This window comes from Notamacropus eugenii, chromosome 6, assembly GCF_028372415.1.
Source record: "Notamacropus eugenii isolate mMacEug1 chromosome 6, mMacEug1.pri_v2, whole genome shotgun sequence".
Classification (NCBI taxonomy): domain Eukaryota; kingdom Metazoa; phylum Chordata; class Mammalia; order Diprotodontia; family Macropodidae; genus Notamacropus; species Notamacropus eugenii.
In genome coordinates this window covers 41,743,958-41,865,176 of record NC_092877.1, presented here as the reverse complement: position 1 = coordinate 41,865,176, position 121,219 = coordinate 41,743,958, and the positions used below count along the sequence as shown (strand labels likewise).

Genomic DNA, 121,219 nt, shown 5'->3' with positions numbered 1-121,219 from the left:
TATCTTCTTAGACCTATTAGGGACTTATGAGGTCATTTAACCCTTACAAGTGTGATTACATGCTGTAAGACAATCCATTACATTTCCGGACCATTTTGGAGGTAATAGGATGGATTCATTGTCATTGGTGAAAAATTTTGTTATAAATATCTATACATCTTTTTCATTGCTTGTTGCTTTTCTTCTAGTTTCATACTTAAATGCCTTTCGGATGGTTTTGCCCCTTTAGGTCTCTCACCATGCTATCAGCAAACCAGCTTTTCCTTCCTCTACTTTTTTTTTTGTTTCCATGTGACAAAAACAAAACACTGTCCCTCTTGTTCCTCCCTTCCCCAATTAACAATATAAAAAAAATCTCATAAGCACACATATACTTCTGCAAAAACAACCTTCCACAATGACCATGCCCCAAAATGCCTATTTCATATTTTAATTCTATCTTTTTTTTTTTGGCAGCATAATCAGTTTTACAAACTTGATTAATTATTGAGTTAATTGGAGTCTTTTTTTGTTATCATATAAATTGTTCTCCCAGTTCTGTTTAAGTATGTATCAGATTCCAGAAGTATTCATCATTCTTTTAGCCATTTCTCTGGGGAATAGGACTCTCTTAGCTTCTTTTTGGCTACTTGAAGTGCTGTGAACTTTTGTGTATATGGGTCCATTTCCTCTTTCTTTGAGTTCTATGGGGCAGAGAGGGGAGGAAACTAGCTGTATTTGGTTTAGTAACTTTTGGGGCATAGTTCCAAATTGCTTTCCAGAATAGCTGGACCAATCCACTGCTCAATCAATAATGAATGCGTGTCATTTCCCATAGTCTCTCCAAGTCATTTTCCTCTTTTGTCAATCGATCTGATGAGATAGAATCTCAAAGTTGCTTTGATATCCATTTCTCTAATCATTAATGACATGGAGTATTTTTTAATAGTTACTAACAACTTAAGATTGCTTCCTTTACAAAGTATCTGTCCTTCAAGTAATCTTCTCATGACATGAAGCAGATAGGTGGTTTAGTGGACTGTCAGATTTGGGAATCCCCAAGACTTGAGTTTCTATCTGGCTGGCTTCCGTTAATTCTTAGCTTTGTGACCCTGGACAAATTACTCAATGCCTGTACCTCAGCTTCCTCAGCTGTAAAAATGAGAGGATACTACTTAATAGCCTCTAATACTGCTGCCAGTTTTAAATCTAGGATCTTGTGGTTTTGAGTCCAGTCTTTTCTGGTCATTGATTCTATGAATACTTGTCAGTAATTTTTCTTAAATGTGGTGCCTAGAAATGGATCAAATATTTCAGATGTGGTCTGAACAGTGCAAAGCATTTGCAGAAAGGAGCATTAAATACAGGTGTCTTAGGTGAGTCATTAACAGCCTCCATGAAGATGGAACCAGGAAGGAGGAGTGTGGCTAAAGCCTGCACTGACACCTTCCCATTCTTGAATAATTGGCCCCAGGACTACCTGCGCCCCCTAGTGTTTAGCTGCTGGAAGCAATCAGCATTATATTAATAAAGTGAGACGCTGGGCTGTTTTTATTTATTTACCACCCATTTAACATTGGACATTCTGCAGCTAGAAGTGATCTCTTCTTCATATGTTCTCAATGTGCTTTATACTCCATGTATGCTTTAGACATACTTGCCTTCTTCATGAACCACTCTGGTTGTGTGGTAATGAGGTTTTGTGCAGCTTGGATGGTCATCAGCTGAATTTTACCAGATCCACATCCAAATCTTCCCATTTTAATGCTTATCCCTTGACAGAGATGGCCTCACATCAGATCTCCCTGGTTCATGTCTCTCCCCGTTGACATCCATGCTCTACTCCAAAGCAGAAATCTGACTGTGTCATCCCTCCAGGGACTCCCTAACCCTTCTAGTATCAGATATAAAGCCCTATTTGGAATTCTAATCTTTTTTGCAGCCTGGATTCTTTTTACCTTGAACGTTTCCTTACCCATCGTTCCTCTATGCACTTTCAACTCTTAGGCTACATAGCACGGTTTGCTAGATCTTACACATAATATTCCATCTCCCATACCTGGAAGACATGTTGACTTCATCCCTTTCAGAGTCAGTTTGAGTACTACCTTTGGTGAGAGGTCTTTCTAGCTTCTTGCGCCCTCTATGAAGTTGCTTTGAATATACCTTTATACGTCTGCACTGGCTGCTGCTAGAATTAGGTTCATGGAAGTAAGAATGTTTTGCCTTTGTCTGCCCAGTTATCAGTAGAGTACTCAGTCCATAAGAAGCTCCTAAGAAATGCCTGACTCAATAATGAATGTGAAATAATATATCCTGACCATGCCTAATTGAGATCATCAAATTATGCCCCTTCTTGCTTTCTCAGTTCCAGTGTCATTACATTCTCTGCTTGTAGCCTCATGGGTAGGAAGGTCTTAGAAGTAGGTAATAATTCTAGAATAATGAGTACCTGCCTCGCCCCACATCCATAAGCATCTGGTAATTGCTTTAACAGCAGGGTCTATTTTTCATTTTTTCTTTTTATAAATGCCAAATATGGTAGAAACTAACTTACAGAAAGGTTAATAAATCTTAAAACAAAAGTGAGTGGCATGAAGGCAATCCCAGGTTGAAGAAAAACAGTTTTGGATCATACGATGTTCTTGTGCCTGGTAATAAACAAATGACTATTCTCTAATTTAACTGCCGTTTAAAATGGGTACCTAGCCTCTGCGGGTGGGTGCCAATGGTCACATTCCAAAGGACTACAATTAGCCTTCCTGGCTATGAAATTCAGTGATATAATTTGTTGAGACATATATACTTCAAAGGAAATTGCTATCCCACAGATGTCTGACAGTGATTGCCCCTTAGGAGTTTTGATGACCTTTCCTAATTCCCCTGTTTAAGTGCCGAATATAGTTTTCACTTCTGCCCTGAGTATGACGTTGCAATGTGAAATAAAATCACAAGCAGCCCAACCCACTACACGAACGGATATGAACAACCAGACATAATAAAAAACACAGAATGTGTCAGTTAAACAGTATATATAAAACAGGTTTACTTTTTTGTATAATTTTTAATACAAGACAACTAAGTCTTAGATAAACAGTGAGTTGATCCTATTAGGAACAAAATATGGCACAGATTCCAGATACAATATCATATCTAACTTTTTTTTTTTTGCATTCACACGCTTTCCACTCTATGCAATGATTATCGATTCGCCAAAAATAGTTTAACAGTCAGGTAGAGACTGGAGAAAAACAGAACTGAGAAATACTTTTGATTTCTCTGAAAAGAGGTGAAAATAAGTAAATGATTTTTATAGTTCTTTTCACTTGAAATATCTTTAAACTCTTAAAAAAGCAGTTTCCTTTCAAAGCACATGCCATCTTAAAAAACCTTAGCAGTGCATATGTGCACGCAAACAAAAACATGCAGCTCCATTGTCTCTTGAAAAAATTTTGCATAAAAAATTCAAGACTTTCTGCAAAACTGTTCCCCTTGTGTCATTCCAGGACCCCAAACCACAAATAAGCGCTCAGTGCAATTCTATTGCTTCTCATTTCCGTAGGAAACACAGAGCAGAAGATGCCTCTAACCACAACTGTCTCCTGATGGTTAGAGCGACAGCTTCTCTCTGTTTTATTTAAAAATATTCCTTTTTCAACCTGTTTCAGTAAAGTACAAACAGAATCCAGTAAAACGTGAGGATCCAGTGGAGGAAAAAAAACCCAACAACATTTAATTTCTACCCTGTGCCATGTACTTAAAAAAAAAAAAAAGGTTAGACAAAAAAAAAATTTCAGATTTTATCAATTCACCCTTTTTAAAGTTACTTTTTATTTCTGAAAGCAGCTCTTAATGCAAATCAAAAGCAGTTCCTGAGTAACTGCAGTAAACAGTGTCTTTTTAAAATATATATATTTTTTGCAATTCAGCTCGTTTTGGTTCTGCCTTAATTTACCTCCCAGTTTTCAAGTTTAACCACAGCTCCTTTCACTCCAGAATGTGCAAGTTCAATAGCGTCAGCTCCCAAGTCCAGTGGCTGCAGACGTTCCTGCAGCATCTTCTGGGGGATGTGCGAGCTGCTCAGGGTGTGTTCCCATAACTGCTGCAGAGAGCATCCCAGGGACCAAAGCCTCCAATGCCTGGGGCTCCTTCACGTCTTCTTCAGCAGGCGCCGGGACTGCCACGTATGAAGTTTGTTGTAGGCTGTCTGCAGCATCTCTTCTATGTGACTTACCAACTGAAAAATAGCCAAAGACTTTGACAGCAGGGAAGGCTGCAATGTTTCTGCTGACGTAGCATGACTTAAGCTCGTCATTAACCTTTATGGGTAATGTACAGCCAAGTGATCCGATTTGAAGAATAAAGCCACATACGAGCAGCACAAGGGGTCACCGTACATTAGGGTTAACATAGCCAAGGAAGAGGATGACCCTGGTGCAGCAGAGTGGGTGCCCTAATTCCTAGGTGGGGTGGTTCTAGAATTACAGGAGACAATTGTGAGCTAGGGTCTTAGAGTTCACAGCTGCTTTGGTAGAAGGGGTGCTGCGGCTGCTCTGCTTCTGGGCTGACCGCTGATGGGTATATCTCTGAATTACTTGCCCCCAGCCTATCGGAATTCTTGGAAATAAGTATCTTTAGAAACTCACTGACACTGAGGGTTCCTCAAGGCCTGGTATAGTTACACTGGGGAGGTCACAGGGCACTATGGTCCTGAGAGTTAGGCACATACTGTGTGTGTGCAATGTATTTGTGGGGAAGAGGTGACTTCCAGTATGTTGGGACTGGCTCCAGACCAAATGCATGCCAAGGGATAGACCCGACAAGAGAAACTACTTAGATGTTTGGCTTGTGATGCTTACCACTCAGTGACAGGATTTATTTCAGTCAAATCTGGAAGCCACTGGTTTCCCACTTTTAAAATTGCTGCTCTTAAGAAAAGTTAAGCAGTAGTTCTCCTATATCATATATGTTTAAAGTATCAGAAACGTTTCTAAAGAGCAGCATATTTATGGAGGTTCAAAGAGACAGATTAAAATGAACAAAAACAATTCTTTTTTTGAGTAAAAATTTTTGCTTATTTGCTGTGAGCATAAGAAATCTGTAGAAACACATGTTATCTTCTGAAGTCTCACATGTGAGGAACCCTATTTACACAGTCTTACCTTGCTTAGTGTATTAGATCTATTGGGGCAACACTTTAAAGAAAACTTTACCACCTATACTCCTTAACCCATTATATTTACACACAGAATGGTAAAAGATCTTGGCTAACAGAAAAAGAAACCAGAATGTCTACTCATTAATAAAAAATCAAATACAATCTAAGTTTTTTACAACACATAGAAAATGATGCTAAAATCAGCTGTTTTCTTACATTTGTGCTTAAATACTGTCTCCGAATTTTTTCTTGGAATGGGCAGAGCTTAGTAGCTTGGAATCGTTCCAAATTACTCTTCATCCTCACTACCTGAAAAATATGAGTAAATACACACTGAGAGGCAGTGCCGCACAGAGTTGGCCTTTTAATCAGAAAAGACCTGGTTCCAGCCTTGTCTCAGACACTTACTAGCTACTAGACTGTAACAACATATTCCTCCCCACAACTGAAATGACCTTCCATTGACTTTGTTTACTTTGCCTTTATGGGCACATGTTGTTTCCAACAGAATGTCATCTCCTTGCAGATGACACTGGTATTGGTTCCTTTCTGATTTGTTTTCCCACTGAGATGTCTGGCACAAAGTAGGCACCTAATGGCAAAATGCTCACTGAACAAACGAAGAACTTTGTTTTAACAACAACAAAAACCCCCACATAAATAATATGGTAGCTGACTGACCATGCGCAAATGATTTAGCTTTTCAGTGCCCAAGGTACACTAAGAGTACGTGCTGCAGATGATGCAGTTTCTACATTGGGATTTTCTATACTTATAAAATGTCTGGGTCAAAACTATCCCTTAACCAAATACAAAAAAAACTAAACCAAAACAAAAAACACAAACCATTACAAAATATTCTACAGTTTAGTCACATGCTGAATTTGTTTAATTGGAAAATTCTCTAGTTTGCCTTCAGAGATTTGACTCCACACACTGTTTTCTATCTAAGGTCAATTCAAATACTATTTCCACTCCAAGAAGCCTTCTCCAATCACCAAAGTGGCAACGACTCTCCCAACCCAGGTTCTCAAAAAGCGTTATTATTAATAGCTAACTTTTACATAGTGCTTACTTTGTACCAGGCGCTGTGCTGAGCACTTTATACTTATCTCGTTTAATCCTCAAAACAACCATGGGAAGTAGGTGTTGTTATCCTTATTTTACAGACGAAGAAACTGAGACAAACATAGGTCGAGAGACTTGTTCAAGGTAATATAGCTAGCAAGTGAGGCTATATTTGAACTCAGATCTTCCTGACTGCAGGTCCACATTTTATCTGTTGTGTTATCTATATTATAGTATTATTTGTACACTAATGCACTTTTGATATACTACTAAATATTAGGATTTTTTTTTTGGTTGTGTCAGAATCTATGTTGAAGAGACCTTAAATGCTATCTTGTTCACTTTACATTTGAAATGGAATTTTATCTACCACACTTGTTAATAAATGGTTATTCAACTTTTGTTCAAAAAACCATTTTCTTAGGCCAGTGGATCCCTAATTCCTACTTTGTGTGCCCATTCCCAAGCACCATCTTCTTTAATTTGCTACTCATTTTCCTGCTCTGCCTGTGGCTGAGGCCTCCTCGGAGACTTCACTGTTAGCTTTGGAATTCCTGTCCTAGTCTTATGCCCTCCATATCATTTATACCATGGCCCACTCTTTTGTCAGCACACTTGCCCCTAACAGGGCTTTCAGTTTCCTGAAGGACTTCATATGTCCCAGCAATATGCTCTTCAGGTTCCTTCTGATATTAGTGTTTATAACTGCAAGAGTTCCCAGGAATAGACAATGGCTGCCTGGCTTGCCAAATCTCAAGAAACTTTCAGGTGCAGCTTGGACACAAGTCCTAAGAAAGCTACTAATTCCTCCCAAAGAAGAGACTCCCACTATTGCTAAGTGTTTTGCACCTTTTTCTCCTTTCTTTTCTGTCACACTTTTCCATCTTCCAATCTCCTGATACAGATTAAACCTCTTTTCTTAAAACTCTTCCTTGAAATATTTTCCTCATTATTTCAAGGAACATTTCATTTTCTTGTTTGGTTGAATTCCACCACATTTTGTACAAATCTATGTTACTCATTACTGACACAAACATACCCAAAGTGCATTCTGTGCTGGGGATCTCAGAAGTGAGATCCCTAGTCTTTTCTTTCTTACTTGATACCTACTGGCTGACTACTGGTAAACCACGTACGCCACTCAGTTCACCTGTTTTTGGATAACTGATTTCTCCAGTTCCCTGTGCACATAGCTGCCAACAGCTGAGCAATACTCCTAAAGCACAGGGCTGTTGGAGCTCTTTCACTTTGGAAGGTACCACTGATTCCTTTTGCCCTCAGGTCACAACAAATCCACTTTGCATTAAAGTCCTTCACAGTCCGGTTCCAGGTTATGACTTTCTCAAGTTTTACTGAATATTATGCTCCTTTGAACACTAAGCTACCAACCAGACTGACACTCTACCTGCCAATGCCTGGAGCAGGTCCCCTCCACTCTGACCTTGTAGAATTACTAGCTTTGTCCAAGGTTCTATTCAGAAATTACCTCTTCCTTCCAGAAGGCCTCCTAACCAACCCTCCAAGGCACTAGCGTCTTCCCATTTCTTTCACGTTTACTTACAGAATAGGGCATCAATTTTGTCTCTAAATCTCCAGGCAATGAATAGATGTTTACAGAATGAAGGCGTAACCCCCCTTTTGGGTCAGCCCCTTCCCTCTGACTAGCAATGAGCATATTCCTGCCTAGTTTGAATGCCAATAGAAGCTGAAAGCACTTGTCTTTTGAGCAAAGGTCTCACAAAGAACTATGATGACCTGCAAGGCTTTACCTAACTAATGCTTTCTTCCTCACTGCTGGATCCTCTCTTCCTCTTGTTGAAAACTCATGTTTTCCCTCCTCTTCTACTCTAAGCAAGCTCCATAAAAGAGGGAGCCTGGAGTCCTCTACACTTTGTACCTACCCAGCAACTGGGACACACTAACAGATGCTTGGTAAATGCTTCTTAAATCAAACTGAAGCAACTGACCTTTAGGGGGAACTGCTTCCCAGAGCCCCTCTTCCTCTGGAGACTCATTTCTTTTCCCCAAAGAAGACTGAAGGTAAATTCAATCACTGTGTCTTTAATAGCAAGTTACTCTACTGTCATAACTGACTGATGTTTGTAGTTCCTGGTATCCCTCAGGATTTAAATAACTGCACTGATGGGATTTTTGGGCCCCTGATCAACACGCCTTCCACGGAAAAGGGGCTCAGAAGTAGCAAATCTGAATTAAGGTAGAAGTTCAAATTCATCCCATTAAGAATATAATTCTGATCCAGAATCATCATTTCCTGAGTCATGGCACATGAGCAATCAGAGCTGACTAGAATTCCTCTGTCCTTACCTTTTCTTCTAGGAATGGTGTATTAACTGGAAAACAGGACCAGAAATGCCTCAGCAGTTCCCCTACGGCCACATACAAGTGTTTGAGTTCTGACTGAATGTCATTTGGCACCATCTCTGCATGAAAAAGGAAAGGTCTTTTGAAATCCAAGTCCCCTGTCTGCTCCATATACAGAACACACAAGACTGACCACTTTGTACTCTAATGCAATGTGCAATCATTCCCCTGAGATTTTAACACATCTTCAGAACTTAAAATTCTCTCTGGGAAACCAGATAATGATTTTGTATATTTACTTATAAATAAGTGAATAAGTCTAAGATTTCATGTTAACCTGACTTGTTTCCTTCCATTTTAATAAGCTTATAATTGGGCCAGGTTAAAAAAAAAAATCAATGTTACTAGTTACAACATTATGACAGTTTACGAACACAAAGTTTACAACAAATGAACAAAGCCTTATTAGCTTTAATAAAGTATATTTTTCTCCCTCCACTCTTTTTATCCAAGGGATGCCAGTTGAACCTGTGACACACATACGGTTTATGGCTTGCTGTGGTCCTCCCTGCATAAGTGCTCCTCCAGGGGATAGGGCTGTAATGGTACTACTTGCAGCACCACTTGAAAGAACCTGGAGAACAAGAAACAGAACTTCTCCTTTAGAGTTTTTATTTACTTCAGATTTAATAAAACGTAAAAATAAAAGTAAAAAAATTTCAACTCAGAAGAACAGGAAAGGGCAGCCAAGATTTGCTCATCCATCTCAAGGTTCAATAGGAGTTTCACATCTGAAAGAAGCACCATGTTTTTCTTTCCACTGTTCAAGGATGAGCATCAATTCCTTATGATAACATCAGATGGAGAATGCCAGAAATACCAGGGCAGTCACTAAGGGCTTCAAGGGACCTGTGAGAACACTGCTATTTAAATGGGGCCTTTCTTATGCAGTATGTGAAATTATTTTGCCCAATTATTTCACACATTGCTTCTGATAAAGTAGAATAAGCAAGAGTGAATGAAGGAGACTAGGCTAGCAACCAGGCTGTGATAGTCTGTTCTGCTCATGGCAGCTAAAAAGGGCAACTGATTCAATAGAAATTCAATCATTTAATTAAAATTTCAAAGCATGGCAAATGAAGACTACTAGTTAAAATAAAAATCTTGAAAATATATTCTCTGTGTCAGCATCTATATTCAGAGCATAACTACCTCCCTGGAAAATTTCCAGTCTAATTTTCCCATGAAGATTGTATGTATGCATGCATATATGTAACACGAGTAACCACCATACTGCTTCTTTCTCACTTAATATCAACCGATTCCCATGTCTGTTAAAAAAAAAAAAAAGTTTGCAGTAGGTGACCTCTAATGTCCCTTCCAGTTTTTATATTCTAGGATCCTGTGATTCTCCTAAAACCAAAACCAACAAATAGCAAATGATGAATTTAGCAGAAATTTAGCAGACTATTTTACGCTCCTTTAAAATCTATCCAAGATGGATGTTTTTGTAAGTTAAGATAGGAAAAAATATGTAAAGAGTTACCATCTGAAGTGACTTACCTGAGTTAGTTTGGGTGTGTAGGTTTCCATCTCTTGCTTAATACTCTGAAAAGAATTGATAATATCCTGACTTGTTGCATATTGGAGGGACTGAATTGGAGTTGGGCCATGATAGTACCTGAAGAATGAAGATGGAGGAAAAAGTTATTCGAGGTCTATTTGAAATGTTTTCCCTTACAACCACCTCAGAAGTCACCATATGGTTTTCCTGATGTTGCAGAAATGAGGCATTTCAGTAAAACTATTTCGCTCTGCACAGTATATTTAAGAAGGCAACAAATTTATGGAGAACTCATTCATTGATCTTCATCACAAGATGTAAATTGTGGGTCCTGATCTGTAATCATTTCAGTTAAGATGTGAAATCTTGCAAGCAAATCTTTGCTAAAAACAGATCCTCCATTTGAATAACAGTAACTGGCCAAAGTATGGAAGCCATTCTAGAAAGAATTCGGAGAGAATCACTCCATGTGTCACTGGTTTATAAAACACTCACACTTGAAAATAAACTTACCTATCTGACTTCTTCAGACTTAGTGCAATTGTTTTTATGCTATTATTTTTCCCCAAGTCTTCATACTCTATGGATTCCTGTAACTTCACCTGGAATTATTTATAAACATATGAGATTATCTGCTACCAGATACCTAAGATAACTTAAATAAGAGAAACTAATTCTCATACAATCTTTCTCTACATTTAAGTATACCCAATAAAAAGCACCACCTCAAGTATTAAATTCATGACAATACATTATATAGCATTAAATATATTTCAGAAAAGACTTAAAGATATTTTGAAAGCTTTCTTTTGGTTTCCTATTTGTTCAGTTATTACTTTCTTCTCCTGATCAAGCAGCAGCACTTCAATGACTCACTGATAGGTTTAGGACTAAATGTGACTTCCCAGAAAAGTGGTACTAATAAAGTATGTATCTATTTCTAGGCCCTACTAATTTGCCCAAATTAATTTCTGTCTGGGCATTGTGAAAAGAAAAATTATAATTCTCCCTACAATGTTTTTTGTCTTCATGTTTCCTCCAGGATCTGTGACCCTGATCACCCTCACTGGGTTTTAGTTTCTTCTTCACTAAAATGAGGTTGTGGGACTAGTCCCTTTCAGCTCCAGATTCTATGAGGATCAAGGAAGAGGGGAAATTGTACTGGAAAAAAAAGTGAAGGAAGACTGAATCTGCTGTCCAGTAACAATGCTATCCCCTTACCTTTTTAACTGGTGGTTGAAAGAAGTCTGAATCCCGAGAGTTCCCATCTGTGCTCCTGTTTTCACTGTTGTGATAATTTTGTGCTTCACTTAAAGGGAAAAAAAAGGAATATTTTTTAAAAAGCACAAGGTGAAAGAAAACATGGAAGTAGCTTCAAGATTCCAATGGCTACTCTTCTGAAAGCATTAAAACTTAACTGTTTTCTGAGACCTGCTGCCAGGACCATAGCACTATGATGGTTAAATCTCTTGATGATTGCGGCATTGCTATTCTCCTTTATGGATTTTGAAGAGTTGGAAGTAGATGGCACAGGGGAAACCCCATAGCCCTGTAAAGAACAATATGAAGTTATAAAGTATATAAAAATAGGGTTTTCCTCCAAATTCCCAAATAACACTCCTTCTGATTAACTATCATAGCTAATCTTTGGGAGAATACACACTTGTTTGAAAGAATATTGTTGAATAACTGACCCTTAAACTCACCCCCCCCAAATAATTAATAAATTCTTAGGTATAAAACTGTTCAGCATTTTACCTATGAAGACTTGCACTTAAGGAATGGAATAAAAGACATTAAACAGTAGGACTGGAAAAAGAGGTGGGATGGAAACAGGGAGAGTGAGGAATAAGAAACCAAGTGCTTCACTGTTACCCAAGAAATATTTAGCAACAAAAGAATACTGCCTGCCCTGCCTCCAACCCAAAACCAAGACCTAGAGGAAAGATCCCTCACAAAATTTTTTGAGGATCAGGGTTCCTTTTAATGTCTGAAAATTTATAGATCACCCTTTCTCCAATGATAATAGCAGTATTATTAGTATGCATTAGCAGAAAAGATAATTGAATACTGTCTAATGCATAATGACTAAGTTGTTAATTCAGAGAAGTGATATGGCATAATGGATAGAAAGCTGGCCTGGGAGTCAGGAAAACATGAATTCATTCATACACAATGACCTCAGAGAAGTCACCATGTCTGAGTGGCCCAGGCCATTCTCTAGGACTAAGAGTGGAAGAGCAGCAGCACATGGATTCTTTCATTTCTTTAAATTCTCTGTAATAATGGAATCACAGTTCTGGTTCCTCTCACTGCCCCTCCCCTTCAGCCCTGAGAAGAGAAGTAAGTAGTTTTGCTTCTACACATAAGAAAAAGAATGACAATGGATGTCTGTTTGGAGCAATGAATTCCAACCTCAGATCTGTTACCCCACCAGGAGACTCACATATACTTGGTAATAACTTCCCAGTCCTCTCCCTGCCAGGCCTACCAAGTTAGGAACTATCACTATATTGCTGAGTAAACGTTACAGAAAAAAATCTTTGTGATCTCTACCAAGAGACCAAGTTCTTACATTACCACAGATCCACGGAGGTATTAAAACAACCAAGAAGTACATATTTTAAATATCAAGGAACTGTGATAGAATTCCTATTTTAAAGTTAGGCCATCAACAAAAATATAAATTGAATTTAATCAGAATTATTCACTGTAAGCAAAACAGACATTTTCCCATTTTATTTCCACCCTTTTATTAGGTAAAAAATATTTCCTCACATACACTAACACATCAGAGTTCACACTCTCCCTAGTCTCATGCCACAAGTGGTATAAGTTAATCCTAAGTATGGAGAGATTTGCTTTATGTCAACTGCTTCTATTGTAAGAACTGCAGGATTACAGTGATGACCTAAATGTACTACAGAACACCATTTTACACTTTCTAGGAAATAGGAATCTCAAATTATAAGAGAACAAACTGATGGAAATTAGGGCACTGCTGAGCACACCTCACAAAAACCATCACAAAGTATACAATGAGAGGGTCGCTGTAGACAATTCTCATGACAGGTAATTTTTATGAAACAACAAGGCCTATCTACTCTCATGACTCCTTACAGCTTGCTGATGGCTTCTGTTTGTCACCTGGGAATGAGTTGGAATACATCTGGAAGTGCCCACTACCAGAAAGTTGGTTACCAGGTGAGAAATTTTATTTGATCTTTTTGGCTACAGCCATTCAAGTAGATTGTCTGCTGAGTGGTGGAGGGAATATTCCCACATTGATGAAGTTATGTATCATTTGAATTAAAGTTTTCAGTGTCATATTTATTTTACTTCTCCCTCAATTCCACCCCCCACAAGTCAGAAGTGATCCTTCCCCTTCCATGTACCACTACAGGACTCAATACTATTCATTTACTTATAACACCCAATATTTATTTCTGAATATGTCACATTACTGACTAGTGGAAACTATGCCATTTACCATTCTCTGACTTCTTTAGAAAGAAACACAGCTCACTGTAAAACTGGGCATCTAGGAAATGTTTATTAAATTGGGAATGATGCAGAAGAAAGCAAATACCATTTTGTCACTGGATTTGGTGATACCCAAGGTTATGGGTTCTTAACCTTTTTTATTTTTTAACATTTTTTCAATCCCACTCCTCTCCAATTTTTGGCTCCAAATTTTCTCCTGTCACTCCATTGAGAAGGCAAGCAATATGTTAATTATATATGTGAAATCATGCAAAACAAAACAAAAAAGTGAAAAAAATTATACTTCAGTTTGCACTCAAGAGTTCTTCAGTTCTCTCTCTGGAGGTGGATGGTATTTTTTATCACAAGTCCTTTGGAACTGTCTTGGCTCACTGTATTGATCTGAAGTTGATAATCGTTACAGTATTGCTGTTACTGTGTACACCGTCCTGGTTCTGCTCACTTCATTTTGCATCAATTCATCTACATCTTCCCAGGTTTTTCTGACTCCTCCCCAACATTTCTTGTAGCACAATAGCATTCCATCACAACCATATACCACAACTTGTTCAACTGATATGTGTCCCTTCAAATTCCAATTCTTTGCCACAATAAAAAGATTTGATATAAATATAGGTTCTTTTCCTTTGATCTCATGGGGGAAAGAGAAACCTAGGGTCAAGGGTATGCACAATTTTATAGCTCTTTGGGCATAGTTTCAAATGGTTCTCCAGAATTCTTAATTTTTTTTTTTTGTGTTATGGACCCACAGTGTATAAGGAAGTTAGTGTGATGAAGCTTAATATTATTGTGGTTTATTGCCTATGTTTATAATTGAAAGAATGCTATATTTCAATTAGTAGAAATTAAAGATTAATTCCATTCAAATTCGGGTCCCCTGATATTGATCTATGGGCCCATGGTTAAGAATGCTTGCCTTAGACTGCTTCAATACTATATGTTTAGGATTCTGTTCTTTCCTAATAAAATCCTTCCACTTATTCCTTACCTCATCTAATGATTTATCTTCCAGTGCTGTCAAATCTAGCAGTGGGTTTTTCACTCCTAGTGATACCATTGTTTTTAAACCTAGAAAATCAAATAAAACTCAAAGTTGCATCACTTCACATCATTTTAGAAATAAACAACCCTTAATCTAAATCAGAATGCTGAAAGTGATAACAAAGATCACTCACCCTTTTCATCCATTTTGGCACATTCTGCAAAGAGATCTTTTGACCCTGTGTTAAGCCGATCCCTATGAAAATAATGGGACTGAAAAAATCGTGTCCAAAACTCTTTTTCTGTCATGTTATGTGGAACATTTTCTGCATATTTCATTTTTACTGTGGAGAAACACAGAATAGATAAAGCTATAGAGAATCTAGACACAACTTAAAAGCAAAACAAATTAAAACAAATTTCCATTATTAAGCTTTCAAAAGACTCAAAACAGGGCCATGAGTAATTAGCCTGAAAAATAATAGATTTAAATTGGATAAGAGCATTCTTAAAACACATGAAGGGCCACAACATGGAAGCAGGACTAGACTTATTTGGTATGGTTCCAAAAGGAAGAATGAGAACTAATGCATTACAGCCACAGGAAGGCAATACGTCTATATAAGAGAGAGCTTTCTAGTAACTGTCCAAAAATGGAATTTTACTTCAACAAGCATATATTAAGTACCAACATATGCTGTGCTATGCTGTACTAAGTGTTGATGAAACAAGAACAAGAACATGTTTTTTACTCTTAGGAGCTGAGAGAGAGAGAGAGAGAGAGAGAGAGTGTGTGTGTGTGTGTGTGTGTGTGTGTGTGTGTTTGTGTTTGTGTGTGTGTGTGTGTGTGTGTGTGTGTGTAAGAGCCTAGGCATAGATAAATAAATATGAGTGTAAGTAATTTTTTGAAAACAAGGGAGAATCACAAACAACTAGTAGAATCAGAGAGGAGTCTTGAAGGGAGCTGCAAGTGCCAGGAGGCTGGGAAACAAGGACAGCATGCCAGGTAGGGGAGATGGCCTTATATGGAAATGGGACAACAAGAACATCCTATGCAGCAAACAGTGAGAAGATTGTGTGAGAAAGGGCAATGTTAAATCAGTTTGAAAAAGCAGGTTGTCAAAGGCCTGGGCCACAACAATATTAGTCTGAGAGGTGAGGAGGGAGCGATATCCATTAAGATACCACTGTGACAGCCCTGCTGAGAGGTCAGGAGATGGGTGAATTTGGGTGACTGCAGAGCTTGTGCAAAGAGAGGACATGCATGAGAGATTTTGTGGAGGCAGAACTAAGCAGACTTGGCAACTGCTAACTGGCTACTTTGGTAGGGAAAGAGTGCATACAACGTTTCTTAGAGTCTAGGGCCCTAGTGACTTGGACAATGGTAGTGCCCTTGACAAATAACAGAAAGTGGAGGGGTGGGTTTGGGGAAAGATGATGAGTTTCAATGGGGTAAGTGTATCCGTATGGATAAGTGTAGTAGGCAGATGAGATGCAGGGCTGGCATGCAGGAGATAAAGGCTGGGGACATAGATTCAGGTGTTACTTGATTAGACAGGACAGTTGAACTCTTGGGACTTGAAGTCACCAAGACAGTAAATTAAAAGAGAAAGATGATTCTGGATAGATCCTGGTACAGCACGACAGAAGTGGCAAAATATGGATGCAATCCCATCAAGAAAACAGTTCAATTAGAAAGGTAGATAGGTGGTACCTCAAAGTCCCTAAAATCTTATCTATCTCTGAGACTCTGAATGAGATTAATTATTAGAATCTAAGCACAAATAACAGATGATGAAATCAGTATAAAATTAATGTGAATATATAATTCTAAATGAAACAAAATGTTTCGGATTTGGATTATGAATTAGGATCTATGAATCTAAAAATAAAAATGATGCTCTTAATCTTTTAGAGAAAGCTAATCTGATCAAAGTAAATTTAGCTATAAGAAAACAAACTCTGAAAAGGATGAAGAAATGCTCTTCAACCAATGAAGTAGCAGCAAGAATCGGGAGCTGTCTTTTAAGAACGCACTGCATCTCACACACACATGCACGCACACACGCACGCAGATGTGCACAGTATGATGGACCTACCTGCTGGGTAGGTCCTAAATATGGACTCAATGATATCAGAAGTTAAGTTATATCTTAGGCCATTACAGCCATCTGTTTGGGGGCGGACATCAGCCTAACAGAAAGAATACAAACAGAAATCAATTGGAATGACATAAGAAGGATAATATGTGGATTGCTGTGTACCTCCTCCCTGACCCTTTTCTTTGTTACTAAGTCAGGGTCCCAAAGCTCTGGTTTCAAATGCCCCGAAACCAATCTCTGAAAAATTTATTTTCTAGGAAATTTTACAATGTAACAAAATGGTATTCAAGGGTGACAAAGGGCTGACAACTGCTAAGTATTTATCCTGTCCTGGGAACCTCCTGTACTTTCAAAATGATATAAATAGTTACTGTTTAACTTTATGATAGAAGGAACTTTCAGGTGAATAATTTCCCTCTACCAATGAGGACCAGTTACCTACAGTCTAAAACAGCTGCCTGGGCATTGAGAGATCAAATTAGTCAGGATCATAAAACTCACAAGTGAGCCTTGACCCCAGACAGGTCTTGATGATTCTGAGGTCAGCTCTCTTATCTACTACTACACTATACTCCTCTCAATTTCATAATGCATTCTAACTTAGATAATTATAAAAATGCATCAGAAGGCAGAATTTTAAGAACAGGTGAGGCCATAAATTAAAATAAAGAGGACTAATTAAGTAGGTCAATATTGAATATAGGCTGCTTTGCTTAAAGCTCAGATAACCCTAGAACTAGAATAATCAACAAACTGAGCACTATTTAATTACTCAGACTTAGTCTAAAGGACAAGAAAGCAGAAATGGCAAAAACGGAAGCCAAAACAGACAGGTTTAATATGCAATGTTATTTTTAACAGACTGAGAACATAAAGAATTTTAAATCCATTATAATATTTTACTCTTGCCAGAAAATACCAAAGCTCTGGCATAAACATTATAAACTTCTATCTACTATCAGGCATATAATTTGCAATTTTTCTTTTGTTAGAGGTCTGAGAATAAAAGCAGGTCACATACCAGAAATGCTGCTGAAATGCCCACATCCTGCTTGTGATTGGATGCAGGGCTATCCACAGCATTCATGCTTAAACGATTGGCCCAGAACTCCTCAGCACTGATCACCTGACTCACAACTAGGTCTTTATAAAGCTGAAACAAAACAGGATCTTCTTGCAGCATTCTGGTGATAGAATGTATTAAATAAAAATTGAACTTTCTAGAATAATGTACCATTCAGCTTCAAGTTTCAAAAGCAAGTAGCCATCAAAACACATAATCTTGAACTGATATCAAAGGTCAATACTAGGAACCCTTTCTTCCTTAATAATCAAAGTAGAAAGCATTTTAGAGGGGAGTGTATTTGGGCTGGAGGTAATAATGGGGGTAATACTGCCTTGGATGGTGGAAGGGGGAGAAATTTTCAGCAATTTTTTTCCTGTGGTTGTCCTGCCCAGGAAAATTTTGACCACTGATGAAACACTGAGTAGACATGTATATTGACAGCCTGAAGAATTGTAGTAATTTTTAATTTAAGCTCAAATCCTGAGGCAATCTCTCCCAACTCCCACTGTCATTCTGTGGTTTATATGTTGGGCAAAAACATTCTCTGGAAGACTAGACATGCTGACATTTTTTCTTGATATCTAAACTGGGTACTCATTTTTTTTTCCTTCAAGATGATTCCTCTTCAGTTCCTTAAATAGACAGTCTGGTATGCCTCAGTGAAAAGACTGATCCTAGGAATCAGGAGACATGAATTCCAATTTCAGCCCTGCCAGTAACAGGCTGTGGAATTTTGGGCAAACTGCTTATTACAATTTGTAAAATGGGAATAATAATCCCTACCTTATGGCTATTATTAGGATTAAATGGGAGCACACAAGAATGCAATTTGAAATATCAGAAGTCTTTTTCCCTAGTAAAAGTTATCATCATTACTATGGGCCATCTCAAATGCAGCCCAAGTGCGAATACCAAGGCAGAGTTGGAGACTAAAGTCCATGCCCTTGCTTCTTCTTGCCCTTCACCTGTTTTTCTCTTCCAGTTCTTTATTGGCTTTCCTCTTGAATTTGGGTAGTAACTGCTGAAGAAGGTCTTTCACAGCATCTCGCTCCTTTACAGCTGTGCTTTCATTGGAAAAATGGAAGTTGGTTGTGTCTCCGGCATGCAGGACCAGCTGAAGCTGGATTTTAGCTTTTCCTTCTGGACTGATTTTCTGGCCTAAAAACAAACACGAGGCTAAATTAGCATATGTGCATTAAGCAGCTAAGCCGCAGGATCTCAGACAGTAGATTATGCCTGTTTCTCCCCAAGTCTGGGGTCATGCTGAGGGGTCCAGCCACCCTGCTCCCTATGGTGATAAAGAGCATGACAAGATGGTCTTTAGAGATGCCTTTACACCAGGTCCACAAGCCAACAGCATCTGAGCAGTCACTGCCTCAACATGTGCAGATATACAGGATGCCAGGCTTCTTCCTGTTCGTGAGGGACAACAGCTCCCTCTGAAAACTTCTCATCTATCTGTCTATTATCAAGGCTACAATGAACCCTAGATTAGAAAGACGGTGATGAACAGAATATTTTCTTTCAAAATAATTCATTAACAAAGCCAAACCCACCATGATTTACACAAGTTTAGATTTTATGATGTTAACAGAACAACAGTAGCCTTAGCAAATGGGTTTCACGGCAACTTCCCCATATAACCTTCTGCTTCTCTTCTTAAGAATGAAACCAAGACTGGAAGGGAACTTTCCTTATTTAAATGATTTTATTTTTCATTGTAATACACTGATGGCATTTTCACACATCCAAGCTCCACTTATCTTTAGCTAAAGATCTAAGTCAGCTTAAGGCTTTTAAACAGTTGGTATTTTTGGTAGGCTCCAAATGTGGCTCTGTGCACAATGACTACTCACTTCCTAAAAACTTTATATGTGAAATTTATTTTGCTAAAAGTATTTGAAAGACACCCCATACATGAGATGAGTAATCAACAATTATGATTTAAAACAGACCCCTTCCCCTTCTATATCAAGTGACAAAAATTGTTTTTCACTGTGGAAATTTACAACATAATCTAAAACACTAAGTAAGAGACAGGATGTCATACTGCATAGTAGATGGAAGGCCTATCTTAGAGTCAGGAAGACCTTGATTTAGATTCTACCTCCAACACATACTAGCTGCATGACTACGAGTACAACATTCCTTATTCTCAATATTCCAAGTAACCTTCCAAGACTATAAGCTAGGGAAAGACTGGATCTACACTGCTCTAGGTAATCTATGAACAGGAATTCCCATGTGGATGAAATCAAATCCATCTTGACTTCCTTTTCCCCACCCAACATGACCCGAAAAGCTATTGTTTTTCATTCTATGTCAAACCTTCCCTGGACTACCACAAGAGCCTGAAAAATGATTTTCCAAAAGCACAGGTCCATAGGTCTGACCATGTCATGGCCACTACTCAAACTTCAAAGGCTGACACTCCAACTCATGCACTGGCAGTCTCCTTTGCCTGGAACACACTCCCTCTCCCCCTAGGCTTCTCCGAATCTCATTTCCTTCAAAATCCAACTCAAGTAAAATGAGGGATGATGGTATTTGTAAAGTGCTGTGCAAAACTGTAAAGCAATATAATAATGTTAGATATTCTGATTAAATGCCACTTCATACATGGGGATTTTCCAGGTCTCACAAAATGCTAGTATCCTTATCCATACAAATTATCTTACATTTATTTTGTTTGTAAGTGTTCCTAAGTGCTGTTAAGCTCCTTGAGGTCAGGTCTGTTTCATTTTTGTCTTTGTGTTTCTGCACCTAACAGTACCTGCCTGCTACTTAGCAGGAATTTAATAAGTGTGTTCATTATGTGACTGATACTCTGTAGCTAATAGGGAGAAAAGCAGACTATAACACCAACAGTACAACTGACACTAGAAGTATAGACTTTTCAAAACTACAAGGCTAGATTTTCTCGCTGTGGAAATGCTAATAAAACAAGGCACTCCAAAACTTTTATTTGTAAATTGTAACCATTTCCCAAGGAAATAGTGGCTAGCTTCCCAGACCAGCCTATAAAATTCCCTTCAATCCACAGTGTGGCCTAGGCACAGTACTATTCTGAGTTCTACAGAAACTATTTATAAAACTGTTTCTCTGTGAAAATATGTTTCAGGCAGCCCCAGTGGAGATAAGGGGGCAGGGTTCCTGGGTAATCCTAATGACCAATGACCTTGACTCCATTAGGCTGGCCAGGGCCATGCTCTCTCCCCCTGGTCTAGCTCTCCAGACTCCATGGGAGTGGGGTGGGGGTAACGGACGAGAAGTCAGCTGAAACGGCAACATGGTTGTCCCCACCACTTGCATGCTCAATCCTGGAGATTGTGCTTTACAATTTACCATCACTTCCACTGTTTCTCTCTCTATCCCTGTATTCATCAGATATAAGTCATGCACAAGCAAATTTCCACCTCATATTCTCTTCCTTCTCAGTCCTACTCAGCCCGCAGCTCTCTCACTCAGTCACTGTGCTCGCTGTAATCTCCATTTCACAGTGAAAAAAATGCTTTTTGTCCTGACCTTTTTGCCCCTCATTGAGACTTGTGTCTCCCCAGACTCCATGGCATTCTCAGCCACTCTACTTAGCAGTGCCTGGAACTTCCCATTCCCCCACCCCATGCTAAGTGGGTATGTTACTCAACAGGGCTCTCCCTACCTCGAGGTCATCTTTCTATTTCTTCCTAATTGAATGCCACCCTTCTTCAGCACAGCCTCTCACTTAATAACCTGTTTCTTGCTGCACTGAGCCATGCTCCTTGAAAAGTTGTGATGAATGACGTGTGAACGGTGAAATGACTTCATCATTCAAATCAAACTGTTCCCTTCAACATTACCAATGACTCCTTAATTGCTAGATCTGCTCCTCAATCTAGCTGTGGCATTTGATGCTGTAACTCCTTTCAGTGGTTTGTCAGGATGCTTTTTGTCTTGATTCTTCTCTTACCTGACAACTCCCCAGTGTCCTCTGCTGACTTTTCGACCATCTTCCCCCCAGCCCTGCCCCAAATTGTGGGTCCCTTCCAAGGCTCTGTCCTAGGCCCTCCTCCCTTGACAACTTCATCAGCTGCTGCGGTTAGCAAGTCTATAGAGATGGCTCAAATATCCAGTCCAAACTTTTCTCCTAAACTTTAATGACATATCACCAACTGCCTACTGGATATTCCATTTCTCTCACCAGTGCTTGGCACACAATAAGTCAACAAACATTTATTGAGTACTATGTGTCTGGTACTGTGCTGAGCTTTAAATATCCAGAAATTGTGGGGCAGTTGACTCTATTTGGAATTGTGTTCCTTGAATTCTGAAGTATAATGGGATTTTTACCTGTAATAACGGTTTTTACACTTTCCCAAGTATACCCCATATCTTACTCTTTTGATGTATTAATTCATTAAAACAGTACTATGGTATACATGTCACAGCAAAATGAAGGTGAGTACAGTTGCTACTTGTGAACCAAAACAGCTCTAAATTACAATCCTATTGAGGGGTTACTTATCTATTCAATCTTGGGTCTCCCACAAACAGACAAGTGGAGGGTTATTTTCTGAATAAAGGTTCAAATATCAGTTAGAACCAAAGTGGAAGAATGATATGGTAAATGCTACTAAAAACAAAATGTAATGAATTTCTTGTCATACCACAAAGTTCTATGACCCTGATTTTTAAGTGTTTAAAACTAAGCTTGTAATCTCAGGGGTAAGATAAAAAACTCTAGCTTTGTAGATAAAATAAATAAAACATGAAAATATCTTATGTCTTAAAAAACAAACAACCTCCACTCCCCTCCAACTCAAAACTCGTGCAAAGTATCTAAAAATTCCCTATAGCTGGTGGTCAATTACCAGGACGGATCCACATGAACAGACCATAGAGGCAGGGGTAGTGTCTGCACCAGTGATTTGATTGCTATAGGGAAGACTTAGATGGGAAAAGGCTGCCTACCAATTTGCCTTGGCACTTTTTCTACAAGCAAGCAGTTAAATGACTTGCCTAGAGTCATAGTGCTAGTAATATTAAGAGCTGCGAGTTGAACTCATGTCTTCCTGGCTTCAAGGCTGGCTCTTTCCACTTCTGTGTGCTGCCTCTCAAATACATTATAGTTATTTGAAATGTTTTTGCAAATAACACATAACCTTTAGAACTTGTGTATTATGGGTCCCATTGGCAGTCTGGTTCTGGATCTTTTCTCAGAATAATGCTCTTAAACGCATAGAGTAAAATATGTAGGACTACAAAGGAGACAAATTTTATTGAAATACAGTTATCAAAATGTTAAAAAAAAATTTTCGCTTTAGATGGATGACTTACATTTAATGTCCGCGTACATATGGCTGATTGTAAACCTGTCTTTGCCTTCAGGTGCCCAAGCTATCCTTTCTGCCATCAGGTACAAGGCCCCATCCTGTTTCTTCTGCCGCACCTTCTTTACAATCAGTAAAACCTCTTCTGATGAAGTTGCCATGCTGGCTGGAAGGTGCTATTGGAGAAAAATAAAGACACAGTTAACCTTTTATGTGTGATGTTAACAAGGCTCATATAGGAGCAACATTTAAGGCAGAATAGTATTCCAGCATTTTAAGTAAAACTTATGTATTTTCGGTTTCTGTAACAGTTTTTAATTTTAAAAGCAATTATCTAGTCTATTCACCTTGTAGGTATCAAACAACACAGTATTACTCATACAGTGATTCTTAGGCTGTAATTTAAATAGCATACTTTCAATCATAAGATTGAGCACATGTATCAGTGACAGTCATCATTAATTCACTCCATATAAAACCCATTCTGATCTTTAAGATTATAAATTCAAACAATCTTTAAAATAGTGCAGCCCACTGAGCTATGTTTTTTTATCTATATTATTTTTATAGAGATATTTTCATATTTCTGCATATTCTCTGCAAGCCATTATTTATGGTACCTAAGATTTATACAGCCACTCCCTAAACAATGGGCATTTGGGTGGTTTTCCCTTTTAGTTACTATGTATAATATTGCTACAGACACTATTGCACAGCATTAAAAACACTTATTTTTAATTACTTCCTATAAAGCCTACAAAAAGCATTGGTTAGTTTAAAAGTGCTACAGAGCTAGAAGGGGAGCATTTAGTCCAACCCTCTATTTAATTGATAAGGAAAATGCACTCAAAAAAATTAAAGAACTTGCCCAGTGTCAGTTTGTTAGTGGCCAAGGTGAGACCACAATTCAGGCTTCCCAAATTCAGCCCCCAAGTCCATTTTCCCCTACTGTTTGAATCCCATATTGCTTATATAGAATTCTGTGGTATGTTTCCAAACAGAACTCCATCTGATACAAGGCCTCAAACCTTCAACTTCAGGGACTGAATATCTACTTCATGTTTCAGTTACGCTTTCCCTATCTTTTTTAATGATCAATCTCCATAACTGCACCGATTCATTTAGAATGTCTTAACAAGCTCTGTATATTTCAAGTCAAGTTCTTCCTCAGTAAGATACTGCCTAGTTAATCTGGGTGTCAGGATCCCAGAACTAGCAGTTGTAGTATTTACAAGGTACATTTGTATCTTGGGGGTGGTGGGATAGATGTCTTTTTATATCCTATCACCTGGAAGTTTTCGGAATACAGTAGGAACTTAATATTTGATAAACTGAATTCAACTACATCAATCCTCAAAAGCTAATGTATTTCGTTGTTTCCCTGAGTAGTATTACTTTCCCATCAACTCTTCAAGATTGGGGTGGCTTTTTTGGAAAGTGCAATTCTAGATGTTTCTGCAGAATGTTTCTGGAACTCTGGCCCATCAGTTATTTTTAATGTTTTTTTTCCCTCCCTTCTTTCCCCAAACTTGCCTCTATTACTGCAACATAGTAGCTTCTAAAGCTGCAAGATCAGGACTCTGTCAGTAGTCCTGCCAGAACACTCTCTGGAAATAGGCTTTCTTTAGGGAGTAACTGTAGCCTACTTTTTCCTATTACTGTGAACAAAGCCTACAAAGCTCCCAAGGACCAGACTTCCAGGAACATCCTAAGATTCACTGTATAAAGTATAACCTGTAACATGTGAAAAAGGAACCTAGGGGATTCAGCCATCTCATGTTCCTACCTGTTAACACAGAACCCTTTGATCACACAAGACTGTTAATAGGCCAATATGCAGGTTTAGTTCTGAGTGAGTTTTCTTTTTCCCCCAAAAGCAAAATATTGGCCTGGACCAGTTTGGGAGCAATGATCAGGGCTGGAGATATAGTTATCATCTAGATATTTAACAGCAGAGGCTATATAGGAGTAGATGAGACCAGTAGGTGAGACACTGAAACCACCATTCAACTCAGACTTGACCATTTGCTCTGTGCTGGGTGGTTGGGCTGGAATGTTGAAGTACAGTAAAAAGAAATATACAATGATGTTGTATTTCAGAAGAGAGATTACTTCTGCCTGAGCCCTGAAGAACTGAGAGGAGTGGTAGGAGGGCGGAGAAAGGTGCTGCAGGTGCAGGACAAGCCTCATTTACCAGGAACGGGAAAGGAAAGTTCAGGCTCTATTCAGAGTTTATTGAAGCAGTCCAGTCACAGCTCAGATGGCAGGACAAGAGGATGAGACCAGATATTTTTGGTCACAGAAAGTTAAAAAAAAAATAAAAGTCTTACTGAGGCAGGCACAGGGCTAAAATCTATGCTAGTGGAGAGTATCTCAATGGAATCAAGGCTTTGAATCTGGAAATACAGTGAGAAGCCACTGAAAACTTTTAGGTAAAGTGGCAATAGTTTAGTTCTAGTTCTACTATTGTCACCCATCACTTCATATCTAGGGCTTCTGAATCTGGGAAACAATGGGGTTGGAGCAGATGATTTCTAGGGTCCATAATTATAATGCTAAAAATCCAATAATTCTGAGATCAAAACTATCATTAGGGAGATTAATCTGAAAATATTGTGAAGGGCTGGAGATAAGGACCCATAACAGGAAGAGGCTGTTGGGATATTAGTCTAAGGGATGAGGGCCTGAACTAGAAGAGTAGTGATGGGAGGGGAGAGACCCAGCAGAAAGAAATGTAAAAGAAAGACCCAAAGAAGACTTGTGCTTTGAACCCGGGCAGTTGGGAAGGATACAGCACCCTTGAATCAAAACAAGGAAATTACAAAATTTACAAAGAGCAAATAGATTTTAGGGATAAGTGCAATTTGAGACAAGTGAAGTTTGAGGTCTGAGCTCACCCAGGTGATAGGAAATACTGGTCTGCAACAGTCTGGGAGCAATGATCAGGACTGGAAATATAGTTATTATCTAGATATATAACAGCTGAGGCTACAGGAGTAGATGAGACCAGCAGGTGAGACAATATATATAGAGAGGAGAACAGAACCTTGAGGTTGAACAATTATGGGTTAGGAAAGCTAGCGCAAAAGTGGTCAGATCAAAACCAAAAGGCATTTATGATATGCCTATATGCAAGTTCAGGATAACCTACTGGTGAACTGAAGTAGTCACAGCTAAATGCCTGAGGTGTGTCTGTTTTTTGTGGAGCTCAACAGTGCTGTTTCTGAAGATAGATTCATGTAAAACTGTGTTTCCCAATATAACAATCTCTTAGGAACAAACCTGTTTCCAAAGCAAGTGTTAGAGCAGACCTGACTATAAAGATGTATCAAGCATTTTAAGGTTTGCACAGCGTAATATATATGTTTACTCAGTTGATTCTCACAATAACTCCATGAGCTTATTAGGGTATATTAGCCCAATTTTATGGATGGGGAAAGTGAGGTTTTGCGGGTTTAAGTGACCTGACAAGGTCACATATCTAGTAAATGTCAGACATAGGATTTGAACCCGGCTCTCTCAAGTCTCAGGCAGACATACTTTCCAGTATGGACCACCTCTCTGTGTCTCCAGCGAAGCTTAGAAGGCAGATGAAGAGCTTGTGGAAGGCTGGGGATTAAGAGAGAAGAGACGTAAGGGAGTTTAAAGTGTTAGTGGAAACTACAATGAAATGGTTCATGCTGAGTAGGTAGGGAAGGAAAGACACAAGTAGGTTGATGGACTGGTAGAACAAGGATACTCTAAAGGTTGAGAAGAAGGGTTGGAAGGCTTAAGTAAATGGAGAAATCGCAAAGAAGTTGTGAGGTGAAATTTACAACTTCACACCTTAGAAGAGCAATCCCAATGACAATGAGGTCTAGTATACAGCTGTGGCTGTGGAGTGGATATGGAAGAAGCCTGTGTCATTGAGGATCTTATGAAACTTTTAATCCAGGGGTTTGGGAGGGTTATCACTCCAGTATCCAACTTACAGAGGATAGATAGATGGTTTGAAGTTATAAGAAGTGCACTCGTACTTAAATATTATGTAAATATCTATGTGTTTTCTGTGATATATCTGGGCCTTGTTCTCTACAGCATCTCACATCAAATAGGCTCAACTATCATCTTCAGTTTTCAAATTCTATGTCTAGCTTTAATTTGTTTTCTGGACTGCATTCCCAAACTAGTAGCTTCCTGCTGCACATCTTGACCTGGAGATCCTGCTTGTGGCTCAAACTTAGTATGTCTAAAAGAGGATTCTTTCTCCTAACGTGCCCCTCCTTCAAACTTCTCTATTTTTGCTGAGGGCACCTCAACTACTATTCTACTATCCTTCTAGTCACCCTACACTTTCTAGACTCTTCCCCCCAAATCCTCCCCCACAATTCAATCAGTGACCAACTCTTTCAGGTGCTACCAATGGCACCATTACTACTCCTGAGGCCTATAGCAACAGCCTCTTAATTCTACTCCTGCTGCCATTTTTCCCTCCCTCAACATTATTCAGTGGCTGCTAATGGCCTTTATGATAAAATACAAATTTCAGTTTTAATATTTAAAGTCTCTTAAATCTAGCTCTCATCCATCTTTTCTGATTTATTACACATTGCTTCTTTTGTCTTCTATGGTCTAGCCAAAATGATCAAGGTGTCACTTCTTGGTAAAGACACTGGAGTGATTTGCCATTTCCTTTTCCAACTCACTTTACAGATGAGAAAAATGGAAACAGACAGGGTTAAGTGAATTCCCCAGGGTCAGACAGCTAAGCCAGTAAATGTCTGAGGCCAGATTTGAACTCAGGAAGAGTCCTCCTGACTCCAGGTCCAGCATTCTATCTACTGTATCACACCTAGCTGTCCAAACAGCAATAAATTTATAATCTTTTAAATCTGGTCCCACTTGCCTTTTCTGACTAATAAATCAGAAAAACACATTACTTTGTTTCAAGTCTTTTATATTCTAGTCAAAATGGCCATGGTGCCATTCTTGAACCTCCACCCTCAGCCCCTTCTCCCTTCAGTCTCTCATAGCTAAAAAACATTTCCATTTCCTAGAAGGTCCCTGGTTCCCTTTAAGAATTAGCTTACATTCTACTTCCAAAGGAAAGCTTTTCTTGATGCCTCTGGTCCAGGGTTCTTAACCTGGGGTCTATGGTTATTTTTTTCTCTTAAATTTTGATAACTGTATTTCAATAGCATTGGTATCCTATTTTATTTTATACACTTAAAAATATTATTCTGAGAAGGGGTTCACTGACTTCACCAGACAACTAAAGAGGTCTACTACATAAACAAGAATTCTTAATCCAGTTATGAGTGCTTCCTTCTCAAATTATCTTTAATTTACTGATCTGTTTACTGAACTAGAAGCATAAAAATGATTAGGAAGCAAAATAATCCAAATGAGTAGTGATGAAGGCTTGAAGTAAGGTTATGAATCTGGGTGACTGGGAATATAGTAGTGTCATTAAGTACTGAGGGGGCGCAGTGGATAGAGTGCTGGTCCTGGAATCAGGGAGGCCTAAATTCAACTCCAATCTCAGACACTAGCTGGGTGATTCTGGGCAAGTCACTAAACTTTTGTCTGCTCTAGTTTCCTCAACAGCAATGGCTGTTCCCTTCCTATCCTCTAATACATTTTTGCCAAAAAGTGACACCATGGCCATTTTGGATGGACCATAGAAGACTTAAAAAGAAGTAATGAGTAATAAGTCAGAAAAGATAAGTGGGAGTCAGATTTAAAAAACTTTAAATACTAAACTGAAATTTGTTTTTTATAATAAAAGTACCTACCTCACAGTATTGTTGTGAAAATCAAGTGAGTTAAATTTGTACAGTGTCTGGCACGTAAGTAGGTTTTTAATACATGGTGTCCCCTTCCTAACCCCTAAGATAGTGAAGTGTGTGAGGCTATGGTACGTGCAGTTCCAGGAGGGAAAAATGGTGAATCTACTTTTGGACATACTCAATTACAGGTATAGGTAGGATATATCCAGACAGGAGTAGCAAAGGAATGAGATTAACACTGGATATATAGCCTTGGGGAGTCATTCATTTGTGTAGAGGAATGGATGTGGTACCTTCAGGTACATAGCATGATCTACGTGGAAGGAAAGAGAAGAGGAAGGCCAGATTAGTAAATACCTTGTGGTTCAGTTGGCTGAGGAATATAACACATATAGTGAAATAAAAGGTGAGAAGACTGAAACCAGAGTAGCAAAACCTTTAAGTAGCAGGTTAAGAGGTTTATACTCTTTTACAGGTAATGGTGAGACAATGAAGGATTTTGGCTCAAAGTTAACAGAACCAATGGGACTATCCCAAAGAACTGCATGCGTTCCCTGGATTGTTTCTTGGCAGGGTTGCTTAGGTAGCAGTTAGCTTTATGTTTAAGACCCAACCAGGATCTAAGGCAGACTTCCAAAATCTAAAAATTTAATTTATATACATTAACAGGTAACCATAACAATAAACAAGAAATTCTTGGCAGGTGTGTAAAGATCACACAAAGAAAATGGAGATGGTATATGAGGCTATAATAATCTAGGTAAAAGGTGATATGGGCCAGGACCAGGGGGGTGGCAGTGAGTGGAAGGGAAAGAGAGGGATGCAAGAGACTATGGAGGTAAAATTAAGTGGATTTTGCAACTAGATGGAAACAGGGGTGAGGAACAGAGAATATAAGATGATAAAGGCTTGGGCTTGAATGAGTGAAAGGATGGTAGTGCCATACATAAAGAGAAACAGGAAGTTTAAGTGAAAAGATTAATTTTGAACATGTTGAATTTGAGGTACTGATGTAATGATATCCAGCAGGCAAATGAAGGGGCTAAGGGAAGTGGTGAAGTAATGGAAACGAATAAGAGTTCACAGAAAGAGAAGAGAGCTGAGGTCAGTCTTATAAGACACCCACTAAGGGGGAGGGAGATGGAAGATAAACTATCTAGAGCAGAACAAGTACTGGGTAATAATTAAAGAGGTTGCTAGTAGTGCTGAATACAGTAATAGTAGTACAGAGGAAGAGGTTACAGATGAATGTGAAAGTAAAAATGACTGAAGAATTATAAAGACCTGCAGGATGGAAGGAGAAAGGACTGAACACACAAATGGAAGGGTTAAACATGAAAAGGAAGGCTGCTTTATCTTCTGAAATGAGAGAAAAGTAGAGAATTAGTGACGACATTGGGTCAATCCCCTAAAGGTCCAAATGCCTAGAGACTTGATCCTGGGGTGCAGAAACGAATGAATTACTAACTGGTGTGAAGAATGGTGCTTAGTCACTATTGGTCCTTGGCACACCAGCTTGGATGATCAGATAAGAGGGAATGTGTCCACCTGCAAGCAGAGGTTCAGGATGACAGAGCAAGTAAGTTTGGGATACTCATGGAGTAAGGACAGGAAGAAACAAGCTGTAGAAGGGATCTATCTGCTCTGTTCAAAGGTCTATAGTGTACAGATTTCAGATCAATCTTTTTTCCATAAATCACTACATCAGTGACAGCCAAAATATGATTCAGAGGACCAGTCAGACCAAGAAGTTGTACTTTGGTGTCAAAGTACAAAGACCTCCAAGACAGTTTGATAGAAGTAAAAAATCCTGAATTTCATGAGAGGTAAGTTTAGGGCAAAGACAGGGAAGAATCCTTTCCCAATGGGAGATGTGGGCGGAGACAAAGTGGATTCAACAAAACTTAGCCACTAGGCTAAAGATGAGGAAACTTATGAAGTCCCAGAAATGAGACAACAGAAATTCCTGCTTAGTCCAGGTACTTTTCCTCTGCATGACACAGGAAGAAGGCCTGGGGAAGCAGATTCCCAGAAAGATGCACAAAACTGCTTTGGCCAGATGGTTCCACAACTATGGAACTAAAACTGAATATAAAAGGCTCAAAAATGACCTAAGGAAAATGACAAAAGTGCTTTGAATGGTAGAGGACTAGGTTTAGACACTAAGAATCTTTGCAGATTGTGGACAATTAACCTTTTCATCCTATGATTATACTCGTCTTCCAAACCGTATACTGTGTTGAAAATATATACTGTGTATTTCCCTGCTGTGCATCCAAGTAAATAATCTTTTAAATGTCAAGAGCTGATGTGTTAAAATCAAGGAGCAGGAGAATCCCTGAAATGAAGAAAACTTTACAACCTTTTCTGTGAAAGGTACCTGGAGTTTGAGAACTCCTAGTAAGAGGCAGCAGCAGCAATATGAAACCTGAAAGAGCACCGGAGAGAAGATTTACTAATGGAAAGCACATCCTGGTTGGGAGGTGTGCTCCTCAGCACCAAAGCAGACAAAAAAAGGTAGAAGCAAATCTTGCTTTGGGATTATCTAGTTTGTGGATTACTTAGGGCTACGATTCTACTCTTCAGATCTTGCAGCCCATTCGTATTTTCATACCTTGACAGAGTAAGGAAAGAATTGTGAACTTTCAGATGTTACCCATTTCCAATTTAGAGAATGGTTAATAAACTTAGGACCAATATGTAGAAATTAAAAAAAAGTAAAATCATCCAAGTCAACAGTCTGTTACATGTAAAGACCACACATCTTAGAATCATGATTTCGGAGAGCCTTCTGAGTGGCAGACATTATGGCATAACTGCCAAAAGTCAACAGAAGCAAAAGACCATTCCAAATTGTTTCTTGGCAGGGTTACTTGGGAAGCACTTACTTCTATGTTCAAGACTCTCTACTCCTTCAGAGTTTAAGGCTGACTTCCAAAAACTCAAGTGAAAATTCCATATATATATTGATATGAGGAAAGCATATGTTCTGAAATATGATTTCATGTAATATAACAAGGAGTTATTATAGGACTCAGCCTCCTCCACTTAACTACCTGATTTACACTTAAGCATTAGGAATACCCGTTATATAAAATGAGGCCTGTCTCTATTCATTTTAGTTAAGCCTTCCTCATGCATTGGGAGGAAAGCATTAGCAGAGACATGGTTCTACTTACAAAAATTAAATATGGGAATAATACTAAATTGTCAACATGAAATCCTTGGATTTTGTATCTGTAAATTTCTTTTGTTCATCACTTTCAGTAACAGAAAAGGGAAAACTAGGTATATTTTTTTTCTAAAGGAAAGCTGATTATTGGCAGATTAGACTATTTCTTCCAATACAAAAGTTCAGTATCTAGAGTTCTATTTGCAGATAGAAAAAATAGTGGGATCATCATGAAAAATCAGTAAACTGAAAATGTTAGATACCAATATACTGACCCAAATATCTCCACCTGCAACTACACAAAAAAGCAAAATAGTTATGCTAAATGACAAGGCTGGTAACCGCAGGCTCAAGCAGTATTATTCAACCATTTTCACTCTGCAGCAGAGGGGTTGGGGGAGGAGTGAGTTTGGCAAAGGGAAAGAAAGGGAGGGACACCAACACAAAGTCTGAAGGGGTGACTGGTGCAGAGGCCTGACAATTTGCATTACCACCTTAAAAGAGAATAAATGCTGATAACAGTCACTTAGCATGCCTAGGCGGAAAGGGGTTAGAAAGTCAAAGCCCAAGTCATAGCTGGAAGTAAGGACAAGCGTATTTTACTGAAAAGGGGGACAGGACGAGGGGAAGGTTAGTACATTACGTACAGCATAACTGTTGGGAGAAAAAGTTTGCCAAGCAGCCGTAAATAAGACTGGGGTGGATGAAGATTGAATCGCAGGGGCTTATCTGGAGGCTCTGACCTGCGCAGCTCCTTATCAGCCAACAGACACCGAATGGCCGGAATGACCTTTTATCCACAGGGCCACGTCCCCCCAAAACACACCTCAACTCGTTCCAAACTGTGTTTCCCATTCAACACTGCTGAGCTCACGGGGGCTCTCCTTAAACCGATCATTCTGGTGGGATCTCTGCAGCTTCTTAAGCAGGGCTCGGCGAGGAAGGGTTGCTACCATCGCCTCCATTTTACGACGGAAAGACGGCTAGAAGCCAGCCTCTCTGCCTTCGCTCGGCCACGGACCCTGTCCCACCCGTCCACGCGGATCCGTTACGCCGAGGCCCGCGTGCAGTACTAACTGGTCCGTCCCTACGTGGGCAGGGCCTGGGACGCGGCGAGAGGATTCGGGGACCCCTGGGCAGGCCGGGGAAGCTCGGGGACTCCTCAGAATGGTCTTTTTAAATGTATGGAAAATAATAAAGTAATACGATAAATACCCAAGTAGAGTCACCTAAAACAGAATTTCCGGACTCCGGGCAAAGAAGCCCTGCCTTCGAGGGCGGCGGGGCCCAAAGGCCTCTCACCTGGGGCCCTCAGGGGCAGCCCCAGCTCTTCTCTCCTCCGAGCTCCCTACTCGAGCCCTCGGGGGCGGCCGTGCTAGGCCGCGGCCCGGCGGGCTCGGCTCGGGGCGCTCCCTGACCGGGGCCGCGTGTCTGGGCGCCCCCGGGCTGGGCACCCCGCTCCGGCGGCTAGGCTCGGCAGCTCGGGTGTCCTCCGTCCCTCCCCGGCTCCCTGTGGACGTACCGTGCGGGAGCCCCGGCCCCGGCCCGGAGGGAGGGTCGGTGGGGCGAGCTTCTTTCCGCTCGTCTCTTCACTGGCGCTGCCTGGCTGAGCCCAGGCTCCCGCTGCCGCCGCCTCCGCTACTAGGGGGTCTAGCCTCCTCCATTGCTGGCTGGGAGGATGCGAGGGGCACGTGACCGGAAGCAACGAGGCGGAGCCGGGAGGCCACGTGACCGGGAAACACGGCCGCCATGACACTTTCGGTTCCCCCGCCCACCCACCTTCACGCTCTCCTTCACTGGCACCTCTCTCCGACTGCAGACAGTAGTGAGACCCGCGGCTTCCGGTGTGGCCCCAGACGACCCCAATCCACGACGCCCCTCAGGCCCCAGCTCGCGCCAGGCCCATCCCCGGCCCTCGGAGGCTTCAGGCCGTGGGGGAACGTTAGCGTGGCCTCGGCCCGAGGGGGAGGGACCGCGCGGGAGGGGCCGCGTCCCGTCAGGTGACGGGGAAGCGCTGGGGACGTCTATGTCTGTGCGCCCGACGCTTCCGAATGACGTCAGCGCGGTGAAGTTGGAACCCCCGAGTTAACGGGCTGGCGGACAGTTAGGTCTGTAGTGCGAGGTAAGTGTTCCAGAGACCCCAAGGCCCAGCGCAGGCCGACCGCGGGGAGGGAGGGAGAGGCGCGCGGCCCCCGAGCCTCGAGGCTGAGAAGCTGGCTCTCTCCTCGCTTCCCTCCCCCCTCACTTCCCCTTCTCCCGTCCAAGGTCTTCCGTTCTAACCCGACCGAGCTTGGGGCCTGGGGAGGGCGGCCCCCCGCCCCTGCCCGGACGTGGGGTTTGAGAACTTCGCCCGTGGCCGTGTCCTAAGAGGTTGGCGTGATGCCGCCCTCCCCTGAGGACGGCCGGTGTTGGCGCTTCCCCGGCCACCGAGGAGAGGGTCTCGGGTGGCTTGGGACGAGCGTGTCAGGTGCTCGGCGGAGCTCCGGGAGCCGCGACGAGGCTGTGCGGCCCAGCTTTCTCCCTGTTCGCGGACCTGGGGCCGATCTGCCCCTCCCGGTATCCGCACGTGGATGTCGGAACCTTTCCTTTCCCTCTCCGCCCCGTGCCAGATCCCATCGCGCCCCTCCTGCCCAGGTCACCAAGACCGGGGCTGGGGGGATGCGTGGCTGTGCTGAGGTCTGGGGGTGCTGGAACCCGAAATTCCAGGGCAAGCCACGCAGTCCTGCCTCGAACTGGACTCGAGCCTGCCTTCTGCCAGAGAGAAGGTTCATTGGAACACCGGTTCTGTGTGCGAGATTTGAAGAACCTGAGCTTTCCTGACGCTGGTACCGACCGCGAGTCGCATCGAATCTGAGCCATCGACCAGCTTCTGAAGGAATCTGAGCCCTGGGGCGACTGGGAACGGAGAAGGGGCCTGCCTGGAACTAAGCGGGAATGGAGCTTCATGAGTTAATTAAGGAGTGGCGGGCCTGGGGAAGGCCAGGGAGGCCGCAGTGAAAGGGCACGGACCCGGGCCACGTGGGGAAGGCCAGGGCTTTCCTTTTGGGGGTCCAGATCCTGAAGACACATGGTCTTTCAGGCATTCAGACCCTGGGCCCATCATATGCTGAGAATACAGTATGCCAGTTATTAAAATGTCTTAGCTGTTGGTAAGTATGATTGCCAGCAGTACCTATCTACAAGTCCATGAACATTTTTATGTGACTGGGGAGCCCCAAAACCATCTGGTGCAGCCTCCCACAGATAAGAATCTCTTCTACCTCCTGGAGCCTGCATCTTCTTGCCTTTGTTTGAAGCCCAATAAGGAAGTGGAAGGAAGTGCCTTCTGGGGTAGCCCAACCCACGTTTGAATGGCCCTAATTGTTAGGATGTTTTGCCTTAAATCAAGGCTAAATTTGTCTTTTTTTCCACTTCCACCCCTTGCTCCCATTTCTGTCCTCTGTACAATAGTACGGTACTACTGTAGTACAAATGTAACTTACTTCTTACTATATTTGTCATAAATTCTTTCCTTCCTCCTCACTTTTCTCTTGACTTCAAGTCCCAGCTTAAATCCCACTGGGAAGAAGCCTTTCCCATTCCTCCTTAGTATTACTGTCTTCCCTCTGTGATTATCATATATCTATATACCTTGTTTGAATGTAGTTGCTCGTATGTCATCTGTCCCATTAGTCTGAATTCCTTGAGGTAAGGGACTGTTTTGCCTTTCTTTGTATTCCCAGCACTTAGCACAGAGCCTGGCACATAGTAGGCAGCTAAAAATGCTTGTTGTCTTGACCTTGGTCTGACCTTCAGATATATGAAGGCAGTTAATCATGACTATCCTAAAATTTTAGGTTACACATGCTCAGTTTCTTTGATTGATCTTCATATGACATGAATTTGAGACCCTTCATCATTCTGGTTACCCTCTAATTTTAATAGTAGTACAAGACAGCTAGCATTTGTATAGCACTTTAAGGTTTGCAGAGCTCTTTACAGATGTCTCATTTTATTCTTGCCACAACCCTGGGAGATAGGTGCTGTTATACCTGTTTTTTACATATGAGTACACTGAGGTGAACAGAAGTTAAATGGCTGGCCCATGGTCAATGAAGTAGTAAATGAGTCAGTATTTGGATTCAGGTCTTTCTAAATTCAGGTCCAGCATTTTATCCCATAAGGCACCTAGCTCAATGGTCAGTACTGGAACAACCTAAATTTCCTTAAGTACTGTTAAGGAGTACAAAGGGAGCTGAAGTCTCCCCACATTCTTCTGAGACGTTTGATTTTTTAAAAAATGCCCTTTTATTTTTTTTCTCCTAAAAAGAAAGAGACTTCTGTTTATTTTTATAAATTACTGAAGTTTGTAGCATCTTTGCTAGTGATGGAGGCCTTGTGGTGGTTCCTAGCAGTTTTGGTTTTTTTGTAACTTCCTTAAAACTCTGGCTAATCTTTTTTTTTTTTTTTTTAACACTTTAAACACATTTTGAAACCAACAAACATTTTAAAGTTACTTATGGACTTCCTTAGAAAATACTAATGTCTTAAATGGCATTTTGTGATCACTAAATATTATGCTTTAAAACTTTAAAGAATGGGAAACCAAATTAATGTAACCATTAAATTCCAAACTTAGTTTTTGGATTTAATACCACTTAAGTATGTCCAAGCTTGCAGGCCTTTTGTCCTCACCCACAGGCTGGGGTAGAGGTGACACTGGATTTTACTTGACATCAGATAATTATCAATATTCTATCTAACTTTGGTCCACTTACTTGTACAAATCCATTTGTTCTGCCTAAGTCTATAAGTTTTCTATATAGGAATTCAACAGATTCATGATTTCATGACTCCACAAACAAACATCTATTACATGCTTCCTATGTATCAGGCATTGTGCGGAAGTGGTGATGACGGGGTAAGAGCTGAAGCTGAGACCTTTGTCCCTTGGCCCTGGAGAATTTTGGTCCCATTTGTCTGAAGGGCCCAGGATTGGGGGCTCCTTGGATTCACCTTACTTGATTTGGCATTTTCTTGAGGTCTATATGGTCTGAATACTCCCCACCCTTGATCCTATCAAAATCCTGTTGTCTAGGCCACTCCCATCAAGATCCTCCTTGGATTTGATCTACATTCCAGGCTGACCTCCCCTATCAAGACTATCCCTGGAGCCCCAGACTACTAGGCAACACTTGGATTCTTCCCACAGTCTTTTCTGTTTTTAAGTTCCATCTTATCTCCATGAAGGTGCTCAGATTCAATCTAGCTTGGATTCTGTCTAGCCCACCTGTCAATATGAGCGTCACAAAGGGTTAGGCTTTTTAAGAGTTAACCCAATATGGTGAGTCTTTAATAAATTTTGTTTTTCTTTGGCATTAAGAAGGCTTGTGTTGAATTCATCTGAGTGAGACCCACTGTGTCAGTATTTGGGGGTCCCTAGCACCCTGAACCTCAACAGTGAGGATGCAAAAAAGACAAAAAAAGAAATAGTCCTTGCTCTCAAGAGCTTTACATTTTTAGGATAAGCCCACCTCTTATTATAATATTCATTCTCATTACTTGTTAACCAATCAGAGTTGATTGTCACTCTGAGGAAAACATGTTCTTCCAAGGGCATATAAGTGTTGAGTGGATTCCATGAGGGGTCTTTGGTATTCAAGAATGTCACTGAGTCCTTTTATTAATTATTGCTAGCATAATGCTTAATAAAATGATTAATTACCCAGAAACTGTCTCTTGAACTTTTTATATGTCACATAAAAATTATTCCAAAAAGTAGTACTTGTCAAAATCAGCTGGTAGTGGATCAAAAATAGAAAAATAGATCAATAAAACAGATTGGATAATCTTGAATTAGAAACAAAGTCATATCTGGCCAGTATTGGATAAGTTCAGTAGTACAAATTATTGAGGGAAAGAACCATTCAATAAAAATGGGGAGAAATACATACACACAATAGACGTATATATACATACATGTATACAAATATGTGCTTGTATGTTGATATGGCAAAGAATAGAATTAAATCCACAACTCCTCAGCTTATACTGGAATAAATTCTAAGTGGATCAGCATTTAACTAGGGCAATGTAATTGAGCCTGGAAGACAAAACTGGGGCCAGATTGTGAAGCAGTTAAAAAAACCTTTTTTTCCCTCAAGACAGCAGGGTGTATCAGTAAGCACCCCAACATATACGGGTGCCTCTATCACAGGTTCTTTGATATGCTTTTCTAAAAGGAAAGGCAACTTTTGAGGGGTTAACAATCACCTTTAATCAAGCACATATATCATTCACTTAGTTCAGGAAATCAATAGCACCTCCAGACTGTCTGGCATAAGCAATACATATGTCACAAATCAACAGACAGGTCCAATTGTCTGTCCATAGTTGCAGAGAGAAAATCACCAACATCTGGGTTTTCAAAGCTCTTTCAGTGGCTTTCCAGAGTCCTCATCTGGCCAAACACTTGCAGTCAGTAAGCCCCAAAGTAAAATCTCACCCTCGGAATATTTATACCTTTTTTTAGAGCCAGGGGGCATCCCAATCCTTGAGAACCAGTGCCTCATTAACAAAAGTTGCATGTCTTCCTACAAATCTTCCCTAATCAAACTCCTCTTAATGGGCAGGCCCATTAATGGGTGGGAAAGATCTTTAATCACATTAACAATACAAATATACATACTGTTTATAGTTAAAGAAACTCTTCTTTCTTTACTCCTAATAAAGACTCTTGATTGATAAAGGCAAGATTCAATCAGAGGCACTTGATTATACCAAAACAAAAACAAAAGATCCTGTTGTTTGTCATCATATGCTCTATCCACTGTACCACCTGGCTGCCCCAGTATAACACATGCATATTCCAGTTCTGGTTGACTTTCCAGATTTTACCAGCATGATTCAGCTGCCTTTTCCTTATACCCTTGCAGCCTCTTTCTCCTGTTGATGAGTTCCTGGAACTTTCATTTTGAGGAAGGACCCAGACCAGGTACCCTACCTTCCCTACCGGTTTCATTGCCATTGCTCTCAGGCTAACATAGACCTTCATTAACCAGAACTTAAAGAAGCATAGAATTTTTATTGGAGGGAGTTCTGCATCTTCCACGTTGTGAAATCATCGATTCTTTATATATTGATAACTCCTTTGTCTTCATTTATTTCTACTGGCCAAACTCCTCACCATTCCTAACACAACCCATATATACACATTTGAACAGGCCATATGCTTAAATAACCCTAAGGGGAACATGGGTTTGAATGGGATACTCTTAAAGATGGAAAATCCTTCCAGCATTTAAAGGAATGAAGTTAGGATAATTCTTGGAGCTTTGTCAGCACCCTTTTAATATCATACCATATAGGATCTCTGATTCCACCAGTTGATGCATATAAATAAGGTGGGATTAGATTTATAAATGACCTTGAAAGCCTATCTGAAGAGTTTGGAATTTAACTTTTGGTCACTGAGGAGACACAGAAGTCTTTGTATCAAGGTACCATGACAGAAACAGGTGGTTTCTTCAACTAAAGTTCTCCTTTGTTTCTCTGTGGATAGAGCTGTCTCTAGGTTCTGGAAGTGTGTGTCAGTGGAGGGAGTACAGGGTCCAGTAGGTTTTGCTAGTCTGGAAAGGTTTTGGGTGTAAGCTTGGCAATGGAATGTCTGTTGAAAGACTGACCTAGCTAAGAGACTTCTTTCTTCCCAGGTAAGCTACAAAGTTGTAGAGAAGTTGTTGATCTGTGCTGGTAAAGGAATTGTCCATAGCAATTAAATCGTATATCCTTGATGCATTCCACCTAGTATGTCATTTCCTTAACTAGACTGTATGTATTTTTAAGATACTGATTTAATTTTTTTCTTTCCTTTGCATTTATCTTTAAAGTAGATGTTCAAGAAATGTATTTCAAATAATTGGATTTTGACATAAGAGTACCTGGGTTTGGTGGCTCAGTGGATAGAGTGCCAGGCCTGGAGTCAGAAAGACTCATCTTCCGGAGCTGTGTGGCTCCGAGCAAGTCACTTAACCCAGTTTACCTCAGTTTCCTCATCTGTAAAAAGGAGCTGGGGAAGGAAATGGCAAACCAGTGCAGTATCTTTGCCAAGAAAATCCCAAGTGAGGTCATGAAGAGTAAGACATGACTGAAAAAATGATTTAACAACATTAGGGTTTAGGTCCTGTTTCTGCTACTTACCCCTTATGTGACCATCATAGGCGAGTCATCTAACTTTTCTTGGCTTTAAATTCTTCCTTTCTTAATTGAGTCATTAGACTGAATGATTTCTGAGCAAATTTTCCTCCTATGTTATATCTTTTCAGGTAGAGCTCAAGCGTGAGGAATACTGTGTCCATTATATACTACTATACTATATTATACAGTTTACCTTACTAGCCAGATGACTTTGGTGCCAGGAATACCAGAGACCTCTAGCCATGTTCTGGCAGAATTTGAGTCTTTGGATCCATTGCTGTCTGCTCTCAGGTTGGATTCCAGTCGCCTGAAGGTGAGTTTCTTTATCATAATTTTACATTTATTAAGTATTTTCAATGATCTGGTTGGACCATGGAACAAATATATTATTTGCCTTTCAGTTGTTTATGTTTAAGTAATGATTCTTAACTATCTTAGAAATGCTGCATATCCTTCTTAACACGGAGTGTGTTTCCGATCTGAAGAGTAATCATTTGATGTTGATAGCTTTTTCCTTTAGATTCTGAATTCAACAAGCATTTAGTAAAAATCTCCTAATTTACAAGGGCCTCTGCAGGATACTGGGAATTCAAAGATGTAATGAAAAACAGCTGTTTACCTCATAGAGCCTATATCCTACCAAGGTTGGTGTGGGGAAAGGTGTTATTACATTTACAAAGACAAATAAATAGAAGATATTCTAGGAATGGATGAAGCATTAACAACTAGGTGAATTAAGAAAGGCATCCTAGAACAGGTGGCAGCTAGCTCAGCTGAGCTTTGAAGGAAGTTTAAGGCTATTAAGAGACAAAGGGGAAGATGGAATATATTCTAAGTGTGGGAGACAACTTGTGTGCATGAAGGGAGATAGGCAATGCTGGTTTTAGGGAAGAGCTAGAAGGCCAGTTTGGTAATGGAAAGTATATAAAATGAGATAGCTAGAAATATAGACTGCAGCTAGACTGAAAAAGTTTTCAGTGTCAAGTTCAGGAGTTTCCATTTTGTCTTATAGGCAATGGGGAACAACTGAGAATTCTTGAATAGATGAGTGATATGATTACTTGTGTTTTAGGAAGGTTATTTTGGCAGTTGGGGAGGATGAATTGTGGAATAGAGAGATTGAAAACTTAGAGTACATATAAAAGATTTTGTAGTAATGCAACCAAGGGCTGATGAGAACCTAAAATAGGGTGGTGGTTGTGTTAGTCGAGAGAAGAGGATGAGAAAGTGTTGATTGGTAGAAATGACAAGGGAGGGAGAATGAAGAGTTGAGGATGTCCCTAAGGTTGTGAACTTGGTGCTGGCAGGATGGTAAGGCCCTTCGCAGAGGAGGGTAATGGATTCTAATTTGGACATATTAGGTGCTGCAATTTTGAATCTGAATGCATCCTGGTTATTTCGATTTAAATTTCCATTGCCCATGGGGTAAAATGTAACTCCTTAGCCCAACTTTTAAGGCCTTCCCAGTTTGTCTCTGACCTGCCTTTTTACCTTCATTTTGTCATGACCCCTGCCTTCAGGGCACTCTGTTCTAGCCAGACTGAATTGCTAGCTGTTACCCCAGCTCAGCCCCTGTCTCTCAACCCTGAATTTTCAGGGACCTCCCCACAGATTTGGTATGTACCTCTGCCTTGTCTGTCTGTGTCAAAATTCTGCTTTTTCAAGGCTTACCTGTGGTATCATTTCCCCCCTTATGTTTACTCTTACCTTCCTACTGGCTAAAAGTGTTTTTTCCTCAAATTTCTAGAGTATTTTGTCTGGCTTTTTCCTTTGTTCATTTCACATTTCACCATATCTGTGTACATACCTTACCTCAACATTCCCCTGTCCCATGGGTGCTAGCTCCCATCTCGAGGAGAGGAATTTCATCCTTACAATACCTTGTATATAGAAGGTCCTTAAAATTTTGTTGAACCGAATTTAATACAGTAATGAATTGTATCATTGTACTGTTTCAGAAAACAGAAAATGTGATTGACTATAAAATCAGACAAAAAAGAATATACCTTGTTGCATTGTAGATGTTAATAAATAAAATATTACTTTAGTAGGCTTGTTTCAGAATAAGAAATTAGATTTGCAATAGAGTGCAAAAACAACTGTATTAACCACATTCCTGATAGTGCAATTTTTTTAGGTAGCTGTGGTTATACTAATTTTGACTCCAGTAGACCATAAGCTTCTTGAAGTCGGGAACTATCTAATTTCAGTATTTTCATCTTCTAGCAGTTACCACAGTGCCTAGCATGTAGTTGGAGGCTCATATGCTGTCTTTTACAGAAGGTCTTTTCCTTTCCCTCCTCTCCATTTCCCTCTATAGCTATTCTCATGTACTTCGTATGTATCTTGTATGTACCTAGTTATTGACATCTTGTCTACGTTGCTAGAATGTAACCTCTTTGAAATCAAGGACTGTTTCTGGTTTTCTTTGTACCCTCAGCCTTTAGCACAGTGTCTGGCACTTAACAAGAGCTTGCTTAAGAAATTTTTGTTGATTGATTGATTCATTTGTCTTTTCAGTGCACAAGTATAGCTGTGTCTCGAAAGTGGCTGGCCCTGGGCAGCTCAGGAGGAGGACTTAATCTCATTCAAAAAGAAAGCTGGGAACAGAGACTTCTTCTTTCCCACAGGGTAAGATGAGAGGAAACACTGCCACACCCCTGATTCAGGAAAGCACCGAGAGATGTCAGTTTTGTCTGTGAATTACTCAGCTTGGTTTATCGGAAGCTCCTAATCTGTGGTGTCAGTTCTGTAGTGCTTCCTATCTTAGTAAGGAATCCTATCCCACTGAAGGCAGTTATGATTGAATTCTGAGAAGACATTTTAGACTTGATTTCTTAGTATGTTCAACCAAACCAACAGTATCGAGTATTTCATGGTATAGCACTAACCTAGGTGTAATGGGGATATAAGTAGTTCTGAGGTACATGCCTTGCAGGAACTTAGCATCCAGTATGTGATGAGAGAGAGAGCTTAGGATATTTCACTTATGATATTTATTTGAGTCTATAATAGGGATGCTCTTTAATTTATTACCTGTGTCATCACTTCTTATTCTTATTTGCTGGATTATTCATCTCCTATCCCCTAACTATGGACCCTAACATTGTCATGTCTCATCTCAACATCCTTCACTGTTCTCATGGATTCACTTATTGTCTTTATGCAAATGACTCCCACAGCTGTATGTCAAGACCCACATTCTTTCCTAAATTTCATTCTGGCATTACTATTTTTCTTCTGAAAATGAATATCTCATAGTCATCTCAAATTCAATATGTTCTAAACAGAAAACTTCCATTTCCATGCTATCCTTTCCATTACCTAGGTTTGAAACCTCAGCATCATCTTTGGTTCTTTCTTCACCCTCGTATCCAATAAATTGTCAAGTCTTATTGATTTTTATCTAAAGATCTTTCTCAGTTTTCCTATTCTCTCCACACATAGACACTACTCTAGTTTAGACTCTAATCATCTTCCAGTTGGTTTCTCTTTTTCTATTCTCTGCCTTCTACAATTCATCCTCCTCATGTGTAGCTGCCAAAATAATTAACAAAGGTCTGCCCTTATCCATCCTCTGTGTATGAATGATCAATGGTTATTTACTGTGTCTAGGACAAAATTCCTTAGCCTGACATTTTGCTCCAATCTACCTTTTTGAACTTATTTCATGTTATCTCAGCCATACTGATCTATCAGATCTTCCCTGAGATTGGAATTCCATCTCCCTTCTCCTTGTAGTCACAGAGGCAGCTGGGTTGTTTAGGTGGAGAAAGTTATACCTGGAATCAAGAATACTTGAATTCAAATTATGACTCAAACACTTATTTGCTGTGTGACCGTAGGCAAGTTATTTAATTGATCTCAGCCTCAATTTCCTCATGTATAAAAATGAGGATAAGAATTTAACATCTACTTCCTAGGGTTATTGTGAGGATCATATGTATAAAGTACACTGGATAAAATTTTGCTATTATTGTCTGTCTCCTGTGCTTAGAATATATTTCTCTCTTTTGTCTCTAAAAAGTCTTTAACTTTCTTGTTCTACATGTTTCCCCTTCCCCACTTTCCTTCCCTTCAAATGAACTTGTGTTAATATTTCTGCGTTATGTGTTATATTGGAGCAGCTAGGTGGTGCAGTGGATAGAGCATGTGATGGCAAACAAAATAGGATCTTATGCTTATTTTGTTTTAATGTAATCAAGTGCCTCTGATTAAATCTTGCCTTTATCAACTAAGAGTCTTTACTAAGAGTAAAGTACAGAAACAAGAGTTTCTTAAACTGTATATGTATTTGTATTGTTAATATGATTAAAGATGTTTCTCATCCATTAATGGGCTTGCCCATTAAGGGGAGTTTGTTTAGGGAAGATTTGTAGGGACACCCACAACTTTTGTTAGTGAGGCACTAGTTCTCAAGGGTTGGGATGCCCTCTGGCTCTTAAAAAAAGGTATACATGATCTGAGGGTGAGGTTTTACTTTGGGCCTTACTGACTAGAAGTGTTTGTTTGGCCAGATGAGGACTCGGGAAGCCACTCAAGGAGCCCCTCCCTGCCTCTGAAAACCCAGATGTTGGTGCTTCCCTCTCTGGTAACTGTGGTCAGATAGTTGGACCTGTCTGTTGAATTATGGTCAGGCAGAGGAAGCCATGTCTGTTGATCTTTGATTTCTGTGTATTTTCTTAGAAGTTCAGGATTCTGACTTTCCTGAGCTAGGTGAATGATATATGTGCTTGGTTAAAGGAATGATACATGTGCTTGATTAAAGTTGCCTTTCCTTTTATGAATGTGGAATGTGGTAGCAGGCCCCTCTGTGTATGTTGGGGTGATTACTGTTACAAGGACCAAACTTGGAGTCAGGAAGATCCGAGTACAAATGTGGCCTCAGACACTTAATAGCTATGTGACTCTGGGCAGTTTGCTTCAGTTTCTTCAACTGTAAAATGAACTGAGGAAGGAAATGGGAAACTACTCTAGTACCTTTGATGGGAAAACCAGAAATGAGATGTTCTAATGAAGAGTTGGACACTACTGAAAACACATCATCATCATCATCGACAACAAGTGTGTTGTATTTCCTCCACATATTCCTGGTAGAATGTCAATTCTTTGTAGTCAGGGGATGCCTTTAGTTTAGTTTTTTTTCCACCAGTCATAGTTCCCTGCAGATATTCTCTGCAATATCAGACCACTTTTTTTTTCTTACTAAAGAAACCAGAAATTCAGTGGTGATAAAGACTGACTTGTATATATTCTCAGTAGGCATGCTATTTGCTTTTGAGAACTGAATGTGAAGCATATTTGGATGGAGAAGAGTGAGAGAAATCATTTTTTAGCCCAAACTCTCTTAATCTTTTGGTGAATTAGACATTTTAGACTTCAGTCTGTCTAGTGTGTTTCATATAATAATAACTGGAATTCATGTAACACTTTAAGGTTTGCAGAGTGCTTTACATATATTATCCCATTTGAGTCTCATTAAAAATAATTTTTACCACTGGGGAAAAATGTACAGCAAATGGAAGAGAAATGTGGTCTTACCCCTAAATTGAGAGCTAATAGCAATGTTTTTTAATCTTATATACAGACTACATACCATAAAGACATTTCTTGAAGTTTTGTTTTTTTTTTTGACTTTAGGAAGGTGCTGTTTCTCAGGTTGCCTGTTGTTTACATGATGACGACTATGTTGCTGTAGCCACCAGGTAAGATGATTTTTAAAAATAGTATTTTTTTCCAATTATATGGAAAGACAGTTTTTATCATTCATTTTAACAAGATTTTGAGTCCCAAAATTTTTCCCCCTCCTACCCTTCCCTCCCCTCTTCCTAAAATGGTAAGCAATTTGATATAGGTTATATATGTGCAATCATGTAAAACATATTTCCATATTAGTCACAGTTGTGAAAGAAGAAACAGACCAAAAGGAAAAAAACAGCAAAAAAAAGTAAAGTAAGTGAAAATAGTATACTTCCATCTGCATTGAGAGTCCATCAGTTCTCTATCTGGATGTGGATAGCATTTTTCATCCTGAGTCCTTTGTAATTGTCTTGTATCATTGTGTGGCTGAGAAGAGCTAAGTCATTAATAGTTAATCATTACACAGTGTTGCTGTTACCATGTCCAGTGTTTTCCTGGTTGTTCTGCTTATTTCACTTTGCATCAGTTCATGCAAGTCTTTCCAGGTTTTTCTGAAATCTGCCTGCTCATCATTTCTTATTGTATAATAGTATTCTGTTACATTCATATATCACAACTTGTTTAGCCATTCCCCAGTTTGTGGGCATCCCCTCAATTTCCAGTATTTTGCCATCATACATATTTTAGCACATGTAGATCCTTTTCCCTTTTTGATAAGAGGATGTTTTAAAAGTTTTCTTATCTTTTCCAGATACTTAAATAGCCTTTCAGAAAAGAAAAGCATGAAGAGATAATAATTTTCAGTTTTTGGACTTGGAATGGGGAAGTCAGATCTAACCTCCACTTTAAGACTTCTGGTGATGGAGGATCTCAGCCTATGCTTTTAAATTCAGAGTTTGTTGATGAGCTTCCAGATTAGTGACATCAATCTTTTTAATCATCCCCCTCACTTGACCCCTTTCTTCTTTATCAAAATCAATTGTGTTTGTGTCATCAGCATTTCATTCTTGGAAATCTGCATCCTTGTTGGTAAATGTCCTTTTCATAGGTTCATACCATGGGATCCTGTTGATCTAATCTCTGAAATCTGAAATTTGATTTTCCAAAGTTTAGGGTTCAGAGCTTGATTTTCCCTGTCTTGTCTATCCATAAGATGTTGGGTGGGGTTATGGGCATGCTTTTTAGTTTGCAGAAACTCTTATTTTTAGATAAGTTGATACTTACTGTCATAATTCTCTGTGTTGCTAATGATTTTTTCTTTTTGACTATTCTCTTAGTCAAGGTTTTGTAGTAGTTTGGGAATTAAATCAGGAGCGTCGTGGGAAACCAGAACGGATTTATGTCTCTTCTGAACACAAAGGCCGGAGAGTTACATCTCTCTGTTGGGACACAGCTGTTCTTAGAGTTTTTGTAGGAGACCACTTGGGGAAAGTTTCTGCCATCAAACTCAATACATCCAAACAGGGAAAGGTGAGAAGCAGCTCTTTTTTTTTTTTTTTTCCATAGAGCAAAGGAGTTTGGCATGGTTTTATAGATCCCTGAAATAATGGGAGAACATGATGGCCACTGTACAACTTGAAGAAGTGGTAAGAGCCAAGCTTAATTTCTTGGATGGAGAATGGCTAGGAGACAATACATATAGTGTTTTTAGGTTTCGTTTTTAAAATTCTTCATAAACTTAACTATTTTCTATGAAACTTTTGATTAGAAACTGAAATCCTCATAGGATATGTGACTTTTAAAAAGTCACATTTTGGTTTGCTTTATTTTCTAATTTTGATATCTAAAATTTTGAAATTGGGAACAAAAAAAGAACAATGTTTTAATTACAATATTTTATTATTCTGTAACGAAATAAATTTTTATTTTCTATACCCCTCTTCTAATCCCTCTCCCCCCACTATTTAGGCAGCTGCTACCTTTGTGATGTTCCCAGTTCAGACAATAACAACAGTTGACTCTCGAATAGTACAGTTAGATTATTTGGATGGAAGATTGCTTGTATCTTCACTCACTCGATCCCTCTTATGTGATACTGAGAGGTAAATTTGGTTGTGTCATATACTGTAATTTTTATTAATTAAACAGTGGTTTAAATAAATCAAATTTGTTACTCTTTATATTTTTCATGAGGAAAAGATGTGTCTTTCAGATAAATTTTTCTTATGTATGCTTTTGATACAGTTGGTAGTTTTGGAGTTCTCCATACTCGTCACCAAAGCAGGCTAAATAAAGTATGTTCTCAGTTATCTACACAATGAAAGGGAACATAGAACCATGGAATCCTATAGGTGGAAGGGAGGTTAAATAGTAACTCCTCCTTTAAAATTTACGTAAGTGGTTCTGTAGCCTTTACTTCTTCCTAAAGACCTGGAGTGATGTGAAACTCATTTCCTAAGGTAGTCCATTCTCCTTTGGAACTCCTTGGACAGAGAAGAGAAGGCTTAGATATGAAAGTGGAAAACCTTAAGACATTCTGAAAAATGGAGTCAAGCAAATAGAATTAAAAATTTCAATGAAACAAGAAATATCAGAACAAAATAAAAAGGTATATTTTATGGAAACTGCCATCAAAATAATTGACCTGGAAAATGCAGTGAGGTGAGATAATTTAAGAGTGATTAGATTCCCCTAAAACCATGACCAAACAAAAATCTTGGATTTCACCTTTCAAGAAGGCATGAGATAAAGCTGCCCAGAACTACTAAAAACCAAAGGACAAAGTCAAAACAGAAAGAATCCATAGGTCAAATGAAAGCACTCCCTGATATGACACCTCCAGAAATGAGAGAGCTAATCCCAGAGCTTCTAACTTAAAGAAAAAAATATTTCGAATAGATAGGGAGAAAGAAAAAAAGTACCAAGGATCCAAATTCAGGATTATAAATTATACAGCAATTATTAAGAGTAAAGGAAAACTTGGAATATGGGGTAGCAAAATACAAAAGAAAAAGAATTATAGACAATTGCAACTTATCCTACAAAATTGACTATAATCAATCCTAACAGAGGAAAAATGCATGGTGGAAGGATGGGTTAAAATCAGGTTTTGGAGGGCCTTAAAAACTTGACTGAGAACTTCGTATTATGTACTTTAGGCTATATGGAGCCATTACATTTTTTGAGCAGGGGAATAGAATGGTTAGATTTGTCCCCAGGAAGATTATTTTGGTCACTTTATGGGGATGCAATAGAGAGGGGAAGGGCTAAAAACAGGAAGACCCTTTAAGAAGCTTTTACAAGGATATTGGCTATGTAGAGAGAAGGAGATGGATGCAAGAAATAGAATCGATAGAATTTGACAACTGATTGGCTTAGGAGCAGAAAGGATTGAGAAAAGTCATTTACTCTGTATGCTTTTCTGTGTATATGCTGTATGTCCCTAGGAGAATAGTACACATCTGGAAGATAATTATGGGAAACATTGATAATATAATTAAAATGATTGTGCTAATTTTTAATTAGCAATAGGTTTTAATCTGCTCCCCACGGTTTACCCCCAACAGCCTTTTACTGTCAATTTTGAATAATTCAGTTTAATTCATTAAACATTTATTAAGCACCCATTAAACACTGGGGATATAGAGACAAAAAAGAAATAAATGTTGTTCTCAAGGTGCTTAAAAATAACTCATAAATAAATGTAAAATAAGTAGAGACATTTTTAAGGGACCATTGAGGGAGATCAGGAAAGGTCTCATAAAGGAGTTTTCACTTGAGTTTAATCTTGAAGAGAGTAGGTGTTTCAACAAGCAGAGGTGCAAAGAGAGTGACAGCCTTCTAGATATGGGTGACAGCTGAGTGACAGTGTTAAGGTGCAGGGGCAGGAGGTGGATTGTTGTATATGAGGAACAGTATTAGGCTGGTACAAAGAGGGAAGTGCTTTAGAAAGAAGTGGTAACCCAGTGAAATGATTGAGTTTTATTGTTCCTACCACTGTCTGCCCTCTGAAATACTAATAAATAGGAGAGAAGAGGGCCCTGGGAGAGAGAAAGAGGAGACTAAGCTTCTCCTACTAGACTGTATCCCCTCAAAACTCTGCTTAAACTCCCAAATAAAAATCAGTTAAATGTTCATTTTGAAAACATTTATGGAACTGTTGCATTAGGCTCTTTTGGTGAAATGAAATTGGTAGGTGACACTTCCTTCATTCAAGGAGCTAATTAGAGAACTCATATCTATATCTGCATCTGTCCGTATAGCTATATCCCATATATAATGTATATATAAGACAACCTGAATAACCTAAAAACATTAAAGAGTGTTAGAAATGCTAAACCTTTTCAGATTGTTGGTGTACAGTTGTGTGGTACCAGTATATTTGAGTGCTAGGGGTACAAAAAAACAAGGAAGATAACACTGTGGGCTGCAACTGTTAGACCTTGTATTGAATTACTGTATTGTTGCTTTTAATTTTGCATAAACATACATAACTCTTCTGCCTCCCCACCTTTTTTTGTTATTAGGGAAAAGTTTTGGAAAATTGGCACTAAGGAAAGAGATGGAGAATATGGAGCTTGTTTTTTCCCTGGAAGAAGCTCTGGGACTCAGCAGCCCCTAATATATTGTGCCCGTCCTGGCTCTAGAATGTGGGAGGTGAACTTTGAAGGGGAAGTTCTGAGTACACACCAGTTTAAGAAACTTCTCTCCTCATCACCTCTTCCTGTGATTAATATAAGGTAGGGATTGTAGGGCTGATCTATGATCATTGTAGGCTCTTCATGGGAAGGGCTTGGCTTGGTATTTCTAGAATGCAAAATATATTTCCCAATTAGTCATTCAAGGGTCATTTATTTATTGAGTGCCCTTTCTGGATGAGACACTGTATGCCTATGATGCAATTTGTTGAAAGGCTATATGATAGTAATCATAAAAGACTTTAATGAAACTCTACTCAGAGTGCATCGAATAAGAACATATTGTCTTATCTGCTATGGTTTTAAGATTTTTTTTTACCCAGAAATTTTTTTTAAACAGTGATATAAAAATAAAATAGAAGTTCTAGGTTATTAAAAAGAATATTATTTATTTCCTAGATCAGAGCTTGAATTTAATAGTACAGTTGGTTCATCTCAGTCTTTGACCTTTCCCAAACTCTTATATCTAAGGTAAGCCTCTGTTACTACTTTTCTCTTTTAAAAAATGCAAAAACTTTGTTCACATTTCATTGATTGTCTTTTAGAGTTTTTAATGCCTCATTTTTAAAAATAAGAATAGCCAGTGGCAAAAAGAAAATGATTTATCTTTTAAATATGTTGATGAAACCAAGAGGCTCCAGAACTGTGTTCTACTTTTGCATTTCCCTGTTTTTCAGCTTTCAGAATAACTTGAGATATGCATTATTTCATCTCTTAATTAAAAGGCTGTCTCATAGAAAGACATATTGTGGACTTATTCTTTAGAAGCTTAATATTGATATCTTTAGGAGAACTCTACTTTTCTGCTTGTCTGACACCCCCAACTAAGGTTGTAGTGGTGTTTGCATTATTATTGTTTTAGCCTGGCATTCCTTGGGAAGAAACCTCATGTTGATTTAAAAACAATTAGTACGTCTTGTTTGAACACAAGACACTTAGCAACAGCCAACCAAATAAATCACCTTACAAAATGCGTTCTACCCAAAATAGTTTATCAGTTTTTGAAAGAAAGGAAAGATATGTCCTTTAGTGTGATGATATAGTACTGACAACCATCATTGTACTTGAACAGTTTTGTTGTTGCCTCTTTATATTAAGTTCATCTACATTGTTGTCGAATATACTGTTCTTTTGGTCCTGCTTTCTGATCTATCCAGTCTATCTCCTGACGAGCAGTTTCTTACTGTCCCCGAGAAGATCCTGAATACCCCAGCAGTTTCTAACCGCCCCATTCTTGGATGGAGATAGTTCCAAGGACATTTCTGTGACCTTACTTTTGTACACCCTCCACACCTTCAATACTTCCTTCCTGCAGTTGGGGCTGTTCTGTGTATCCAGACTGTATGCCCTCCTACTGTGTTCCACAACTATGCCCTACGTGAATCTCTTTCTTCCCTGTCCCTGAGCATCCGTGTTTGAATAAGGTAATGTCTTGTCCCAAAGTGCAAACCTGAGGTTTTTTTTTCAGGTTGACAAATCCAACAAGCATTTTTAAGTACATATTATGTGAAAGGTACTATCCTAGGCCTTAGGGATACAAAGGGAAAAACAAACAGCCCCTGTTCGAAGGAGTTTATGGCTTATATTCTATTGGGTGGGGGAGATTCAGCATGTAAACAGTAAATATTTGATAATTTGAGGAGGAAAGGAAGACACCTTTGGTGGATTAGGAAAAGTTTCGCCTAGAATAATGCCTAGGTACCTAGGGTACCATTAGTGAGTCTTGAAGGAAACTCCGGAGTCGGGGAGGCAGAAGGGGAAGGACTGTATTTCAGGGAAGGGGATCAGCTGGCACAGAAGTGGTGGTTGGAATCCTAAGAAGCAGCCAGGATACCAGTTGACTAGAAAAGAGTGCATGATAGAAATGAATAGAGAGAATAAGAAGGCTAGAGCTGTGTTGTGAAGGGCTTTAAATGAAAAGCCAGGGAGTTTGTATTTTATTCTAGAAGCCACAGGGAGCTGTGTGAAGGGTGTATCTGAGTCTGAAAATTGGGAACTCAAATAGGCTGTCAGAATAGTCTGGGTGGGGGTGATGTGGGCCTGAAGTAGGGTGATAACTGTGAGTGGAGAAAAGAATATGTATGCAAGGTGTTTTGGGTCGGTAGAGTAGCAACTGGGGTAAGGGAAAAATCATCTGATTTGCGCACTGGGCCTGGAATCAGGAAGACCTGAGTTAAATTTGAGCTCAGACACTAGCTGTGTGACATTGGGCAAGTCACTTATTTTAGTTTCCTCAGCTGTAAAATGGGGATAACAATAGCACCTATCTCTCAGGGTTGTTGTGAGGACAAGTGAGATAATATTTGTAAAGTGCTTTGCAAACCTTAAGGCTCTGTATTAATACTAGTTATTATTATAAGAGTCAAGGTTGACCTAAAGTTTTCCATTGGGGTGATTGGAAGCATGATGGTGCCCTTAATGTAAACAGAGAGTACTTCCTTTCAGTGCTATTTTCATTTATGTTATAATCATTGTTCATAATCAGCAAGCACTTATTGTCTTACTCTGTGCCAGGCATTGTTCAAAGTGCTGAATTTTGTTCTATTGGTTCTGCTTTCATCATTCTCTGTATTTCATACAAGTCTTCTCATGTTTCTCTGACCTTTTTATATTTGTTATTCTTATTATACTTTAACATTCTCTACTATTTGTATACTGTAATTTGCTTTATTATTTCCCGGATGATGGGTACCCACTTTATTTCCAGTTGTTTTTTTCTTTATCACAAAAAGTGTCTATAAGATTATTTTTTTAGTGTCTATAAGATTTTTTTTCTATGCCTTTGATCTCCTTGGAGTAAATGCCCAGGAGTGGGGGTTACTGACTTAGAGGATATGAACAGGTTAGTAACTTTTTTCACATAATTGCAAATTATTTTCCAGAGTGATTGGGCCATTTTCTGGCTGTGCCAACAGTATATTAGTTGTTGGTCTGCCCATGGCTTCTCCATCATCTATTATTATCATCCATTTTCATTTTTGCCAATTAGATGAAAAACTCTCAGTTGTTTTAATTTGCATTTATTTGTGATTTAGAACATTTTTTTGTAAGGTTGTTGTATTTCTTTTGAAGTCTGAACAACCTTTGGCAATTCGTTTATTAGAGAATGTTTCTTGGTCTTTATGTTTGTGTCAGTTCTTTTGTATATCCTGGGGAGCAGACTTATAATAGAGATATTTGAATGCATAGATATGGTTTCCTTAATGAAAGCTCTTTTTAGTTGCATTGATTTTGCTCATGCAAAATCTTTTTAATTGTATAGAATTGAAATTGTCTATTTTGACTTTTATTCCGAGTCTTTTCCAAAAGACAGTTTTTTCTTTTCAAAAAGATTTCTTGGGTTGACATCTTTTTCTTCATAATTTGGAATTTCCATTATGTTTGACTAAGTTTCAACAAATCACTAATTTTAGTAGGTGTGGTAGGTATCATGGGTTTTTTTAAAAAATTAATTTGTTTTCGGTTTTCAGCAATCACTTCCATAAATCTTAAATTTTCTCCACCTCCTTCTTCCCTGCTCCCTGAGACTGCATGCAATCTTATATGGGTTCTACACATATATTCTTATTAAACACATTTTCATATTAGTCGTATTGCATAGAAGAATTAAAACGAATGGGACAAACCATGAGAAAAACCAAAACAAAACATAACACAAGAGAAAATAGTTTGCTTCGTTCTGCATTCTGATTCCATAGTGCTTTCTCTGGATGTGGAAGACATTTTGCCTCGAGTCCTTTGGGAATGTTTTAGGTTCTTGCAGTGCTGTGAAGGGCTAACTCTATCAGAAACAGTCCTCGCACACTGTGGCTGTTACTGTGTATAATGTTCTCCTGGTTCTGCTCATTTCACTCAGCAGTTCACTCATATACGTCTTTCCAAGCCTCTCTGAAGTCCTCCTGTTCATCATTTCTTATAGCACAATGGTATTCCATTGTATTCATATACCACAACTTGTTTAGCCATTTCCCAGTTGATAGGCATTCCATTGATTTCCAGTTCTTGACCACCACAAAGAGAGCTGCTATAAATATTTTTGTGTATGTGAGACCTTTTCCCATTTTTATGATCTCTTCTACAGCCTTAGAAGCGATGTTGCTGGGTCAAAGGGTATGCACATTTTTGTAGCGCTTTGGGCATAGTTCCAAATATTTCTCCAGGATGGTTGGATTAGCTCACAGCTCCACCAACAATGAATTAGTATTCTAACTCTCCCACCTCTTCTTCAACACTTATCATCTTCTGTTTTGTCGTGTTAGCCAATCTGATAGGTGTGATGTGGTACTGATCAATAGTGATTTAGAGCATTTTTTCATATGACTATAGATAACTTTAATTTCTTCCTCTGAAAACTGCCAGTTCATATCCTTTGACCATTTATCAATTGGGAAGTGCCTTGTTTTTTTGTAAATTTGACTCAGTTTTCTGTGTATGTTAGAAATGAGGCCTTTATCACAGACACTAGTTGTAAAAATTCTTTCCCAGTTTTCTGCTTCCCTCCTAATCTCGGTTGCACTTTGTCCTTCTTAATGTTCTCTATTTCTTGTTTGGGCATAAATTTCTCCATTCTCCACAAATCTGACAAATACATTATCCCTTGCTCCCCTAATTTGTTTAGAATATCAGTCTTTATACCTAGATCATGTACCCATTTGGACTTTATTCTTGTGTACGGTGTCAGGCATGGGTCTATGCCCAGTTTCTGCCACGTTGTTATCCAGTTTTCCCAGCAGTTTTTCTCTTGACTTTTTTTAAAGCTAGAACACCAATTGTCTGCCACACCCACGGATTTGCCTTGTTTTCTCACATGAGAGCTGAATTCTTGGGAGTTATAGGGTAGACCTGTGTATCCTAATGCCCTGGAAATGGATGCACACTTAGCTCCTCTGATGCCTGTTTTTTCTTGCAGTGAGCACTATGTCTTGACTTGGAATGAAAGAGGCATTTATATTTTTATTCCCCAGAATGTTCAAGTTCTTCTTTGGAGTGAAGTTAAAGGTAACTATTGCTTCTGTGCCATTATGTACATTTAAAGTTGTTCATATAAATTTTTTAAATTTCCTTCATATAGAATCCTGTGTTTGGCAATGGGAGAGATCCAAAAAGACTTGGTCCTTGCCCTCTCTTTAGGAGTTTAGTAATCTTGTATTCATGTGAAAGGTTTAGTACTATAAATAGATTTTTCGTGAATGAATGAAAAATCTCTTATTAAGCACATATTATGTGCAAATCACTTTACTAAGCTTTAGGGGTACGAATAGAACAACACAGTCCATGCCCTCTAGGAGCTCACATTCTGATGTGGGAGACAGCACAGCTTGATGAAAGGTTTCAGCTGCAACATGAATAGGAAGGTCCCCTGGTGTTTAGGGGACAGCGGTAGAGCAGATAATCATTCTTTTTCTTTTGTGTCATTTTCACTGATAAAATCACACCAGTTTCTGATGCTCTACCACTTGTCAGTGCCAATGACTTTGGTGACAAGAACTTTCTTTTTTGGGCCTTGAGTAGCTGTGGTTGCAGCCTCTGTGGGAACAGCTGCCAGGTTGTGTCTCCATAGCTCTACTGCCCAGCATAAGGCTGAGGGCAGTGGTCTGAAAGCATGGCTCCAAGGCTTTGGGCTCTCCTGGCACCTGCTGCCTGCACTTGTCTCTTCCTCAGAGACCTTGCTGCTTCAGCAGAGCTCCAGCAAGGACAGCCTGCTCTTACCCTTGCCTTTAGCCCTTCAGAGAATGGAAAGAATAGCGACATTTGTTCTTTGAAGTTCTGTATAGTTATTTATTATATTCATTCATTTATAGTCATTTCCTGCATATTGCCTGTGGAAGGGAACTTCTGCAGTGTCCTTTTTTGACATAAGGCTAATACTTAGTAGATTGTTTCTTGACACATGTCTTAGTAATCCTTAACTGTCCTCAGTCAGCCTTCAGTCTTATATTATGTTCCTCTTAGTTCTGAATACACTTAACTCACTTTGATTCTCACTGAATCTTTGTGCCTTTAATTAAAAACCCTTCTGAATTCCAGATTGAGGATCAGGGAAACTTGGGGGCCAGGCAGTGGCTCCCATTTACTTGTCATAGCCAGCCTGTTGAGTCTGCTTTTGTTGTCAGTGAATGAGTGGGATTAGAATTCCTGACTGTTTAGAGGGTTCTTGCTTGTGTTATGTCCTGATCCCTTATTTTCTTCCTGATTTATGGAAAAGAAATACGGAGTAAGGTTGCCCTTCGAGTTTCCTCTGTCAGGCAGTTTTCAAGCCCCTCCAAACTTCCTTCTTCTTTGAGGCATTTAGTTGCTAGGAATTTGCTGTAATTCATTTGCATCCAGTAGTTAAATATCAGCTTCCCCAAAACTTTCTGACATAAATCACCTCCTCCTAAATGAATGAATTCATCTTCTCCAGAGATAAAAGGTGGCTTCTCATTACTTTTCATTTACAATCCCATGTAATTTACTTGACACTGAAGTAAGGAAGCATACAGTTGGTGATATTTACTTAGGATGCTGCTTTAATCTTTGGTCTGATTGAATGAGAGCTATCACAATAAAGATCATAAGGCCATCGATCTGCAGTTGGAAGAAAGGAATGAAAGAAGGGAACAAGCATTTATTAAACACCTGCTATGTGCCAGGCACAGTTAAGCACCTGATCAGTACTGTATCATTTGGTCTTCACAACAACCCTGGGTACTATTATTTATCCTTATTTTACAGTTGAAGCAACAGAGGCAGACAGAGGATAAGTAACAGCCAAGTTAGTGTCTGAAGCAGAATTCGAACTTGGGTTTGGGTACCTAGCTATCTCAAAAGACTTCTAGTGTAGCTTTATTTTATAGGTGAGGAAATTGAGGCCTAGGGGAGGTTGTGTAACTTTCCCAATATCAGACAAATAGTAAATGTCAGAGGTGAGATTTGAATTCAGCTCCTCTGGCTCTAGAGTTAGTGTTTCCCCACCTCTAAATAATATTGCTTCTTTTTATATAAAGTTATTCAAATCATCCTTTAACCATCTCCTCCTATCATATTTTACTGGGAGCAGATTTCTTGGTGTATATTTCATAGAAACCTTAAGTTTATCCTGAAATACATTGTTTACACTTTGCCTGGAGTGACAAGATTACATGAATGATGAAGTCTTTTTTTTTTCCCCCAAAGATATACAGGATGTGGCTGTTTGCAGGAATGAACTGTTCTGTCTACACACGAATGGAAAAGTCTCACATTTGTCCCTGTTGTCCGTGGAGCGCTGTGTGGATCGCCTGCTTAGGAGAGGCTTATGGACTTTGGCTACCCATACTTGCCTTCTTTTCCAAAATTCGATCATCCTTGGCCGAGTGAGTTAGAGAACTAATAAGCTGTTGTCACTACTCTACTCTTAACTCTTTCTGTATGTTCCTGTGCCTAATGAGTGAAGCCTAGTATCATCAGTTAACATTTACTAATAGTAAATTAGTAGTGTCAAGCACTGTACTAAGTGCTGGAGATGAAAAAGAAGGGCAGAAATGAGGTTCCCTCCCTTCATTCAGGGAGCTCACAGACAACTGGGAAAGACAACATGGAAACAGCTATGTGCATATAAGATTAAGAGAGAGAAGAGGGAAAATCTCCTCAGAGGGAAAGTGCTAATGGGGCACGTACGGAGAGCAGATCTAGAAGGCACTGATTTAATCTTAGAGGGAAACCAGGGAAGCCAGAAGGAGGCAGTGAGGAGAGAGAGCCAGGGACAAGCTGCAGAGTCACGAGATGGGGCCTTGTATGCAAGCAATGGTAATAAGGTTTAGCTTGCTGGATCATAAAGTACATGGAGCAGAAGACTGGAGAGGTAAGAGGGGGCCAGGTTCTAAAAGGCTTTAAATGCCAAAGCATTTTATATTTGATCTTGGAGGTAACAGAGAGCTACTGGAGATTATTGAGTGGGCAGGGTGTGACAGTCTCAACCTTGTGCTGTAGGAAAATCAGTTTGGCAGCATTGTATAGGATAGGTTGGAGTGAGGAAAGACATGAGAAAGGGAGATGAATTAGAAAACTCTTATAATAGTCTAGGTATGAGAACCTTCACTAGAGTATGACTGAGTGGAGAGAAAGGGGTTCATAGATGGGAGATGTTGGGATCGGCTTATGAAGGGCTTTAAAAGCCCTTATGAAGGGCTTTAAAAGCTAAAAAGAGGAATACATCCTTTATCTTAGAGGCAACAGCTACTAGAGTTTATTGAAGTTGGGGGATAACTTCACTGTAAATGTGCTGAAGGAGAGTTTAGGCAGGGAGACCAGTTAGTAGGCTGTTGTTATGATCTCGATGTAACGGGGCTAAGTGATAAGAGCTTCTGAGCAGGACTGTTTCTGGTATTAACTGGAATAGCTCTTTAAATTTTGTTTAAAAGCAAAATTTAGCCAAAGTTCAATTCAAACTTATCATTTAGGTTTACCTTTCTTTTATGAGAAATGATTTAAAGATAGAGATGATAATTTTCATGTCTATTATAAATAATTAAATCCTTGATTTCTAAGGTAGTTGTCTTCCATGTGTTCATAGTCATTTTTCTCCCTGTTGGGCATTATTAGAAGATATTTGTATTAGACTTATCTACCATGTTATTTATTTGAATATACATCCTAGACTAAACACAGCTTGCTCTAGTGGTTTAGCAAGGATGTTAATGGATGTTTTCTTGCCATTTTCTTAGGCAAGAAAAACTTTACCTGTTGACAAGTTGGAGCACTTGAAATCACAACTGGACATCGCAACCCACAGCGATCTAATTGCTCAACTGGAAGAATTGATTTTAAACTTGGAACCTTTAGGTTCTGCCTGCAGCAGTAGGAGAAGCTCCATTTCCTCGCATGTAGGTGTGCTTTGCACTTGCAAACTTACCAACTGTAGAGCATGATTCGCCCACATTAGGTTGAGCACAATCAGAATCATGTTCCTTGGATGTCCTTCTTTCTTTCCACAGAATAGCTTTCCTCAGACATTTCCTGAAGGCCAGGTAAATGAGATTGTCATTTGCTAGTCTTGATGCTGTGTTTTTGTTCTGAGTTAGTTGATTTCCATTCTCAGATTAATCTGCTTTTGGTTTACTTTGAGGCTGTTTAGATCCTTCAGTAAACTTAAGCCATCAGTTCAGTTGATCCCAGTTCTTTTCAGTGCAGCTCAAATTCTTTAAGGATGTTATCTCATTTCATGTTCACTGTCACTAACAGGCCTTTTTTGGAATAAGGAATATTTGTCCATTTTGCTTATGGAAAAACTAGATTGAGGGGGGGGTTGAGTAATTCCATTAGAGGTTTAAAGTAACTTTCCCAGTGGCTGGAAATGAAATGGAAATCCTAACCTTTCTTTACTAATTTGTTGCTTCAACTGTGGCTTCTACTGGAGATGGAGGAAATAAGCCAAAGGGAGCTGATGTTGAATGCTAGAATTGGAGGTCTTCTTCTCTTTTAAGCCTTTCAAAACTAAAAACCCCAAAACATATGGTTAAACCAAGGGCAACCTGGTTTTATGTAATTGTTTTATTTTTAGGAAAGTTTCAGTATCTTAGACTCTGGCATTTATCGTGTCATTAGTCGAAGAGGCAGCCAGTCAGATGAAGACACGTCTTCCCTTCATAGCCAAACACTTTCAGAAGATGAGAGACTTAAGGAATTCACTGCACAGCATGAAGAAGACCGCCCAGACCAGGGTAATGGCTCTCAGGGGAATAGCACTTCCTATTGATAGCAGTGCTTAGGAATTCTGGCGTCTGTCTGTGTGAGCCCAGTGTCCATGATTTTCCACTATGGGTTTTTTTTTAAAAACTGTCATTTCTAGACATATTTTTCCATCCAGCCCCAGACTTTTCCTTGTCCAGGAAAGAAACATTTAAGCAAAACCAAATTACACAGTGCCCATGTCTCATAGTATGTGCATCATTCAGCATCCCAGTCTTTCACTGTGTGTTCATTATTGCTCCGGCTGACAGACATCAGGTAAGCCCTTATAGTTTTTGGAAGAGTGGGTTTAACATGTAAGTAGATTCTCTTTGTTACCATTAGGCTAAAGTTTGCTATTGCTAAGCCAAACTCCCTAATTCTGACCTAACCAGGTACTGGGAAAATATAGGAGCACAAACACAGGGTGTGATTACTCAGTGACCTTGTGGTTTTTTGCTCATGAACCATAATACTCTTCAAGGACTGTAAAATAATTACTATGGGGGCTGTCTCCTTTACTGTGTTGTGCTCAAATATTTTAAGGCCAAATGATCTACTGAGAGGGAGTTTAATCGAGATTCTAAGCCTTTTTTGGACTTATGGTGACAGAGGGCACAGTTCATCTAGGTTTTCAAAGGGGTTCCTGTGTGAGCAACAGGGTGTGCTAGGTAGATTAAAAATTGAGATCCATCACAGTCTCTGGCCTTTATGGACTCTGTGCTTGAGTAGGGACATATGACATAATTACCCTTGATTACTTCATCGTAGAGGCCAACCAGATGGTGAGGAGGAAGAAAGCCCTTGAATTGTTGGGAAAATAAGGACATCTCCAAGTACTCAGTGCTTCACCTTTTTGTAGGTGGGCTGTCTGGGTCTGTCCCACATACATGTTCTGTCTTTTGGGTTTTTGTTTTCACCTCCTTTGGTCATTCATTTCCAACTTTTTTTTTATTTTTTAAAGACAAGAAGCCCTCGGGTGATCCAATTTTGTTTTTCACACTGCTCCTTCCTCCCCCAATTCTGTTTGTCAGACACTGTATCTCATGCTTCAGTGACAGATGAGTCAGATCGGAATGAAGCTTTTCTCCCATTTGGCATTCCATTATCATTTCGTTCTTCATCTCCTCTCGCCTCTCTTCAGGCTGTCAAGGAAAGGTATATTGTTCCTCAATCACTTTTTAAAAGAATTTACCCTCACTCATCACGTTGACATTTCAATATGTATAGAAAAAAATGATTAAATGAAGTTTAAAGCTTTAGCTTTCCTAGCCAGGAAGATGCTGCCTTTACTTAGACTTGGGGAAGTATGTGAGCAGATGAGTATATGGTTTGTTGCAGATATAGGATGCATATGTAGGGCCCTTTCTTTCTCTTGCAGACAAGTATAAGCTTTCATTGGATTTAGTAGTAGGAAAGAACAATTTTCAATCTGTTTCTGACCTTTTCTTGATCTTACCTTAAATTGAGTTCAAAATTGAGAAATTAATCCTAATTCTTCTTCCTAAACTATATATCAGTGTTTGTATTTGGGCTTTAAAAAACAAATTGTGGAAGGGCATCCACAAGTTGTCTTAATAGAAGCCTTCATTCCATTGCTTAAATGACTCTCTAGTTCTAATTAGAAATAAATTTTGATTGTTATGGTGGCTGTAATTGTGGTTGCCTAAATAATGATTGAAAGTCTATTGAAGCAATTCTGTATTCTGATCTGTCTTGAAGGGGACAGGTGGCTGCATAGACTGTTTTAATTGATTTGAAACAAATAACTGGAATAAAGTAATTTTTTTCAAATATCATCTATAACAGTGTTTTCTCTGGATCTTTTTAATAAATTCAGTTCAGTTTACCAAACATATATTAACCATGGCACTGGGAGAGGTGAAAAGATGACTGAAATATGGTTCAGCGCTTATGGGGCTGAGTCTAGTAAGAAAGGAAGTAAAACCCTAACATGGATCTTACATGGAACAGAGATCAAGTATGTAGTTAATGGGGAAGTTATACTAAGCCCATTTTTTTTCTTTATAGACAAAGTCCAACCCCAGTTATGGAAGCTGCTGTGGTACAAGCCTTTAACGCAGAATCTTAAATTCTTCTGATCATAGTAGAAATTCTTTCACATAAACTCTTTGACATTTAATTTCCAGTGTTTCTAGTTTTGTGAGGAAAACTACTGAAAAGATTGGCACGCTTCATTCAAGTCCTGATTTGAAACTGAGACCTGAACCTAGAGGTGAGCAGCCTCATGAGGAGGATGCTGATATAATGACCTGTCCACAGACAGATGGGAATGAGTAAGTCTTAACTATGTTTAGCCTGTATATGAGGATGCAAAACTGGCTTGCTAAAAGGGGACAAGACCTTACAGTAGCAGAATGTGGGTGTGCCCTCATTGACAGAGATGGGGCTGAACTTTGACTGGGAAGGACTGGAGTTCCAGGCCTGTCTCTGACACTCAGTGACCATGTGACCATGGGAAAACATGTAATCTCCTCTCTGAGCCTCAGTTTCTTTCCCTATAAAATAGTTTCTGTAAAAACTACTTCATAGTACTGTGAAATTCATAAGGAATTTTACCTGTTGGTCTACAGTATTGCCAGAATTAGTGCCCCAGAAATGTTGTTTGGTGTTTCATCTCTGCCAGTTACCTTTTTTGGGCCTCTCTTTAATCACTTTTTTGGCCATTTGATGGGCTAGGAAATTTATCAGACATTATGACATGGCTAGTGAGCAGGAAGGGACCTTAGAGCCCATCTAGTTCAGCTTCTTTATTTTGGAGCTGTTTGTGAACAAGTCTTTATTAAGTGCCTACCATGTGTCAGGCACTGTGCTAAGCCAAGCACAATCCAGAGGGGGAGAAAACATGCCAACAACTATGTTGAGACAAGCTATATATAGGAAATGATCAACAGAGGGAAGGTGTTAGCATTAAGGGCCATCAGGAAGGTCTTATTGCAGGTGGGATATTAGCTGGGACTTGAAGGAAGCCAGGGAAGATGGGAGACAGAGATGAGAAGGGAGAGCATTCCAGGGATGGAGGACAAGTGTGAGATGGAATGTCTAGTGTGAGGCTGTCTGGAAGGCCAGTGTCACTGGATCACAGAGTACTGGTAAGGAATAAGAAGACTGGAAAGGTAGGAAAAGGCCAGTTTTTGGAGGGCTTGAAAAGCCCTAGCGAGGTCTAAGGAGGTGGAGCTCTATGCCTGAGGTTATGCAGATTATGTGGTCACAATTTAGATGTGGAAGAGACCCTGGACGTATTTGAATCCAGCCCTTCATTGTACAGATGAGATAGCATCTCCCAGAGAGTAAGCAGTAGAGGCCGAGACCAAACCGAGATGCTCTGACTCCAAGTGTGTAGCTCTTTACAGTTGTATTATCCCACTGTTGTATTATTTTCTGAACAGATAAGTGTTCTGCTTCCTTCCTGGGGAGATACAATTGTGTTACAGAGGAATGTGGCAGCAGGAAGCATGTGTGCTTCCCATGCGTGATAGGCCTCTAGTGTCGTGTCCTCACCATTCAGGGAGATGGGCCCTGGGAACTTCTGAAAAGCCAAAGTTGTTTAAACAACTTTTAACATTTAAAGTTCTAGCCCTGATCAGTATATTGACCTCTCCTACTTAATTCTTACCAGAGCTTCCAGGTGTGTCCTTTGGGGCAAGACATGTACTAAATGATTTAGGTGTCAGTGGCCTCTTGTCTAAAGGAGAGGTAATAATATACTCTTCTGCCTCACTGTATTGTTTTGAGGAAAGTGCTAAATAAATAGGAAATAATATGCATTATGTAAACAAGGGGAGTCTGGTCAAGAAGCATTTCTTAGGTACCCACTCTGTGCCAGGGACTGTGCTAAGCACTGGAGATACAAATGAGGGCAAAACCAGGGGGAGTAAAAGCAAAGACCATGAAATATTGCTGGTAGGATTGGCTACAGAGCATGTTCTGGTTCCCTCTTCCTTTGTTCTCATTTTACCTGCTGTCAATTTGAATATTATTTCTTATGTTGGCTCCTTATACCTTCTGGCTGATGACTTCTGAAGGGAACCCTTAGTAAAGTACGCATTCAGATGGGGCCCAGAGCTTGGTTGTAATTCACAGGCAGATAGGAAAAAGACCAGGGGTCTATGCATCTGTAGTGGGCTGGACCGCTGACTGTCCAGGGATTCTGCTTGGGAAGGGTCAAGACAACATGTCTAGAACTTTCTTTACTCAAGCAGAGTACTGACCTGACAGTGTACATTTGGTCCCTGACACCATTTACATGACTCAGGAGACAGCTTGATGTTGTAGCGAGAATGCTGTCCTAGGAGCTTTGGTTCTGTTTGGCTATTCCTTGACTGTGGAACTGGAGCAGGGTCCTGAGCTAGGCACTGGGGGAAGCTCTATGAAAAATCCTGAGGGGGCAGCTTGGTAGCTCCACTTTATTGAGTTCAGAGAATCTGTGCAGGTACTACCTGTGAAGGACTGGGAGAGGTATGCAAGCCTTTTGTATCCATACACATGACTGTACTTTTTCTCTGTCATCATGTACCCCAAACCAGCACCTCCCTCTTTCAGTGGGCATCATGCTTATTTTTTATATTTCTTTTCAGGAAAGATGTGAAAAGTCAGTCTTCAGAAGAAGATAAGTTACAAGAGCTCAGTGCAGCAACTACTGAGACAGTGTAAGAAGTGACTTCAATAACTTCACTGAACTGAATTGTAAATAAAAAATTATAGCCACTAGGAGAGACTTTGTGAGACCCAGCAGCAGCTGCTGCACCGAGGATCTTGGATGGGATTCCCTAATGGGCACCGGAGTAACAAAACCCAGTTATGTTTTCAAATGAATGTTTTGTGGGAATGATTGGTCATCTTCTTTCTGGGAAAATAGTCAAGAATTGAAAACTAATAGTGCTTATTTAATGGGGAGTAATTATGTAGTTTCTGATTATTTGCTTTTAAACTTGTTGAAGGTTTCCTGAAAATTTTTTGAAAATAATTTTTTATTATTAAGTTTGATAAGATAAGTTGATAAGATAACCATCATAATGGTTATCCTTCCTAGAACCATACCATGTGATGAATAGTATTTTTTTAGAGTTCCAAAAAAAAGAAAAAGAAGAGGGAAAACAAATCAGCACAGTTGATCAATAAATTGAAAAAGTCAGAAAATGAGTAATGTAATATATAACACCTGTGAACCTTTCACCTCCACAGGATTGGATGGGAATGTCGTCTTATATCTCTTCATTTGAATTCTGCTTGATCTTTGTAAATTGTTTTACATTCACTTTTTTTTCACGCAGATTGAAGCTTCAAGATCCTGAAGTTCTATTTCAACCTACATCTCTGAGACTGGTTCTACAGGAGTGGCTTTTGCACTTAGAAAAAACATTTTCAGTGAAGGATCTTTCCAGTATTTCAGAGATTGTCAGCTCACATGCAAAGATGGACCAGGATGTGCCTTTGCTTGATGAATCTAAAAAAGACATTTTAGAAGCAAATATTGGACAAGAACAAAATAGTTGTTCAGATAGTGAAAATTCTGCGGGCAAAATAACAAATGAACCAGTAAACTTTTTAAGGGAAACATCAGGTGACCTTTTTCGAATACATGCTCCATGTTTTATAGAAAACAGTCTTCAGAAGAACCTGACTGATCTGACCACTCTGTGTCTGGAGTTAAGTGTATTTAGTTCTGATGTCACATGTGTAAATATGGATCAAGATTTACGGCAGACCATTCCCTGGATTCCTGCTTGTCACTTTATAAAGAAGTACTTTTTTCTCTTGGACTTGGAAAGAGTAAAGCAGTGTGCCAAGATTATGTACTCTGACAGTCCCAGGGTTTGGGATACATACATTGAAGGACTGAAAGGTAAATTTTTTTCTTTTTTTACTTTGGAGAGTCAGAGATTGAGGGAAAGAGATATTTAGCATTTTGAATTGTACGACTTCAGAAAATAATTGAGAAAGAAATTTGTAGTACTTCTTAACCCAGCCAATAACCTTCCTTTTTTGCTTAATTTAGTTTTTTACAAAAATTTCTTAAATTTTCATTTACCTTATTTTTAGTTACACATTTTCCTCCTCCTTTCCCCCTCCCCCACCATTGAGACAAGGAATAATTAAACTGTTATAAATATGTATAATCAAGCAAAACAAATTTCTGCCTTGGCTGTGATAAAAAAAAAAAAGTCAGTCTGTACTCTGAATCCATTTTCCCTTTTAGGAGGCAACTAGCCTGTTTCATTAGGAGTCCTCTGGAGTCGCTATGATTAGTTCAGTCTTTCAAAGATGATTGCCCTTACAGTATTGATGTTACTGTATAAGTTGTTTTCCTGGTTCTGCTTAGCCTTGCATGAGTTCATACAAATCTTCTCAGGTTTCTCTGAAACCATCACCTTCATCCTTTTTTATAGCACACTAGTATTCCATTGTGTTCATATACTTTAGCTTCTTTAGCCATTCCTCAGGTGATGGACATCCCCTCAGTTTCCAATTCTTTGCCACCACAAACAGAGCTGCTGTGTTTTTGTGCATGTGAGTTTTTTTCCTCTTTAATCTCTTTGGGTATGGACCTAATAATGGTACTGCTAGGACAAAAGCTGTGCCCAGCTTAATAGCTTTTGGGACATGGTTCTGAATTGCTTTTCAGATTGGGCTGGATCACAGCACAGCTCTGCCAACAGTGCATTTTAATTGAGTGTTATTTCTAAAAAACTTTCCAACTTCTATTTAAAAGAAGCTGAGGTGTATTTTAAGAAGTGATAGGTGAGGTTTACTTGCTGTGTCTCTATAAAATGGGGTAGTGATACTATACAAAGTTGTTATGACTGCCAAAGAGATTGTATATTAAGCACTTTATAAAATGCGAAGTGCTATACAAATATAAACTATAAAAGAAGATATAATTCTGATTTTGCTTCTTAGTTATATTGCCATATATTAATATCTTTGTCAGTACTGAGTAATCGGTGTTCTAGATGTACATTAGGACTTTATACTTAAGACAGTTGTATCATTGTTCAAAACATTTTTGGGATATCCCAGAACTACTTTTAAAACTGTTTTCTCAGCTACAAACTTGGTCTATTTTTATCCAAAATAGTGTCATCCAATTTGATCACCTCTTTTCTTCCTATTCCCCTTTCCTTGCCAAATGAGTTAATTGTTTCAAAATAAAATCTCTCAGAGGAGGAAAAATAGCCAACAATGAAATTAATCAAACACTGGTCTCTGATGGCAATTTTCAAGATGTTTTGAACCCTGTCAACCCTCCTTGGAATGAGAGTCAGGCTTCCTGAGGGACCTGTTTGTGTGATATATCTCACTTGGTAGGGGGAAGTGCTCCTTCGGGAATTTAGTTTAGTAGATTTGTTTAAAAATGTCATAATTCCTTATAATTTTACCTTGCACAAGCTCTTGAATTTAAAAAATTTTTTCTGTGCATGTCTTTTCTTCTCAATTAGATTGTAAATTCTTTGAGAACAGGGACCATGTGATAGTTGATCATCTACACAGTGCCTGACATAGTGCTATATGTATGACAGAAGCTTAGGCAGTGTTTGTTGTATGAATGCATTACTAGTGCCTACTACTAAATGAGGAAAGACAGGAAGATTGTTTTGTTTTTCAGAAATGGCACATTCCAGGCCTGTGCCTCTAGAGAAGGAAGATGGAGATATCCTAACAATGTTAAAGTTCCTAGATGACCTGATCCGTTCAGACAGTCCTCTGTTTATGGCCCATGTCATCAGGTAATTTGTCTTTCATGATTCTTTCTGGGATGCTGCAATACATGTGGTTTTCTAGGATTTCTTCAGGTGCCAAACTTTTATGTGATTATATAGTTGAAAACTTTTAAATCACTAATTGTTAATATTCTTTCACTCAAAAAACCTTTTATGTGGTATAGGACCTCTAGCACTAAGCTAAAATTGTTGCCCCTTTGCTTCTCTACTCCTGTCTAGATGTAAATCAAAGAGTTAGCTTATTTTCAAGGCAGGGGCTTGTGTTGGATGAAGAACTCAGATGGCTGAGGGTTGATGTATGGAGGACACAAACCTAGTGTTGGCATCGGAAGGTGGAGTGTTGGAATGAGAATAGGAATAGACTTTTTGTTTGTTTTGTACATGAAGCCAACCAAACAGGAAATTTGTTCTTGTCTCTAGAGAGAAGAGCTAGGACTAGTGCAAGTTAGATATATTCCAGCTCAGTAATGAAGAAGAACTTAGGATAGGCCTGTCAGAAAATGAAACGAGCTCTTGTGGGAAGTAGTGATCCACCTATCAGTGAAGGTATTCAGGTGAAGGTCTAAATACCACTTATCCAGGAGGTAGAGGGGATTCATTCTCTTTGAACTGGTCAGATGACCTCTGGGGTCCTTATATTTAAATGTCTGTGATTCTTTGTAGGCTTTATGAAAAATTTGGGGAAAAAGCCCTTAGGAGCTTAGTCAAGTTCTTCCCATCCATTATGCCATCAGATATCATGCAGCTTTGTCGGAATCATCCAGCCCACTTCTTAGTCTATTTGGACAGTCTTGTGAAATCAAAGCCTGAAGATCAGAGGTGAGTGACAAATAGTTTTCCTTTTCATGGAGAAGCTATTTAAATTATTCCTTTATGACTACAGCAGGACTGAGAAAGAAACTTGGGCTTGGCTAAATTTAATCTTGATCTGTGAGCTGTTTTAGTACATCCCTGCACTCTGATCCTGTCCCGTCTGCTTTCTAGGTGATTACTGTTGCTTGGTGATCCAGGTCTGCTGGCCAAAAGGATTGATCTAATTCTTCCATGTTCCTAAGGAGAGTGGTTAGGCTGTGACTCCATGTTAACATGCCTGATGCCTCCATCTCTGCTTGACAAAGCCTTGCCCCTTATCCCATAGTGCTCCAGGCCAACCCATCATGGAGATCAGCTCATTTTCTCCCAGCAGTACTGTGCATATAATAGCACTTGATAAATACTTCCTGGATTTATAGACCCCATGCATGGGAAGTAGGCATTTAATAAGTATTGCATTTATAGGTTCCATATATGGGCAGTAGAATAGAACCAGTGATATGCTAAAAGAAGAAAGGATGTGGATGTTAATTCTGTCTCTTGAGCATATTAATTTATGTATCTTTTTGTTATATTTCCTTTAGAAAATTCATGTACAGAGAATAAATGATTCTACTTTGCTTATTATTTTTTAAATTGATTTTTACTAATATCTTTTGTTTTTATATCACTTAAATCTTTTTTTCTGTATCCTTTCCTTTCCTCACTCAGAGCCATTTCTAACAATAAAGAATTTTTTTTTGGCAAAAAGAGCAAGAAGAGAAAAAAAATTCAAAATACAACTGACCCCATTGAAAAAAACACAAATTATCAGCCACAAATGAGCAAGAAAAGTGTCTTCTCGTATCTCTTCTTTGGGGACAAGCTTGTTCTTTATAATTTTACAACATTCCGTTTTGTGGATACTCTTTCCATCTATATTGTTGTACTTGTATATTGTGCTTATTATTTTTAATAGCATTTCATTTGGTAGAGTAAAGCACTTCCTTAAAGGTTCTCCTTGGATAAGATGTCTGTCTCCCCTTATTCGAATCATTCGGTGTTCCTTGAAATGTTAAACAACACAAGTAATCCTGTTCAGTGACCCTCTGATCATAGACATCATGTGAGGCATAAAACGGAAGTATGTGCTCACCAAAGGGATGTGTCATTGTGGTGGAGGAGATCCAGCAGAGAGGGATTTCCTATGAAATGAGGTCTTCCAAATGCCCTGTTTACAGATAACGTTTGCTGGTTGTATCTAGTCTTGCAAAGTTATAGTTTTCTGAAAGATATTTGTAACCACTCAAAGATTTTGGCCATACCATCCAAACTAAAGACTTAAGTGGATGAAGAATATCTATATGGCATTCTTTGGATGAAGAGCCTCTAGGACTCATCCATCAGTATTGGTATCTGGGATAGACAGTATAGATGGATAGTGAATTTTGGAGTTTGGTTTAGAGTTGAACAGGAGGAGAAGGGGAACATTTTGGATTGCTTTTGAGAAATTAACATACACCTTTAATGACCCCAGCCTTCCCCTAAAGTACAAAGGTCCATCTTTTAGATGCTAGTGTTTGACCAGTGTTGCTGTATAGCAGTGAGACATGGAACACTATGGTTTCTGAAGAAATGAAAAGAAATATTGTTCAGTGATCAGTGGAGAGGCTTATGGGGGGTGTGAATAGACTGCAATGTACAACCAAAGAGGAACTTCAAAGAACAGGAGTAAAAAGCAAAGAGAGCTTCATATGATAGCAAAGGAGGATGGATGGGTCACGTGGTGTAAGGGAAAAGATGACAGATGGACAGCGAGAGTATTCTACTCATATCCTTACCATGTCAGGAGGAAGTGAGGAAGGCCTCTGGCATGTTGGGTGGACTCTTGTAAACTTATGGGAGAGTATAGAAAAGAGTTGCATAGAAGAGGCAACCAGGACTGGTTGAGATCTGTGTCATTGGAGGGAGGAGCATGGACATGAGGTCACAGAGCTCTGTGAGTTTTTGAGTATGGATTTTCAGTTATCTGTCATTTGATTGGCATGAGTCTTTCCGTTTTGTTGATGAGTAATCTGAAGTGGGATAATCTGAGGGGGAATCTAAGCATGACATAGAAATGAGATACGATTACGGAATCTGAGGCCTTTTCTTCTGTATTCTACAACCTCACTTAGTCCAGTGTTATGAGCTGCCTTTTTGGGAGACTGCAGAGGGATTTAGATGCTCTGAGAATTAAAGTTTGCCTCTGATTTAGGGTTCAGGAATTGTAGGATTTTTGCCTTTTTGGTTTTAAGACTAGACTAAATAGAGGGTCACATGATTTAGAGCTGAGAAAGAATCCTAAAGATCATCTAGTTAATTTTCCTTTTGAAGGAATGAGGGCATTGAGGCCTGTAGAGGGAAAGGCATTTGCCAAGGAATCTTCCTTTGCCCTGAAGAAGGGAGAGGGGATGAGGTGATGGGGCCATTATTTGCATTTTAGTACTGAGAAACTTTGGATTAAATAACCCTTGAGTTTCCACCAAATATTCACATGAGGTTTTTCCTTTGACAGCTGTGAGATGGGTAACATGTGCTGTGAGTTTCTCCTAGATTGTACTTCCTTGAGTCTCTTCTTCAGCCAGAATCTTTAAAATTGGATTGGCTGCTTTTGGCAGTGACCCACGATGCCCCAGAAAGGACATGCACTATGGATGATGAGGGACATCCTAGGTAAGAGACAGTTTCTATCATCCTCCCAGTGTCGGTGAAGGTGAAGCTTTTGCCATCATGACACCTGTCAGGCTCTTATCTTGTCCTGGGGGAGGGATAACTTCTCTCTCCCTCCTCTTAGAGAGTAGATTCCATGTTCTTCACTGGATCACGTTCTGTACCTGCGTTTCACTTCTTCACCCAGGGAAGCCTGCCTTGGGACCATGCGTGCTCTCACTGACTAATGTCTAGCTTAGCTTTTCATACTTTATTTTAATCCCATATAGAAAGTTTCAGCTAGAAGAAGTCATAAGGGTCATATTGTCTAGCTTTTCCTAACTAAGCCATATTAAGGGAGGATAAAAATTCTCAATTTGTTCTACAGCCTGCTCTCATCTCTGGATCCTTGGTGTGGTCTCTTGGTGGGCTTAGATGGGGTGAAAGGGGAGAGTTAAAGGTGCTGGAGACCTTGGTCTAAGAATATTTTTAATCAGGACGTGTATGACAGTTTGCATTTTGAGTACTTCCAAGAATTTCTATTGTTTTTTAAAAAAAGATTAAGCTTTCGAAATCCCGATATTGGTATTTCTTTGCTTTTAACAGGTCCCATTCACACTTACTTACCTGGGGTTACAGTTACCTGATTCTGCTTCTGATTAAGCTTCCAGCTAGTTTTGTGATCAAAGAAAAGATGATTGACATTTGTAGGTCTCATGGGTAAGTGAACATTTGATTAGATTCTGAGGCCAAGGATAGCATCATTTCAGTTAGTGACTTTATAATGTAACAGATAATGTAAGTGTTAAGTTACAAAGAGAAGTGAGAATTTCACCAGAACGTGAGTTCAAGTAGATTCATTTCAATTGGTGAGTTTTCAGCTCTGAACTCGGTTTAAACTTCCTGAGACTTGAAAGACAGCTTTTTATTACAGAAAGAGCCAGGTCTGGAGTCAGGATGCACTTGAGTTAACCTTGACCCTCCTGTGCTTACTCACTGGTGGGTCTGCAGGCCAGTCATTTAACAAAACTGTTAGGCTCAGTGTCCTCATGGGCTCCGCAGGGGGCTTATGAGATCAGCTGACTTGGTGCTGACCTTCATGGAATCTTGGGGGCAGAGATGTTTTGTGTTTGTATCCCTGATGCTTAGCACGGGGCCTGTTCTTTTTGGCTTCCTTCCAAGTCTCAGCTAAAATCCCACCTTCAAGAAGCCTTTCCCATTATTTCTAGTGCCTTCCCTGGGTTATTTCTGATTTATCCCGTAGGGCCATTAGGCGGTGCCGTAGTGCACAGATCATGAGGCCTGGGATCAAGAGGACTCCTCTTTGTGAGTTAAAATCTGGCCTCAGACACTGACTAGCTGTGTGACTCTGGGCAAGTCGCTTCACGCTGTGTGCCTCTGTTTCCTCATCCGTCAAATGAGCTGGAGAGGAAAATGGCAAGCCACTCTAGTGCCTTTGCCAAGAAAACCCCGGATGGGGCCAGGAAGTCAGACATGACTGAGAAGCAACTGAATGCACCACAATTTATCCTGTATGGGGGATGTCCCAAAAGTCTTTATTATCTTAAAACTGTACTAAGACTTTGGGGCACATTTTATATTCTGTTTGTATGTAGTTGTTTGCATGTTGCCTTCCAGTTACACTGTGATTTCCTTGGCAGCAGGAACAGTTTTTTGTTTTCCTTTGTATCTGTAGTACTGAGTATACAGCTTCTGCACACAGTAGACACTAAGTAAATGCTTGTTGACTGAGTGTCACGTAGAAGGGATATTAGGATTGTCCTGTCTGAGCTCAGCAGGCAAAAGCTTAGAGCACCAAGGGGGGGTGGGTTGGAGCTGGGTGAGGATCTTAGCTCATTGTAAAGAAAGATTTCCTAAGAATTTTAGCTGCCAGAAGTAAAGCGGATCTCCTCAGGAGAGAACCAGTTCTTCATTGGAGATATTACAATAAAGCCTGGATAATCACTTTTCATGGATGAATTTATCTTCATGAACATGTTTGACTCTATGGTTTCTGAGTTTCTACAAGATTCGGCAAAGGCAAGAGAAATCTAAATCTGCCTTTTTGCAACTCTGGCTCATTGCTCCTAGTTCTGTCCTCTGAGACCATGTGGGATCATTCTAATTGTTCTGCAGGGCACACCTTTAGCTATTGGGAGGCAGTTCTACCTCCCCCTAGGTCTTTTCTTCTTTAAAATAAACATCTGCAATTCTCTCAGTCAGTTCCCATATTTTATAATCTTGAGACCTTCACTGTTTTGGTTGTGCTTCTCTGGATATTATTTAGCTTGTCATTGTCCTTTGACAGTGGAGACCCAAGACTGAGCAGAGTAGCTTGGTCTTACCAGGCCAATGGGATTGTTAGACCTTTCTAGGACAGAACATTATGCCTCTCAGTGTAGCCCCAAATCACTTTTTCAGCTACTGTATTACATTATTGACTCATTGTACTTCTATTCCACTGAAAGTATAGGTTTATTTCAGATGAACTACCATCAACCATTTCTTGTAACCATATTGGTTTTTGGCTTTACTTCTTGTAACCATATTTGGTTTTATATTTATCACTATCAAATTTCATCTTCTTAGTTTTAGATCCATTTTCCAGTCTGTCAAGATCTTTTGGATTGTTTCTCTCGACTATTTAATATTCTCCCTTGCTTTATGTCATCTTTAGATACAGTAAACATCCCACCTGTCTCTTTTCTAGGCATTGATAAAAATATTAGGCAGTACAAAGCTAAAGATTGATTCCCTAGGGGACTCCATGAGATGCCTCTTTCCAAATTGACATCTAACTATTAGTGACTAGTCTTTGGATCTGGCTGCTCAACTATTGTGTAGGCTAGAGGTGTCGAAATATGTGGCTCACACTTCTGAGTGCAGCCCAAACCAGGCTAAAAAGTAATTTGGAAATATTTAATAAAACAAAGATACAATTAAACATAGATAACATTACTTTTTTTGGGGGGAGGCAGAAAAGATTAAGTCAGTGACTTGCCCATTGTCACACAGCTAGTAAGTGTCTGAGATTAGATTTGAACTCGGGTCCTTCTGACTCCAGGGCCTGTGCTCTATCCATTGCACCACCTAGCTGCCTCTGATAGTACTACATTTTAAAACAGTCATACAGTCTACAGGGATCCTTATGTACAAATAAGTGGCCGTTAACACTACCAGTCTAGGCCACACCTCCCCATCTTGTCAAAAAGGGAAGCATGAGAGACTTTTTAAAGAGTCTTGCTAAAATCCATGTAGTGCAGATCTTAAAGCTCTATATTAATGAGCAGTATTAATGTTCTTTTCTTCTTCCTCAGATCAGTCTGTATTTTATGTTATCACACCGGTAGGTCATGAACCCTTACGGGACTCTTCTGTTTTTGTGTTCGTAGGCCCAGTGGCTTGGGCAGTAATACGTATCAAATTTTTGTCGAATTGAATTGTTGCAGTTGGCTTTCCCCAACTCAGTAAGCATTTATTAAGTGATTTCTGTGTGCCAGGAGGTACTGTGTTAAGCACTAGGAATATAAAGACAGGCACAAACTATTCCCTGCTCTTAGTTCTGATGACCAAGTCATACCATGAGAAGTGAGTTGGGTCAACTATGTATATTTCAGTACTAGAGAACCAATAAATAGAACTGAAGAACATTACAGAGAAAGGCATGTATATGGCGGCTTTACTCAGGTAGTTTAGGATATTTTGGAAAAAATTTGTTACATGTAAGCATGTCCATATAAATGGTCAGAGAGTGGGGTCAAAGGAGTTATAGAAATTGCAACTGGCAGAACTTAATTTTTTTTAATTTAATTTTTTAATTTAGTTATTAAAATTTTTTCCCCACTTAATAGTATTTTTTTTTTTGCAATTGCATGTAAAGTTTTCAGAATTGTTGCAGTTGTTACAATAATATTTCATGACATTCTAAGTAAGCTCAGAAAGGAAAGAACAAATCTGAGATGTAGAAGGAAGAATCAACAAGACTTGATGACACTGGATGCAGCAGTTGAAGGAAGGAGAGTTTACTTAGATGTATATGGGGAGCTGGTCTTCAGTGTTAATGATGAAATAGGTCTCAGGGCTATTTGTGTCATACTCCTTTGTGAGAGACACTTCGTATGAAAATCAACAAGCAAAATGTCCAGGGATCAGTGTTTGACTTCAATCAGGTGGCCAATCAAAAAATTTATTTTTTATTAAGCTCCTGCCACGTGTGTCACACTTTGCTAAGCACTTCTTATGTCACTGACTTTAAAAAAGCTAAGTAAAATCATTAGCATTATTTCATTCCTGAACTTCCTTCTCCATTTTCAGTTTCTGGCCTGGCTATCTTACTCTCTGTTTTGAGCTGGATAGAAGAAAAGAAGCCTTTGCTAATATAGTATATATGAATGATATGAGAATTGTGGGTGCGGAAAACAGTAAGTAACCCTTAGTTGCCAGTATTTATGGAGTGTCTCTGAAGAGGTCATAGTGGTTCTTCAAAGGAAGAGGAAAACTAATAGGGAATGAGGCAGAGGGGCAGACTTTATGACCAATATTTATCTCTATCTGGCATTAATTTACATATCTTGTGAGTCTACAGGGATTTTATAAAAAAGTGTATTTGTTAGAGAGATACTAACAGAAAAGAAAATTAGAGAATTCTGGAACCCTGGAGGGGATCAGTATCCAGACTACCTAAACTCAGTCACTCAGGTGATTCAGGTTACATCCTGTCACAAAGCCACTGGGTGGAAGGTTATCAGGTGGAAAAAGGTCCTAGTTTTGGGGTTCCAGTGCTAAGGCATAGGTGCTGTACTTTATATGAGCATCATAAATGGCCCGTCTTCTCTCTTTCATTCTTATGTTTAGAGAATGACTGGTCACCTTTTCTCTAGGTCCTGAGAATGATTACTTTGATAGGAAATGAAAATTTTTAAAGCTTATTTTGTTGCATTTGTTTAGTGCGTTTAAACTGTTTGTTCACAAAATACTTGAGCTCCTGATTTATGATGTGCCTTTTCTTGACATAGACATGAACAGAGTTTGTTGGTTGTGTTTAGGCTGGATCCCAGAGACTGTGGACGAATGGAAGCTTCTGTTGAATCTTTCATCCAACAGTGGTAATGACTCAGTCCCTCAGGAGACACCAGTCAGTGGTGACAGTTCCTCTGGTCCTCCCCTCATCACTGTAGAGAACGTGGCTCTCCTGTTAGCCAAGGTCATGGGCCCAGATCGGGCCTGTGTATTGCTGCAAGAGTGTGGCTCAACCCTGGGTTTGTCTGAGAGATTTACCAGAACCTGCAACATCCTGAAGATTGCTGAGAAAAGGCAGAGGTAAAAGCTGTCAGGCTTTAGGGATGAGTTTGGACAGTGATATTTCAGTCACTGTTCACTTCAGGCAACTCTGTTTGCTAGCCTTTGATTCACACGTGACTCTGACACGCATTTCTGGATTTGGGTGGATGTGTGAAGAAGCTCTGGCTTGACTTGGCAGCTTTTTGGATAGCTCTCTTCTCAAATGAGACTTTAATTTGTTTACAGGGATGTCCTGAGATTTGTAAATGGTTCCATGATCTTATCACTGTGAGAGATTTCAGGGCCTCCTTGCCACCTCGTCCTGTGCAATTTTTTTCTTTCTCCTTCTGTAAATTTTCCGTTGGAGATTTACTTTCTCTACTAGGGGCTTGTCTTTGATTCTTTTAATACTTCAGGGTATCAGTATAGTGCTTGAGTTTCCTGTTCTTTCTCCTCTCCTACAAGGCCTTTTCGCTATGCTGCTTTTTGTGGGTGAATCAGCATTGTTAATATTCTGCAGTCTACCTGTGCCCAGTGAATCATGGTCACTAATTTTTATTGTTTCTTTTCTTTGGAATTGCAGAGCATTGATCCAAAGCATGCTTGAAAAGTGTGACCGTTTTCTGTGGTCCCAGCAGGCCTAGTAGGGGAGGACTGGGGAGGACAATCATGAAGTTTTGTGGAAAAAAACCCAATCAAGTGCCTTTTGAATTCTTGGATACACCATCCTATATTCCCTTGTTGGATGAAAGGCAAAGATGGTCTGATGGCTTTCACATTTGCTGTGGAAATCCTAGTGTTAATTAAATCTGACTTCTGAAGGCTGCCTTTGTGCTCAAATGGAATTCTGCGCTAACTTACTGAGAACAGAGTCTGCTTTTTACTGTGAGTGTGAGAGCTACTTACCCAGCTTCCTCTCCAGTCACATGAGGAGAGAATTCTATTCCGGACTAGAATGAGGGCAAAGCTTTTCTGTTTTTTAACAAGGTAGCTGTTGTGTGAAATACTGCAACTAAAACAATTAGTAGGCAGGACGAATTAACCGGGACACAAATTGTGTATTTAAATTAAATGACTGAACTTTAATGTCAGATTAACTACTTCATTATGTAGTTTCCAATATTTATTTGACATCTTAGAATATGTACTCAGATACAGCCTGCTGTTTCTATTGCTGCACTTGCCTAAATTGAATAGTTCCAGACAATTACTCTCTTTAATAAAATGCCTTTAATAAAAGCTAACTGGTACTATTTCAGAATGTCCTTGCATTATTTAAGTTGTGTAAAGATTTATTGTCAATAGCAAGTCTCTTGTGCATATTTATTATACTGAGTCTAAATTAAAAAAAAAAATTCTGTTTTCTAAAATAATTCCACGATTGGAGATGGAAACTTAAGATTCTTAGCCACACAAAGTAGTAAAAAGACCCTATTTCCTGTCTAGGCTGTAACTCTTAACTAACTGGATGACCTTGGGCAAATTTTGTTTGAATCATTCCTGTTTTGAATCTGTTTTGATATTTCTAAAACAGGGACACTCATCATTATAAAACCTCTCTGCCAGAGTGGCTTGTGGGAAGCACTTTTTTAAGCAGTCAAGTGATATAAGAATCTGAGTTACTGCTACTATAAACCTTAGATTTTTAAACTAAAATATACTTTGATATGCAATGATTTTATTAAAAAGGTGGGTATAGGAGAAGATAAAGGAAAGAATTCCCAGAAAACAAAGCTCAGAACTAAGAAAATGAAAGAGGGTAAAGCATCATAGACTGTCAGAAGCATCATGTCTGTACATGTGAATACTTGAAAAATGGTCATAATGAAAGGCAGTATGGTAGAGTGAGTGTAGAGCTGGCCCTGGAATCCACCTGTGTCCTTTGGGCAAGTGCTCTAGGCAGCTCTCTTATGTTGCAGATCTGTTTTAATAAAAGAAGTTTCCTAGCCAGGTTTTCCTTGTGCTTCTATAGCACTGTCCTCACAACATTATTGTCCCAATCTTAGAGATAATACTGAGACATCAAGAAATTTGCCTATGATGACACACAGTTTCTGAGGCAAGATTGGAATGTAAATATCCTGACTCAGTCCTCAGCTAAAGCTTTACAGGGGAAATCTGCCTAGGAGAGATGGGGAGTTCTTAGGAATGAAATTTTGAAGAAAAAGAAATAATTTTTCAGAAGGAAAGGATAAAGAGATTGTCCACGCACCCTGAAGTCACCAACTTAGATTTAAAAGGACATCCTGAAGAATCATGCAATTTCAGAACTGGAAGGGGCCAGCCACTTAAGAGTACCCCAAAGATGCCTCCCCCTGTCCTCAGGACATCCCCTAGCTTAACTATTGACAAGGCCATAAACTATACCTCTTATTCAGGGATCAGTATTAAAAAACCAATATTACCTTTACTGTTTTGAAGGTAATGCCTTATGACTACTCAGAAGCCCTGTGATTCATAATTACAGGCTGCCTAGGTCAGAGCTCCCATCCATATCCCTCACTACCTGTTTCCTCATGCCCATCCATGTCAATCTCCTCTTTCCACTGTCCCTGTGCCATTCTGCCCTTTAGTTGTGCCCTCTGGAATCCCATTCTGTTAACAAAGTACACTTCATATGTAGATATTTGCCTTTCACTGGAAATTGTATTTTTTTGCATACTGATAGGTATACATATTTCCTCTTGATAGAATGTACTCTTCTTGAAGTCAGGGTCTATTTTATTTGGTCTTTATATTCCTAGTGCCTGTTACAGTGCTTGGAACATGGTAGGTGCTTCAAAAATACTTGTTGAATCACAGTTCTTCAAAAGTGGAACAGGTTGTTTCAGAGGTGGTAGGTTGTCCCTCCCTGAGTCTTTAAGCACAGGCCGAGTGATTAACCTTGGGCAGTGTTGCAAAGGGGATTCTTGATTGTGTCTTGGTTGGATGAAGTGGCTTCTATAGCCTCTTCCAACTCTGGGTTTGGATCCTGACTCTTGCACTTATTTACTAGCTATTTGACCCTTGATAAGTCTAACCTTCAATTTTTTCGAGGCTAATAACATTTGTATTCTCTACCCCATAGTGTTGTTACACTGTTATTATGTAAATAATATTGTAAATATTAAAATAATTTATAATTATAAACATTTATATATAATATAGATGTAATATACATATATAATTATGAAAAAATAATGATGAAGCTAAATTATGTAAATGAAGTGTAAATAATAAATAAAAAACTTCCTTTCTGTCCAGATTGGTGAGGAAACCTGTGGATTTTGTTGTATTTTGTTTTTTTAATTTGTGGATTTTAGACTTGTATTCCCAAATAGCCTCTTATTGATATAGCTCAGCAGTTCTAAAAGTGTGGTCCAGGAACCCTTGGATATCTCTGAGAACCCTTGAGGGAGTACATGAGGTTAAAACTTTTTATAACATTACTAAGATGTTTTAACTTCTAATATTGTAAATATCAATAGATACAATCCACATAAGCCAAAACTTTTGGGGGAGGGGTCATTATTGATTTTTAAAAAGAGTGCAAAGGGGTCCTGTGACCAAAATTTGAGAAATGCTAGAGTAGATGATTGAGTCTTGAATGAACTTTGATTTTTCTGGGCTTTGTTCCTTCTCTAAAATGGGCCCATTTCAATTCCTGAAGGCTGAATACTTGAATGTCATGAGCTAGATGATTGCCACAGTATACTTTGAGCTCCATTTCTCATAATTCTAATTCTAATACTGGCATAGTTACTGATAGCTGACTATGGACCTTCTGTAATGTAAAAAAACTACAGGCAATGAGAGTTAAAGATATTCCCCCTTGGGGGGAATATGGGCTTAGGTGGAGCCCATTAAGGGAAACTTGATTAGGGGAGATGTTTTGTAGGAAAGTCCACACCTTTTGTTTCTTTTTTTTTTCATGGGTTGGCATTTATTATTTAAGATCAAGAACAGGTTATGAAGAGGTTGGGGGCGGAGGGAAGAGGGAAGGAGGGAGGAGACATGGAGACGAGAGCCACTCATCTGTGTCTGCTCTAGACGGGGTTGATGCTGATTTCTGTTCCTTGGTCCAGGGCACATGATGAAGCACACGAAAAAATAGGGTTCTAGGGGGTCCAGGTTTAGGAAAATATCAGAGGTGGCCAGAGTTACACATCCAACCAGAGGTGGGGGTTGGGGTTCCCCTTGGATTGGCAGCACAGCTTCCTTTTAGGAACTGAAGCATCGTGATAAGTTCTATCCCACTTATTTCAGCTCTTAGAAAACATTCTTGCAAAGTCTTTGTGCTAAAGAAGTCTTTCGTCTAACTTCTTGTTCTTTGCTTCTAGTTTTTTTGAATATGCGTCCAATTTGTAAGCTGCCTGCCCAAGAGCTGCAACTTGCTCCTCAATTAAAGTGATCTGATCCAGATAAGGCTGAAGTGCTGCATCTTTTGTTTGTTTCTAATGAGGCATTGGGTCATGAGGGTCTGAGGCCCTCAGACTCTGAAAAGTGTCGATATACTCTGAGGTGGGGTTTTGATTCGGGGCTTACTCTTTGGAAAAAGGATCATGTGCCAGATGAGACTCTGGGTAGCCCTTAAGGAGCCCCACTGCCTTTGAAAGCCCAGATGTTGGTACTTCTCTCTCTCTGGTAACTGTATGTATGTAATGGTCAGACAGTTGGATCTGTCTGTTAGTCTGTGATGTATGTATTGTTTATGGTCAGTTAGAAGCCCTGTCTGTTGGTCTTTATTTCTCTGCTTGTATTTTCTCTCTTGGTTTATGTGATTAAAGAAGATTGTTGACCTCTCAAAAGTTGTTTTCCTTTTAGAAAAGCAGATCTAAGAACCTGTGCTAGCAGGCCATCTTGGATGTGTCAGGATGCTTGATGCTGTACCTTCTGACAGAACTTTCAAACAGAGACCTTTGAAACATTCAGTTCTTGTCACAAGTACAAAAAAGAGAAAAAAAGCTAATGACCTATTTGTATAATTTTTGAAGATTAATATTAATAAATTGGTCAGTTTAATTCAGGAAGTATTAAGTATTTACTGTGTACAAAAACCTGTGCTTGGTACTGTGGATATGAAGACAACATGAAGAAATCCCTGCCCTCAAGGAACTTACATTTTCCTCAGGATGTACAATGTGTACAGAGATAAGTCAATACAAAGTTTATACAGAATAATTTATGTGAAAGGTCTCAAGTTGGATGTGATGCCTAAATTGAGCCTTGAAGGGAGCAAGGAATCGTACTAGAGGAGGTGGGAAGGCAGTATGTTTCAAGTGTAACATTGACTGGGGGTTCCCTCATAGACCAACTAGGTCAGATCCTGAAATCTGCAAGAGGTCATCTTCTATGTTCTACTTGTAGTTACTCCAGGAAAATTTCTAAATATAGCATGCACTTTACTTCTGTCTTGGTTTCCCCAAACGTTGAGGTATAGGGCCCTAGTTCCTGTGTAGACACTCAAAGTGGCAATGCATGTGGGTAGAGAAGCCTTTATTTCATCCTGCAGAAAATGCAGAGTACAAAAAAGATTTAGGAACCCCAAAACAGATGCAGAAACATAAACACCTTCAGTAACCCATCAGTCGCATTTAGATACTGAACATTTAGTTGCTATTGGGGCAATCCTTTGGCGTTCTGATAGATCCCATGGGGTTCTAATGGATGACTTCCCATAAATCCCTTAAGCATTTGAGCTTGGAAATTCTTGATCTCCAAAGGCACCCAAATAATCCACAACCCAATTTCTCCTTTTGGGCCATCTGAAAGCACATATTACCATGGACTTCTGCTCCAGGACAGCTAATCTCAATTCCTGTGGTAGGGAGAGAAGATTGTATCTTCTATCAAAGCACTTCCAGTTTAACTACTTTGCTGCAAGGTCTAGCAAAGCTAGTTGATAGATCAGCTCAACCTTTTTGGAAACTGTCCTCTGATTTAGGGGTAGCCATGCTATCTTTCCTCGTGCATCCTAGCTTGCCAATCCTTGTAATAAACCCTGGTTATTAGAGAACCATTAGCAAATGAGCATTTGTTTATACTTGCTAATATACTTCTTAATAAATAAACATTTAGATGGATGGAGTCAAGATAGTGGAGTATAGACTTTGACCCAGCTGAACATTCCCAACATTGCCCTCTGAATCAAATTTTGGAGTGGCAGAGCCAACAAAAGGTCAGAGGGGTACGTTTTTCCAGCCTGACAACTTAGGAGATTTTCAGGAGAAGTCTGTAACACTGGGGTGGGTCCAGGCCTGTGACAGGAATACCAGCTGTGGGACTTGGAGATGGCTATGATCGCAGCAGCAGCAGTTTCAGAAGCTCTCAACCCAGAGATGATAAGGAGGTCAGAAAGAGATTATAGGGAACTCTTTGCTGGCACTGGGTACAGTTAGTACTGTTTGGCAGCTCTGTTACTCATAAGGTCATAGTTCCAGAGTAGATCTCTCTCACAAGAGGGTATGCACAAGAAATTTTGCTGATCATGGCTGCTTTACAGGTAATAAGCTTCAAGGAGATTGTATTAATCATATGAAAGGAATATCTTTCAATTAATGCATAGTTTAATTTTTTAAAAAATCATAAAAGAATACTCTTTTAATTAGAGGCCTTTTTGGTGCCAAATTTTGGGTACACTTTGGAGTGGGATTTTAATTTCTGTGGTTGACTGTCCTAATGTAGATAACCTGTAAACTTCATTATCTGAGAGCACCTGGGTTCCTGTTGCCAACATCTGTTACACAAGGCTCAGGGAATGAATAGATTTGTTCACAAGGCAATGGAAGCAAATAGAAAGCTAATTAATAAAAATTTATTATGTTGATATTTTCTCCCATAATATTAAACTGACCTTGTATTCTAGGTATAAACCCTACTTAGTTTAACTAAATGATTTTGGATAGAATTTTGTGTTCTATTTGCCAGTTTGTTACTATTTTGAATCAAGATCCTCAATAATATTGACCTATAATTTATGTTTTCTTTCTGGCATATCAGGAGAGAATGTCCCTGGATCTCAGTCTTGTATTCTCATATTTTCTTTTATTGGTATCCGTTACTGAGATCTGAACAATCTTTGTTTTCTTGACCTTGTCCCTTTCTGGAAATAGGGTTGTTAGGGTTCATGGTCATTACAGAATAAACCAATATACATGCATGTTCAGAGCTGGAAGAATGCCACAGTTAACTGTGAGTTCATATCTTATAGGATGAACCCTAAATATTTGCTTATTTACTTTTAGCAAGCAGGACCCCAGAGCAACGATGATCCTCTGATAGCTTTTCAGGAGTGAACAAGGGGCAAGCAGCCTTAGCAAAATTTAGTTGTTCTCAGAGGTATGGAGGGAATTAAATGCACCTTGAACTTCACCTTGAACTGTTTGAGAAAGAAAAAAAAAGAAACAAAAGAAAATCCAAACCCCCTGTGTTAGGTTTAAAATGTTAAGTAAGAGATAAAATGATTTTTTATTCTAATATAAGCTATGCACCAGGAAGATGACAAAAGAATTGCTGAAAAGGGTTGTTTGGGGAACCTGGAATGACAACTAAGGGATTTATTCATGACATAGGATAAGTAGCGGTTTTGTAATATACTCATACACATGTCCAACATAGGTGTTTCCTTAACATAATTCAATCAATTCAGAAAGAAGTCTTTCTTCTGAGAAAAAACAAAAAAAAAAAAAGGGATGGGATCATGGCTTGGGATGGCTATGAAAAGCAGAAATGATAATTGACAGCAGAGAGAAACTTTTGATCTTGCCATCACCCCCAAAGGCACAAGCTCCATTTCATGAACTCTGAAATTCCTTTATCTGATCACAAACTATTTGCTTTCTACTTCTCCATCACTGTTTCCAAACCCGGCTCTTCATTTGCATTGTGATCTCCCATTTTGATCCCTCAGTTGTCTTCCAGTTCTCTTACCTCTGCCCTAGCTACACTCTTCTCCTTTCCTCATCTTGGCCCCTTGGTCAACCAATTGAATTCTATACTGTCCTCTTCCCTTGAGTCCCTTGTCCCTTGATCATATCACTGAATATACCCTTCCAAATCTCAGCCTTGGATTACTCTGTACATCTTTGTCTTCCTCTCTACATCTTTGTCTTCCTTGCTACAAAGATGTTACTGAAAGAAGGTGGAAGAAACTCATGCAATCATTCTTACCAGTTCAAGTACAAATTTATGTTACATAACTTCAATCAGATCCTCATTGCTGCTAGATAATCTTTTTACATCTTCCTAATTAACTTACCATACCACTCACCACAGTGGCCCTTCCAAACCTTTTCATCTCTTCTCAAACCTTGCATGGTTTTCCTTCCCAACACACTCTTAGCTAAGGATTCCTTGCTTCATATTTTCCTAAAAAAATTGAGACCCTTCATGGAGAACTCTCTTTTCTCCCTTCCTCCTCATCTGATATTGCCAGATGCCTTCTGCCACTCTCTCTTCATCCTGTCTCACATGAAAATGTGGCCTTTCTCTTTCCAAGGTGAACCCCTCTTCCTGCACAAGTCAGAACACTGAATCCCTCCTCCATTAGATTGCCCCTTCTATCATTCTTTTTTTTTAAAATTTATTTATTTGACATTCATTTTAACAAAATTTTGGGTTCCAAATTTTCTCCCCTTTTGTCCCCTCCCCCCCAAACACCGAGCATTCTAATTGCCCCTATCACCAATCTGCTCTCTCTTATATCATCCCTCTCTGCCCTTGTCTCCATCTTCTCTTTTGTCCTGTAGGGCCAGATAACTTTCTATACCCCTTTACCTGTATTTCTTATTTCCTAGTGGTAAGAACATTACTCGACAGTTGTTCCTAACACTTTGAGTTCCAACTTCTTTACCTCCCTCCCTCCCCACCCCTTCCCTTTGGAAGGCAAGCAATTCAATATAGGCCAAATCTGTGTAGTTTTGCAAATGACTTCCATAATAGTTGTGTTGTATAAGACTAGCTATATCTGCCTCCATCCTATCCTGCTCCCCATTGCTTCTATTCTCTCTTTTAATCCTGTCCCTCCCCAAGTATTGACTTCAAATTGCTCCCTCCTCCCATTGCCCTCCCTTCCATCATCCCCCCCACCCTGCTTAACCCCTTCTCCCCCACTTTCCTGTACTGTAAGATAGGTTTTCATACCAAAATGAGTGTGCATTTTATTCCTTCCTTTAGTGGAATGTGATGAGAGTAAACTTCATGTTTTTCTCTCACCTCCCCTCTTTATCCCTCCACTAAGTCTTTTGCTTGCCTCTTTTATGAGAGATAATTTGCCCCATTCCATTTCTCCCTTTCTCCTCCCAATATATTTCTCTCTCACTGCTTCATTTTTTTAAGATATGATCCCATCCTCTTCAATTCACTCTGTGCACTCTGTCTCTATGTGTGTGTGCGTGTGTGCATGTGCGTGTGTGTGTAATCCCACCCAGTACCCAGATACTGAAAAGTTTCAAGAGTTACAAATATTGTCTTTCCATGTAGGAATGTAAACAATTCAACTTTAGTAAGTCCCTTATGACTTCTCTTTGCTGTTCACCTTTTCAAGCTTCTCTTCATTCTTGTGTTTGAAAGTCAGATTTTCTTTTCAGCTCTGGTCTTTTCATCAAGAATGCTTGAAAGTCCTCTATTTCATTGAAAGACTAGTTTTTCCCCTGAAGTATTATACTCAGTTTTGCTGGGTAGGTGATTCTTGGTTTTAGTCCTAGTTCCTTTGACTTCTGGAATATCCTATTCCATGCCCTTCGATCCCTTAATGTAGAAGCTGCTAGATCTTGTGTTATCCTGATTGTATTTCCACAATACTTGAATTCGTTCTTTCTAGCTGCTTGCAATATTTTCTCCTTGACCTGGGAACTCTGGAATTTGGCCACAATGTTCCTAGGAGTTCCTCTTTTTGGATCTCTTTCAGGCGGTGTTCTGTGGATTCCTTGAATATTTATTTTGCCCTCTGGTTCTAGAATCTCAGGGCAGTTTTCCTTGATAATTTCATGAAAGATGATGTCTAGGCTCTTTCTTTGATCAAGGCTTTCAGGTAGGCCCATAGTTTTTAAATTGTCTCTCTTGGATCTATTTTCCAGGTCAGTTGTTTTTCCAATGAGATATTTCACATTATCTTCCATTTTTTTATTCTTTTGGTTTTGTTTTGTGATTTCTTGGTTTCTCATAAAGTCATTAGCCTCCATCTGTTCCATTCTAATTTTGAAAGAACTATTTTCTTCAGTGAGCTTTTGAATCTCCTTTTCCATTTGGCTAATTCTGTTTTTGAAAGCATTCTTCTCCTCATTGGCTTTTTGAACCTCTTTTGCCAATTGAGTTAGCCTGTTTTTCAAGGTGTTATTTTCTTCAGCATTATTTTGGGTCTCCTTTAGCAGGGTGCTGACCTGCTGTTCATGCTTTGACTGCATATCTCTCATTTCTCTTCCCAGCTTTTCCTCCACCTCTCTAAGTTGATTTTCAAAATCCTTTTTGAGCTCTTCCATGGCCTGAGCCCACAGAATATTTAGTCTGGATGTTTGGGATACAGAGGCCTTGACTTCTATGTCTTTGCCTGATGGTAAGCATTGTTCTTCCTCATCAGAAGGAAAGGGAGGAGATGCCTGTTCACCAAGAAAGTAAGCCTCTATAGTCTTATTTCTTTTCCCTTTTCTGGGCATTTTCCCAGCCAGTGACTTGACCTCTGAATATTCTCCTCACACCCACCTGGCCTCCTGATCCTCCCAGCCAGAGCTTGGGGTCTGAGATTCAAATGCTGCTTCCCAGCTTCATGGCTTTCGCAGGGGCGGGGCTGCTATTCAGTGTGAGATTAAGTTCAGGTACTCAGGTCAGGGCAGGGCTGCCTCTCAGGCTCAGTTCCCTCAGGGGGTTTATGCAGAGACCTTCAACAATGGATCCAGGCTCCTGCCTGCTTGGGGAGCCCTGGTCTGCCACTGCCTCAGCTACTGCCTCCCGAGGGGGCCTGAGTTATGGGGGCACCCCACTCCCCTCTAGACCTGCCAAGAAGACCCTCTCACCGACCCTTGCCATCCGCGGGCGGAGGGACCCACGCGGCTGCTGGAGATCCCGTCCCTGAAGCCTGCTCGTATCTTCTCCTCTCGATGCCGCGGCCGTGGCAGGGCTGGGCTGGGCTCCGCGTCCGCAGAGCGACGGACCTTTTGTGAGAGGTTTGCAGGTCCCTCTGGAACAGAAATCTCATTTGCTCTACTGTGCTGTGGCCTCTACTACTCCAGAATTCGCCGTGAGTTCCTTTTTACCGATGTTCTATGGGTTGTGGGTTCGGAGCTATGTGTATATGCGTCTTTCTACTCCGCCATCTTGGCTCCACCCCCCCCTTCTATCATTCTTACTGTCTGTTATTTTCAGTCTCTCCCTTTCTACTGACTGCTTCTCTATGTCTCCCTTTGTTTCAAAAAACCTCACTTGATCCATCCATACTCACTAACTATTGTTTTATATCTTTATTCCTTTTTGTGGTTAAACTTCTTGAGAAGTCTATGATGATAGGAACCTCCAATTCTTCCTCCTGTCTTCTTAACTCTCTACAATCTGGCTCCCAACTTCATCCTTCAACTGGAAATACCTCTTTTCAAAGTTACCAATAATTTCTCAATTGCCAAATCCAATAGCCTTTTTTCAGTCTTCATCCTCTTTGATCTCTCCACAGCCTCTGACATTACAAGTCACTCTTTTCCTAGATATTCTCTTCTCTCTAGGTTTTCAGAATGCTACTCTCTCCTACCAATTTGACTTCTCCATCTCAGTCCTTTTTGTTCAATATTCATCCAGGTCACATCATCTAATTGTGGATATCTCACACGTCTACGTCCTGGGCCCTCTTGTCTTGTCTTCTCTTGTCTTGTCTTGTCATCTTGTCTTGTCTTCTGTTCTGTTCTCTTCTTCCTTTTCTCTCTATAAAGAGAATCTAATAAATTTAAACTAGAATGATAAATTTAAGAGAGTTAAATCTTATTTGGCTTTAATACAGCAACTTCACAAGTGCAAAATAAAGGAGTCATTTATTTAAAAAATATTTGGGGTTTGACTTCAGTGGACTGGAAGTTCAATATGAGTCAACAGAGTGAGATGTCAATGAAAGAGATCATACGCTCTTAGGTTACAGTAGGAGAAGCAGAATGTACTCTGCAAAATCCTAAGCTAATGTCTCATCATGCCACAGAGATCATCCTGGACTCTAACCTCTGACAAGTTCTACTATGCAATAAAAAGGTTTCAAGTATGGCTCTAAAGAGATATAAAGGCATCTTTCCGAAGGCTAGTTTAGTTAATTAAAAGGGTTCATCACTAGATTCATCCTCTAGTTTCACCCAGTAGGCTGACCACTTGATGAGTTCTTTGGTCATGCCAACTAATAAAACAAAAATTCAAAATGACTGTCATTTCCTACAGCTTCTTTTCAGTAATTGATGGTGTCAGAATGGCAGACAAGGAAGGAGGGGTGCTAAGAAACCCACAATTTTGAAATTGCTTATGCACTTTAACTTCCCTGTGAGTACTCTTAAGTATGAGGCCTTTGCCAGTGGCCAGTGAGGAGCCCTCCTACTGGAGGATCTGAGTCATGTCAACCTTGACATTCCCTCTACAAAAGAAACCAGAAGAAAGAAGGAAGTTGCAACTAAAATGAAGGTGGGCTTTCCAAGGAGAAAGAGAAAGAGATTAGTAAAATTGGTTTAATTGTATACCCCAGGGCAAAATGGATCATTGTGTCAAGGGCCTTTTTCTTATCTCTTGTAATCTTCTTGATACTGGAAAAAAGACCACAGTGAAAATAATTTTATCTTATGCACTAAGCAGTTGTAGTGGATTAAGAAGTGAAGAAATGCTATGGAAACCTCAAAAAGGCCCTTCAAGTGAAATTTTACTTTGATAGTAAAATTATTATAAAGGTTGTAATATATGACTATGTTGGGAAATGCATTGGAAAACCTAGATCAAGAAGTGGGAATGAGAGAGGCCAAAGACTTGCTAATTACATAGAAGTCTTTTGCCATTACATTATGACTTTCTTTGGGAAAAGAAAAAATAGGCACTGAATAATGTAAGCACTGAAAAAATGTCACAAAAATGAAATTGTTTATATATTAACAGAGAGGGAAAGACTCATTGTTGATGTGAGAATCACTTTACATCAACTGCCTTTGTACAGTTAGATGACCAATTTTTTAGAGCAAAGATCAGTCTTAGTCTGAAAGAATAGTAAAGAAAGATCCGAGAGGCAATTGAAGCAACTCAATCCCGAACTATTTATTTACACTAGCCATGAAAAATGGGGAAAAAGCACAACAAAAATTACATCAGCATCAGTTATAATGATTGACACTACCATGAGACTGAAAGTTCCAAAAAAGGGTTCGAGTCCACACATACTGAGAGGGTTGGTAGTTGGAGTCAGCACTGTTTTGGAATGTTTTTGTAAAGTCTCAGAGACAGATGATGCTTATTATGAATAATATCATCTCATAAAACAGAGAAACAACAGTGGGTAAAATCAGTTTGAAGAAAATTGGCAAGAGATTCAGCTAAGCAAATTTATCTTGATGGCATTTAAGCATAAAAACTGAAGAACAATCAACAAAAGCAAAACAGAGATGATCTGTAAAGATTTTTATTATAAACTGGTTGCCATCAAGGGTAGTAGAGCTGTCACCATCTAACGCCATTGTTCCAGATAATTCCTTGTGGATGGTTAGAAATGGCAAATGTTCTTATTTGCAGATGACATTATACTGATTCCATTAGGCTGTAAAGTATTACATGACTTTATGGAAAAGAGGTGTAGCCAATGAAAGCAATTTAACCTTGTCAACATGTAATCAATAAGGATCAATAAGGATGAGATGATATTATTCAAGTAGGAGTAAAAGATACCATCCAAGAATCATATGATAAGAAGGTAGATCACTCATGTGTCTAGAATGAGGGGTAACATCAGGACAGCCTGAATTTTTCGGTTGCAACTTTGCAAAGTCAAAAGGAAGTGAGGAAAGCCTAGCACATGGGATGGATCTTCTGAGGTGAAGTTGGGTTAGCAGACATGAATGAGTTGCAATGTGCACTGTAGGAAGAAATATCAAAATTGATAAGCTCCATTTAACATTTTGAGTGTCCCATACTGAGAATATCATGGTCCCAAGTTACTTGGGCCTGGTCAGATAACTGATAGTGTATAGTATTTAGTTCTGGGTGCCACATCTGGGAAGGACATTGGTAAATGAGAATGTATATAGAACAGTGATGCTTATGGTGAGGATAAAAAGGTATTCATTATGAGAATTTGTTGAAGAAACTGGAAATGTTTATCTTGGAGAAGAAAAATCTTTTTAGGAGGAAATATGATGGCCATCTTTAAGAAGTAAGGATTATCATCTGGAAGAGGGAATACACTTATCTTTCTTGGTTTCCAAAAATATGGTCACAGATGATTCCTTTGGCCATCAAACCTGGAAGTTACTTTCTGTGAGGTCAGATCTCCTACTCTCTCATCCATTGTGTCCCTTTATAGCTATGATCAACAACTCCTTTCCTCCAGACAGCTAAATCATTACTCCCTAGAAACTAGTGTGAGGTGTTATGTTTATACTTTAAGCCATTGGTGTCATTGGTGTAAGACATGGTCCCTGTCAGTCACATATTGACTTAGAAAATCACAAATTAGCATTATCTATGTTATATTTTTTTGTGAAACATTTCCCCATTATAATTTTTTTGCTTTTTAAAAATAAGGGTTTTTTTGGCTTTCTTCTGTTTCTTACATCATTATATTTATCTTAAGTAAACTTCATGCTTCTTCTTTCAGAGAGTCATCCTTTATAATAAGTAGAACTTTTTTTAAGAGAAAAAAAATCAGCACAGCTAACCAATACCTTTCAAAAGTCTGAAAACATGTGAAATGTTTAACATTTGGGACCTTCCACCTCCATAAATGGCTGGATTGGGGAGGGGTGTGTTCTGTCTTATCTCCAAATTATATTTAAATCTGATTCAGAAGCACTCTGGAGTTTTTCAAGTCACAAGTTAAGCATGTTTGCTTTAAGTCATGGTTCTTATATCAAAGATGAGCTTTTAAGGTCCTTTCTAACTCTGATATTCCATGTAATTCCATTTGTTCAGTTTCTTCATATATGCTCAGGCATATGATAGATGCTGTGGGATATAGTAGAAGTATAAGACATGATCCATGCCTTCACAGAACTTAGAATTGGTGACAATGAATATATGTTGCTCGACTGTCATCCTTAACTATGGAAGACTGATCTCTGTTGGTGAGTATGAGTGTTGGTGAGGTTGCTCTCAGACCTCACTCCTTAGAATGCGGCATCACTGCTTAGGTCCAATCTTAGATGTCCTCTGTCTGCTGGCTCTGCTGGAGTCTGGGGCTAAGCCTAATCCATGAAAGATATGGATGGAAAAACAAATAGGATACCTGAGACACAGCAATCGCCTAATATAATGTAGCCTAGACCCTATACCCAAAAGACATGGGAAAGGGATGAGTTGTAACTTTCTTGGATCCCTATCAACTATTTATTTCCACTCACCCACACACTATGACATGATTCTCACATAGAATTCATTCATCAAACTTGTACACAATAGCATGGAATTGGCTTAAATGCAAAGAGGCTGAAATGTATGTTTCTTCCCTCAACTACATATGGAGGGAGTCCTCAATACTTATCTCTGATATATACTCCTAACCATATTGCTTTACCCCAATGCAGGTTAAGAATAATCCATAAGAAGAGGGTTGGCAACTGCATTCTGGGGTAATCAGAGAAGGCCTTATTGAGGAGGAGACATTTTATTTGTGTGTTGAAGGGCATGCTTTACATAGGTAGAGGAGAAGAACCTTTTCATATACAAGGAATCGCATGAGCCAAGGCTCAGGCAGAATGAAAACTGGGAAATCAATGAAGTTTAACTCTGTAAGCTTTGCCTGCTCCTTGTAATTTTTCCCTGGGTTTAACCATGGTCTAATCATTTAACCTTTCCAGGCCTCACTTTCATGTCAATTGAATCAACTTCTTGAGGTAGCTGTGAAGCTCAAATGAGGGAAGATGTGTGAAATGTTTTATAAACCTATCAAAATATTGGTTATTTTTATATTCACAACTGAACTGACTACAGTCTATCCACAGCTCAAAGTTTGTGATTATCTGGTTCAATGTGCTAAATTGGTCCATAAGAGAATAGGGAAGGTTTCCTTTAATGTAACTCAACTGAAACATTGGATATGTTGAAGCTCCTAATGATACAGCTTTATCTTGCTTCTTTCTCTTCAATGTGTGAAATTGACCTCATGGGGCTCTTTCCTTTGTTCCATGACAATGAAAGTATGAGAAAGCATTCAAATTGGAAAATCTGCCAATAAACCAGAGTTGAACGTTTTGCACTATAAGAAAATAAGTTCTCTATTCCTTGGCATTTATTTCAATAGTCAATGAGGAAGAATTTTCAAGGGGGAATTCCCAAATTACCTCAAGGAGGATTGGCTTACAGATTCAATTCTAATTTTTTTCCATTGGTGACAACTTTGTGTAAGTATCAGCTTCTCCTCCATTGCCCAGCAGTCCTCATAGTGGAGCCTCCCCATTGAACTGAGAAAGGAGAAGGCATCCCAGGTAAAACTTCATTTCTTTTAGGCCTTTCTTTTCCTCCTTTTTGTTGCAGAGTCTTTATCACATCTAGTTGCAAATATTCTTGTGGATAGGGCCTTTTGTCTTCTGTTTCCTTTCTGTGATATCAGGATTAACATATTAAGCTCTAAATAAGACCTGCCTTAATGGAATGTATGTTCCTTGAGATCAGGGAATTCCTTAGTTTTTTGGGTTTTTTTTTTTGTATCTCCAGGGTATAGCAAACCATGACTTGTAATAGGCACATAATTAAAGTTTTTTTGAGTTGATTTGATTAATTGAATAATATGCTTTACTCACCCTATGTTAGTGAGTAACAAAATTAGGAAGAAAGCCTAGAAAAGTTTAGTTGTATCGATGGTGTCTGTGCTAAGGGTATTATCCAGCATGGTACCTATGCCAAGTGAATCCTGTTGGGCTTTTCCCAAGAGCTGATATAGAATAGGAAGAACTGAGGTTTTTTGATTCTTTGTATAACAATTTTCTAGTTTTCATATATTAGATAGTAAAGGTTGTAAGAAAATCAGATATGGATATGAAACTAGGAATATTGAAGTAGTGAAACCAAAAGGCATTTGTGAGTATTGGTCTGACTTCTTGAGCATCTCTTTCCTGCATTTTAGTTTGCTTTTCACAATGAAGCTCCTCATAGGCCTCTTCCTCCTTTCCTTATTCCTGTGTGTCGACAGTAAGCTTCTTATTGGTACGGTAGTTGGTAAAGGTAAGGAAATGTTAACTGGTAGGAATTTGTTACAGCTATCTATCTTCTCTTTTTGGATATACATCAGCTATGTTACCTTCTTTATCAACTGTATAACCAAATCTCTGCAATGGCTGTTCTAGACCTTTTCATCCCGTCTCAAACTTCCCATGAGTTCTCCTCCCCTACTCTCTCAGCAGAGAATGATACTTCATAGTTTCAGAGAAAATTGAGGCCATTCACCTTGAACTTCCTCTTCCCCTTTCCTCATCTCCTTTCACTCAGATACCTTCTGCTACTCTCACCTCTTTTACCTCTGTCTCTCATGAAGTGGCCTTATTCCTTACCAAGACCTACCCCTCTACTTGTTCACATTATCCTATTCCATCTTGTCTCCTTGAAAAGATTGTCCCCTGCTCTATCATCCCCACTCATTTACTTATTTTGTTTCTACTAGCTTATTTTCCCACCTTGATATTTTCCTTCCTCTAGGTATTAGAGATACCATTCTCTTCTGGATGTCCTCCTACCTATTGGGCCACTCTTATATCTCCTTTGCTGAATCCTCCTCTAGATTCAGTTTTCCACTCTGACTGTAGATGCTTCTTAGGGTTCTGTCCTGGGTCCTCTTCTACTTCTGTACTACATTTGGTTATTTCATTAACTTCCATGAGTTTAATTACCATCTCTAAGTTGATAATTCTCAAATCTATCTTTCTTGACTCAATCTCTCTGCTGACCTCCAATCTTACATCTCTAACTGCCTTTCAGACATCTCAAACTGAATGTCAAGTAGATATATCAAACTCAGTATTTCATAAAAGAATTCATTATCTTTCCCCCTGAACTCTCCCTCCCTACTACCTTCCCTATTACTGTAGAGGTAAACACCATCTTCTCAGTCCCTTAGGGTCTCAACTGAGGAGTCATGCTGGATTCCTCACTATATCTCATACTCCATATCTAAGCCATTGCCAAGATTGTTGATTTCACCTTTGTAATATCTCCTAAATATATCCCATTCCCTTCTCTGGCACTGCCACCACTCTAATGCAGCCCTCATCACCTCACACCTTGATTACTACAATAGCTGCTGAGGGTTCTGCCTGTTTCAAGTCTTCCCCAACTCCAATCCATTTTCTATTCAGCCACTAAAGTGATTTTTCCTAAAATAAAAGTCTGATCATGTCACCCTCCTACTCAATAAACTCCAGTGTCTTCCTATTGCCTCCAGGATCAAATACAACATGCTCTGTTGGGCATTCAAAGCCCTCCATAACCTAACCCTCTCCTACCTTTCCAATCTTTTTATATTTTATTCCTCATTCATACTCTTCAGTCAAGTGACACTGGCCTCTTATCTATTCCATGAACAAGATACTCCATCTTTCAGCTCTGGGCATTTTCTCTGTCTGTCCTCCATGCCTGGAACACTCTCCCTCCATTGCTCTGACTTCTGACCTTGCTAGCTTCCTTTAAGTCCTAGCTAAAAATCCTACTTTCTATGCTGTCTTCCTTAACTCTTCTGAAGTCCAGTGCTTTTTCTCTTTTAACTATTTCCTTTTTATTCTTATGTAGATTTCTTTGTATATATTTGTTTGCTTGTTGTCTCCTTTATTAGATTTCATGCTCCTTGATGGACGGATTGTCTTTTGACTCCTTTTTTTTTTAATGCCCAGAGTTTAACGCAGTGCCTGGCTTATAGTCGGTGCTTAAAAATGTTTATTGAATGAATGAGTAGAAATATTTTGCTCTATATGGGGACTCTACTTTTATTGACTATTTCCTTGGAGTATAAGCTCAGTAATGGAGTCTGACTTAAAGGGTATGGGAATTTTAGTCACTTTATTTGCATAATTTCAAATTGTTTTCCACAATTGTACCATTTCATAGCTCCAACAACAATGTGTTTGCTATGTTTCTATTATTCCACAATCCTTCCATTACTGACTATCCTAGAAGGTTTTTTCAAATAGTCATTCCTTACCTTAGTTGTTAGGATTTGAGGGTTTATGAAATAATGTTATTGTTAATTTACTTGTTGCATGCCAAATTTTTTTCAATGATCGACTTTTCTATTTTTCTAACTAATATGAAATAATTTAAAATACTATTGCTTCTCAGAATAATACATCTGGTATTCTTATGCCCTCTCTCTTGTCATTCCTTCATTAAGAACCTTTGAAATTCTTTATCTTTTCTTTCTACTGATGATCCTTTAACCATATTTTATAGTTCTTTTGGGTAATTTTTCTTAGTATAATTGGGATGGCACTGAATAAAATATATTGATTTAGGTAGCATTATCATTTTTATTATGTTGGTACAGCCAAAATATAAAATGGTTTCTTAAGCCACATGTTCTTAATATCTTACTCCTAACAAAGAAAGATTACTTGGCAGATGCTGAGATGGGTATGGGGATGGTGGTGGTGATCAATGAAACTTCATTGCTTGGGAAGGTGATGTTTCATTAGTATCTTTCCTTGTATTCTCACCAGAGTGCACTTTTCTCCTTTCAGATATGAGAATTGGTAAAATAGGAGGGGTTGGGCAGAATATGAAGTGTTGATTTCTCTAATAATATTTTCTTCTTTTCCAGTGATAATGGGATCTTCTCCCTAGATGACAACAGGAAGCAGGAAGTCAATGACTACTGAAGATGATGTAGTTCCTGGAAGGCAACCACAACCCCATAGATGCATTCAGTCCAGAAATGGCTGAAATTCTAAATTCTAAGCTAGCTTTCCCTTCCTGCTCCCTCTTCCATGTAGCTTGTGAGCTTCTTTTGAAGTAATGTCCCTCTTCCCATCTCTCAGCTGTAGGTGTGCAAAGTTGTAGCTGTTAACATGCAGGAATCTAATAAACATCAGTACTGAACATGAACTTTCCTGAATTGTTTGCATCAATGTTGAAGTCAAATAACTTGTGCCTTTTTGACCTTGTGTCTGACTTTTGAGGGACCACAGGTTGGACATCTGAATGACTGTATATTTGCTCTCTTAGAGGCCTGGAGTCCATTTTCCTTAGTCGCTCAGTGCTGTTCCCTAAGAAACCCTCTGCCTAGTTTCTCAGTGATTTAGGTACCTCTCTGCCAGTTACCTGAGTGGACTAGTTCCAAAGTGAACCATCACAGATTTTGTGAAAGCTTGAAATAATGTAATTTAGAAAAGAAAATAGTCCCTTACCTGGATTTTCCTATTAAGATTCTACTCCCATTTCATCTACCTTCATTATCTTCCCTTTCAAAACCCCGTCGTTCTACTCTTCTTCAATGCCAATATTTTGTAGTTTTTGTTTCTTATATTCAGATGTTTTTATTCATTATTCTCAGTGTATTCTCCCCAAAATCTGTCTCCCTACAATGTCCATTCCAAGTGTACAGATTCCTTGGTGTTTAATCACTTTCTGTGTTCTGTGTTTAGTACCCAACTCCTTAGATATCCACGGTCCTCTTGGAGTGCACCCCCAGAATCCATTCTATGTCTAGTACCCCCAGATGTCCTCTTCCTTTTCAGTGCTGTTAGTTCAGTCTCCATTTCACAATGTTGAATATCCTCATTCAGCCCTTTCAGTATCTGTTACTCAAAATGTCTAATCCCAATTCCCCAGTCACCAGTGTCCAGAGTTCTCTTGATGTTCATTGCCTGTGTCCAGATCTTTTTTTTTCTTCAAACTTCACATGATCTAGTGTGCTTGGTGTTACTACCAGTGTCCTGAACCTTTGTTGTCCACCCCCATGTCCATGCCCTTTTTGTGTCCATGTTAAGAGACTAGTTTTCTTTATATTCTAAGATATTTTCTCCTTTTCTATAATTGAAGCATAGTCATATATGATTCTGACAGTGGTTCTTTTGTACTTTAATTCTTCCTTTCTCACTGTTTTATAGTATTTTTACTTTGACCTAGAAGCTCTGGGTTTTAGCTATGATATTCTTGATTGTTTTAAATTTGGTATTTCCTTCAGAAGATGACCTGTGAATTCTTTTTATTTTTAATTTACTTACTGATTCTAATACACATGGGCTTTTTCCTTTTCTTATTTTTCAAAATAAGGTACTTAAGGACTTCCTTTTGATATGGTGATAGGCTTGTTTCAGGGAGTTTGATAATTCTTAAGTGAACCTTTTCTGTAGGTCAAACAACTCACTTGATCTAAATTGTCAGCCTTGTGACTTTCTTCTAATATTTTTCTGTTGTCATTGAATCACTGACTTCTGTTTGATATTATTTCTTATTTTAGAAAATATACTCTTTGGGGTATATATTTTCCCTTTCTCTTCTAAGCTATGTATTCTCTTTTCAATTTGTTCCTCAGGAGTTCTAATTAAATTTTGTATCTTTTCCCTCATGTATCCCATGTACTCTTGGATTTCTTGTGATCAAAATATCTTTTTTTTCCCCACTGAGGCTTTATTTGTACCCAATTTGGAGTTGCTATTGTGTTCTGGATTTACCCCTTGAACTTTTCTTAACTCATGCTATTCCTTCATTTTCTTAGTTATTTCCTCCTATCCCTAGTCCTATTTCTTCATGCCCCTAGCTTGAGTTTCTACACTGGGACTTGTGTGAATCCAATCATCAAAATTCAGACAACTACTTCCATGCTTATGGGAACTATGATTCTGTCCAGAGGGAACCAGGTGGAGTTTGTGCAGCTAAAATGATCAGGTAGGAACTGGGGGATGCCCCTGATAGTGGAGCAGATCTGAGTTGTCTGGGGACCATCAGAGGTCTAGAAAAGCCAGTGATTAAACTCATTGTAAAGAATAGAGGTCCTCTTCCTTCTCTGTATTGCCCAGACTGTCTAGTACAAGATCTTGAATGGTAGCTACCCATTCTGTCTTGCTAACAAAAATAGCAGCAGCATTGGATGTTGTTGGTGATGGCACCCTATCAATTTCCTAAATGTGAGATAACCTTGGGGGGAATCTTCTTTTTTGTGCCCCTCATGATAGAGGAAGGTTGTCTGGCAGAGGTTGAGCTGGATATAAAGGAGCAGCAGTGGGGTCTAGACTGCTCTGGACTCAGGTCCAAGTGTTCCCTTCTCCTTCAGCAATAAGGAAGTCTAACGCAAAATGAGGCAAAGTATGAATTTCTTGAGTATCTGCCTTCTTATTTTTGAGGGATGGCTAGGAGCTTTTCCTGAGTAACTACAGTGCCACTTGAAATGAAGACTCCATGGCAGACCAAGTAGTCAACACATGGGGTTAGAGTGACAAAGACCCAGATCCCTTTAGACCAGCAGGCCTGGATCTTAAATACTAAGCAGGCTTCTCCTTCTTGCTTCCTCTGCCATGTAGCCTTTAAATTCTTCCTTGACTAAAGTTCTCCCCGGGATATATAGAACTGTACCTGCTAGCATGTAGGCATTCAATAAATATCAGTGTTGATCATGAGCTTTCCTAACTCTCTGTATGCCTAAGTAGATCCATAATATACTATTCCTGTCTGAAACTTGACCTGACTCCTGAGTTACCCCTAGCTTGGCCCATGAGTGACTTTTGAGTTATTGAGTTATTTCTCCCTCCAGTTCCAGGGCTTAGTCTCTTAGTGACCGTGTATTCAGTTTTTATGAGCCTGAGTTATCCAGGAGGGGCAATCCAAGAGTGACCCGTCCCATGTTTTAGGGAAACTTAAACTGAAGGAATAGAAAACCTAGAGAAGAAAATGGCCCCAGAGCTGTCTACCTTTATAGTTCAGAACTACTTTCTTTCTTACTTGTCCCAGTGGTGTCCTTCCCTATTCTGTTGATTTATACTGTTGATAGCTTGGGTAGCTTAAAGTCTCCATTTTCCACTGTCAGATGTCCATATGTAGCCTGCTCCCTTACTATCTAATCCCTATTGTTAGGTACCATGGTGTCTATCCCAGCATCCATTCCCTTTAGATCCTACCCCAGCATTCTTTACCATTTTTTAGTTGATATCTGCCCCTAGTATCCATTCCCCTTAACTTACATCTATCACTCTTCAGTGTTTAGTTTTTTTGGTGTCTAACCTCAGGATTCAGTTGTCTTTAGGCCACTCCCATTATAGAGTTCCATTGATGGTTATCCCTTAGCATATCATCTTCAGTGTCCCATCCTCTTGAGGTTGTGAAGTACTCTTCATGTCCTCCTTTGGTGTTTAGTTTCTTCTATGTCTCCTGTCTCATGCTAGGCCCAACTCTTCATTCCTGATTAGGCAATACCCTAAGAATTTTTACTGGTTACCTTTTCCCCCTGTTTATCCCCAAAGCTCCTCCCTAGGTCCATGCTTTCCCACCCACCCAGGTTCTAATTGCCTGTAGGAGTGCCAACTCTTTGCCTCCCAAGGTAGGATGAGTGGCCTTTTGAAGCATCAAATCCCCCAGATCATACCCAGTGCAAGGTCCTCATCAGCCTTCACAGAATATCTCTCTTCACCCATAAGAGCATTTATCAGTGAAATCCCCTTCCACCATTGAATCAAGGCCTCTTTCCTTCCTTCAGCCTTTTCAATTCTTTCCCCTCCCTCCTCACCCACTCTCCGATAGGTTCTCTTCCTGAGAATAGGCATCACCGTCCCTTTATTTCTAGTCCTTCATTTGATTCAGACACATCACACATTTCCCTTTATCTCTCTATTGCTCTCTCTCACTTCATGTATCTTCCAATTTTGTAATATAGTTCTATAAAAAATATAGTCCTATAAAATTCCCTTGTAAGCAGCATGTCTCTAGGTTCTGTACATAATACCCCAAGGCTATCTCTTCACTGTTACCTCCATCAGACTTCTGCCTTCACTCCTGTATCCTTGTGTATATTTAAAAAAAACTTGCACTCATCTCTCTACAGTCGCTCTGTTGTTCTGATCCTTGGCTGCTGTGTCCCCTCCTGCATTTCTATTGTTTGAGACATTTGAAATGCAAATAATTTATTCTATTCTGGTTTTATTTCTAAGAATATTTCAAATGCCTGGAGTTGTTTTAGCTTTGATTTATAATTTCTGTTTTGGAAGGACGTACCATTAAGCACCCCAAGATGCAGAGAGGGGCCTGCTATCACAGGTTCTTAGATCTTCATTCATAAAAGGAAAAGCAACTTTTGAGGGGTTAACAATCACTTTAACCAAACACATATATCATTCACCTAATTCAGGGGAGTCAGCACCCTGAACTTCAAAGAAAATGAAGAGAAATTAAAAGTCAACAGTCATGGCTTCATCTGCCTGAATCCACCAGACAGGTCCAACTTTCTGACCAGAGTTACCAGAGAGGGAAGCATGACTTCTAAGTTCTCAAAGCTGGGGGGCTCCTTTAGTGGCTTCCCAGAGTCCTCATCTGGCCAAACAAGCACTTCCAGTCAGTAAGCCCCAAATTAATCAACAGACATGTCTTCCTCTACCTGACCATAATTCAACAGACAGGTACAGCTATCTGACCATAGTTACCAGAGAGGGAAGCACTACATCTGGGTTCTCAAAACTGGGGGCACACCTTAGCAGCTTCGCACAGTCCTTGTCTAGCACTCAAACCTTATTACAAAAACTAAGCCCCAAAGTAAAACCTCACTCTCAGAGTATTTATACCTTTTTATTTTTTTAAGCAGTAGTCTTTAATTTTGCTTAGGATACAGATTTTTAGAATTAATTTATTTGTTTTCAGTTTTCTACAATCACTTCCATAAATCTTAAATTTTCTCCTCCTCCCTTCCCCTCCCTCCCTGAGACAGCATGAAATCTTATATAGGTTCTACACTTATATTCTTATCATACACATTTTAATATTAGTCATGTTGCATAGAAGAATTAAAATGAATGTGAGAAACCATGAGAAAAGCTCAAACAAAACAAAGCATAACACAGGAGAAAATATTCTGCTTCATTCTGTATTCCAGTTCCATAGTTCTTTCTCTGAATGTGAATGGCATTTTGCCTCAAGAGTTCTTTGGGAATGTTTTAGGTCCTTGCATTGCTGTGAAGGGCTAAGTCTACCAGAAAATTCCTCTCACACTGTGGTTGTTACTGTGTACAATGATCTCCTGGTTCTGCTCCTTTCACCCAGCATGAGTTCATATAAGTCCTTCCAGGCCTCTCTGTAGTTTTTCTGTTCATCATTTCTTATAGCACAATAGTATTCCATTACATTCACATAGCACAACTTGTTCAGTCATTCCCCAATTGATAGGCATCCAGTTCTTGGCCACCACAAAGAGAGCTGCTATGAATACTTTTGTACATGTGGGACCCTTTCCCATTTCTATGATCTCTTTGGAACAGAGTCTCAGAAGTGATATTGCTGGGTCAAAGGGTATGCACATTTTTGTAGCCCTTTGGGCATAGTTCCAAATTGCTCTCCAGAATGATTGGATTAGCTCCCTGCTCCACTAACAATGAATTAGTGTTCCAACTCTCTCACATCTTCTCCAACATTTATCATCTTCCTGTTTTGCCACGTTAGCCAGTCTGACAGGTGTGACGTTGTACCTCAGAGTCGTTTTGATTTGCATCTCTCTAATCAATGGTGATTTAGAGCATTTTTTCATATGACTATAAATAGCTTTAATTTATTCCTCTGAAAACTGCCTGTTCATATCCTTTGACCATTTATCAATTGGAGAATGACTTGTATTGTTGCACATTTGACTCATTTCCCTATATATTTTAAAAATGAGACCTTTATCACAGACACTATTTGCAAAAATTCTTTCCCAGTTTTCTCCTTCCTTCCTAATCTTGGTTGCATTGGGTTTGGTTGTGCAAAACCTTTTCAATTTAAGGTAATCAAAATTATCCATTTTGTACTTCATAATGTTCTCTTTCTCTTGTTTGGTCATAAATTTCTCTATTCTCCATAAATATGTCAGTTACACTATTCCTTGCTCCCCTTATTTGTTTGTAGTATCATTCTTTATATCTAGATCATATACCCATTTGGACTTTATTCTTGTGTACAGTGTCAGGCATTGGTCTATGACCAGTTTCTGCCATACTGTTATCCAGTTTTCCCAGCAATTTTTGTCAAAGTGAGTTCTAATCCCAGAAGCTGGGGTCCTTGGGTTTACCAAACAGTAGATTGCTATATTCATTGACTATTGTGTCTTGGGTTCCTAACATTTTCCACTGTTCTACACCCTTGTTTTACAGCCAGTACCAAGTTTTGATAATTGTTGTTTTATAATACAGTTTGAGATCTGGTAGAACTAGGCCACTTTCCCTAGCATTTCTTTTCATTAGTTTTCCTGATATTCTGGAACTTTTGTTCTTCCAGATGAATTTTGATATTATTTTTTAAGCTCTAGAAAATAATTATCTGATAGGTTGATTGGTATGACACTGAATAAGTAAATTAATTTAAGTGGAATTGTCATTTTTATTATATTAGCTTGGCCTACTCATGAGCAACTGATGTTTTTCCACTTACTTAGATCTGACTTTATTTGTGTGAATAGTGTTTTGTAATTGTTTTCATAGAGTCCCTAGGTTTGTTTTGGCAGGTAGACTGGCAAATATTTTATAGTGTCTACCTTAGCTTTAAATGGGATTTCTTTTTCTATCTCTTGCTGTTGGGCTTTTTTAGTAATATATAGAAATGCAGATGATTTACATGGGTTTATTTTGTAACCTGCAACTTTGCCAAAGTTATTTATTAATTCAAGTAGTTTTTGACTCGATTCTCTGGAATTCTCTAAGTATATCATCATATCATCTGCAAAGAGTGATAACTTAGTTTCTTCTTTGCCTATTCTAATTCCTTCAATTTCTTTTTTTTCTCTTATTGCTACAGCTAGCATTTCTAATACCATATTGAATAGCAGTGGTGATAATGGACATTGTAGTTTCACTTCTGATCTTACTGGAAATGCATGTAGCTTGTCCTCATTGCATATAATGCTTGCTGATGGTTTTGGGTAGATACTGCTTATTATTTTATGGAAAGTTCCATTTATTCCTATCCTTTCCAGTGTTTTCAATAGGAATACGTGTTGCATTTTGTCAAAAAATTTTCCTGCATCTACTGAGATAATTATGTGGTTTCCGTTAGTTTTGTTGTTGATATGATCAATAATGCTAATAGTTTTCCTAATATTGAACCAGCCCTGCATTCCTGGTATAAATCCTACCTGCTCATAATGTATTATTCTCATAATAAGTTGCTGTATTCTTTTTGTTAATATCTTATTTAAAATTTTTGCATCTATGTTCATTAGAGAAATTCGTCTTTAGTTTTCTTTCTCTGTTTTGGCTCTTCCTGATTTAGGTATCAGAACCATATTTGTATCATAAAAAGAATTTGGTAGGACTCCTTCTTTGTCTATTTTCCCAAATAGTCTCCATAGTATTGGAATTAACTGTTCTTTAAATGTTTGATAGAATTCACTTGTAAATCCATCTGGCCTTGGTGATTCTTTCCTAGGGAGTTGACTGATGGCTTGTTCAATTTCTTTCTGAGATGGGGTTTTTAAGCATTCAACTTCCTCTTCTGTTAATCTGGGCAATTTATGTTTTTTAATTATAATCATCCATCTCATTTAGATTGTCAAATTTATGGGCATACAGTTGGACAAAGTAATTTCTAATTATTGTCTTAATTTCCTCCACATTGGAGGTTACTTCACCTTTTCCATTTTTGATACCGGTAATTTGGTTTTCTTCTTTCTTTTTTTAAAATCAAATTGACTAAAGGTTTATCAATTTTATTGGTTTTTTCATAAAACCAACTCAGTTTCATTTATTAGTTCAATAGTTTTCTGAATTTCAGTTTTATTAATCTCTCCTTTGGTTTTCAATATTTCTAATGTGGCATTTAATTGGGGATTTTCAATTTGTTCTTTTTCTAACTTTTTCAGCTGCATGCCCAATTCATTGATCTCTTCTTTCTCTATTTTATTCATTAAGGCATTCAAAGATATAAAACTTCCCCTAACAACTGCTTTTACAGTATCCTATAAGATTTGGTAGGTTGTCTCATTATTTTTTTTCTCTTGAGTGAAACTGTTGATTGTTTCTGTAATTTGTTGTTTAACCCACTCATTCTTTAGAATTAGATTATTTAGTTTCCAATTAATTTTTGGTTTATATTTCCATGGCCTTTGATTACATATAATTGTTATTGCATTATGATGTGAGAAGGATGCATTGACTATCTCTGCTTTTCTGCACTGGATTGTGAGGTTTTTATGGCCTAGTACATGGTCAATTTTTGTATGTGTGCCATGTACTGCTGAGAAAAAGGTATATTCCTTTTCAATTTTCTCCAGAGATCTATCATATCTACCTTATCCAGAGTTTTATTCAGCTCCTTACTTCTTTCTTGTTTATTTTGAGGTTAGATTTATCAATTTCGGAGAGGGAGAGGCTGAGTGTAGTTTTACTCTCTGTTAGTTTAGTGTAGTTTTGCTCTTTATTTTTTTCCTGGAACTCCCTTAACTTCTTCTCTAAGAATTTGGATGCTATACCACTTAGAGCATATGTATTTAGTAATGAAATTGTTTCATTGTGTATGGTGCCTTTTAGCAGAATTTAATTTCCTTCCTTATCTCTTTTGATTAAATCTATTTCTGCTTTTGTTTTGTCTGAGATTAGGATTTCTACACCTGCTTTTTTAATATCAGCTGAAGCACAATGTAATCTACTCCAACCTTTTACCTTTACCCTGTGTGTATGCCCCATTTCAAATGTGTTTCTTGTAAATAACATGTTGTTGAATTTACAGTTTTTTATCTATTCTGCTGTCTCTTTTATGGGAGAGTTCGTCCCATTCACATTCACAGTTATGATTACTATCTGTGTCTTTTCCTCCATTCTATTTCCCCCTGATTATGCTTTTAGTTCTCCCTTCTCCTCCACACTAGAGTTTTAATTTTTGACCACCACCTCCCTCGGTCTTCCCTCCCTTCTATCAGGCCCCCTCCCTTTTAATCCCTTTTCTCTTACAACTTCTTCCCTCCGTTTTAGCCTCCTTTCCCTCTTCTTTCCCCCTTCCCCTCCTACTGCCTATAGAGCTAGTTGTATTTCTATACCTAACTGGATTTGTTGTTCCCTCTTTGAACCCAATCAGTTGAGAGTAATTCTCAAACAAGCATTGATGTTTATTAAAAGGTTAAGATATTGGCAGCTACAATTTTGCACACCTGCAGCATGGAAGAAGAAGGGATACTACAGAAAAAGTTCACATGGAAGAGGGAGCAAGAAGGAAAACTCAGCTTAGAAATTGGGATTCTAGATGCTTCTAGACTAAGTGCTTCTTTGGTGATGTTCTGGAGTGATGGCCTTCAGGAACGTTACTTTTATTTGTTCCCCCTACAGGAAGAGAGGAAGACATGTATTAGAGAAATCAAAAGAATAAAGTAACAATTTATTCAGGGTGGAGGAAACATGAGCATTTTTGTAGATAGTAGGAAATGAGCAAGAGACTGAAAATAAGTGAGAGTGGGGAAAGAGAGGGCCAATCTGTTCAAGGAGACAGGATGGAATGGATTACGTGAACAAGTAGAGGGCCACTTCATCATTTGAGACAGAAATGAAGGAGAAGAGAGTGTCAGAAGGCCTCTGAGTGATAGAAGATAAGGAAGAGGGGAGAAGAGTGAATTTATGGGGAATGGCCTCAATTTTTTCTGTAAAATGTGAGCCAAGGTATGAGAGACTAGGGGGAGAGGTAACCATGGGAAGTTTGAGGATGGCTGAAAAGGTTTGAAAGAGCCATTGTGGAGATTTGGATATAGAGTTGATAAGGAAGATGTAGTAGGATAGACTAGGAGGAGTGGAGTTCCAATTGAGGCTATGTCACATAAATTGGTAGTGGACCCAGTCATAATGGTTCCATAATTTTTTCCATCTTTCTTGAGCAGCATGTGTGTAGGAACAAAAGCAACAAATAGTAGGAGTGATACATGGCTGAGACTTGGCTGGACACAGTCTGTAACATGATAAGCTTGGTAAGGAGTCAAGAGAAGAGGATAGTGCAAAGTTAAATTGGTTCACCCAAGAGTCAGGATGGGGAGAAGAAGAGAGAGTGGCTATTGTATGGGAGATGGCCTGGGAAAGAATTGAGGGGTCAGTTTTGGAGGTAATGATGAGAAAGAATAGGGCTATGTAAGGGAAGGCAAAGACAAGGTGATTATGATCAGAAAAGAGAATTTCAGAATTCTTTTAAATGAAGGTGATACATTTGTGAGTGATGGCAAGATCAAGGGTATGACCATCTCAGTGTGTGGTTCAGGTGTGGAGGAGGAGTAGCTCATGGAAGGTGAGTAGATTGAATGGTTAGGGTATTTGATGGAGAATCAATATGTATGTTGAAGTCCCCTAATATGAGGGCAGGAACTCGGGACGAAAAATAATTGTTAGCCAAGTTTTCAACTCCCTGAGGAAGAAAGGAGAGTAACTTAGGGGTCTGTAGGCAACAGCTACTAGGATTTTGATTGGGTGCTAGACATAAATAAGATGAACCTCAAACAAAGAAAGGTTACTGTGTAAAAAAGAAAGGAAGAGACAATGGAGAATAAGGCAATGGGGAATAAGGAAGAATCTACCACTCCTCCCTCAACCAGTGGGCTGAAGGGAATAAGAGAAGGTGCAGCTAGTATTGGAAAGGGTGGCTGAGTCATCAGAGGAAAGCAGGTTTCAGTAAGAGCTAGTAGATTGAAAAGTGGGATAGGAATCAATTTAAGATGAAGTGTAGTTTGGTACCTATGGAACAGGCATTGTCAAGATCACAGTGGAAAAGCCAGGTAGAGTGAGAATGAAACTTTGATGTGGGAAGGTTATCAGTACTTTTTGAATACCTATCAACTGGGTAAGGTTAAATGAATTGTGGTACATGAATGTAATGGATCATTACTATGTAGTAAGAAAAGGTCTGTGTGATGAATACGGAGAAGCATGGAAAGATCAATATGAATGGATGAAGAGTGAAGTAAACAGAGGTAAGAAGAGAATATACACAAGTATAGTGTAAAAGGAAAGAATAATTACATACCAAAAATTAAAAGAAAACCTCACAAAATTATAAAAATTAAATGGGACTTGAATGAAAAGATATGAGAGGACATTTCCAACCCACTCCTTGATGGAAGTGGGAGGTCCACAGAAGTTACATATTGTCTATGGCTTTTTTTTTACTTTTTTGACACATCAAATAGTTGTGCTGATCTTTTTTTAAATTCTCTTTTAAAAAGTCATTTGTTTCACAGGATGGCTCTTGGGAAGGGGAAAGAAGGATAATTGGGATAACTTTGATGATGTTAGGAAAATATATGATCAGTAAAAATTTATGAAAGGAAGAAAGATAGAAAGAAAAAAGGGAAGGAGGGAAAAGGAATAAAAACCTGCTTGAAAACATGAAAAGCAATCTGGCACAAAATTAGATTTAGATGAACATATCACACCATATCAGTTCCAAACCTGTAAGTTGCCAAGATACAAAAAGGTCGCATAATGAATAAATTAAAAGAGTAGAGAAGGGAATACATTTCAAATGAATTGATAGGGGATGAGTTTTTTAGGTAATAGTGAAAAATCACAGGAAAAGAAATAGACTATTTTGATTACAAACAATTGAAAATCTATGACACAATCAATATCAATGCAATTAAAATGAAAGGAAAAGCAGTTAATTGGATGGAAAATCTTTGCAGGAAATTTCTCTGATAAAGGTTGCCTAAACAACCTATTTAGAACTGATTCAAACACAAAGGAACAAGAGACTTCTTAATAAATGAATTGTCAAAGGATATGAATAGGAAGTTCTCAAGGGAAGAAAGGCAAGCTAAAACTATCATGCAAAAAAATATTCCAAGTCAACACTCAACTCTGTTTTCTCAGCAGGTTTTCTCCTGTAATAACAAAAATGTACATTAAAATGAGCTGATGTTTCATCTCACCTTTACCAGTCTGGCAAAGATGGCAAAAAAAAAGAAAAGCAACAGCAACAATTGCTAGGAAGGTACAATGAGAAGAAAACCATACTAGTGCATTGTTGATGGAGATATGAGTTGGTATCATCATTCTGGAAAGTAGCCTAGTACTTTACCCACAAAGTCAATATACTGTTTAACTCAGCACCACCACCAATAGGTACATATAATAAAGTGGTGATAAAAAAGAAAGAGGGAAATGATTCCTATGTATAAAAGCATCTGTGACAGAACTTTTTCTTTTAGGACAGATTTGTAAACTAAAGGGATGCTCATTAATTGGGCAACAGCTTAACAAATTATGATATATGAAGGTAATGAAATATAATTGTGCTGTAAGAATGATGAAAGGGACAGATTCAGAGATACATGGAAAGAATTAAATGAGCTGATGGCCATTGAAGTTAGCAGAAACTGGAAGTTAACTTGTAAAATAGTTGCAACATGGCAAAGAAAAGGAATTTGGTGAGAGCTAAAAATTTGGATCAATACATGACCATCTACAACTCCATAAGTTAGCTGATGAAGTATCCTTTTTACAACTTGATTGATTACCATTGAATAAGTGATGTGGAATGAAATATACAGTCTCAACATGGCTAATGTGTGGATATACTTGATTGATAAAACTAGAGAAATTTGTTTCAAAGCAGGATTTTAAAAAATTTTAGGTGAAGAGAATTAGGAAGAAAGTAATGATGGAAGTGATGAAAGAAAGAAATGTAACAGAAAGGAAATATAAAGGGCAAAAGAAAGAAAAGGAAGGAGAGAAAAAAGAAGGAAAGGAAGAGAAGGCAAAGGAAGGATTCATTAAAACTAATCGCTGATAGTCCCTACAGCTTTGGAATTAACACTGAATTGATTGAATACTTTTAAAATTTTGATGTAACAGTTTCATGTATAATTCTATTCCTGTGATTCTTTCTGTATGAAAATGTCTGTTTGTTACTATTTGTTAAGTTCAGAAATACAAAAAATTTAAACAAATCCTCCGACCAGCCTTTCCAACATTTAGGTAATGGATACAGTGATTGTACTAGTACGACACCAAGTCCTGTTGATATATTTGTTGAATTGAAAGATAGAGGACACTGCCCAGGGTCCTGAAATGGACATTTTGAGAAATTAAGAGGGCAAAGTGTAACTGCACTGGCCACAGTGAGCTTATACGTGAGCTTATACGTGAGCTTTTATCTGATGGTCTCTTGATAGCCCAGATTCACTCCTCTGACAGGAATATCCCCCAGTTCATACTTGACTATATGAAGTTCCTGTGATGTCACCTTAGTTGGCTCCTTCCGGGTTTCCGTAAGCAATTCGCGGCAATGTGCTAAGCACAGTGTCGAAATACCTAGGAAAAGAATAGCAATTACATAGGAATCCTGAGTCACGAGCAGGGCTCAAATAACACAGACCTAGCTCTTTGGGGGAATGAAACTGCCTCCCAGAGTTCAGGATTTTTCCTTATAGATGTCATGAAAACATTTCCCAAACCACTTGTCCCCAGTAAAAATGGCTTATCAAGAAGAACCTTATAAAATAGGGATTTCTTTCCTGTCTAACTGCTAATACTGGATTCTCAAAACAATTTATAATGACATTTTAGCACCTTGTTAATAAGACTCTACTTCTGTTGGAAAGGACCTAAGTTACAAACAGCCACCTGAAGACAAGTCTCCTATTTCATATTCTAAATGATACAACATCATAGGTGAACACTATTTCCTCTGTTGGGCAAGGGTTTAAGTGCCATGATTCCATGGCATACACCACCCCACACCCCTGCCAACACACACCCACACCCATCCACTGGGGACCTTTCTCCCTTAGAGATGCATTACTTTTTAGGTAAAACAATCTGTCTCTTCTTATCATTCGCATGTTTATGCAAAATAGCACCGTCAAAGGTGATTTCTCCCCAAGCAGAAGGCATGAACAGGTGTGCCACACACTGCAATTGCAATGGTCATACCTTTGCCAATGTGTTTTAACCCTCTAACTATTGAGTCTTCCCGTTCCTTACTGTTGACACACAGGATGAAGGAGAAGAGGAAAAGGCCTACGACAAGCTTCATTGTGAAGGTCAGTCTGGGATGCAAGAAAGAGATGCTCAAGAATCCAGATCAACATACATAAATGCCTTTCGGTTTTGCTGTTACAACATTTCTGGTTTGATATTTACATGCAATTTCATTAAAAACTTAACCAATATTTAAAAGCTCAAAAATTGTTTTGATAAATAACCAGAAACAATACTCCAAAAGCAATTTGGAAAAAGCCAATAGAATTCTCTTAGCAGGGATAGCATTGATGACACTGATCTTTTCTAGATTTTGCTCCCAATTTTACCTATATAATAACATGTTAGTCAGGTATAATATTCAATTAACCAAATGATTTTAAAAAGCATTGTTTATCTGCCTATTATATGTCTCTCAATGTGTTAGACCCTAGAAATTTTTTTAAAGTATTCACTGCTCTCAAGGAGATTACATTCTGTTAGTTCAGGTCTTATTTAGAATCTAATACCTATTAGCCCTGAGGTCACATAAGGAAGCAGAAGAAAGAGCCCTTGCCCACAGGAACATCCTCAGCTAGGTATGACAACAGCTCTATAGCAAAGGGGAGAGGAAGAAAGTCCTCAGAAACACAAGCTCACCTAGGATGCCTTCTTCTTTCTCAGGTCTGTTTGGAGGTCCAACTGTGAGTGTGGCTGGGCCATGGAGGAGAGGCTGATATTTATATGAACCTTTCACCCCTGGAATGAATCAAGATTGAGTCTGTAAGCCAATCATGCTCAGGAAAGTTGGGAAATTCCCCCTTGGAAATTCTTCCTGGATGATTATTGAAATAAGGAACAGAGAAGCCATCATTTTCTTAGACTGTAAAACACTCAACTCTGTTTTCTCAGCAGGTTTTCTCCTGTTTTCTTTATCTTGGAACAAAGGACAGAGCCCCGTGGAGTTCATTAAGCACCTTGAACCAGAAAATCACACGCTTGGAATGTTGTGGATACATTGCAGTCTTTACAGCACATTAATTCTAATCTCTTGGGGTCTGAACCTACATTGTTCTTGTTCAGTCCTTTCAGTCAGATCTGACTCTTCAGGACCACATTTTAGGGTTTTCCTGGCAAAGATACTGAAGAGGCTTGCCATTTCTTTCTCCAGTTAATTTTACAGGAGAAGAAATGAGGCAAATAGCATCAAGTGACTTGCCCAAGGTCACACAGCTATAAGGGTCTGAGGCCAGATTTAAATTCAAGATGAGTTTTCTTGACTCCGGGCCCAGCTCTCTATTCACTCTGCCACTTAGCTTCCTGAACCTAATTTCGTTCTGAATTATAAAAAATAACCAACATTTTTTTTGGGGTTTATAAAGCATCTTACAGGTATTCTTTCATTTGAGAGAGATTTACAACAACTTCATGTGGGAAGTGCCACAAATTATTTTCATTTTACAGATGAGGGAATTGTGGCCTGGAGAGATGAAGTGCCTGGCCCATATCTAAACCAAGGGAAAACTACAGGTAGAGATTATTGAGTTAAAATTTTATGTTCCTGTTTTCTGACTGACCTGATTAAGGAAATCTTTGTGAAAATCTTGTCACAATCTGTGGGAGAAAGGAAATAAATGGTATGTAGAAATACAAGAAGTTTATAGAAGCTCATAGATAGATGGTGGTCTAGATATTTCCCTCTATTGTGTTCCTTAGGACTGTATGAGACCCAGATGACAATATGCTGTGTAAATGCTGTGCCTCACATGTCCTATCTGTATTTCCATCCATATCTTTTAGGGTTTGGGTTCAGCCTCTGGGTTATAGCAGAGCTAACAGATAGAGTATATGTAAGACAGGATCTGAGCAAGGAAGCTGCATCCAGACATCTCAGCCTGAGAGCAACATATCTCATTTTCCTTACCAGAATTTAATCTTCCACAGCCAGGTGAGATGGTCCAGCTGTGAATGTTCATCACAACCAGTCAGTGTTACATAAAGGCTCATCTCTTATGCCAATAAAATTATAAGTTCTATGAAGGCATGGGTCATGTCTTCTACTTCTATATCCCACAGGACCTGCCAAAATTTTTGGCATATATTAAGTAACCAAATATATAAAACGTACACAAAAGAGTTGAAAGGGCTAGCTTATACATGATACAAGGGCCATGGTCTATAGTATAGGTGTAGCTCCTCACACAAGCTTCCAGGGACTGAGGAGAAAGCTTTCTGGGGAAAAGGAATTGGTGACCATAACTTTTGGCATAGACCAACATCTCACACCATATACCAAGATAAGGGCAAAATGGTTACCCTATTTAGACATGAAAGGTGACATCATAAAGAAATAAGGGGATCATGGAATAGTTTACCAAGACAAGATCAAAATGGGTACATGATTTAGACATGAAAGGTGACATCATAAAGAAATAAGGGGAACATAGAATAGTTTACCTGTTAGGTTTATGGGAAAGAAAAGAATTTATGAAATAGTAAGAGATACAGAGCATTAGAGGTTTTAAAATGGATAATTTTGATTACGCCAAATCAAAATATTTTGGACAAAGAAAACCAATGCAATTAAGATTCGAAGAAAATCAGAAAACTAGGGGTATGGGGCATTTTTATAACAAGTTTTTCTCATAAAGAATACATTTCTCAAACACATAACGGAGTCAAATTTCTAAGAGTAAAAGTCATTCCCCAATCGACAAATGGTCAAAGGATACAAAAAGACAATTTTCAGAAGAAGAAATAGTCATTTGAAAAAATGCTCTAAATCAATGATTCATAAATGCTCTTTCCTGGTTCTAGTTTCCAGGGCAAGTTTTTTATATTAAGATATGTCATATTGTCTATTTTTTCCCAGAATTTTGACTTTTTATGATTTCTTGATATCTCATGGGTCAGTGTATCCTGGATCATTTCCAGTCATCCTGAGGAATATCAGGTCACTGGTTTCAGATGGCTCTGGAGAAGTGAGGCTGGTGACCTGCATAGTCCTCCTTCACTCAAAACAAAGTCATGTACAAGTCATGTCATCATTTCTCTGATGGCACAGTCCTCTTGGGCAATGAAGGACGAGCACAAGCTAACATTTGGTCAATTCTATTTTTGAAGTAGTTATTTTATTCAGTTGGAAAAGAATTCTTTTACCAAGTCTTACTGATATTCATAGCTTCCTGCATTCCAACTTCTTTTAATTAGTTTCCTTAACATATTGTCATTTTGTTACTCTAGATGAATTTTATTGTTTTTTTTCCTAGTTCTATAAAGTATGCCAGTCCTTTGGCATATTGGTATGGCAATAAATAAATTAATTTGACTAGTGTTGTCATTTTTGTGACAGTAATGTGTACCTACCCATGAGCAATTAATATTTTAACATTGATTTAGATTTGTCTTTCATTGTAGGATGATTATCTTGTTCTTGTGTTCATATAGTTTGTGTGTCTTGGCAAGTAGAATCCCAAGCATTTTCTACTTAACTATAGTTAAAGAGAACTTCTCTTTCTATCTCTTTCTGCTGAGTTGTGTTGGTAACATACAGAAATTCTAATGGTTTATTTGAGTTTATTTTATATCCTGCAATTTTGCTGAAGGTAATTGTTTTAATTCATTTTTGATTGCATCTCTAAGGTTCATTTCATTCTTTGTTCTTGTATCTTTATTACTTATCACTGAACTTTAAGCATAATAGGCCATTAAAATTTTTTTTTTTAATTAATTGAGGCTTAGATTGGATCAGACAACCTCTGAATTTCCTTCTAAATTTTATATTACCTTAAAATAGTACTATTTTCTCCTTTTTTCTCATACCCTCTAGCACTTTCTGTGTTTATTGGGTGTTTTGTACTATCTTTCATCAATATCCAATGATTTAATGAGCTGGTTTTATCGTACCTGCTTATTCTGTAAACTTTTTGAGGCCAGGATTCTCCTTATCATTCACTTTCTTATCTTTCTCATTAGCATTTGGCCGTAGTACGCACGTGACAGATAACCAATCTGGTCTTGATATGGCTTATAGAAAATCTATGAATAGTATATAATATCACTCTGAGAACGCAATAAAAGTGATGAGAATGAGAAGAGTGGTGATGGTAAAAAAAATAAAATAAAATACCTATTCCAAATTATAAGAAAAGAATAGTAATTTTTTTTAATCTACAGTGATTTTGAAAATGTTTTTCAGTGTTTACTCATTTTTTAAATTTTATTTTATGTGAACATGAAATCTACTCTAACATACTTGGTTTGGCAGGAAATTCATATGTGAATTTTGGGCAATATGCCCTTTTGCTAGGAGATGTGTCTGTCAACAGTGAAAAAAAAATCTTTGATCAATTTTATTATATAGTAATTTTGCATTTTTTAAACAAACTTTATCGTTATTTGAATTGTGTCCAATAAAGTTTACCAGAGCAACCTCTCTAAGGAAAGCTAATGCATGGAATTAAGAAGTAAAAAGCTGTGAATTACAATAACTTCATTTTTTCCATTTTGAGTGGTACTGGATGGGTGTAGTACATTTTGGGAAATCTGTTGCCTTCTACCTCTTGTCACTAGGATGGGAGACTGGATTGTGCATGGAGGAGTAAACTATGAATTGTACTGATCAGGTACATTGGCCACTGGATCAGAGCAGTTAAGGTTGATTAAAGAAGACGGAGGTCCAGAATAATCCTCAGGGCTCTGGGAATCAAAGAAACTCTCTGGGTGAAAAGGGTCCTCAGAAGTTTTAGGTCATTTACGCCATTGGTTTTAAAGCTAGAAGGGACCTTTGTGGTCTTTTAGCTCAACTCACTCAGGTAAATTTTGATGACCAGAAGCTGCTCATTTAACTTGGGGTTTACTGGCTAGATTTCCTTCCTTCCTTCCACCCTTCCTTCCTTCAAGTTTCCTGGTACAATTTCTGATAATTATCCTCTTTTTCGAATTTTCAGAATACAAAATGTCATTAGGTTTATAATTTGGGAGAGAGACATTTCACTAAGTAATCTGCTTTTGTTTAACAAGAAATGTCAGTCATTCAATCATCACACATTTTTTTTATTGGCCAAGTACTGATCTAATAGCAGGGTATTCAAAGAAAGACCACTAACACTCCCTGTTCTAAACTCAGTTCAAACAAGAAATGGATGGGATAAACTGGAGATAATCAACAGAAGTAAGGAACTGTCATTTAAAAATTTTTTCCAAATATGTTTATTTATTATATTCTTCATATGAGCAGAGTTTTTCCATGCCTCACATATTTCAAAGTTTAAAAAAGGCATCTTGGGGGAGGAGCCAAGATGGTGGAGTAGAAAGACACACATATGCTTCCTCAGAACCCACAGCCCATAAATATCTGTAAAGAAGAACTCTCAACAAATTCTGGAGCAGCAGAAGCCACAGAACAATGGAGTGGAGGAGATTTCTGTTCCAGAGAGCCCTGAAAACCTGATGTGAAACGTCCGTTGCACACCAGACCCGGAGCAGAGCCCAGCCCTGCCTTGGCTGCTGCTCACCACCCAGAGGAGCAGATCTGAACGGGCTTCAGGGACAGAATCTCCAGCAGCAAAGCAGGTCCCTCCACCACAGGTGACAAGGGTCGGTGAGAGATTCTCTTTGTCTGGTCGAGAGGGGAGTGGGGTGTCGCCATAACTCAGGCCCCCTTGGGAGGCAGCAGCAGGGGAGGCAGCAGACAGGGGCTCCCAGAGCAGGCAAAAGCTTGGATCCATTGTTGAAGGTCTCTGCATAAATCCCCTGAGAGAACTGAGCCCTGTGAGGCAGCCCTGCCCTGACCTGAGCACCTGAACTTAATCTCACACTGAATAGCAGCCCTACCCCCACCCAAAGCCCTGAGGCTGGGAGGCAGCATTTGAATCTCAGACCCCAAGCTCTGGCTGGGCAGATCTGGAGGTGTGGTGGATGTGGAAAGAAAACTCAGAAGTCAAGTCACTGGCTGGGAAAATGCCCAGAAAAGGGAAAAAAAATAAGACTATAGAAGGTTACTTTCTTGGTGAACAGATAATTCCTCCCTTCCTTTTTGATGAGGAAGAACAATGCTTACCATCAGGGAAAGACACAGAAGTCAAGGCATCTGTATCCCAAACATCCAAAATAAATATACCATGGGCTCAGGCCATGGAAGAGCTCAAAAAGGATTTTGAAAATCAAGTAAGAGAGGTGGAGGAAAAACTGGGAAGAGAAATGAGAGAGATGAAAGAAAAGCATGAAAAGCAGGTCAATATCTTGCTAAAGGAGACCCAAAAAAATGCTGAAGAAAATAACACCTTTAAAAATAGGCTAACTCAATTGGCAAAAGAGGTTCAAAAAGCCAATGAGGAGAAGAATGCTTTAAAAAGCAGAATTAACCAAATGGAAAAGGAAGTTCAAAAGCTCACTGAAGAAAATAGTTCTTTCAAAATTAGAATGGAACAGATGGAGGCTAATGACTTTATGAGAAACCAAGAGATCACAAAACAAAACCAAAAGAATGAAAAAATGGAAGAGAATGTGAAATATCTCATTGGAAAAACAACTGACCTGGAAAGTAGATCCAGGAGAGACAATTTAAAAATTATGGGACTACCTGAAAGCCATGATCAAAAAAAGAGCCTAGACATCATCTTTCATGAAATTATCAAGGAAAACTGCCCTGAGATTCTAGAACCAGAGGGCAAAATAAGTATTCAAGGAATGTACTGATCACCGCCTGAAAGAGATCCAAAAAGAGAAACTCCTAGGAACATTGTGGCCAAATTCCAGAGTTCCCAGGTCAAGGAGAAAATATTGCAAGCAGCTAGAAAGAAACAATTCAAGTATTGTGGAAATACAATCAGGATAACACAAGATCTAGCAGCTTCTACATTAAGGGATCGAAAGGCATGGAATATGATATTCCAGAAGTCAAAGGAACTAGGACTAAAACCAAGAATCACCTACCCAGCAAAACTGAGTATAATACTTCAGGGGAAACAATGGTCTTTCAATGAAATAGAGGACTTTCAAGCATTCTTGATGAAAAGACCAGAGCTGAAAAGAAAATTTGACTTTCAAACACAAGAATGAAGAAAAGCATGAAAAGGTAAACAGCAAAGAGAAGTCATAAAGGACTTACTAAAGTTGAACTGTTTACATTCCTACATGGAAAGAAAATATTTGTAACTCTTGAAACTTTTCAGTATCTGGATGGGATTACACACACACACGCACACACACACACAGAGACAGCACAGAATGAATTGAATAGGGTGGGATCATATCTTAAAAAAATGAAATTAAGTGGTGAGAGAAAAATATAATAGGAGGAGAAAGGGAGAAATGGAATGGGGCAAATTATCTCTCATAAAAGAAGCAAGCAAAAGACTTTTTAGTGGAGGGGAAAAAAAGGGAGGTGAGAGAAAAACATGAAGTTTACTCTCATCACATTCCACTAAAGGAAGGAATAAAATGTACACTCATTTTGGTACAAAAACCTATCTTGCAATACAGGAAAGTGGGGGATAAGGGGATAAGCAGGGTGGGGGGGAGGATGGAAGGGAGGGCAATGGGAGGAGGGAGCAATTTGAAGTCAACACTCTTGGGGAGGGACAGGATCAAAAGAGAGAATAGAAGCAATGGGGGGCAGGATAGGATGGAGGGAAATATAGTTAGTCTTACACAACACGACTATTATGGAAGTCATTTGCAAAACTACACAGATATGGCCTATATTGAATTGCTTGCCTTCCAAAGGGAATGGGTGGGGAGGGAGGGATGAAGAGAAGTTGGAACTCAAAGTTTTAGAAACAACTGTCGAGTTCTGTTCTTGCTACTAGGAAATAAGAAATACAGGTAAAGGGGTATAGAAAGTTATCTGGCCCTACAGGACAAAAGAGAAGATCGGGACAAGGGAAGGGAGGGATGATAGAAGAGAGGGCAGATTGGTGATAGGGGCAATTAGAATGCTTGGTATTTTGGCATGGGGGGAGGGGACAAATGGGGAGAAAATTTGGAACCCAAAATTTTGTGAAAATGAATGTTAAAAGTTAAATAAAATAAATAAATAAGGCATCTTGTCTGTTTAAACAGTCTATCATAGTACAGTGAGTACTAAACAAATGGTAGTATCAGTTGATAGACAAGGAAGGATTCAAGGGAAAAAAACAAGGTACTCAGAAAAATCAGATGACTAAGGATCGAAATTCTTCTAAATATGTAAAAATAACTTCAATGTTGAAGTATGCTATCAGTTTTCCTTGGAAAATGTACAGTGGGTGATTGGCCCTGACAAGAGAAGTTGCTGTTATGTCTCAGGCAACAGGGACCTCGCTGGGAAACAACCAGCCTGTTTCTTGGCCCAGGGTTCACTGAATTTCAACTCCACACTGTATCTTCTGCTAATTAGTTGAGGGCAATATTCTCACGTTACAAAGGTATTTAAAACAAGACAGTGAAAACACACACTTACTATTTAAGAAAAACAGGAACCAGTGTCATCAAGATCAACACATAGCACCTACTCAGTTAAAAGGCGAGTGAGTCCTTCATTGAGAGCTTGGGGGCAACTCAAGTTGGAGTGGAAAAACACTGAAGTTGAGCATGAAGTTCTACTAAAAGCACAAAGGGTAATGAATGTTCACTCAAAGTGAAAAAGAATGAGTAAAACACAGAAATTATGAAAGATGCTTTTGGAAGAAGGAAGTAAGTAGTCTACAGGTCCTCATACTAGCCTTGGCAGCTGATTCTGAATTATTAACTTAGAAAGGAGGAAAAGCACATAGATAGGGACACCATGGAAAACAGGCTGTTTTTAGACAATTTTTGTTTCTGGAATTAACTTTCTATTCCCACAGAAAATGTTGCTTCTTTTATCCCTTTCGCAGAGTTGAGATAAGAGATCTAGTAAAACATACACAGAAAATTATGCTTCAGATTAACACTAGATACTAGGCATAACCCTGTCGCCTAAAATTCCCTGTGATAAAAGTTTTGATGGTTTCTAAGACTAATCCAAAAGTTGATAGAACAACCTTCACTCATGCCCTTTAATTTGCCCCACACGTGTTCCCATGATTATATCCCTGTTAACATAATTCAGTGGCTATACTGCTAAATCTCCTATCATAATGCAGGAGGTCTGGAATAAAATGTACAAAGGAAGACAGTGATGATTTGTCCCAGATACCCCAAAATATTAACTTAGTATCTGAATATCGATCACATAAGAATACAGGAAGCATGTCCCAGAAGAGGAAACAGGTTATAAAATATGCTTTTATCAATAGTGGAAACTATTAGTTACCATACAATCTCCAGTGGAGAAATTTGAGTTGCTTTAATTTACCATGGCATTCCTTGGGTATGCTTTAGTTTTCAAATCACTAGGTAATAGAAATAATAAACTTTTTGAGGGCAAGAACTGTTTCTTGTTTTGTCTTTGTTTTCCCATAGTAAGTAATATAGGAAGTATCCCAGAGTAAGCACTCAGAAAATACTTGTTGATTGAGTGAAATCTTTTTTTTGGTCTAGAAGTGATTTCACTGGTTGGGTTGTAGGGAGATTCTAGACCAGCAATTTTTTTTTTTGCAACTTAGATTTTCCTGTTATAGAAGATACTGTCATTAAGGGGGAGTAGGAAATGCAATTAAAATTGGACTGTTGATTTCTTACCAGAATAGAAGGAGGAATATGTGGATTGATTTCTCTTGTCTTGTAGACCGATATTGTCACACTGCTTGTGTGATTTGGATCCCCCTATTCTGCTGGAAATAAACAAGTTCAACATTTTCTTTGTAGTCTATCCAGTCATTTCACCCACAAGGCAATGTAAAAGTTAATTTTTCATGAGAAAATTTGCATTATATTCACTCTATTTTATTTTGTTTCTGAATATTTTTACTCATTTGGAACTTAAATACAAAAAGACAAAAAAAATTCTGTGTACACAGTAAAAGACTAAAAGAGGATGCAGTATGAAACCATGAGTCTCCAGGTCACTCTTTACTTTTTTTTAAAGTGTGTAATAAATACTATGCATTATTTTCAAAGCTACCCTGCTTTTCTGTGCTTCCTTCTGAGTTTTCTTTTGTTCTCTGTTGTGCATTTTTTCTCTCTCCCTCCCCACTCTGCACTAGAGAAGGATACCAGTAGACACAGATATATGTGTATCTCTCTCTCTCTTTCTGCAAAACCATACTATACATGGATCTATTTATAAGTTCTTTCGGTGGAGGTGGATATCATCTTCCTTCATAGGTTCTTTGTAGTTGATTTGAGTATTCTTATTACTCAAAATAACTATTATTCACAGTTGTTCAAACAATATTGTTGTTACTGTATACAATGTTCCATTCATTTCCTTTTTTATTCAACCAATATTTATTGAGCACTTATAATGTGGTAAAA

General features: G+C 38.9%; 2 protein-coding genes and 1 long non-coding RNA gene across 15 annotated transcripts; 1 reads left to right on the top strand and 2 right to left on the bottom strand.

Annotated features, from left to right (window-relative positions):
- Positions 1-3,000: 3,000 nt before the first annotated feature.
- GTF2H1 (general transcription factor IIH subunit 1) lies at positions 3,001-33,855 on the bottom strand. Of its 5 annotated transcripts, none has more exons than XM_072619648.1 (15): positions 33,773-33,855; positions 23,061-23,229; positions 18,710-18,902; positions 17,700-17,862; positions 16,676-16,769; positions 14,771-14,920; positions 14,584-14,663; positions 11,510-11,640; positions 11,313-11,400; positions 10,605-10,693; positions 10,091-10,208; positions 9,071-9,161; positions 8,531-8,646; positions 5,354-5,446; positions 3,001-4,216 (listed from the first exon to the last, which is right to left on the bottom strand). In XM_072619648.1, the coding sequence occupies exons 2-15, from the start codon at positions 23,212-23,214 to the stop codon at positions 4,130-4,132; spliced, it is 1,647 nt and encodes a 548-aa protein (XP_072475749.1). In that variant the 5' UTR covers positions 23,215-23,229; positions 33,773-33,855; the 3' UTR covers positions 3,001-4,129. The 5 variants fall into 5 exon arrangements, with proteins under 5 accessions (XP_072475749.1, XP_072475748.1, XP_072475747.1 ...); XM_072619647.1 differs by lacking the exon at positions 33,773-33,855 and adding an exon at positions 33,516-33,644; XM_072619646.1 differs by lacking the exon at positions 33,773-33,855 and adding an exon at positions 32,820-33,005.
- Positions 33,856-33,982: 127 nt separating this feature from the next.
- Positions 33,983-111,562, top strand: HPS5 (HPS5 biogenesis of lysosomal organelles complex 2 subunit 2). 9 transcript variants are annotated; one of them, XM_072619638.1, is made up of 25 exons: positions 34,044-34,115; positions 38,908-38,966; positions 40,294-40,478; positions 42,686-42,796; positions 45,806-45,870; positions 47,083-47,275; positions 47,714-47,847; positions 50,272-50,484; positions 50,842-50,913; positions 55,352-55,440; positions 57,598-57,776; positions 59,127-59,285; positions 59,397-59,429; positions 59,963-60,122; positions 61,164-61,287; positions 62,280-62,426; positions 64,728-64,799; positions 65,424-65,995; positions 67,757-67,877; positions 68,535-68,690; positions 71,259-71,378; positions 71,961-72,074; positions 75,669-75,775; positions 76,400-76,673; positions 77,218-77,895. In XM_072619638.1, the coding sequence occupies exons 3-25, from the start codon at positions 40,371-40,373 to the stop codon at positions 77,276-77,278; spliced, it is 3,384 nt and encodes a 1,127-aa protein (XP_072475739.1). In that variant the 5' UTR covers positions 34,044-34,115; positions 38,908-38,966; positions 40,294-40,370; the 3' UTR covers positions 77,279-77,895. The 9 variants fall into 9 exon arrangements, 8 of the variants coding, with proteins under 8 accessions (XP_072475738.1, XP_072475741.1, XP_072475740.1 ...); XM_072619637.1 differs by lacking the exon at positions 38,908-38,966 and having other exon boundaries at positions 33,983-34,115; XM_072619640.1 differs by lacking the exons at positions 38,908-38,966; positions 77,218-77,895 and adding an exon at positions 74,672-74,700 and having other exon boundaries at positions 33,983-34,115; positions 76,400-76,540.
- LOC140510770 (uncharacterized) lies at positions 106,034-110,987 on the bottom strand. Its single transcript, XR_011969372.1, has 3 exons — positions 110,813-110,987; positions 110,095-110,191; positions 106,034-106,225 (listed from the first exon to the last, which is right to left on the bottom strand). It is a non-coding gene; the product is annotated as an uncharacterized lncRNA (long non-coding RNA).
- Positions 111,563-121,219: the final 9,657 nt, after the last annotated feature.

Bases quoted from the DNA above. Each gene is read 5' to 3' on its own strand.
- GTF2H1 (XM_072619646.1), bottom strand. From the start codon at position 32,891: ATGATCGGTTTAAGGAGAGCCCCCGTGAGCTCAGCAGTGTTGAATGGG. The intron at 18,903-23,060 runs GTAAGTCATCCA...GTTTGTTTTTAG, and splicing joins TATGTACGCGGACATTAAAT to GCCAGAAAATCAGTCCAGAA. The intron at 17,863-18,709 runs GTGAAGGGCAAG...TTCTATCACCAG, and splicing joins GAACTGGAAGAGAAAAACAG to AATGCTGCAAGAAGATCCTG.
- HPS5 (XM_072619637.1), top strand. From the start codon at position 40,371: ATGACTTTGGTGCCAGGAATACCAGAGACCTCTAGCCATGTTCTGGCA. The intron at 57,777-59,126 runs GTGAGTTAGAGA...CCATTTTCTTAG, and splicing joins ATTCGATCATCCTTGGCCGA to GCAAGAAAAACTTTACCTGT. The intron at 64,800-65,423 runs GTAAGAAGTGAC...TTTTTCACGCAG, and splicing joins GCAGCAACTACTGAGACAGT to ATTGAAGCTTCAAGATCCTG.